At 40.6% G+C, this 129124-nt stretch overlaps 1 protein-coding gene across 1 annotated transcript; it reads left to right on the top strand.

The window, feature by feature from the left end:
• Positions 1–8861: 8861 nt before the first annotated feature.
• CPE (carboxypeptidase E) lies at positions 8862–94202 on the top strand. Its single transcript, XM_070415359.1, has 9 exons — positions 8862–9321; positions 69437–69633; positions 71601–71768; positions 77546–77663; positions 79305–79487; positions 84373–84512; positions 88992–89091; positions 92540–92658; positions 93403–94202. Exons 1-9 carry the CDS (start codon positions 9015–9017, stop codon positions 93499–93501), a joined length of 1431 nt encoding a protein of 476 aa, XP_070271460.1. The 5' UTR covers positions 8862–9014; the 3' UTR covers positions 93502–94202.
• Positions 94203–129124: the final 34922 nt, after the last annotated feature.

The raw sequence follows: 129124 nt of genomic DNA, 5'->3' as shown, positions 1-129124 counted from the left end.
GATGTCTTGTTCCTGGGTGTGGCTAGCAGAGTCTTAGACTTCCGGGAAGAAGCTCCTTGCCAAACACGTGGCCAAGGTAAGATGGAGGACGTAGCCCTTACCCTGGGGAAAGATGGCCCTTACCCTGGGGGAAGGTGGAGGGCCTAGCCCTCGCCCTTTCAGTTTAGAGACATTACATTTTATAGTTGGTAAAGGTACAGGACTAATAATTTCTTCACAGATGGGAAGAGGATATAGAAATTCAATTCACTGTTGGCTCCTAGTAACATAGTAAGATGTTCAATTTATAGTATGTTTTCCTAAAATAGAATTAGCTCAGGTCCAAAAAACTAGATGGAGGAAATTCTAAAACATATCTTTGAGTTAATCATATTTCTGTTTGACCCCATGTATCCTTGCTTTGGAATTTAACCTCTGTGAATTCTCTGTAAAATGTGCAAATAAAATGGAGTCATTGCAAGAATGAAGTTAGAAACAGCAAGTGAAACAGTCTGTAAACACAGAAATACTTTATAAATGTTATGTTTTATTTTATTTTTTTTCTTATGCTGTTGTGTGTATTGAATAAGATATAGAGATTCCTCAATTTGATTTAGGACTACTCATCTATAAGGAAGGAAAATTTCCCAGACTTATCACACCAAAGTAGATGAAGTTTATAAAGTTCCTAAGGCTCTTGAATAGAGATAGTACTGATTTTCAAATGCCTTTCTTCTCTTCTTCCTCTTATTTTTTCCTCTTCCTTTCTCTCCCCGCCCCACCCCCCAGGCCCATCTTCTTCTCTTACACAAATCCCATCCTGAAAGAGAATCCATTAAATCACTCATGAGAAGACAAAAGTAGTCCCCTAAGCTGAGGCTAACCCACTAATACCCTACAGCTACCACTCCATACCTCCTTGTGGGGAAGCATGGCACTTGGTTGGAATGTCTGTAAGGAGAAATCTCTGAAAGGTCGGGGGCCTGGGGGGGGGGGGGGGGGCAGGGACCTTGCCGAAGGCGGCAGAATCTGCCTTGATTTTTCCAAACAAGTCTGAGCCCTTGGGTGTTTTACTAGAATCTTTATGTTTAGACTTTAAAATATCCTTGTTTGAAAGACACTGCAGATGCAGGTGTTTTCTCAAGGATGCTTATCCTGCTGATTGCATCTAGAGGTAGATTTTAGTTCAAGCTGTTGTTACAATAAAAGCCTAAGGAGGCAGGCGAACAGGGCTGCTTAATTCCTATAGTGAAGCAGTCCCTTAGCCTCTCTTTCACAGAAACGTGTGTCAGGGTAATCATTCAACCATCGTTCAGGGTCTGTTGGTCAGTCCCGGCACCTCCTGGCCTCTCATTGACTGAGTAGTATATTGGATTCTGCCCTCTCTCAAGTTACATATCTCTGGATGCAGGACCCTGGAGAAAATCAAGCAACCAAGTGTGGAGCAAACCAAGCCATCTTCTCCGTTAACTTAGAGCAAGTCTCCATATGAGTTACTTTTCAACAAAATGGCCAAAGTAAGTGTTGTGTTTAGGGTGTAGGAGAATCCTGGTTTAACTTCAAAGACTTTGATCAATCCACATTGAAGTGCACAACAGTGATAATTATTCAATGGTACTATGTTAAGCTCATAGTTATTGGTGAATAGTGCTTGAGCATCCTCTATTTTAAATATATTTTATTGATTTTTTACAGAGAGGAAGGGAGAGGGATAGAGAGTTAGAAACATCGATCAGCTGCCTCCTGCACACCCCCTACTGGGGATGTGCCTGCAACCAAGGTACATGTCCTTGACTGGAATCGACCTGGGACCCTTCAGTCCGCAGGCCAATGCTCTATCTACTGAGCCAAACCAGTTAGGGCTCCTCTTTTTTTTTTTGTAAATAATTATGAGATTGACCACTTATCCACCTCTAGGATGATTTTAGCTGTCATTCCTTCAATGGGGTTGGGGTTGTTGTCATCCACAAAGCTTCTTTGATGTTAAGTGTGCAGTCCTGGTAATGAGTAAGAGATTTGTTGCTTGTTTTTTTCCTCTCAATACATGAATCATTTAAAAAAAATTTTACTTTTCAATTACAGTTGACATTCAATATTATTTTATATTAGTTTCAGGTATATAGAATAGTGGTTAGATAATTATATAATTTGCAAAGTGATCTCCCAATAATTCTCATACTCACCTGGCACTATACATAGTTATTACAATATTATTGATTATATTCCCTGTGTTATATCCTTTATATTCTCTATTGACTATTTTGTGTGCATGAATCATTAATTAACCTTAATTTTGACCTCATCAGGACCTTGGGCAATCTATCTAGAAGCAGAGAGGCTTCCAAAGTGTTGGTCAAAGCAGGAGACTCTTTAACACATATGTGTGGACACAACATGTTTACCAGGGAAATGAGCAGTTTTTACATATAAAAGATTGTTTTACCTTGACGCCTTGTATGTTGTATAAAACAAAGAAGTGAACAGCTTTCTTTCTTTCTTGGATACTTGACATTTAAAAAGGTACAAAAATATCAGATTGAAAAGTAACAATAGATAAGGTATGGTTATTGTTTATGATGAAAAATTCCTGTGCTTCTTTGTACATCTACATAATAGTTAATATTCCTGAGCACCATAAATTGTTAGCATTTTACATCATAAAGTTGTTATGCATTGTTTGTGTTGGTCAGCTTCCAGCAGCTGAAGGGAAAACCAGTCCTTCTCTGAGGTGTTTATTTAATGGAAATTGGCAATTTGATTTTCATTTCAGTAATTTAATTTCTAAAGGTAAGAGCATAATAGAAAATCCAGTTTTCTCTTCTGAATATTGTATCTGTGGCATGGTAGATTTAAAATTATAGTATGGACAAAAAGAATGTAGACAGAAATAGGAAGTACATTGAAAAATTACTCAGATAAAATAAGAAACTTGGCAAGTGACTTATGTGACATGCAGAGCAGCTTGGCAAATGTGGTTGGTGAGTGAAGAGGAAACTGTTTGTCGGGTTACGTCAGGAAAGGGATCCTGCAGGAGACTGTGGGAGCGGAGTAGCTTGTTAAATAAGCAGAGTATTAAAAACATTGGGAAATTCTGAGTGCCATGGTTAGAAGGAAGCTGGAAGCAGATTTTGCTAATTCATTCATCTGTAGACACAATGACTACCTATGACTGTGCCTAGGCTGTGGAGGCAAACACACAAGTCAGGCTGGTCTCTGTCTCTAAGTGGGATGGAATGGATATAAGATTCTGAATCTTGGGAGCTCTGAACACGGAGCAGAGAGGTAACAATTGAAACCATGAGTCAGAGTATGAAGATGGAGCAGAACAAAAGGCCAAGTGTGGGCCCTAAAAAGGTCAATGAGTGTTAAGTCTTATTAGATGAGTAGAATTTATAGAGTAAAAGTTGACTCAAAGAATCAATGAGAGGTGAGAAAGTTGAGATGTTTGGATGATAAACTAATAGGGAAAGTGAATTCAAGTGAGAATTTCTGTTTTGTTTTGTTTTCCAAGAGGAGAGAATTGTGCAAAGGAGGAAATGCAAGAAGTGAAAGAGGACCTTAAAGAATAGGAGAGAGAGTAAGATTGTCTGGTGGAGCATAGAAACAGGGTCTAGGGCAGTGATGGCGAACCTTTTGAGCTTGGTGTGTCAGCATTTTGAAAAACCCTAACTTAACTCTGGTGCTGTGTCACATATAGAAATTTTTTGATATTTGCAACCATAGTAAAACAAAGACTTATATTTTTGATATTTATTTTATGTATTTAAATGCCATTTAACAAAGAAAAATCAACCAAAAAAAATGAGTTCGCGTGTCACCTCTGACACGCGTGTCATAGGTTCGCCATCACTGGTCTAGGGAATAAAGTTGGTTTTGCGAGGAGGAAAGACAGCTTAGGAGGTCGGATCATGTAGACATAAAAGTGGTTGTAGTTTAGAGGATGGTGGTGCAGGAATTTGAAGTAATAGCTTGAGAGATAGAGTGAAGTTGGGAAAGAAGCAGGAGGAGCTACAAGAAGCAAGATTTCCTAAGGAAGAGGATCACAGCTCTGGTTCTGATCCGCTGAATACAGGACATCACAGGAGGGTGGATAATGTAATCAAGGTGAATGAGGGGAGGGTGGTCTTAACCAGTGATGGAGAGGAGTAATCTCCAGGGGAGGATGTTGGCACAGTCCGGGCAAGAAATAACTGGTTAGTAACTGAAGATAATGCAGAAGGAACCATTTTTGAAAATAAGAATATCAGAATAGCAAGATTTGTCAGCTGTCCAATATAGTTGTCACTAGTCATGTGTGGCTACTAGCACCTGAAATATGGCTAATCTGAATTGTACTGATATGCTATGATGTAAATTACACAACAGATTTTAAAGACAATATAAAAAATATTTCAGTAATACATTTTATATTGATTACAAGTTAAAAATTATAATATTTGAGATATTTGGGGTTAAACAAAATTTATTATTAAAATTAATTTCACCTTTTCCTTTTTCATTTTTAAACATGGCTTCTAGAAAATGTTCAATTACATATATGGCTCATATTATATTTTTGTTGGGCAGAGTGGCTGGAAGGTCAGTAAGACTGGGGTGGCCACTGGGATACAGAATATTGGTACAGGGTAGAGTTGTAGAAAAACAATGATAAACACTTTGCACCACATTTAATTTGAGTTGGTAATTAGAAAAGTAGGCAGTGATACTTGTCAATGAAGTGTTGCCCCGCTGATTCAAGCAGCAGGCTCAGAATGCATTTGGTTGTTACCTGTCTGCTGTGGTAAATAACTACCCTCGTAAGTGGTGCACGTAGAACAGGTAGTGGTTTGGTTAATGGAAAAAAACAGTGAAAGAAGAGAATTGTAAAAGCATGAAGTATTGCCCAGCTAGTGTGGTTCAGTGGTTGAGCATCCACCTATGAACCAGGAGGTCACGGTTTAATTCCCTGTCAGGGCACAGTACCGGGTTGTGGGTTCAGTCCCCAGTAGGGGGAGTGCAAGAGGCAGCCAATTAATGATTCCCTTTTATCATTGATGTTTCTATCTCTCCCTCTCTGAAATCAATAAAAATATATTTGAAAAAAACATAACATGTCCAAGCACAATTTTAATAATTTCTCTTAACTAAAAACATAAGCATATACTCATTCATTGGTTGGTTGCTGGTTGTAGCAACATGGCCTTTTTAAAAAATCGTAATGCATTTTCTATCATTATCAATTTTAGTTTCTTCAAATTAGAGAGTCAGGTTTTTAAAAAAATACATATATTTTTTATTTCAAAGAGGAAGGTAGAGGGAGAGAGAGGTAGAAACATCAATGATGAGAGAGAATCATTGATTGGCTGCCTCTTGCATGCCTCCTACTGGGGATTGAGCCCTTAACCCCAGCATGTGTCCTGACTGGAAATCAAACTATGACCTCCTGGTTCATATGTTGATGCTCAACCACTGAGCCAGACTGGCTGGGCAAAGGGACAGGTTTTTTAACCAATCTAAGAACAGAATCTTGAGAGACTTTTATGAGTTTTTCTCAGTCCTTCACTGTTTTCTCATCTGTACCTAATTCGATTTTAAAAATTAAAGTGTTTCCAAAAGCATTCAACTTTTTTTCTACCCTTGTATTTATCCTTTTATCTAATTTTTCACTACACAAGTACAAGTAAAAGTGGTATGAACATTTTGGTGACATGCCTGACTGACTCTTGGTATGTATACAACGCAGTGATGAGAGAAAAGAGAGAAATGAGAGAGCAGCCCCAGCCCGGGTCAGGTACGTGGGCAATCGCCAGTGCACTTCAGAGTGTGAACGGAGGTTGTCAATGGAGGTTGGCTAAGAGAATTTCTTCAATGCTAACAAGGAAGGACAGGTGTTTGGAGTTCAGAAGGCAGGAGGAAGGGTTCTGAAGCAGCAATGCCTGGATGGGCACTGCAGTGGCCAGTAAGAGGGTACAGTGACTGGGGAGTTTGTCCCAACAAGAAGTGAAAGGACACAGAAGGCGTCCATCTATTGACCGCTCACTTCTCTGGTGCCCACCCCCTGCAGGCACGGTTTCATGGAATGCTCAGTGTCCCTCATTTTCAGATGAAGTTATTGAGCAATCTCTGAAAACAATAGAGCTTGGGTTAGAACATTGTTCTGTCAAAGTTGAGATTTGAGAGGAAATAGAAAACACACCCTTTGTTTAAAGAAACAGCAGACGGGCAGCACAGGACTTCAATAAATAATAGGTTGTTTACGTGTGTAGTGACTAGTTGATACGCCCCACCGAGCCACAGAAGAGTGTGGTGACCTTAAACAGCTCACATGAAAATCTTAGCCTTCCAATTTCTGAAGTTATTGGTTTTTAGCTACTTTGTTTGCTTTTTGTAGGTTTCCAAGGTTGCTCTTTTGGGCTTGATTTTAGAAGCATAATTATAACTCTGGTTCAAACTTCTGGACCATGTAATCAAACACAGGCTAGTCATGGCGGAAAACACACAGTTCTGAGCTCTGCCTACATTGACAAGGAACATGGTTGGATCCAAATTCAACTGAGTGGCGTGTCTTTATAGTGGCAGCTTTCCCCAAAATACCCCAAAAGAAGATCCATGCAGTTGTGGGAAATGGAGACAGTCAGTGGGGTTGGGAGCCAGCCTCTACAGCAGCATTTTTAAAAAGAAATCCAATGAAAGAATTTAAATATCTGGATCCTATGCCAGGAGAAAAGTGTGTGTGTGTGTGTGTGTGTGTGTGTGTGTGTGTGTGTGTGTGTATGTGTTTTCTGCCTGGTGGAACTACCAATGGGTTGTTTATTTATTTAGATTTGTGCTGTTCTTGAATCCAAATGGCACCTCATCAGAATAACATCTGCTCCAGAGTTGCTCCAGGAGTGTCAATCCCCTCTAAAGGCCGGGTATTAAAGCTGTGAATGAATTTATATTTTTATAGTAACTTTGAGAGGGGAATGGAGATATCATCTCTCATGATCAGAGTTTTCTTTCTATAATAGGATTTAATTTCTTTATTTTTTCTTGGAAGTAGGTTCTCCAGCCCTAATCAAGCCTTCAGCTGACTGTAGTCCTGGCCAACATCTTGGTTACAACCTGGTAAGAGACTCTGAGCCAGAGCCACCCAGCTAAGCTATTCCTGAAAGACTTAATCTTTTTTTTTTTTTATTATTTTAAAAAAATATTATAATAAGTATTACAAAGGGTATTACATATGTGTCCTTCCCCCACCCCCCGCCCTTGACAATCCCCTGGCCTCCCTTACCCCCCAGTGTCTTATGTCCATTAGTTATGCTCATATGCATGCATACAAGTCCTTCGGTTGATCTCTTACTGCCCCCCAACCCTCTCTGGCCTTCCCACTGCAGTTTGACAATCAGTTTGAGGCAGCTCTGCCTCTGTATCTATTATTGTTCAAAAGTTTGTAATGGTCTTTATTATCCATGAATGAGTGAGATCATGTGGTATTTTTCCTTCATTGACTGGCTTATTTCACTTAGCATAATGCTCTCCAGTTCCATCCATGCTGTTGCAAATGGTAAGAGTTCCTTCTTTTTTACAGCAGCATAGTATTCCATCGTGTAGATGTACCAGTTTTCTAATCCATTCATCTACTGATGGGCACTTAGGCTGTTTCCAGATCTTAGCTATGGTGAATTGTGCTGCTATGAACATATGGGTGCACATATCCTTTCTGATTGGTGTTTCTGGTTTCTTGGGATATATTCCTAGAAGTGGGATCACAGGGTCAAATGGGAGTTCCATTTCCAGCTTTTTGAGGAAGCTCCATACTGTCTTCCATAGTGGCTGCACCAGTCTGCATTCCCACCAGCAGTGCACAAGTGTTCCTTTTTCTCCACATCCTCTCCAGCACTTGTCGTTTGTTGATTTGTTGATGGTAGCCATTCTGACAGGTGTGAGATGGTACCTCATTGTTGTTTTGATTTGCATCTCTCAGATGATTAGTGACTTTGAGCATGTTTTCATATGTCTCTTGGCTTTCTGAATGTCCTCTTTTGAAAGGTGTCTATTTAGATCCTTTGCCCATTTTTTGATTGGATTGTTTATCTTCCTTTTGTTAAGTTGTATGAGTTCCCTATAAATTTTGGAGATTAGGCCCTTATCAGATATGATGTTAAAGACTTAATCTTAATACCAAGCTAAATCCTTTGTCTAGCGCACCCCCAGACTTGTACTTTATATACTAATATATACATATATGTATATATGTATATATATATATATATATATATATATATATGTATGTGTGTATATGTATATATATATTGGAAGAATCCAGGAATGTGCATAAGTACAATGAACAACAGTATCTGCAAACTGATAGAATTTTTTTTTTTTTAATTCTGTTAACCCTCGAAGTTAAAGTGTTCAGTTTGCCAGCCAGATCTTATAATAAATGCAAATCCATCCCTTGGGTTTGTGTTTGAACTATCAATACAGTTATTAACGATGCATCATGATGTGAAGGCTAATGGTTGTCAATATTTCCCTTTTGTTTCTTTTTTTTCTGGAATATTCTCTACTTCTTGGTGCATCAAGATGGAAACCCAGGTCGGCTTGGACTAGATGTCACTTTAGAAGGCTCCGCTCACAACCCAAGCGTACTTCTTCCAGGCGCCAGGTCTTGGATTTCTCAATGACAGCCATGTTCGCAAACCCGGTCCTCAGCTGTCATCCCACCTGGGTCGTCCCCGGAGCCATCTGGCTTCTGACGCGGTTCTGAGCCCACAGATAACGCAGGCGGCCGCGCAGATCAGCATCACTGGGCGGGCGGCCCCTCCTGCAGTGGTTTCTCCTGCGGCGCCCCCGGCTCGGCGGCGGGTAGTGCAGCCCGCCCCGCGGCTGCGCCCCTCTCCTCTGGGTGGCCCCCGCGCGCGGGCTGACACTCAGTCCACCCGGGAAGGTGAGGCGCCAGGACGCTGCTGCGGAACCCGCCGACCTCCCGCAGCGCCCGCCAGCTCAGACCCGGGCCGGGCAGACAAAAGAGGCCGCCGGCACAGGAAGGCACGGGCTGCGGAGGGGACGCGATGGCCGGGCGAGGAGGCCGGGCGCTGCTGGCGCTGTGCGCGGCGCTGGCCGCCTGCGGGTGGCTGCTGGGCGCCGAAGCCCTGGAGCCCGGGGCGTCCGCGGCGGGCATGCGGCGGCGCCGGCGGCTGCAGCAGGAAGACGGCATCTCCTTCGAGTACCACCGCTACCCCGAGCTGCGCGAGGCGCTGGTGTCCGTGTGGCTGCAGTGCACCGCCATCAGCAGGATCTACACGGTGGGGCGCAGCTTTGAGGGCCGGGAGCTGCTGGTCATCGAGCTGTCCGACAACCCTGGGGTCCATGAGCCTGGTAAGCGCGCCCATCCCTGGAGGAGAGCCGCAGACGGTTGCACTGGTGGCGGTTGGGGGCAGGAGGGCAAGGTGGGCCCAGGGGTGCCTTGTGGAAAGGGGCGTCTGGGGTGGAAGGTGGGGGAATGAGGGGGACGGATGGAGATGGGGGATGAACCTGACCTAGAGCGCTGTGGCTTGCTGGGTTCCAGGCTCTGCTGTCCTCCGTCCCTTCTCAGCCCCAAACCCTCTCCCAGCAGTTAGGCCACCTTTTGGGGAGCTTAGGCCAGAGAGGATGGGAGCACGTAGCGAGCAAATCTGCGGGCTCGCCAACCCAGCGGTCACTCTCCCTTTGCTGAACCAGAGACCCGAGGGAATAACAGAAGCCTTGCAGACAGGTGTAGAAAGCTAAGGTGCAGAAGGCAGGGACTTCGAGACAAGAGGAAGAGTCATTTAGACGTATTTCCTAATTCCGGAGGACCAGCTTTATTGGGTTCCGCAGGCTCTCCATACCCTTCTCTACCTCTACGTGTGCATTAGGCACAGGGGCACTGTGGACGCTCAGGGAATGTTAAGGGTACTGGCAACATTGGGTGGCGGGGTGTGCAGACCTGTAGGCCTCCTCCCAAGATGGGAAAGTGGCCTTGACAGGCATTCGGAGTTTGAAACTGGACTCGACCTTTCTCAGCAAAAAGAAATATTCGTTGTTTTTTTTTTTTTTTTCCCCCTGCATTTGACACTTGGGATAAGTGGTTGGTGACCAGGTTTTTATTTCAGATGTTGTTCCTTTTTACCTATCTTATGCATCTCCATCCAGAGTATTTTAAGGCACGTTTTAATTTATGTTAAATGGGATTTATTTGGTATTTATTAGAGGTATTTAAAACAGTGTTCTTGGGGCTTTTTTCGAGTTTCTACTCTTAAGAGTTATAATAAGGCCTAGTTTTCTGATAGTAAAGGAACTATTAATGAATCCTGGCAGATTTTTCAAGGAGATTATATGAAAGCTCACATTCACTTTTGTTATCTTGTTTCAAGTCTAGCAGTAAAAATCTATCGTAATATTACTGTTAGAATGCGATATGCTTTTGAAAATGAAAACAATACTTCTTTTGCTTGAATATTTGGAATGTATGGTTTGTCAAGATTTGTAAATTTCTCTTTCAGATTGCAAGCTCTGTGAGGCAGGGACAGTATCTCCAGAACCTAGCCCAGATATGCACACAGCAGGCACTCAGTGCACAGTATTAAAAGAAAAAAAAAAGGATCAGTCATTTGCTGAATAACACACTATTTAAAAATATAATGTTCGATTCTTCATAAACACAAAATACACAGATTTAACTCATTTTACAAAGGCGAACTCAGAAATGTTTTTACATTATTTGCTTTATAATTTCTTTTTAAATGAAGCAAATTTTAAGTTAATTGGAATTACTTAATAGAATACAAAATGTCTAGTCATTTTATTTTTATTTATTTATTTTATTATTATTATTATTTTTTTTTAGAGAGAGAGAGAGAGAGAGACTGATGTGAGAGAGACACATCGATTGGTTGCCTCCTGCACACGTTCACACTGGGGTAGGTGATCAAATTTGCAACCCAGGTATGTGCCCTTGACCAGGAATCTTTGTATTTTAAAGGTAGAAACTATTGCCCTGGCTGGTTTGGCTCACTGGATAGAGCGTCGGCCTGGGGACTGAAGGGTCCCAGGTTCGATTCCAGTCAAGGGCATGTACCTTGGTTGCGGGCACATCCCCAGTAGGGGGTGTGCAGGAGGCAGCTGATCTATGCTTCTCTCTCATCGACATTTCTAACTCTCTATCCCTCTCCCTTCCTCTCTGTAAAAAATTAATAAATATATATATTTTTTAAAAAAGGTAGAAACTATTATGAACACTAAATAATCATGAGGTTGATTCCCCTCCCACCCACCCCACTTTTAAGAGGAGATAAGTAAGTTAGAAATCTTTGGGGAAATAGTGTTTAATAAACACAATTCAACTGAGTAAATTTGAAAGATCTTATTGGCTTTATTCAACGATTCATGAATTGGACAGCAGAGAGAAAGGAGCTCCAAGGAGCTGTACAAAATGAAGACTTCCCGCAGAAGGGAGCAGGAACAGGGAAGTTATAGGCAAAAAAAAGCGAGTTGGTTATTGCAAAGTTACTTTCCTTTAAGGGATGGCAAGGGCTTATCAGGCAGTTGACCTAACTAGTGCTGATCAATCAGGTGATTCCAGATTGACTGGTTTAAGATTCCATTTCTGAGAGAGCTGAAACTGTAGTTGTCTTGCTTTGCTGACATGAGCCTTAGCATAAGTGACTCCATTTTGGGCCTGTTGCATTATTTTAAACACTAGCTAGTGGAGACGTCTGATTAGTATATACGTTTGATAGTACTGGTATGAATTACCTTTTTAAGGAGGTTTTGGAGAAATGAAAGTGTTCATTCTTAGATGACCTTCAAATTCCTTGCAGATGAAGATATTTTAAGAAATGAGAAAGAAATACCCATACATATTCTGAGGTAGAAATGTATGCTTTCAGTTTTTTTGAGCACCTGCACATTCTGGGTGGACCAGTTTCTATGGGATGTGCAGTGATATACACAAGCTAGTCCTTGCCCTTTGGGGAACTGGGAACCAGGAGTTTTAAGGACAGTAAAAAGGTATGTAGGGCTGCAAGAACTACATGGCGTGGAAGGACTGGGTAAAGGAGACCAGAGACATTAGGTCAGGGGGATTTGGTCATTGAAAAGTGGATGGCAAGAAAGTAGGAAATATATTTATAGAACGCTGAATTTTGAAATTTACCAATTCCAGTGTGGTTCGTATAGATCTATGTTTTAAGTGCCCCCTGCTTTCGAAAGAGAGCAACTGCCTTAACTGTTTTCACCTTATAAGTGCTGTTTTAACATGTGATTAAGCTAGTAGGAAATGATATTTAGCTTGACAAATTCATTTACTGGACTAACACTTGATGAAGTTGCCCATATTCATTTTAATTTCCCAGTAAGAGAGAGGTATCAAGTTTGCGACTTTTCTTAATCTAAATTCTTTTTCTCGAGTAAAAAATGTAGCTAATGTGTAAGGGTTTAGTTATCATAATAGAGAAACTCTCCCAAAACAAAACAACATATTCACCTAAAGCCTTTCCCTGTGGCAGAACTGGCAAGTGAGAGGTTTACTTGGTGGGATGAGTGGATATGGACAGAAGGTGTTTGTTGATACCACCAGCTCCTGCTGAGCAGAAAGAAGTGCTCATATATACTTGTTTGGTACCAGGCTGTGGTCTGAGTTTGAACTTATCTCTTGAGAAAGATTCATTCTCTCAGATATTCTACATTAGAATCATCAAAGGGGAAAGAAAATTCCATTTTGAATTGACCAGTGAGGACTCTCTGTACTTACTCTGTTATGACACCATGGGAATCAGCTTGATTCTTGACTAGCTGAATGTTGGGTCTTTGTTTTCATTTTGTATCGCTGGAGGCCTGCAAGAATCTATTGGAGAAGGGTTGTGGGTATCAGCCATTCTCAGAACTGCAAGTGGTCTTGACACCACTCTCATCTCCTCACATAGGGTGACTCCGGACCCCAGATGTGGGACTGGGATGAAGACTAGGCTAAGATCGAGACTTTGCTGTCAGACTGCCTCTTGGCTGATTCTGGGGGCTCGGATGTGTTCCGTTAGATCTGATACCTGCCAGGCCTCATCATGTTCCCCATTTTTCTTTATATTTTATACTTTAAAAATATTTCTACACATAGGGACTTATGTGCTCAAACCCAAACATTTGCTCTCCTAGGCAGGCATGTTCATTATTGCAATACTCATAACAAAAACCTTTTTTTCATTTATGTCAAAGCAATGGAATCCATGTTCCCATACCACTCCTCCCAGAGTTAAACATGAGTTAAGATTAGTTTGTTTAAACCTCTAATTCTTTTACATGTAGTTTAAGATTGCTCCTGGGGAGTAAGTCTTATTTATAACTAAAATGCTATCTTAGGAACATTCTTTAGAGCATAGATATTTCTCTCTCAAAGACTGGAATGATTATTTTGGACCCATTCCTCCCAAAATCTGTTAAAATTTAAAGTGTATGAAGGCCAGTATACATTTGCCAAATATTGTGATGGAACATTTAATACTGGCAAACTTTCTATAAAACAAACAAACAAAAAAGAAGTGGGGATTTGGGTTATTTAAATGGCTTCTTTTCATACCAGATAAACATGTATTAGTGGAAAATGATTACAACTGAGTGACAATTTTATAGCTGGTGAATATAGATGTTAGAATCTGGAGAAGGATATAGATGTACCACATGTGGTCAAGAGTTATTTTTAGACTCGAATGCGCCAGTGCAACTCTTGCCAGAAATAATGTACTTGATTGACTTGTGATTGGCTAATGGAAGAGAGGAAATTGGATTGGCCCCTAACATTATATGTATCCTATGCTAAGACAAAATAGGCAGCTTTCTATGGAAACTGATTTGAGAGGTGGAAAAGGAATCACCTGCCAGCATCTCCCTTATTGGCATAGCCTAGGGGTGAAATCCCTGCCTTCACAGTCACTTCCTTTGGGAAAGATATTTTTGACAAATGCAAAAATAGCCCGTGTAAGGCGTGACACATAACCCCAGCTTTTCTCAAAGTCTATTCAGTGGAACATTAGTTCAGCTTGGTTTGATGTTAGCTAAACAACGATAAACAGGTTTGTGTATTACAGAACTTACCAGAGCCCTTAATATGCCAATATTTGTTTCAGATCTCCAAGTCAGATGTATACTATATGGTATTTTCCTAGCTTCTTTCACCATGGCACCTTTTTTTCAAGGAGCTTGTCTGTAATTAGTGTTACACTAGTTTGAGAAACACAGCATTAGTTCATTATTATTCATTAACATATTATGAAGGATTAATTTGGTAATTCTTTAGCAGAGAGACTCATACAGAAAATTCTTTATGTATTTTCCTTTTCTTTCTTTTTTTTTTTTTTTGCCCATGAAGTGATTTATGTAGGGCAAGCTCTTAAGATATGATTATTGAATTGAGAACATAATTCTGAGGCAATGAGGCATAGGACAGATAATTTTGACTGGAAAGATTAAAGTAAAAAATGCCATCCAATTCTTTTCTTGTTAAGTAGCCTCATGCTTTAACTTCTCTTTGCCTCCTTTTCGTGCCTATAAAATACAGATACTTTAAAAACTCATACCTCATAGAGTTGCTGTGAGGCCAAAGTAGTATAGTACATAGAAAGGAATTAATGAAGTTGCTTGCATCTGGTTATGAAGATGAGCTGATTTGTTACAAATTTTCTTCACTCTCAGTCGGCCTGGGAAATGTGCTCCATGGGCCTTGCGTTCATTCGGAGTAGGCGTGCTTGGCTGTGTCATCACATGAGACCTGCTGAGTGCTCACCTGTTACAATGGTTTATTGCACCAGCCTAGCTGAAGCCCAAAGGACTTTTACCCTCTCAACACCATTTCCTTGTTCACAAATGTTCGCCCTATGTTGATTTTTAAAATGAGGGCCATTTCTGCTCTTAAGCAGTTTGACATCTTATTTTGCTTTATTCAATAGGAACAGTGAAAGTGTTCATCATTATCTGATAATGTTTTTATGGTTGTTTCTTTAGGTTATTAAATAAATCTAGGGCAATTCCAATGTCTACTTTGGCAAACTAACTTATTTTCTTTTCTTTTTAAACTTATTTTCTTAAAGAATGCAGGATGAAACTGCTAGGGACCTGACTAATTTATTCTTTTACAAACTCAGTGTAAGTGAAAGATCTTTGAAACTGTCTTTGTCATCTATCCCTAATTTTCTTATCCCCACTGAGGTCCTTTTGAGGCAGAACAGGTATGGGCAAGTTTGAATTGGAGGCTTTTGGAACTTGGCCATTTATAGGAGGGGTGTTAGCACTGGATCTTCTTGGACAATGGACCGTTCACTTCCAAAAGGACTCTGGTGTTCCAAGTCCTGGTTATGTCCTGGTCTTTGGTTCCCTCTGTGTGTGTTTGTGTGTGGGGAGTGAGGTAGGGGGTGGTGAGACTCTGTTTCCTGATGCAGCTGGAGGTCAAAGTTCTCTCTTCGGTGCATGCTCTGTCTGCATGATTTGTGTTTTTGGTCTGTGATCTCCGAAAAACAACTCATTATCTTGTTAGTATGACATCATTTTGAGCTGGTCCTGTGATAATAATAATAATAATAATAATAATAATACACCCTATTTTTAAGACATTTGATTTCAAACGAAGGATGATTATTTAAAAAATGGATGGAGAGCACTTATTTTTAAAATGAGACTAAATATAACCTTTACCAGGTGGCTAAAAAAAATCTCTGCTTATCCTGTGGTTATGAGTATCAAGGTAATTGGGAAAAACAACAATTATCTCATGTATTTTCATATGCAGACAGCTACTCATATGTTCAGATCCCAAAATGATGCTGTTTGATTGGACCTACCCAATTGCTCTTCCCATATAGTCTAAAGTGTATTCCAAACCAGAAGATCTTTCCTTACTATGCAGCTGCTATTCACTGCCATTCTGTAATTTACCCCCCAAGAAATATGTTCTTTCTAGAGCTCAACAGCTTGCACAAATCATAAGTTTTGATCATGAGTTCAGGATAGTAGCACTTCAATGTAAAAGTTGGACTGTCACCTCCCAAACCAATGGCCCGAGTACCCCCCACCCGCCCCTTTTCTAGCCAATGGGTAATTTTTACAACAACCTTTCTTATGACCATTAAAAATTTCTGTGTGGCATTCCAAGCTAAAATCAACTTTCCAATATGAAAAGAAAATGTAAGCTTTTGTCAATATAGCTACATACAATTTAATTTTAGGCATATTTAATGAATATCCACTATGGATGTGCTATTTTACTTTATCTGTCAGTCACTCCTTTAGGCAGAGCCTTTGCATGTATTGAAATGTGTTACTTCATTCCTTGCCTTGGATTCACTCTTTAATGCACATTGAGCTTTATAGGGAGCGGCTCTAGAGTTAAGCCTGGGATTGACCTGTGGCAGAGCCACAAATAAGTCCCAGCTTAGAGGGCGGAGCTAATGAGCTAATGGGCTGTGGGAGATGCAGCAAGTGCTGCCAAAATAAGTGAAACTCACAAGGACATTGTAACTTTCTTGACCACTACCTTGTTTCCCTCTGACTATAAAATAAAGCCTCAGCTTGCTGGCTGGATCCTTCTCTGTGGCCTCATCCAGGCACAGGAGATCCATTGAGCCCCAGCTATATTCTCTTTGTCTGTTTTTTCTTTGCTGCCCCCCTTCAGGCACTCCGAACCCTTGGCTGTGCTGGCATGGCACAGAGCTTAACTGACACACTGCTTGCAGTCAAATTTAGCAAACTAAAATGTGATTGTTGCCCTTTTTGTATTTTAGATCTAGTGTTGGACAACTGATTTTAAAGTACAACAGTTCTATTGAAATGGTTTTATTTGTCTCAAGCACGGATTTTTTTTTTAAAGTTTATTGGAGGAAACTATTCTTATTCATTGTGGGAACTCAGTAATGTTAAGCCAAGTTCCCCACATAATCAGCATCGTGGGATTTAAGTTAACACACTTTTGGAAACTTTATTAACTTTACAAAATCAAAAGGACCTTTATAGCACTCAGACAATGAGAAATCCACTTGTTAAATACATTTGCTCAAGAATCAGATTCAGCTTTTGGAATATGTTAATGCAATACAAAATACGGACAGAGAATTCTCATGTGAATATTGTATAGATGTATAGTGAATATATGATATAGACAAATCAATTAACATACATGTAGACATAGATTTTTATCTAAGCCTTGATGATGGCAAAGTAATCAGGAGTAGAACAGTCATTTTAAATTATTTGAAATTTCAAATTGGTGTAAGTATTTATAGATTTCACTCCTATCTATAAAATAGCCTTCATTGCTCTTGTTTTTACTTCTATCCATAGCTTTTGTCAGGAATTGAAGAGTTTTTTTCTTTTGTCTAACAGGCTTACTCTTTTTTAAAACAATATATTTTTATTGATTTCAGAGAGGAAGGGAGAGGGAGAGATAGAAACAATGATGAGAGAATCATTGATCGGCTGCCTCCTGCATGACCCCTGCTGTGGATTGAGTCCGCAACCTGGGCGTGTGTCCTTGACCAGAATCGAACCCAGGACTCTTCAGTCTGCAGGCTGACGCTCTATCCATTGACCCAAACCAGCTAGGGCTAAGTGGCTTACTCTTTTTTTAAAAAATTCTCAAAAAGTTTTTACTTTCAGGAAGTTTTCTTGGGTTATTGCCTTCTCTTACCATGTTCAGGTATTCTACCAGGGTTTTACATATTTGGCCAAACTTGCCTTGATTTCCATGTAAAGATCCTAACTAAGGTGTACCATCAGAGATAGGTTAGGAGAACCTAATAGATTAATGTGGGCCAGCAGTTTCTCCTTCTTTGGCTTTTCTTCTCTTCTGTGGATATCAAAATAAAAGTAGTTACCGAATATCAATTAGAAGCCTTTGTCTGACACCTTTGGGTCATAAACTCTCCAACTCCTTATAAACAACCTCCAGGTTGGTCTTAAATTAGCAACTTTTTCATACCTATCACAGGTGAGGAATTGGATAGTATTTATCGTTATGGGGACTTAAAGATGTAGGAAATGTCTTCCTATTGTTGAAAAGAAGTGTTTAAAAGAAAAATTAGGAATGTAAATTTTCTTGTTTTCTCAAGATTTTATCACAATGCTTTTAATTCCCTATAAAATGAACATAAATAGTTCTTAATTATGCCTTAGGAGAATCTTAGCGAATATGTTAAGAATAGTTACACTATAAAAAAAGACAGGTAACTTGAGGAGTTTATTTTTTTAAGAGGGTTATTTTTAAGAGATTTAAAAACCTTTTCTTATTAAAGTATAGTTGGCATTTTTAAGAGGTTTTGTGGCGGTATAGAAGGAACAATCTGAGTCTTAAAGTAAGCACATTTTGGTTAAGTCTGCCCTGCCTGAAGTCAGCCTATTATCAGCTACATAAAAGAGCCTGATTTCCTGGTGTTCATGTCCTTTGTATTCTCCATTTCATTTCTGACAAAGGTCAAAGTTTTAAGATGAGGCTTCCCTAACCGGTTTGGCTCAGTGGATAGAGCGTCGGCCTGAGGACTCTAGGGTCCCAGGTTCGATTCTGGTCAAGGGCATGTACCTTGGTTGTGGGCACATACCCAGTGGGGAGTATGCAGGAGGCAGCTGATCGATGTTTCTAACTCTCTATCCCTCTCCCTTCCTCTCTGCAAAAAATCAATAAAAAATATTTTTAAAAAAATGAGGCTTCAAAAATATAGTTGTCAATTCAGTTACAAGTTAATGGTTTAAAGCATTGTTTGTGCTGACATTTTCTTTCTCTCTAGAGAACCACCTGTCCTTCTAATTCCTTTTTATTTTATTACATTTTATTTTATTTTTTACTTAACTGAATTTATTGGGGACACATCTATACTAATAATAGAGGAATATGCAAATTGTCTGGGACACCATCATGTAATGACCAATCAGGATGGGGTGGGGCTGCAGCAGAGAGCTCTCAGCACACCTGTGCTGGGGGCCCGAAGGGTGCGGAGAGGAAGGGAGAGCAGATAGGCAGTTAGGGGGATCAGGCCAGGAGGGGAGAGCAGTTAGGGGGATCAGGCCAGGAGGGGAGCACAGATAGGCAGTTAGAGTGATCAGATCAGGAGGGGAGAACAGATAGGCAGTTAGGGGGAACAGGCCAGGAGGAGAGAGCAGTTAGGGGGATCAGCCCAGCAGGGGAGAGCAGCTGGGGTCATCAAGCCAGCAGGGGAGCAGTTAGGGGCATCAGGCAGGCAGGCAGTCAGGTGAGTGGTTAGGAGCCAGTGGTTCCAGATTGCGAGAGGGATCCCGGATTGGAGAGGGTGCAGGCCAGGCTGAGGGACCCCCCACCCCTCGCCCCCACCCCCGTGCACAAATTTTGTGCACCAGGCCTCTAGTTCGTTAATAAAATTACATGGGGTTCAGGTGTACAATTCTATCTGTATATTGTATTGTGTGTTCACCACCCCAAGTCCAATTTTCCCAATACCATTTATTGAATAGACTTACCCCAGTGTGTGTTCTTGCCTCTTTTGTCAAATATTAGTTGGTCATAAAGATGTGGGCTTATTTCTGGGCTCTCTACTCTGTTCAATTAATCTATATCTGTTTTTATGCCATTGCCATGCTGTTTTGATTACCAGGGCTTTGTAGTATGGCTTGGTATCAGGTAGTGTGATTCCTCCAACTTTGCTCTTCTTTATCAAGATTGCTATAGCTATTTGGGATCTTTTGTGGTTCCATATACATTTTTGGAATATTTGTTTTAATGATGTGAAATACCTATTGGTATTTTGATAGGAATTACATTGAAACTATTGATGTGCTTTGGGTAGTATGGACATTTTCATGATGTTAATTCTATTGATGAACATGATATATGCTTCCACTCATTGGTATCTTCTTCAATTTCTTTCTTTGTGTGTCTTATAATTTTCTGAGTACAGGGCTCCTACATCCTTGGTTAAATTTATTTCTAGGTTATTTACTTATTTATTTATGATGCAATTGTAAATGAGTTTTCTTAGTTCCCCTTTTCTGATAGTACATTATCTATAATAATATAAGTGTAATATGCTAATTAGGCCAGATGTCCTTCTGGATGAAGCTGGGGCAGCGAGAGAAGCCCTGGTCCCAGCTGCCAGAGGGAAGCTGGTGCCGGCAGCTGGGGGAAGGAAAGCCTACTCTTGTACTAATTTCGTGCATTGGGTCTCTAGTTGTATAAAAATACAACTGATTTCTGGATATTTAATTTGCATACTGCTACTTTACTGAATTAATTTATCAGTTCTAGTAGTTTTTTGGTGGAATCTTTAGGGTTCTCTATATACAGTATTAGATCATCTGAAAATAATGATAGTTTTACTTCTTCCTTTTCAATTTGGATGCCTTTTATTTCTTCTTCTTTTCCGATTGCTGTGGCTAGGACTTCCAGTACTATGTTGAATAAGAGTGGTGAAAGCAGACGTCCCCATCTTGTATCTGATCTTAAGTGAAGCATTTGTAGTTTTTGACTATTGAGTATGATGTTGGCTGTGGGTTTGTCATATGTGGCCTTCCTTATTTTGAGGTATGTTTCCTCCATTCCCACTTTGTTGAGAGTTTATATCATAAATAGATATTGGATTTTGTCAAATGCTTTTTCTAAATCTATTGATATGATCATGTGACTTTTATCCTTCATTATGTTTATGGGGTGTATCACATTTATTGATTTGTGGATATTGTACCAACCTTGCATCCCTGGAATAAATCCCATCTATCCTAGTGTATAATCTTTTTAATGTATTGCTGGATCTCATTTGCTAATATTTTGTTGGCAATTTTAGCATCTATGTTGTCAGAGTTATTGCCTATAGTTTTCTTTCTTTGTAGTGTCCTTATCTGTCTTTCTCTTGCTGCTTTAAGATTCTTTCTTTGTCTTTAACCTTTGCCATTTTAATTATGATGTGTCTTGATGTGGGCCTCTTTGGGTTCATATTGTTTGGAACTCCCTGTGCTTCCTGGAGTTGTGTGTCTTTTTCCTTCATTAGGTTAGGGAAGTTTTCAGTCATTATTTCTTCAAACAGGTTCTCTATTCCTTGCTCTTTCTCTCTCCCCCTTCCTCTCTCTAGAATCAATTAAAAAACAAAAAACCACACATCTCCTTGGGTGAGGATAAAAAAAGGGGGGAATTGAATATAGTAAATTTTTTAAAAATATATATTTTTGATTTCAGAGAGGAAGGGAGAGGGAGAGAAAGATAGAAACATCAATGATGAGAGAGAATCATTGATTGGCTGCATGACCCTTAATGGGGATTGAGTCTGCAACTAGGGCATGAGCCCTTGACTAGAATTGAACCTGGAACCTTTCCATCTGCAGGCCGGCCATCTATCCACTGAGCCAAACTGGCTAGGGATGAATATAGTAAATTTTTATTTACAGTTAAAATTTTTAAAGATAATTTAATTAAGTGAGCAAATCTCCCTAAAAGGTGATTATAGAATTTTCTGGATTTCTAAATAGATTAATATGTTTTGTAAAACTGAACTTAAATGTTTATGGAAGGACTAGGATTTTGAATTTATAATTTATAATTCTAATAAATTGAATATATAAATTGAGTATTAATTTTTAAAAACCAAATTAATGTCCACATCTTTTCTATTCACTAAGTCACCCTCTAAGGTGTGACTCTCAAAAAGCTTGCATTTATTAGTTTCTGCATATAGTGGATCAGAGCTCAGTTCTGAAAGTAGGGGTCCTGCTTCCTCTGAAAAAATATTGTTTCCAAATTCATGAGCTATAGCAGATTTCGGAGGTGTTGAGCATGTGCAAAATACCTGAGGAAAACGCCTTCCTCTATGTGTTAATGCATGGAAAGGATTCTATAAGCTTTCCTCAAATTAACTTTTTCAAATTAGAACAACCTCTGGGCTGAGTGCTGCTTGGAAAAGTCACCTCAAAATGCTTACCTGATCTTTGGTTTGTTCCAGTGTTCCACTGTCCAGTGTAGCATATGGGATTAATAGAGTTTCATGTTTTCATACATGTGAGTTACACACAATTTTACTGTACCTCTCAAACCCATTCAGCTCCTAATTTGCTCTCCAATGGTCTCTGTGGACTGAGCTGGAGAAACTTTATTATAAGAGTACATTAATTTTACTCATATGTCAAAATTGGTAGGTTGTATATGGAGGACAACTGTAAGCCTTGCACTAGGAGTAAAACACATGAATTATATGATAATATTTTAAATATTGTTTAGACCTCTTCTTTATTACTTCTAGACTTCTGCATATGCCTTTTATAATTGATTTAGATTACTGGATAGATAGGATTTGAGGGCACCTTATATTGTCTAAATAAACATTTTCCCTTCTCTTTTGACTCCATTTCAATTAGCACAAGATATATTTTAAAAAATAACATGTAACTCTCAGGAACACCAAGTATTTTTTCTGAATAGTTTTAAAACTCTTTTTTTTTTTTTTAAATATATTTTATTGATTTTCTTACAGAGAGGAAGGGAGAGAGATAGAGAGTTAGAAACATCGATCAGCTGCCTCCTGCACATCTCCTACTGGGGATGTGCCTGCAACCCAGGTACATGCCCTTGACCGGAATCGAACCTGGGACCTTTCAGTCCGCAGGCCGACGCTCTATCCACTGAGCCAAGCCAGCCAGGGCTAGTTTTAAAACTCTTATTATTTTTGCTGTTGTTACTTTAATATTGAAGCTGAACTGTTGGTTGTTGTAATTCTATGAGCTGTATGTACAGGGAGAGGGAATGAATGAGAGTGTGTTTCTTAAATTAATGTACATATGGGTGAGACTGGCTGGTATTTCCTTCACATTTCATAGAATAAAGGTCATGTGTTCATTGACTCTGTAAAGACAGTTGCATAAGCAAGCATTTATATCTGCCAACATTGCCAAGAGGCCAAGGGGCCCTCATTTGTAGACCATAACCACATTTTCCATGATGTTCTCAGTTTTCAGACCAGGGTAATAAGAACACTCTATAATAAAAAAGGCCCACTAACAACTTGTGAGTATAAATCTCTCTAATTGAACAAATTACTAAGAAGTCTATAGACATTTGGAAATCAAATTCTTAGTACTAGAGAGCAGTAAATGAAGTATATCTTCCATTACTATATGTATATTGTTATATTTATAGCTAATATCCTATATAATAAAAGCCTAATATGCAAATCAACTGAGCGGCAGAATGAACGGCCACTATGCACTGACCACCAGGGGGCAAATGCTCAATGCAGGAGCTGCTCCCAGCCCACAGGCCCCAGGCCAGCCAAGGCGGGTGCCAGTGGGGGCCTCCTGATTGCCCCGCTGGTTGCCCCACAGATCGACTCTGATTGCCGGTCAGGCCTAGGGACCCTACCTGTGCACGAATTTCATGCACTGGACCTCTAGTACTTATTTAAAATACTAACCAGTGCCTGCTTTATGTGTGACATTCTGCAAATTGAAGAGATACTTATAAAAAAGGAGCAGCAAACAACAGTATTTTACCAAGTACTTAATATGAAGGTATTGACTCAGATTCTACAGGGTGTCAAGAGAGAAACCATCAGGCCTTTCAGAAGGAGTTGGGGGTTGGAGCAGGACTTCAAGGATGAATCACATCCGAAAGTAGAAGAGAGAACTTCATTCTATGCCATAGAATATCATTCACGCTTTTCGTGTCTTTTTCTTCACTATCCCCCAAAATGATGACATATAAATATTCAGTAAGTGTTGTGAGATAATTATATTACATTCACTTGTGAAATTTCTACCTTGTTAGAGAGTGTGTAATTTTTAGAGTGTTATCGTTTGGAGTAGATTTCCCTCATCATCAGGAGGATAAAACTATTAGGGATGGAGATTATGCTCACATTCTCCTTATATGTAAATTAAACATAGAATATAACATTATTACAGTATTGGTCAAATAACTATAGATATAATTATATTAAGCATATAATATAATATGGTTATGTTATATAGCATATAATTTAATTATATTAAGCATATAATATATATTTCAATAAGCTACAATTGATTACCAATACTTTCCTCCTCTCCCAGGTATATTTTTGAATACTCTCTAGTAACTCATGGAGTAAAAAAGAGTTATATAGTTTTGATTTTGCTAGGCCAATCTCCCAGAGTTAAATATAGCTTAATTAGTGTTCTGTTTTGATGATGTATATCAAAAACTACATTTAACAATGCAATAACAACACAAAAGATACGTAGTTTGAGTTACTGAAGAATTGCCTTTCTCCTGGTGTTGGCAGCCTTTCCAGAACATTCCTCCAGCTGCATCTGCCTAATACTTGATCATGTACTGTCAGATGCTTTCGGGAGAGGAATTCACTATGCAGAAATATTTAGTATTTAACTAATTTTTCCAATTATAGGTTTTTGATTAAGGGAAATTTATTTTGAATTACTCCTAATGTTAAACACAATCTTCATTAGTGTTGTATAGAATTGTGAAACATTAGAATTACAGATTTTTCTTTCTTCGCTGGAAGAAACACTCATTTAAAAATGAGTTGATTAGCCCTCGCTGGTTTGGCTCAGTGGATACAGCGTCAGCCTGCGGACTGAAGGGTTCCGGGTTCGACTCCAGTCAAGGGCACATTCCAGGGTTGTGAGCTTGATCCCCAGGAGGGGGCATGCAGAAGGCAGCCAATCAGTGGTTCTCTTTCATCATTGATGTTTCTCTCTCTCCCCCTTCCTCTCCGAACTCAATAAATAACAATATACTTTAAAAATGAATTGATTAAATTGAGCTTCAGAGAGAGAGATTAAACACCCTGCCCAAGGCTGTGTAACTTAGGAGGCTCAATTCCTGATACACAGGTAGGTGTTCTTTTTAAAATGATTCCTGTAGCAATGTATACAGATGGGAGAATAAACATAACTATTTCTTATGGGGCCCATGACGGTCATGAACTATTTACATGGACTGAGGCTGTGAGGGAGTTCACAGGAATGAAATTTATCAGTCAGTTTTCAATCCTCAGAGCAGAGTTTCCACACCGTAAGTTATAAATGGGCATGGGGGTGCCAGAGGTGGATGGACAGGGCCTGGGGTGGCGGCGGGGAGTGTTGGGTGGCAAAAAAATCAGGAAAGGATTGAAATAAATTACTTTAGCATACTCTAAGTATGTACTGGAAATATTATTTTTCTTGGCAGTAGAACCCACTCTCTAGAAAGAAACAAGCTTTTGTTGGAAGACTGCTCTGATGAACTCTTCTGAGGCCTGGGCTGAGTAAAAAGGAGGAACATTTTCAGAGGCTGTGTGGAGGGAGAATCAGAGGAGAGAAAGACTTAATGGCTGGGGGCTTAACAGAAACTTCGGGGATAGGAGAAGTGTCGGATAGGGAGGATGGGGACAGCAGCTGGATTGTTGCGGATCGTTGTGGAGTAGGTTACTTGGGAAGTGGGATGAAGTACTTAATTTTGTTTCAAGATAAGCACTGGTGCCTTGGCCGATGTGGCTCCGTGGTTGAGCATTGGCCTATGAACCAGGAGGTCAAGGTTCCGATTCCCAGTCCGGGCACATGCCCGGGTTGTGGGCTCGATCCCCAGTTGGGGGCATGCAGGAGGCAGCCCATCAATGATTCTCTCTCATCATTGATGTTTCTATCTCTCTCTCCCTCTCCCTTTCTCTCTGAAATCAATAAAAATAATATATTTTTTAAAAAGGTAAGCACTGGCGAAGCCAGAAATTGTCCAAAGAGGTACAGTTACACGTAAGTGACAATACATTTAGAACTTGCTAACAAAGATCAGCGGTGCACTATACTGCAGTGCTTCCTAGAATACACGAAGGCAATGTTATGGGAAGGTAAGCCAGACATCTCCCACCCCACTGACCATTTACGGTCAAGTCTAAGATCCCAGAGCACTTGGTATCTTGCTCCCCAGCATATGTTGTCAGTTTGGATCAAATAAACTCATAAAAAACCAGTCTTAGATCCCCGAGCTGTGTTTTCTGAATTAAAATCCTGGTCCCAGGAGAACATGAACACTGGGAGAGGGCTTTGGGAGGCTGTTGTGGTTTGCGAGGCCGACTCAAGGGCTGTGTGAACCATGCAGGATGATTCATGTGTTGTTGGAGGTTAGGGGTGCAGAATATAAATAACTGAAACTGGGTAAGGTTTCCTTTTAAAAAACAGTCTTTGTGTTGACTTTTTCATGTGTCTACATTAAATTTTAATGTGAAATAAGTTATTTGTGCTAAAGAGGGTTACATATTTGTTGAGAATGTTTCTAAACCAACAATCAGCACTTAGTTTTTTAAAAGAACTTTATCTCCATATTTGTGAATGTTTTATAAAACACGTTATTGTGGTATTATATTGTATTGCATATCTAATAATATATTTAAAAGATTAACTATGCATAGAAACTATACATAAAAAAAGATTAACTATGGATAGGAACTATACCCGGAATAAAGCAACCTCTTAAGTTACTAATACAGAAAATAGTGGTATGCATTATTATAAGAATTTAAGAATATATATGAAATATATGTGGTCGATTTTTTTTCCCATTTGAGAAACTCTACCAAGTATTTAGATGTCTGTTGGTAATTTTTAGTCAGGATATGGGCAAGCCAAAAAAGAAAAGCTAAAATCTTCAGGCTGTGGTACTGGCACAAGAACAGACATATAGATCAGTGGAATAGAATAGAGAGTCCAGAAATTAGCCCGAACCAATATGCTCAATTAATTTTTGACAAAGGAGGCATGAACATACAATGGAGCCAAGATAGTCTCTTCAATAAATGGTGTTGGGAAAATTGGACAGACATATGCAAGAAAATGAAACTAGACCACCAACTTACACCATACACAAGAATAAACTCAAAATGGATAAAGGACTTAAATGTACGACAGGAAACCATAAAAATTCTAGAAAAATACAAAGGCAACAAAATCTCAGACATATGCCAAAACAATTTCTTCACTGATACAGCTCCTAGGGCAGTTGAAACTAAAGAGAAAATGAACAAATGGGACTACATCAAAATAAAAAGCTTCTGCACAGCAAAAGAAACCATCAACAAAACAACAAGAAAACCCACCTCGTGGGAAAACATATTTGCCAACGTCATATCTGATAAGGGCTTAATCTCCAAAATTTATAAGGAACTCATACAACTTAACAAAAAGAAGATAAACAATCCAATCAAAAAATGGGCAAAGGATCTAAATAGACACCTTTCAAAAGAGGACATTCAGAAAGCCAAGAGACATATGAAAACATGCTCAAAGTCACTAATCATCCGAGAGATGCAAATCAAAACAACAATGAGGTACCATCTCACACCTGTCAGAATGGCCATCATCAACAAATCAACAAACGACAAGTGCTGGAGAGGATGTGGAGAAAAAGGAACACTTGTGCACTGCTGGTGGGAATGCAGACTGGTGCAGCCACTATGGAAGGCAGTATGGAGGTTCCTCAAAAAATTGGAAATGGAACTCCCGTTTGACCCTGTGATCCCACTTCTAGGAATATATCCCAAGAAACCAGAAACACCAATCAGAAAGGATATATGCACCCAGATGTTCATAGCAGCACAATTCACCATAGCTAAGATCTGGAAACAGCCTAAGTGCCCATCAGTAGATGAATGGATTAGAAAACTGTGGTACATCTACACGATGGAATACTATGCTGCTGTTAAAAAGAAGGAACTCTTACCATTTGCAACAGCATGGATGGAACTGGAGAGCATTATGCTAAGTGAAACAAGCCAGTCAATGAAGGAAAAATACCACATGATCTCACTCTTTCATGGATAATTAAGACCATTACAAACTTTTGAACAATAATAAATACAGTGGTAGAGCTGCCTCAAACCGATTGTCGGACTTCAGTGGTAAGGCCAGGGAGGGTTGGGGGACAGGAGGGAGGGGAGTAAGAGATCAACCGAAGGACTTGTATGCATCCATATAACCATAACTAATGGACATAAGACACTGGGGGGTAAGGGAGGGCAGGGGCTTGTCAAGGGTGGGGGGGAAAAAGGACACTTATGTAATACCCTTTGTAATACTTTTAGCGAAAAAAATAAAATAAAATAAAATCTTCAGGCTGATGTTTGAGTGAGAGGGTGTGTTCTCATGAGCAGGAAACAGTGGGAGCTGCTGCCATGTTCTTAGACATCCTCTCTCCTTGCTAATCAGACAATGAAAACACTTGAGATAATTTTACAGTTAATTCAGGGTAAAATACCTTTCCTTTGATTATCATGTTATTTCAGGTGAAAGTACTTGGTCTGAATTGTTCAGACAATTGCTCTAATTCTCCGTTTGATTTATGCATAGTCATAACCTGTGGGCGTTAATGAGAGTGGGAGTCCAGAGCCCAATCAAGGGTGAGATCAGGAAGAAGGGAGAGGCGGGGAGAGCTCTAAGTGTGCCAAGGGTCAGTGAATAATACTGGTATTGATTTGATTGGGTAGTTTTATTAGCCGCCTTTTCTTTGCCAGACTAATAAAAAGTGACTTATTAGGGTTGTTTTCCAAGTTCTCTTATTTGGATTAGAATAAAAAGAAAAGAGTGTGGACCAAGTTTCATCTTGTTTCTTGCTTTCTGTTAAGTTATATACTCAGCTTAGAAGCGACATACACAGCTCAGGATAAAACTTGAAATAGTAAATGCTGCATAGTCTATGTAATTCAAAGGTATGACCTGTTACTTTACATATAGAAAATAGAACAAGACTCTTGTGAAATATTTTTTCAAGTAAACAGTAAAAATTTTCGAAGCCATTCTTTGTCATTATATTTAAGATCATTAGCCTACAAGGGCATGAACATACACATATATACTAACTTTAAATGGAGCATGTGTATCTTGGAAATGAAGAAAGTTAGAACCTGAGTGTACATAAGTATTTTTAAATGGAAGGGCAAATAGCTTTTCATAGGTAGACCTGATATGAGGTGAGTGAAAAGATCTAGGCTACTTTAGCGAAAGTATCTGATCATCATACCTTGGAGTACACCGGAGTTTTAAGATGGGTGGCTCATTTCACTTGAAAATCCAATAATTTTTTCTGAAGTAGGTGTTGCTATGGTGACAGAATGGCTTAGCAACTGAAGACGAATTTCATTGGTTGAGAGTCTGCAGACTGGCTTGTTGAGTAGCATTAATATGTTGCTTCTGCTCTTTTTTATTGAGGAGACCATCTGGCATTAGCCATATTTAAAGGTACAGTTCTGTTTGAGAAAGAATACCTGGTGACATACACTGAGGTGTTATTTTTAAGTTCTGCAGGCATTAGTTATTTTAACTAATGAGTGACTAAGAGGTTCCACTTCAGATCACTGCCTAGTATAGCCAATTAACTCATAATTCTAGGCTTTGACACTAGGAAATAAAGGGTTGTACTTTTGAGCTTGCTTATATTGTACAAATTTAATAGCCAGATAGACACCTTTACATGATCATGTCAATCTTGATGTGCCTAAAAGAAACCCTCTTCAGGGTGGGAATGGCTGGGGGGTGGGAGTGGGGGAAGGTCAACTGGGGAGAAAGGAGACATGTAAAACTTTAGACATTAAAAAAGAAAGAAAAAAAAGAAACCTTGATAAACTGTTCTCCCACATTATCATGTCCATAAACCATATAGAGATGTATTTTTTAAATAATGATTACAGAGGGTGTTTCCTATATTGAAATATGAATAGTTGCCATTTTTTTCTTTTCACATGTGAGGACGATAAATATCCTGGATTTTCAGGTAAAAAGTGAAAAGTTGTCACCCTAGCTGATTTGGCTCAGTGGATAGAGCATCAGCCTGCAGACTGAAGGGTCCCCGGTTCGATACTGGTCAAGGGCGCATGCTGGGGTTGTGGGCTTAATATCCAATAAGGGTCGTGCAGGAGGCAGTCGATCAATGATTCTCTCTCATCATTGATGTTTCTATCTCTCTCTCTCTCTTCATTCCTCTCTGAAATCAATAAAAAAAATTTTAAAAGTGAAAAGGTATCAATTGCATCTATTATGCAAATGATAACTATCCATTCGAAGTAATAAGTATCTATTGTGTAACTATTAAGAGACATACCCTATTTTGAAGGAGCTTTCAATATAGTAGGGAGGGATAAGATGCATGTATATGATAATGGAGACAGAATATGGCAAGTACTTTAAGGGAAATGCAAAGTGAACTTTGAGATTAAAGAATGGAGGAGGAGCCATTTAATACGATACCAAGAGGTCCCTGTGGAAGAAGTGGTGCCTGATTGGCCTGAATCTTAGGCGGTGAGGATGAAGAAAGGATTTTAGATGAAGCAGTAGCATTCATTAAAGTTATAACACCAACCATAATGTATTCCCAGTGAGTATGGCAGAATTTGAAAAATTGATGGAATATTTTTCTCTAACAAAGTATATTCCCTATTAGTGTTTTATCTGAATTTACCCCTTATCCACTATCTATCTCTATCTCTATCTCTATCTCTATCTCTATCTCTATCTCTATCTCTATCTATCTATCTCTATCTATTGCAAACACTTTCAGGTTTGGTTCCCAGTGGTTGTGTCTACTTTTCTCATTCCATTTGGTTCAATTAAGTATCAGTATGGAGGGCAGACTATTTTCAGAGAGTTGAGTAGATACCAGGGGTTGAAGATACAACCCATAAAGATGGTAGTATTTATTGAGAACTTACTATATGTCAGGCAGTGTTTAATGTTCTCTCCATTCCATAGATGAGGAGAGGCAAGCCAGAAAGGTCAGATGACTTGCTGAAAGTTATCAGTAGCACAGCAGGAATTAAAAAACCTTAGCCGAAACCCATACTGCTCAAATATATCAGAGGTTCTCAAACTTGAGCCTGCATCAGAATCCACCCGGAGGACTTACTGAAACATGAGGTTGCTGGGCCCACCCATGGAGTTTCTGAGTTAACAGCTCTAATGCGGGGCCTGAAAATTTGTGTTTCTAACAAGCTTCCAGGGATGTTGATGCTGCTGGTCCAGGGACCACACTTTGAGAGCCTTTGTAACAAGCTGTGATGCTTCCCCTGTGTGTGGTTCCTGAAACGCAAAGAGCTTTCAGATGAGGTGGAAGGAGACACAAGAGAAAATAACGTAAAGTTAGTAATAATTACAGAGGGCTAAGAGTGCATAGGGAAGAAAACATTACTTCTGACTAGAGGGTTGGAAAAGGTTTCTGTAGGAGACATGGGGATAGATTTGTTTATGGATGATCTCAAGTCTTTACCTCCAATTGATGAAATCACAAAGCAGCAACTTCCCTTCTTATATTTGTTTCGTCACAAACATGCCTAGAGCAGCTAAGCTCCTGAACGCTTGAGCAAGCTCATTGTGGAAAGGTTGGTGGTTCTGAAGTGGTTAATGTGAGGAGTGCAGAGAGAGCTGCCAGACTATGAAACTGAATACAAGAAAGTAATGTGAGTGAGGCTGCTTAGACTCTTCTAAGCACTCTTCTAGCCACGGTCAGTTTCAGGGAATTGATGCCTTTGTATGAGAGACTATAAGTAAATAGTGGACTTAATTTGATGATTCTTTTTGGCCCTGAGTTTTTCAATGTACACGTGAAATCTTGATAAAGAAAATATTGACAATAGCAATATATCACTGCTTTTCTAAGAGGCTGTGAAATCCTGCAACGCATGTGGATGGGCCAGTCACGGTTGAATCGTTTTATACTATAGTTTATTTTGACTTTATGCTCATCCAGTAACCTTCATATTACTGAGTTCTGTAAAATTTCGTTGCAGACTCAGTATTAATGGGATATACATACTCTCAGGATTGTCTACCAGTTGCCCCTCTTTCTGAAGAACTTTTGTCTGTCAACTACCCAAGGCTTTCTAATGAATTAATTTTACAAATCAGAGATTTGAATGGACCAGTCTTGAACTGTATGAACAATTCACTCAGAAGAATAACTTCAGTTTATAAAGGACCAAAAAATAATAATCATTGAGACCCCGAGCTGTGAACTGATCTCTTTCTAATGCAGCCTGATTATTAATGGTCTTATTCACAGCTATGCCCAAAGTAGAAATCACACCATGCTGGGTGAGTAAACCAAAGAGACCAGTAACTCTCTCAGCTGCCAAAGACCCAGCTATTAATGGAGATTTATTTTTATTGCACATTTGGAATGTTGTCATCTCAGAGGTGCTGAAATAGAATCTGTTATACTTAATTTAGGAGACAGAGGTTTTATAAGTTTGCAGCAATTAAAAAAATGAAAACAAAAGATAAAGGGGAGGGGACTGTATTTGTCTTTGTTCCTTTCCCAAAATGGAAAGTAGAATAACTTATTAGAAGATATTTTAAAGTCCTAGCTGAGAGCCTGAGATTAGTTTGGAGAATGGGAAAATCTTGCTCCAAATTAATTTTCTTTTCTTTTATGGTGCCACTATGCTTCTTGTGTGTGCATGTGCACACACTGTGTGTGCGGGGGTCCCCTTTCTGTGGAATATTTTCCCCTTTTTCCTCCTGTGTGGAAAGAAATTATTAAAACAAAAAGGCATTATTGAAAAAAAAATTTGTCTTAGTAACATAAGAGAAGTGCTATTGGTACTTGCTTATTTAAAAAAAATGGGCATTTTGGTAAATTTTCCCCCCTCATTCTTATTCTCCCCCTCCCTTTTCCTCTTTCTCTCCTTCCCCTCTTCCCTGCTTTTACCTCATTCCACTTTCTCCCTTTCCATCTTCCCTTGATCCCTTGTTTAATTTAGTTTATCTCATTCTGTGGCGCTCACAGTCAACCATCTGGTAGAGTACACATGACGTTCTACACAGTTGGTAAATCAGTGCCATATGGATTGCCCAATCATTGGCCAAGAATAGCCTTGACCAATGAATGTAGCGCCCCCTCCTTATTCTTCACTGAACAAAGATGAAAACCAGCTTTCTTCTCTTTTATGGGGGGGTGGGGGTGTGAGTATGGCCACTTGAATTCTAATTCTTTAGAGTAAGCAATGGAAACCTTGAGTTGTGCTTTTCTCATTGAATATCTAGATACCTGTAAGGGCCTGGGCTACATGGCAAACACATTTTGTTCATTTGATCAAATGGTTAATGCAATACTTGTATTCAAAGTGAAGAGAGTGCTCTGTTTTCAGTGAATGTTAAATCGTTTAGTGGATTCTGGTTCTGCTAGATGAAACACTACACCTGTTGCCAATGACTCGAAGTGAAAACCTTGCTTTGCCAGGAGTGGGTATAAGAGCAGTGTGAGGAAGAGAATGGGCCTGAGTGTCTTTACATTCCTCCATGAGAATAAAACTATCTTTTTATGAAAGCACTTTCTGTCCACAAGGGAATAAATTTTTTTTGAATCGTTCATACCTTTTGGTACCACTGGCTGAGCTAATATGTTTTTGAACCTATACCTAAAGGACAACTTTTCCAGTGGACCAGCATCTGTCTACATGTGGAACAGGTTGAGGAGATTTTAGGGGGCATTTGGGCCCCAACCAGTCTAAAAGTTAGGCTTTACAAATGCATTCAACAGAAGAGGTTTTGTTTGAAAGGGTGAAGCACATTATAGAAAAGTTAAGGAAGAAACAGAAGAGAAGAATGTCAACTTTTATGTTTAAAAACAACAACAACAAAAAAAAACCAGATGAGTGGTTAACATAGGGACTGTGAATTTTAAAAACATTTGTTTGGTGGTGAGGAAAATTTTAGACATTAACTATATTTTATAGTTATAGTGACACCTTACAATTACATAATCCTTGTACCCAAACTTCTCAACATGTTCTCTATCTTTTTTAAAATTGAGATATAATTGATATATAACATTCTATAAGTTTAAGGGTTACAGTGGGTTGGTTTGACACCTTTATCTATTGCAATATGATTACCACCCTGGGTTTAGCTAGCACCTCTATCATGTCATATAATTTTCATTTCTTTTTTGTGGTGAAAACATTTAAGATCTAGTCTCCTCACAACTTTGATGTTTATAGTACAACTAGAGGCCCGGTGCACAAAATTCATGCACAGGATGGTGGGGGGTTGTCCCTCAGCGCGGCCAGGACCCTCTCCAATCTGGGACCCCTTAGAAGATGTCCAACTGCTGGTTTTTGGGCCTAAACTGGCAGTCGGACATTCTTCTCGAAATCTGGGCCTGTTGGCTCCTAACCGCTCACCTGCCTGCCTGCCTGATTGCCCCTAACTGCCTCTGCCTGCCAGCCTGATCACCCCCAACTGCCCTCCCCTGCCAGCCTGATGGCCCCCAACTGCCCTCCCCTGCAGGCCATCTTTCAGTGGCCATCTTGTGACAACATCACGGTGGCCATCTTGTGATGGCATTGCATGACGCCACCTAGGCTTTTATTATATAGGATATTGTTGACTATAATCATTGTGCTGTGGAGACTTCTTGGTGGGTCCCTGCCTCTCTCTGCATCTTTATCATATCACTTGCTACTCCCTTCTCCCCGCTCTGAGCTATTGTCCTGCTGAACTTTGGCCATATAGCAAGACATTCTCCCTCGCCTTTTTTCATGTTACAGATGCTGTTTCCTCTGCCTCAAACATCTCTCTTCCCCCACCTCCTCATTTCCCCTCTTACTTTATCTGTCTTTTCAAAGTGGTTAAATCCTATTTCTTATTCAATCTTCATCTAGAGACCACCTCTCCACAGTATAATTGCACGTTCACTACTGTGTTCACTGGGCTGGAAACCCCATGACGATGTGGTCAAAGAGGATTTGGAGGGATAAGGGGGTCACAGTTCTGTCCAGCACCAGCAGGGCATTACAGAATTTGTCATCACATTAATACATTTAATAAATTAACAGACATCTTTTGAACCACTGCTTTGGCTAGATTCTGGGCAGAAGCGTAGTATAATGGAGGGTTTGAGTATAATCAGATAGCTCATAATTGACTTTTAGCTTCATCACTTACTTTTGAGACTTTAAGCCTGTTATTTAACCTTTCTGACCTTGTTTCTTCAAATAAAAAGTGGGGATCACTGCAATGGCTTGGAATTTTTGTGTGGCCAACTGACTTATAAAGAGATAATTATGGCACATGCTGTGTTATGGTATAGGCACTGCCAGAGGAGGGCAACCAGCCCCACCCCAGGGATCACGGAAGAGGCCATCGAAGCCTTTTCTTCTTCCTCAGAGCTTCTGGCATAGACGTGCCTAGAGATGCCTGGAAATTGGCCAGCAGTTCATCTTTCTGAGGAGTATAGTCCAAGATTTTTCTGAGCATGACGATAAAGCAAGTGATCTTCCATTCATCAATATTTTTGAATCTATTCTAAGTTAAATTATTAATAGCATCCGAAGAAATGTTCTATTTTTAATATGGACAAGAATGTTCACATTTTGTTTCAGAAGGATGCTTGTTTATAGCATACTGGGAAATATGTCTTAGTTTTGATATTTTCTCAAAAGATTTATAGATATATTTCAATATAATAGCAAAATATAATCCATGAAAGCTTTAGAATTTTTGAAGCTATGTCATTAACATTTTAAGCTTTTACTGTCTCATTAGTTTTCCTAAAATAACTTGAGGGATGACTACTTTAAGAGAGCCTTCATCTATTAAATCGATCAGATGGATGCATCTTGAAAATAGTTCTGTTTTTAGATAAAATGCATTTTATTCTAAAGAAAGCTTTTTTTATAACAAATAAAAACAAAGCTATGAATTTTAGGAATCTTATAATGAATAGGATGACCTGCTTTAAAAAAGGTTGAATTTAAATAATCTGAGTGTATTTGTACACAACTTAAAGCCAGATGTTTTTTATTTGAAGACCAAATTTTTTTATGTTTCTAAAAATAATTTTTATGTAAGAAAAATAAAAACAGTGATGCAATCAGGAAGCTATGAACATTTTCTTGCATAAATTGTGTGTGTGTAAACAGCCTGAGGAGTATTTCCTTGTAGCCTACCTGGCTCCATCATTATGGTAGTTTGATGAAAATCAATTAGTGTATGCAATATGTCCAAATAAATATTGACCAAGAATAACTTAGATGACGTGTATATATGAAGTGAAGTAATTCGTAAGATGCATCTAGAAATAAAAAAAATGAGCTTAAAAATGACTGCAGGAAGCTGGTTATTTGCTTATGATAATATTTGCATTTTGAAGTGAACTACAGTGACTTTGCAAAGTGCCAGATTGGGAGAGCAGGAAGCCATTAAAAAAAATAATTAAAACTAGAAAATAAGTTTTCCTATAGTTGTCTCATTATTATAAGGAACAAGGCTTTATAGTTGGTAAGTGGCTGGGTCTGAACCCAGATTCTTGAGTCCAAATCCAGGATGATCTCATCTACGATGCACACTCATCCAACAGGGCTCTCTTCAGTTTAAAATATCTCATTATTATAAGTTAATTCCAACTGAATATGTTTAAATGAGACGTCAGTCTAGAATCTTATTTCATTCTTGACCTTGCTGCTCACAAATCACATACAAGCACTATTAGTGGAAATGTTAATAGTGCCAAACTGGAAACCATCTCTGGATCATTGACCTTCTGGTTGGTGGAATAACCTTTGCAGAAAGATTTTCACAGGTTTCCATGGAAGCGAGCCAATCTTCTCCCAATATGAGGGCAGTGGAGGGGATGGGTGTGTCTTCATGACACTTTGTAGGATCCATTTTTCTCTAAGGAACTTTTGTATGAGAACTGACTTGAATTATCTTTTAAAGCTACTGCTACCTGGAGGGTAATTTTAATAAATTCTTTATCGTTTGGATTAAACACAGCAAAATGAAAGCAGCATTCTTCAGGGCCACTGTCACCACAACCTTTAATACCTTCTCAGTATTATTTTCCCTGGTAGTATGTTTTGGGATAATTAACAATGACTAATATTTAAATTTACAACCACGAGTCTAAGCTTATTGGTAAACGTTTATATTCCCTCTTCCTCTTCCTTGTTCCCTATCACCACCTAATTATTTCATAACTCGAAAGTGTGTAATTTCAATTATGTAGAAATGTTTAGATCAAAATTAATACAAATACATTCAGAGAGTGTGACATATGATCTGCTTTGTAAGTAATATTGGAGAACTGAACCAAGCGTCTTTATGCTGTTAAATACAGTCCTCAAAGGAGACAGAGCTTTTTGGTTGGTTGTTTAGTTTTGTTTAGGATCTAGAAGATCCACCCGAAGTAAAGACTAAATATAAACTAGAGGATTTGAACTTGGCTTTGGTTCTCTAGCTCTGGGCATGGCATTAATGTTTTCTTTGAAACTTAGGTGCTGGTCTAGGTGAGAGATGTTTCCGTCTGTACTACCTCAGCTCAGCCACCATCCACACTCCTGTGCCAGCTCACCCATTACTCTACATGGGAGCTGATCAGTGCCTTGAAGTAAGGAAGATGTAAGGAAACTCTCTGGGCTCCTTAGTAAAACTAAGCCCTGCCTTCCACCATTGGTGATGGAGGGAGTAGGTGCATGGGGAGATGTGGTGGTAATGGTTATGGAAATTGGGAAACTGTCCGATTCTGTTTAATTTGGACTTTTTTTTTAAAGAGTCGATTTCCCTAAAAGTCAAATGTAGCCATATAAAAATATTTGGACTAAGTTAAATGTGATTTCCTTGAGATTATTGGGTGACATTTGATTTAAATAGAGCTATTCATTACTGAGCAATCTCCATGGGCCTCCATATGGATTATCTCCTTTAATGAAATAATTTAATAGTGTAGGAATTGTATTTCCATTTTACCAACAAGCAAACAAACTCAAGGAATTAATTAACTTTGGAGTTGCAAACTGACAGCAGAGCTGGTAGCTATTCATTCATTCATGAACAAATATTTATTGGCAGTGTTTTTCATTATTGGTTTTATGTTTTTTGATGGTAACAATTGCTTTTCACTTAGAGCCATGATTTTATTTATTTATTTTATTTTTAAAATTAAAAGAAATTTTCAATTACAGTTTACATTTAGTATTATTTTGTTTTGGTTTTGGGTGTACAGCATAGTGGTTAGACCATCATATACTTTACAGTGTTCTCCCTGATATTCCCAGTACCCACCTGGCACCAGACACAGTTATTGCAATATTACTGACAGTATTTCCTATGCTGTCCTTTAGAGCCATGATTTTAATACAAAAAAAGTTATGTAGAAAAGAGCACTAATTAGGTAGATCACAAGAGTGTACAATTTTACTCATTCAAAGAGTGTGGTTCCTTTTATTATTATAACTTTAATACTTATTTGTCTTTTTGTTTAAAGCCATTGAATCCCCAACCCCTGGAATAGTGCCTGGAACACAGCGGGCATTTAGTAAATAGTTTATAGTGGATGAGAGAAATTAGAACTATAAATCATTTTCTATTCTGTATTAACAAAGTCTGACTTTTTTTTTCTTCGTTTTGTATAAGGGACATTTTATGGAGTGTAAATTATGAAGGACTCGCAGGATCAAATCCATGTACCACTGTTACAGTAACCGCTAGAATTGAATTCCTAGGGGAGCTTAGAGTTTTTTGTCCTCTATCTCTTTACTCTAAAACAAATGACACCAGTGCAGGTAGTCATTTCAAATTAATAGATGCAGGGATTTAATAAATGTTTTGGTATAAAACACAAATATCATCAGCTACACATTTTGTATGAATGAGAACTTAACCCACGGATTGACATTCAAGACCCATTGGGAAAATCAGGAAACACAAGAGTGGGAAGAGCCATCAGATGGGAGTATCTATCCCAAAATGCATGAGCCAGAAGGTGGTGTGGAAAATGCCAGACAGCAGACTGTGCAGAAAAATAAACAAGCCAACCAAAGTCCTATTTGGCCTTAAGTGAGGCAGATGGTGACAGGAAAGATTCAGTGAGGGGTGATTGTGCTAAAATCACCAGACTTTAAAATTATTCATCTGTAGTTTAAGGTTTTTTTTGGAAAATTAAAACACTTTGCTAGTATTACAAGAGAGGGTGATGGTACAGAAACAGAATATTAAGTAAGAGTGTATTTGTGTCAGGATGCTGGAAATGTGAGGTGCATTATTTCATCAGAAGAGAAGTTTGGTTTGCTTAGAGATTGTGACCAAAATGACAAAAAAGTGTTTTTGTTTTGCATAAAAGGAGTTGCATTTGTATTAAATCTGCGCCTTTCACATGTTTTTTTTCTTTCACATTTTTGATGTAAGAAAGAATTCTCCCAAGAATGTTAATAGGTTGCTATGGTAGCAATAATAATTCTCCAACTGAAAGAATGTACGAGACATTCTTCCTTTCCTTTTTTATTGCTAAAGAAAGGTCTTTGAGATGTAGAAAATGAGAAATAACAATGTCGAGGTTTAAGGTAAAGAATTTTAATTTGAAAGTTGAGAAAAAATTATAGCAGAGAAAACTGATCATATGGAATGGCATTAGGGGAATTTGAACAATATTCATTGTAAAGCTTTAAGATAGATGCAGCTGAACATTTAGAATTGGGAGTCATTTTAAAATAAAGGACCTAATTTTCTGTGCTTAAATTTTAATTCAGAACTACTTAGTCCATTTTCTCAAGGCAGTGTCCAGCTTAAGTAATCAAATAAGCCTGGGTTTGTACAGTTCTCTTCTAGACCACTGATGCATTTCTGCTTGAATAGGCCTTTGATTTCATGCATCGGAAATATTAGATGCTTCCCTCTCTTTCTTTGTAAGTAGTTAATAATAATTTAATATGTTGAATTTTTATTTATTTTAGTTTTTATACTCGGATTTTAAATGATACTTAAGCGTAAGTATTGTATTTTAAGCTTAAATGAATAAAGTAAAAGGCTGGGAAGTGAATTGTATGGTGATGCTTCTGCCCTTTTCCTTGAGAACCGAAGACAGAAAATCAAACATATAATGAAAATTTGTTTTATGTTTCAAAACAGTTTTCCAGACAGAGAAACCAGCTTATGTATCCACATAAGTTATTTTATTTAATCCTCACAATAACATTTTCACATAGTTATTATTATCATCCTCATTTTATAATTGGGGAAGCAGAGGATCATATAAACTAAGTCAGTGTCCTGAAGTCACACACCTAATAAGTAACGGCGTCAGGATTTGAACTCAGTTCTGTATGTCTCCCAGCTCTTTCCATTACACCAGTGCTTCTTACATAGGGGAAAGGTTTTTGCACATAAGATTGCTTAATCTCGCCCTAACCGGTTTGGCTCAGTGGAAAAAGTGTCGGCCTGTGGACTAAAGAGTCCCAGGTTCGATTCCAGTCAAGGGCATGTACCTTGGTTGCAGGCACATCCCCTGTGGGGAGTGTGCAGGAGGCAGCTGATGGATGTTTCTCTCTCATCGATGTTTCTAACTCTCTATCCCTCTCCCTTCTTCTCTGTAAAAAACCAATAAAATATATATTTAAAAAAAGAAAAAGATTGCTTAATCCCCTTGTCTGTTAGACTCCTTGTCCTCTGCACCTGTCCAGGGTGGTGCCCAGGCATATCTGTTCTGAAAAGGTTTCAGAGGAGATTTCGATTCTAACCTTTATTTGGGGACTGCTGTGTCCAAAGATTCAAAAACTAACCAACCAAGCCTGCCACCCAGTCTGTTTGGTGCTAGGGAAAGATCTAAACATTATTTTCTGCAAGTTGCCAGTCAATTAATTCAGCTTCCTCCACTGAATAAAATTTTTAAAAATATATGTATTTGTTATACTTGACAGTATTACAGATGTCCCCCATTTCCCCCTTCTTTACCCCTCCGCCCAGCCCCTACCCTCCACTCCTATCCCAGGCCTTCACCACATGAATAATATTTTTATTTGTATTTTATTTTTAAATATATTTTTATTGATTTCGGAAAGGAAGGGAGAGAGAGATAGAAACATCAATGATGAGAGAGAATCATTGACCGGCTGCCTCATGCACATCCCCTACCAGGATTGAACCCGCAACCCGGACATGTGCCCTTGACTGGAATTGAACCTGGGACCCTTCAGTCCGAAGGCCAACGCTCTATCCACTGAGCCAAACCAACTGGAACTGAATAATATTTTTAACCACAGATTTAGGAAGTCTTTTTAAACAGGAATATGAAAGGTTATTTCTGGGAGATAACATATACACATACACACAGTGGTTTCTTTCTTCCTGTGCTTTCATTCTTTTCCCTCATTTCTATGGCTCTGCATGTGTTGGTGCCTTTTAATACATCAAAGGATTAGCCCTAGCCTCCTTCTCATTTTCAGATCTCGCCTTCAGTGATATTCTTTGTTTTGTTATTTCCATCATTCCTGTCTTCTAGGAGGTCTTCAGAATCATTTTATCATGTAACAAAAATGTCTTCTTCTATTTTGACTGAAAATGCATCAAAATGTGAATCTAGGAAAAATGAAAATATTTTATATCTTGTGTTTCTCAGAAAATTCAAGCTGATTTGTTAATATTGATAATATACTTCTCATTATAGTCATTTCTATACAATTGTGTTTTTTCCCCCAGAAAATCACTTTATTGAGGTTTATATATTTATTAATATAATGGGAAATGGCTCTGTTGGGGACTGAGTCATATAGGAAAATTACAGTTCTTAACACTCTGCCTGACTATTACTTATTTCACTTAACTGCCCAAGACTGGTTAAACTAAGCATGATCTTAATGTAGAAACTTATTGGGTGTGCAGTAGTGAAGTCAAAAATACTTTACGATCCCATTCTGCTTTTTTCTATTCCCCCTGTACTGGGATTTTGAGACTTTCCATTGCTCTATTGAAAGATGCTCTTTTAGGACTTACATGCCTGGTTATAGCTCCTTGTCCTCCAGTGAGCAGAGAAGGGACCGAATCCTAATTTTAACGTCCCTTCTGTGGTTGGTCAGCAAACAACCTTTGCTACTATTCTACACTTGAATTTGGCAGTTTAGAGCTCCTGTCCTGTGTGTCTTACCAGAATGGTGAATTTGTTATTATTCTCCAAGTTTGACCAAAGAGCCCCTCACATTTGTCCTTCCTGCTTTTACATACATAGAGGATCCTTGAAGTTTCTTTGTCTTCCTTGATATAGTATAGTCTTTGACCCAGGAAAGGACAATTTGAGTTGTAGTTGTAGAATATTCATTTAAGGTTTAAATTAAGGCTAAATATTTTGTGCTCACATTTTCATCCAGCTTTTAAGTTAATATCTAGTTAATATCCTTTTGATTTAAAGCCCAAGTTATATAAACAGGAAGACATATCTGGACTGCGACTGCTTTCTAAAATTATGTCCTCCCATTTTAATTAATGTGCAATTGTGCATAACATTCCATTTTAACACATATTTTCCGTTTTATTGTTTCTAATCTAATTATTTCTTTTTTTCATTAGTAATTTTGCTAGCGGTTTGTCTAATTCAGCATTTTGCAAGCTGTTCTCAGAATACTAAAAAAAAAAAAAGGCAAATGAGCTTGGGAAATTGTACAAGTACCCTTCTTGAGGACTGCAAGTCAAAGTACATATTAACATAAGAAAAGATCTGAGAAGTTTTAAACTGAAAGGGAAAACATGTGAAGTCTACTTAATGTTTTAAAGAACTTAAAAATAAAGAACTTATTTGTGGAGAGGAAGACTTTTTCTTGGCACAGTTATTGATTTTTTTTTTTTTTTCCTGAACACCAATTTGAGAAGCGCTGGTCTATTTCATCATCTTCATCACTTGAAATAAGGTGCTTTCTTCTTACTTTTTCCCTATATTTTAATTATTCTGTACTTTTTTTATAGGAAACTTTTTATCTTTTTATAATTTAAAAATAGTTTAGTTCATTTATTTTAATATTTAAAAGTGAAAAAAGTTAAAGCTATGACAATGTCTCTTAGTGCACTTTTGACTAATCCTAAAGATTTGGACATTTAGCAACCTCATTATTGCTATTTTATAAAAAGTTTTGTTTTTTTTCTTTAATAGTATATTTTTAAAGAAAACATTAAATTTTCAGTTGTACGCCTCTTTAAAATTAGTGAATTTACAGTTTCATTGTATGGTTACTGAGATTGTGATCTATATTCTTTTATATTTGTAAAATCTACCAAAAATATTTTTTCCAATTTTGTAATTACCCATTATGTTTCATGTGTACATTAGAAGATGAATTCCCTGTTTCTAGATTATTGAGTTTAATATGTACTGAATACTTTTATATTTAAAAAGAAACCTTCACTAACCTTTTTGTCTACTTGCCCTATTATGAAAACAGTTTAGTCTTTTATGTAACTGTGCTTTGCTTATTTTCTACTTATACTTCCATTAAGTTTTTGCTGTATATACTAGTACTAGAGGCCTGTTGCACGAAAAGATTCGGGCAATAGGCCTTCCTTTCCCTTAGCTGCCTACACCGGTTTTCCTCCGGCACTCGGGACCCAGGCCTTCGCTCCGGCCAGAGGCGCCTCCAAGCCTCTCGTGGCTCCGGCAGCCAGAGCCGCCTTCACTCCGCAGCTTTGTGCCTATGTATGCAAATTAACCGCCATCTTTGTTGGCGGTTAATTTGCATATCTCCCTGATTAGCCCATGGGAGGCGTAGCGAAGGTACGGTCAATTTCAATCTTTGTCTGTTATTAGAGGATACTTTTCTTGATGCATTAGAGTTATATAGTCTGTATAACTTTTCAAAATATTACTTATTGCCTTTTAAAAAAGGCAACTGTGTATAAGTAGTTTATGTTTCTTGTTTTATTTTTATTTTATTTTGGGGTTTGTTTGATACGGATGCACATTTTCTGCGGGGTCCTTTTTTTTTGGCTTTTTTCATGTCATTTTTTCTTTTGACGTTATAACATAAAGACAGCCTGGTCTCCCATATACATGCCTTTCTCATTGTATTGGTTTCCTATGGGATTTATGTAACAAATTGCCACAAACTTGGTGGTGTAAAACTGTTGTAATGTACCCCACGAATCGCACAAAGGATGCCCCAAGTTAAGAAGTCAAATTAAAGAGTCATTTATTCAAAAGCCGGTGGCTACGAGGGGGCTTTAGCTCTCCAAATCTCGCAGCCCCGAGTGACTACAGTAGTGAGCTTATAAAGGTAAAAACCACATCCTGCTTGATGTTGGAATGTGGGGCTATCTTGCGAAAGCAGATTGGACAGAAGCAGAATTGAGCAAAGTTAATAATCTCTAAAGGTCATCTACAGTCTCAGTTCCTGGTGCCACTGAGTCAACGGGAAGCAATTTTTTGTGGTTCTGGTCCTCAGGCACAGAAGAATAACCTTTGTGATATGGGCTGGCAACATAATGGGGTGATCTGGGTGAGTTTCCAAGTCTCAGTCTGGAAACTGAGGTAACTACCCTATTGTTAAAGCAAGAAGGTGTGTTTAGGATAGCAGGGTTAAACAACAGTTTTTACCTGGGATGAATGTTCCTATGCTTCATTGCTTCAAAACAACAGAAATTTATTCTGTACAGTTTTGGAGGTCAGGATTTAGAAATTAAGGTGTTGGCAGAGCCGCTGCTCCCTACTGAGAGTGTAGGGCACAATCTCTTCCTCCCTTCTTTGTTTTAGATGGCTGCTGATATTCCTTGGCTTGTGGCCACTGTCAGTCCTGTCTCTGCATTGGTAGTTGCGTTGCCTTCTCTTTTTCTGTTATATGAAATCCCCCTCATTATAATGATACATGCCATTGCATTTAGGATCCACCCAGATAATCCAGCATAATCCCACCCCCCCTTTTTTCTGTATAAGCTAACATTCATAGGTTCCAGGAATTAGAACACTGATATCTGTTAAAGGTCCATTTTTTTTTCAGCCCACCACTGAAAACAGACTCAAAATGGACTCATTTATGCTAAGCCCCATGTCACTAACTTAACCTAATTGCAGTTTTGGCTTTCCCAGAAATAGAATCTTAAACTAGTTAGTCAGGGATCACCTGATCAGCACTAGTGAGGTAATCGACCCCTAAAGGAAAGTAATAGACCCCTAAAGGAAAGTAAGTTTGCAAATGAATAGGCCACTTTTTTGGGGGCTGGTTTAACTTCCTTGTTCTTGCTCCCTTCTGCTTGGAAGTTTTTCATTTGTTCAGCATCTTGGAGCTCCTTTTTGTCTGCTAGGTTGGATGCTGGCTGATTTGGATCAAGTTTTGTTCAAATAAACTCTCAAATTTTTAACATGCTTCAGCTTATTTTTTAACAACACCAATCTTTACTCTGTCTCTTAACCAATCCTATTAGTCTTCTCTCCTTTATTAGTTTTCTTTTTTTTTTTCTTTATTAGTTTTCTATTGCTATATAATGAACCACCCCACAATCCCACAATCTGTAGGCCTGCAATTTGGGCTGGGCTCAGCAAGGATCTTCTGTTAGTCTTGACTAGTTCACTTAGAACAGCGGTTCTCAACCTGTGGGTCACGACCCCTTTGGCAGTCGAATGACCCTTTCACAGGGGTCGCCTAAGACCATCCTGCATATCAGATATTTACATTACGATTCATAATAGTAGCAACATTACAGTTATGAAGTAACAACGAATATAATTTTATGGTTGGGTCACAACATGAGGAACTGTATTTAAAGGGCCAGAAGGTTGAGAACCACTGACTTAGAAGCTGGCTGGTTCAAATGGCTTCCCTTATATCTGACTGTGCAGGCTGTGGTTTCTCAGCAGGCAGAAGGGACTGCACAAGCATGTGAACTCATGGAGTTGTGATTCTTTGAAGGCCAATAATTGAACAATTTCCTGCATCTCCCATTTTTAATACTTTTGGAAATTCAAGTTTATACTAAAGTATTTCCAGAATAAGTATATTGGAAAGATTCTGTGTTCTTTTATTCACACTTTAAAAAGTGTTAAACTCCTCTCAAGTTACCAACACTTCAAGTTTATAAGAAAGATTAAATGTATTTATATGTTTTATATAACATGTAAAAAACAATAATAAGCACCTAGTCCTAGACAATTACAAGGAATTACAAGTCCTTGTTTATGTTGTGCTTGTTTTTGGTTATTTTTTCATGCATAAGATTAATAGGTAAGAAAAATTTTATGTTTTACATTTAATCCCTAGGGAAGTCATAACAACTGGCATGAGGCTACCAGCCATTATTGTGTTGGGAGTAAATTTTATGCATCTGGAGAATTTCTGATTGTTTCAAAGCCAGTTTCAGGTGGCTGCTGATATTTCTTGACTTGTGGCCACTGTCACTCCAGTCTCTGCCTTGGCAGTTGCGTTGAGTGAAAATAGCAAAGAAAAATAGAAATAATGCTATTGCTACTGTGCTCTTTAAAACTAGTCTTTTTAGTTTTCTATCAGTGTTTAATGGCTACAGAAATCACAAAGCCTAGAGGTAGTTTTTATTAAAAAAAAAAATTGCTGCTTGCAAGTAACCATATGTGGCCAAATTGATTACATGAGTTGATGCAATTTTTGGAAGAAGAAATCTTAGTCATACTTTCTACAGAACCTTCTTGTTCTCTGAGAAAAATGTCACTTTGGGAAGTTTGCACAAAAATTTTTAATAGCAATGCAAAACAACATGTGACAAAAAACATAAAAAAACTTTTTTGTCTTAATTCCAAATCTAAGTGCTTATGTGGGATTTCAGAATGATGTTTATAGATATGTTCCCATTTCTGTGACATTTGGAAGGTAACAGACTAAAAGTGTTGCCAATTAATACTTAAGTTTCGTCATTTCTAGCACAGATCCCAAAAGGAAGAAGTTAAGGACTTTCTGAAATTCACAATATGATTAATGGTTGAAACTGCCTGGTAGTAAAATATATAGTTTTCACTCCATGTTAGTGTTTGAAAAAAATGTAGATTTATATGAAAGTGATTTTCATTTATATTTAACATATGCCTTACCAAAAAAAAAAAAAAAATGAAGTTATTTAAGGATACATACTTTTTAGGCCTACTAAGAGAGAGTGAAATTTAGGATGAAGAAGGAACATTTCAGAAAAAGCAAAAAAAACAATCAGAAAAGGATTCAAGTTAAATATCTGGATTTAGTGTGAAGACCCTAAGGTTAAAGAATGCTGGCACAGCCCAGAGGAAGCTGAGAACTGAATGGTACTACAGACAAAGCCTTTGTCGCCATCTCGTTGTTACTGATGCCCTACCAGAAGCAAGTCTGGCCTTGATGGTTGCTCATGACCAGCCCTATGCTCTGGCCTTTTCTAATAAACTTGCCTCCCCTGAATGGAGACTTTGTGATCATTTATTCCAGAGACAGTTCTTCAGCCCCCAGCCCTAGCTCCCTGCTGAGCCCGTTCACTCCAGAATGGCGCCGAGCCATTCCTAGTGAGTTTTCCATGTGTGCCCTGCCTTTCCCCAGCCTCCTGGCTTTCTTGCCTTAGACCGCCTTATCTTGACCTGGGAGCCATATTTGTACCAAGCTTGAGGAGCTGTGTTTTCTCCCTGCCTGTCAATCCTGCTCTGGTAGGACTTCCCTGTCCTAATGTGATAGCTTTGTTTTCCACCATTCAACTTACCTGGGTTGGCTTCAGCATTGGTGTTTGCATCTGCTCCTTACCAGCCTGCTATGGTTTTGGCATGTTCATACTACAAAATCACCCTTGGGGCGGGGGTGGGGTGGGGAGAGAAAGGAAACAACTTGCAGAACTGATTGTCTTTCTGTATAAGAGAGGGAAGAACAAAAGGTAGAGGAGGGGAAATATCTGTTCAGGGCACTAAGGTAAGTACTTTCCATATATTATCTCTGTATTTAATTCCCATAACTCTCCATGAAGCAGGTGTTAATATTTCCCATTAAGTAAGGACACACAGTTAATAATAGGAAGTGTGTTTCTGACAAAGGCCATGCTTTTTCCTCAACATGCTGCTTCCTCACAGGTTTGAAACATCTGAAATGGAAAGGTTCTGCTTTTTCTGTATAACATACCATGGCAGTAACTGGACTTAAGTACTACTGAGGAACTTGGAATTTGGGGTAGAGATATGTGAAAGCTGATTAGATTTTTGTTTGAACATATTAAAATATGATAAAGGGTGATAAAGATCCTGGAGAGTAATAATCATGGATACATATATGAGAAAAGATCTGAAGGGAAGGAAGAATATTGAAAGCTTTACGGAATAAAGTAGACATGTCTATCTGTTGCATAGAGGACACAGGTAACAAAGGCAAGAGAGATGAATATAGTTAAGTAGAAAAAAAACCCATTCCCTTTCTCTTCTGCTTCCCCCACCCCCAAGAACAAAGCAAAACAAAACAAATGAAGCAATCGATGTAAGATAAACATAGATTTTAAGTACTCAAAACTTGGAAGCTGATGGCGCCCATGTTCCTTCATCTCATATTTTGTGAGTAGAGCTATATACAGCTATTGTGTTGTGCACAGAGGATAGTCACATGTTCCTGATGGATTATTCTTATTTGTCTCTAAAGTTCAGGGCCAGTTCCTGTTCTGCCCCATTAAGCCTGTTTATTCTTTTTTGTTTGTTTGTTTTTTGCTTAAGTGGCCCCACCATCTCCCAGCTGTTCCAATCACAAACCTGAGAGTTACTCTAGATGCCTTCTTCTGTCTCACCCCTGTCATATCTCCTTAATATTTCTCACATCTTACCACTGCCTTCCATGATCCCCACCACTCTTCTAGATCAAGCCAACGGCATCTCCTGGCATGGACCACCATAATATCTCTGGTCCCTCCCTCCCTCCCTCCCTCCTTTCCTTTTCCTTTCCTTTCCTTTCCTTCCTTCCTTCCTTCCTTCCTTCCTTCCTTCCTTCCTTCCTTCCTTCCTCCCTCCCTCCCTCCCTCCCTCCCTCCCTCCCTCCCTCCCTTCCTTCCTTCCTTCCTTCCTTCCTTCCTTCCTTCCTTCCCATCTTGGTCCTTCCAATTCATTCTCCACACCAGAGGGCAGCAAACTTTTTCTTTAAAGAACCAGATAATGAATATTTCTAACTTGGCCAGTCCTACAGTTTTTGTCTCAACTCTGCCATTGAAGGGGAAAACACATAAACAAATGGTAGTGGTTTTCCAGTAGAACTTTATTTACAAAACAGACAGCAGCAAGGTCTGATGTTTGCTGAGGACCCTTGCTCTACACTGGAGCTAGTGATCCTTCTTAAATGTGAATTGAATTGTGTTAGACCCTTACTTACAGCTATTTAAGTGCTTCTCGCTGCTCATGGGAATAAATTGGTATTGTTTTGGTTCTTTATTCTGCTTCTCTGGAGCCCTTTCCTCCATGATCATTCCCAGACAGTCCTACTGGCCTTATTTCTTCCAGATCCTTGAACACTTCAGGTTGCTTCCCGACTTGGGGCCTTTACACAAGCTGTTTTCCTTTCCCTGGAAAACTTCACTTTCCTAACTCCCACTCAAACCTTCTGTTCTCAGTTTAAATGCCACTTTCTCAGGGAAACCTTCGCCAGCCTTCCTAAAAGATTAATATAGGTTTCTGTGCTATATTCGTACTTTTTAAAAAATAAATTTTATCTCAATTTTAATTGAATAAATACTTGTATGATTGTTTGTCTAACATTTAGCTCCTTGCTAAGCTGAAAAGTCTGAGAGTCAGGGAATACATCTGAAGTTCAGCTACGAATTCTTAGCAACTAATCCTACAATTGACTATTCTTTGCCTACATTTGACTATTCTTGACCTTCAAAAAAAGGCAGTTTCATGTACTTCAATCTAATATTCAATGTTTCCTACCCTCTTTCTTTAACTCCTTGTTTCTAGTACAGTGGGGCCTTGACTTATGAGTTTAATTCGTTCCGAGACCGAGCTCGTTAAGGAGCTGGTTAACTCAAATTACTCTATCAACTCAATGCAAAAAATCGGCAGAGAGACAGCTGGTATCTCAAAAAACTCGTTAGTCGGGACACTTGTAAGCCAAGGCCCCACTGTACCTGAAGAGCTCAGTGGAACCCACAAACACTAGTGTGTGGTCACAGTGCCTACTTGGCTTATGTTGCATTGAATGTTGTATTAAATACGTTCTTGATGGATATGAGGTCTTGGAGGGAAGAAAAAGGGGAACTTGCCAATAGGGTGGGAGCTGGAAGAAGAGCCTGCAGCAACACCTGGTAACTGAGGACATGATAATAACAGATCTTTGGAGTTAGTTAGCTAATACTAGAGGAAAAAGATGGAAAAGCTCAATTAAATAAAAAAAGACTTTGATTTTGTACATAATGGCTTTCTGGTAGATTGAAATGCTAGTGCCTTCCAGGGCACAGGAAAAAACATACCTTGGAAAATAATTCAGAGAAACAAAAGAAGAAAAGATGAAAGTTTATGTTTATAAAAAGCAGATATGTAATCCATTAGAAGAACATATTATAGATTATTTAATCATAAGACCTAATTATACATATGATGTAATTTATTAACAATCCTTGAATGTTTTGGAAAATAAAAGGAATTTTTCCTGTAATAACATAGCATAAATCTTAGCCAGATATGCAAGGGAAGCATAAAATAATATTACCTATACATTTGAACCTAGTTTATATACCATATATAATACCGTGTGTACTGCCATTTATTCACTTTGATGTCACGTTTCTTAGATATTTAAAATATCAATCTGTGCTGTTTTACTGCAAAATCTTTGTCTTTGAGTCTTTACTTTCCTTCCTGTTCTGAATCGATTTCAATTACCTTTTGCTCCTATAACTCCATTATCATCTCCCTCGGTGTCAAGACCATCAGTCTCCATGTGGCTAAATCCAATAGTAATCGCATTCTCAGTTGACCATGTGGATCACTCCTTCCTTCTTAAAACAATTGCTTTTTACTTGGCTCCGATGACTTGGTTTCTTTTTTCTTCTCTGACCTCATTGGCTGATTATTCTCTGCTGGCTTTGATAGTTTCCCCTCAACTTCCCAGATTCAAATATTCTAGGATTCTCTCTGTCTGCACACATTTCTTAGACCATTGACATTCAATCTTATTTGGATCCCTATGCAGTAAAAAAATACATTTCACCATATTCCTGAGTACAAACACACACACACACACACACACACAGCCCTCACAGAACAGTACACTTTGCTGTATTCTCTTCTCTTTTCTATTATATTAAATATTTTTCACAATCATTAAATTGGTTTCACTATTCAATGAGTCACAGCTTTCAGTTGAAAAAATATTTTCAAAGTGGAATCAGAGTTTCATGAGAACTAGTGTTTTATTTCTTTGTTAACAAACATCTAGAATGGTTTGAACAGAACTTGCTTCCTTCTCCTTATATAACTTGTGGTACAGTATGACCATCTTTCAATGCCTCAGCAAATTGTACTACTTCCTAGGCTTGGATCAGCTTCCAACATTTTATCATTTGCACTTTCAATGTCGTGAAATATCTCCCCAAGTTCCTTTAATGTGAAGAGGTTTTTTGTTTTTGCCAGCATCACTTCCTCTAGGACACCTTTATCCCTTTCCTCACATTCTCATTTCCTGGTTTCTGTTGGTAAGTTCCTCAGGTTGACTATCTGGTTTCCCAGATGGTAGCAGTGTATTCCGACTATTAGCCATTTCTCCTGTAACTCCATTTGAGTTCAATTTGAGTTCACTTCCCGCATTATCACTTTCCATTTCTTTGCTGCAATTTCATCTTTCTTGGCCAATTCCCTCTTTTAATGACCCGTTTCTGTAAAATGTGTATGTGTTTATCACTGTAAGATAAGAAGGTAACACAATTATATGCTTTGCTGTCTGGCTTGAACCTAATGACAGATGTGTGGCCCGTCACCAACAGAGGTGACATGACATGATTGGTCACTAATTATGACGCACATCTATTATTTCATGTAGTGATTTGTGGACTGAAGAGCTAACAGGGATGTTTATACTTGATGCAAATACTCATCTCTAATATACTGGTTACTGAAATTTGAAGTGCGTTGCTGGGGGACTGGTGTTATTTAACTAACCTGTGGTAGCTGACATTCAATCATATTGGATCTGTACAAAGCAAAGACTGCCTGCATAACTCCAGCGGGAATTTTCTCAGAACTTGAGCATGATATATCTTAACTTGAATTTCTTATAGGTAGTTTAAAATCACTATGTCCAAAACAGAACCTCAGAGGAACAGAGATTGGTCAGCCGGTCCTAAATAGAAGTAGCTAAAATTCATCTTTGGCCACTCTCATTCCTCTAAGGCCCTCATAGATTTTATTCTAAAGGACCATATAAGAATTGTTTTTGGCTTTGTGGTAGTGCAAAAGCAGCCATAGGTACTACATAAATGAATAGGCATGGCTGTGTTCCAATTAAACTTTACCAAAAACAGGGGCCAGACCACGGCCTGTAGTTTGCTAAACCCTGATGTAGAGTATTCCAAAGATTTTGTGGCAGGGTTATTCTTGAATTATCTTAGACATGAAAAATCTGTTTTTCCATAAATCTTTGAACGGAGGAAAGTGCTTCTATGGTCCTTTTCAGCATATCCACTCTAACTTTAGCAGCCCTATGAGCATCTCCATCTCTAACATCCTGTAGATACAGAAGCCCATTTTCTCTTACCCCCTTCCCATGGGCCTAGAAAAGATCTAATCCGTAGCCTTTGTTTAATATTTCCTCATGTCATGAGTATTATTAAGTCAGACTCCTGGCTTTTGTCCTGAAGGAAAACATTTGTGTTCTTTTATTATAGCATTCTTTTTCCCCCCCCATACTAAAATAAGCTTTGGGACTTTTTCTGAATCCCTTCTAAGTTCTGATAGTGTTCTTTGATTTTATAACCTTGGTTACAAATCTAAGTGGTAATAATTCATCTGCATATCATGGATGAAAGGGATGCTTTTGTATGGAGCCAGAATAAGTGCTTTTTAGTTGTGTGGACACTGCCAATTTTCAGAGAACACCCTGGCACAGTGAGGGCACCTACTTTGGGGATAGGAAGATCCAAATCTGGAGTCCAATTTTGCAACTCACTGGCAAAATGATCTTGAGCAAGTCACTTCACTTGATTTCAATTTTCTCACCTGTTAAGATTATGAATACCAGGTCTGCACAATCTCAGAGGCTTGTGGTAAGGTACACTGATGATCAAATATGATAATTATATGTAAAAACATTCCATAAATTGAAGAGCACTATATGAATATAACAAGTTATTTTTTTCTACTCGCTTCCTTAGTCTATATATGCTATAGGCTTTGGTGTACATAGCACACTCACTTTATTTCTCTACAGTTTACTGTTATTCCGACTAATAGTTGCCAACTTACATTTTGAGTAAAACCAATCCAACTACTTTGTTCCATGGGAGACACATATTGGGAGGGATGTGCCCTGGGTTGTTGTCTGTCGTCAGTCCTATGTACCAAGTTAGATGCCATGATCACCACATAAAGTCGACTTCTGTACTTGAACTATCAAATGCCCCAAGGGCTCACCCTCCACTGGGGCCTGTCTCATGCCTGCTCCCCTTCTTGTCTGTTCCCCAGTCAGGGTTTGTTGACCTGGCTTCAAATGAGAACCTGAGGACAGTTTGTTTCCTAAGCCGAGGGTGAGAAGCTTCTTCTGCTCCCAGGCCAGACCCCTGCCCATGCCTACATGGAGGTCAGAGATGAAGGACCTTAAACCAGTGGCCCCCACAGGCCCTGCGACCAAATGTGCCTGTAATTCCAGGCCTCATGAAAGACGCCACGCTGTATGTGGGAGTTTGGTGTTGTTATGTAACTTCAGCTGGACAGCTCTGCCTCCATCAGCTTCTCCAGATTAGTGTATGGTGCTTTTCCTCTGCTTAAAACGCCCGAGACGTGTAGTCTGTTTCCTATCAAAACACATTTAGAGAATCACATTACGTATGATTGGGCTAGAGTTTTCCAAAACCCAGCCAATTTCCTATTTAGTCTATTTTAGAGATAGTGCAATGCAAAATGGAGTTTAATCATTTATATAATGGTCTTTTCTTTTTTCACTTCAACTGAAGTACTATTATAGAGAAATCTAGGGATTAAAAAAACCCTTCATTTAGACCTTTAGTGGAATTGTAACCTTCACTAGGTACTATTCTTTGTGTTCAAAATTGGTCTGGTTTGGAAGCTTTCATAGCTCAAGTGATTATTTATGTTGGATTCTGTATTGAGAGTCTTGTAGCAAGTCATATAGCCCATCTAGGAGAAAAAAATAATGCATTTGGTTCACAGAAATGACAAGTCCCAAGATAAAGCTAGCTTCAGGCATGGCTGGATCCGAGTGGAAGTGAGATCCCCAGGACGTGGTCATGAGGATTGCTGTTCTCTGTATTGTCTCCTTCGGCAAACATGCACTTCTCTTAGAAGGATCATTTCTACCGAAATCCTTCATTGAGTCTTACTGGTGTGGCTTGGGTCACATGCTCCTAACTGATACAGGTATTGTGTTCAGTAGATGGCGTTGGCTGATCAGCTAGGCCTGGGTCATATGGACTGAGGATGGAAGAAATAATGGTGCTACTATTCATCAAAGAAGATACTAATTTCTGGATCAGCAAAAGCATCAGATGTCCACCTGAGACACCATTTAAGTTACATTTCCAGGCATCCTTATTCAGGGTCTGGATCTTGTATGAATCAATTCTATTCTGCCAGCTTCCCTGCTCCCAAGTTTCTTGGTTTCTAAGGGACTGGGGATGGGAAGAGAATTAAACTGAAACCCTTATGGTCAATTCTTGTTAAATAAAAAGTTGGCCAGTCTGCACTGTTGTGGCTATTGAGGTCATTAGGTCTAATAGAAAACATATAAACATACACATTCAAGACAATATCATATTTACGATGATGTCATCATGCTTTGGATATTATGGGAGGAAAGGCATATAGCCCATCTGGGAACAGGGAGTGGGGTATGGAAAGAATTCAGGCAAGGTTTTCTGGAGGAGCTAACATCTGAGCTGAATCTTAAAGTATGAGGAAGGTTTCTGGATGAAGACGGGGGAAAGGTAGGTGTCCAGGCAGAAGGAACATAATGTCGACACAGGGAAATGCGATAGAGCATGGGTGGTGGGGTGAGCTGCAAATGATTTGACGTTACCGGAGGGCGAAGTCTGAGTCATGGAGAGGCTGGAGGTGTGGAGACTAGATGTTGGGAATCAACACTATAGAAAACAACGTTGTCTCGACAGCCAAGTGATACAATACCTGTATCAGTTAGGAGCCTGTGACCCAAGCCACACTTGGCTCGGAACGCTCAGTACAGACCCATGTGGGGAGGGTGGGGGGGGGTGCGAGGAAGGTATCCCAGAGCAACGTCTCTCCCTGAGCCAAAGCCATGGGCCCGGAGCTGGCGGAAATGGTTAAGGAGTTGAAGACGCTGTGGCGGACAGGCGCCTGTGCTAGCCGCGCGACTTAACATGGATGGCAGTCACTGCCTGGTGGGCGCCGGCGACCAGACCCTAAAGCTCTGGATCCCTGCTGCGGACGTACATCGGCCACAGCTAGGAGGTGCTGGGTCCCTTGCACTCCTGATTTGGTTGTTTATCTGGTGAATAATGGCATTGGTTTTAATAGCTCAAATAGCATAAACAAACTTAGAACACATTGAAACAACTTGGAGAGGAGGTGGCTGGTATATATCCTGAACTCCTAAAGAGACCTGGCTAGCAGCACGTGGTGGACCGTAGCTGTCCTGTGACGTAGGGCATCACAATGACTCAGCCCCATTTGGCTAAAGAATGATGTCACCATTTGAAAGTCCTGTCAGCACCGCCTCTGGAGCAGACCACTGTGGTCATTTGACCAAACCACTGTGGTCTCCTCCATATGCACTAATGCTGTTTTCCAAGTAGCAGTCTAGGAGCAATACCTGTAACTCCCAGGGTGGGCGTTTTCCATGAGACATTGGTTTCAGCTACTTCCAATTACTTGTCCCATAATACTTGGGTTTTCTTTACAGGTTTTATAAAGTTTCCTTTGGCTCTGAGTCCCCTGAAAACTTAGGGTTTGGTTTTCATCCTTAGCTGCTGGAGGGCATGGGTTATGGTCGAGGACCTATAGGCATTTTGACCAAACCAGAAGGACCGCTGTTGCTGCGATTCTATTGCCGTTGACCAGGTCGTGTGTACAGGTGCATTCAAAGTGACTTTGGCTTTTAGTCATGATTGACCATTTCTCCTGCTAAAAAGGCCAGTAAGGAATGCATTCCATATTTTGTATAAAATATAGATTCTTTTTATAAATTCTTATTGAAATAGAATTTCTGGTTTGGCCAGAACCTTAAGTTTTTTTTTTCCACACTAAGGGAACTTTCTTCCTACAGCAAAACAAGGAGTTTTTTTTCAGAAATATAACTGCTAGCATGTCCACAGTGCTATTTCCAGATTTCCTTTTTCTGATGTTCCTCAGACTTGTCTTCTTGAGATGTAAATAAACTCAACTTACAGGGAATGCATACAAAAGTGCCAGATTCAGTTTCCAGATGGCGAAAAAAAAAGTACAATGAGTTAGAGCTGTGGTGTTCAAGATTGTAGCCTCACACAGCTATTTAATTTTAATTAAAATGAAGTATACTTAAAAACCTGGTTCTCAGATGCACTAGCCACATTTGAAGTGCTCTAGTGTTACTCTGCTGAACAGCACAAATACAGAAACTTGCCACCACTGCAGAAAGTTCCACTGGGCAGTGTGTTTATGGAGGGTTGGCAGACCTTGTATAAACACTCATTTTTATTTTCTGGTGAAAATGCAGTTGAGTCAACCTCTAGGAGAATCCCTTTTATTATTTTGAAGAAAAGCAATGAAACCTAAAAGTGGCACAGCTGTCCCAGAACTCAGAACCCAAGATCTAGGAGACTTTAAGTTTCCTGAAAGTATGGTCTAAGTCTAGTTTGTTTTCCATTATACCCCCTGGGTCTGGCGCATAGTAAGCACTCAGTGAACACCTGTGTGAGTGAATAAATGAAAGAACTCAGCAAAGATCAATTAAAGGACCCTTACTGCAAAAATACAGGTTTCTCTTGGGATTTGGATCATTTTGAGTGTTCCCTAAAACTTGAGAAGAAGGAGCAAGTGAGAGAGTCTTTGGAAATGTCATATACTTAGAAGCCATAACAAAGGGTAGAGCAAATGGCATTTGCTGAGTAGTTCCTTCTTTTTCTTCTTTTCTTTCTTCTCCTCTCTCCCATCCTTCCTCTCTTTGTTCATCATTATCAACATCAAATAGCTAACCTTACTGGGCATTTATTACATGCAAGCCATTATTCTAAGTGCTTTTAATAGATTAGTTTATTTGTCCTCCCAATAAGCATACGAAGTAGGCATTATTACTATTCCTACATTAGAATTGAAGAAACTGAGGTTCAGAGACTAAATAATTTGCTCAAAGTCTCGCTGCTGGTAAATGATGGAGCAAAGATAGAAATCTAGCTTGTCCAACTCCAGAACTTGTATTTTTAACCACTAGGAGAGGTACTGCATCTCTTAAGTTGGCAACCTATTTGGATTTGAAACTAATTAGAAAAAGAAATAGCTGCTGACTGAGTTGGAGCATTGGGGGTTGATGAAAGCTTAGTGGGGGAGACAGGGCACAATCATTGCTGCCTCTGGTCTCTGTTAGTCTTTGTTGTACTTGCTAACTCCAATGCTCTCCTGCTACCCCAGCCATAGCCTCTCTTCCTACTCTCATTGCATTACCTCTTTTTTGTCTGGGCAGGGAAACTTCTGGTGAATAGAGGGATTCAGCTTGGGCTGTGACAGTGTTCAGTGGCACCAGCCACATGAATTACAGGACGGCTGTGGCAACTGGAGAACAAAATCCTGTTATTGAAAGTTGGATAACTTTCTCTTAGTCACTTTATTTTAAAAATTGTGGTAAGAATACCTATCATGAGATTGACCTTCTTAACAGAAGTTTAGTGTATGGTATGGTATTGTTATCTATAGATACAGTGTTGCATGGTAGATCTTTAGAGCTTACTCATCTTACATAATTGAAATTTTTACACGTTGATTAACAACTCATTTTCCCCTATCTCGAGCCCCTGGCCATCACCATTCTATTGTTTGCTTCTTTGTTTGACCAGTCTAGATGCCTCCTATAAGTGGAATCATACAGCATTTGTCCTTCTGAGACTGGCTTATTTTATTTAGCATAATGTCCTCAAGGTTCATGCATGTCGTCACATAATTCTGGATTTATATCTCTCTTTTAAAAAAATAAGGCTGAGTAATATTCCATTGTGTATATATACCACATTTTTTTCTCCATTCACCTTGGCTATTGTGAACAGCGCCACAGTGAACATGGGAGTACAAATGTCTCTTCAAGATTCTGAATTCTGTTCTTTTGAATAAATACTCAAGAACTGGGATTGCTGGGTCCTATGGTAGTTATATTTCTAATTTTTGAGGAACCCAAATACTGTTTTGTATAGTGGCTGTACCATTTTGCATTCCCACCAAGAGTACATAAGTGTTCCAGTTTCTCCACATCTTCACCAACACTTTTTTTTAAAAATTAAAGCTGTCTATGCATGCTATAATAAAATACCACAGACTAGGTATTTTGTAAACAATAAACATTTATTTCTTAAGTTCTGGAGGCTGCAAGTCAGAAATCACGGTGAATATTTTTTATTTTATTGATGTTATCCTTTCTACTGTTTTTTTTTTTTTTTTTTGGTGGTTCTTTGTGTTTTCAAATACTAATTTTTGCTTATAGTTTTTAAAATTCCTTCCTTCCTTTGGCTGATTTTTGTATTTTCTTTGCATTTGAAAATATAAAGGAAATGACAAGAATGTTAACTGCTTTTAAAAATAGTAGCAATAATCAGATGTAGTAGTGGAAAAAATATTCCTTTCACACAGTTACAGTTTTATAGCCAGGAACAGATTTAACAAGAATGGTGCAGCTCCCATGTGAAGAAAAATGTATAACTTTATCAATAGGAGTTGAGTCAATGGAATTGAATTCATATTTTCCATTAAGAACGTTTTTGACAAGATATCTCAAATCATCCAAATGCAGAATCCTAAATAGTTTTAAAAGAATCATGAAAAAAAATGACAAGGTTCAGTATAAAACTTTATGTTGATGTTTTGGGATTGTAGATATTATTTACTTGGGGTACACGTGAAATTAAGGATGATTAGTTAATATTTAGTAACTTTTATTTTTTCATTGAAGCCAGGTGCTTTATATTTTATTTAACAAAACATTTCAATATTCATTTTACTTTTGAATGCTTGTAGAATATTTATTAAGTTAACATTAAAGAATCCCTAAGGGAAGGGACAGGTGAAATACTAATACAAACTAATAAATGTATCATAAGATCAGAAATCTCTAGTCTTTTGGAGGCGGGGGGGCAGTGTGTATTTGTTTAATTAACTACCAAATCTTTTTTTTTTTAAATATATTTTATTGATTTTTTACAGAGAGGAAGAGAGAGGGATAGAGAGCTAGAAACATCGATGAGAGAGAAACATCGATCAGCTGCCTCCTGCACATCTCCTACCGGGGATGTGCCCGCAACCCAGGTACATGCCCTTGACCGGAATCGAACCTGGGACCCTTGAGTCCGCAGGCCGACGCTCTATCCACTGAGCCAAACCGGTTTCGGCAGTTAACTACCAAATCTTGTATGAGATTTTGTCCATCATTCTAATACCCTCTCCTCTTCATTGAAAAAAAAATTCTCGAAAGAGCTTAGTCCTGAAGAAATAAATAAAAGAGTAGTAGAAGATGGTTTAGATGGAGTGGGAGATAAAATTAAAACAGTTGCAATCAATAAAAATCTTGAAAATACTTTAGTGAGAGAACCATAAACAAAATATGATAGTATGTATCCTATAAGAATCCACGATTACTCATAATTCATTCATAACTACATAAAAATGTAGAACTGTGCTTAATTATTTAATGTATATTTAAAAATTTAAAGTTGAATTTAAAAATTGAGAGGAGCAATACACTTTCCTATAATCTGAATAGTTCTGAAGCATTATAGGGTATTTCAGTAAGCCCTATAATATTCTACCATCTTCCTGCATCTAGTATTGGATTCACTTGCATAATTGAAATTTTATACACGTTGATTAACAACTCATTTTCCCCTATCTCCAGCCCCTGGCAATCACCATTCTATTGTTTGCTTCTTTGTTTGCAAATATTTAGCAAATATTTTTGGTGTTCATGCATTTTAACAATTGCTGTGATTCTTAGACCTGAGATCACCTAGTGGCCTCCAAAATTATGCTGGCTGTGCCTTTTGATGGGTGGGCACTCAAGTTGGTTGGAGTGAGCCAACATAAGAAAAAGCACTCAGGCCCTAGCCGGTTTGGCTCACTGGATAGAGCATCGGCTTGGGGACTGAAGAGTCCCAGGTTCGGTTCCGGTCAAGGGCATGTACCTGGGTTGCAGGCACATCCCCAGTAGGGAGTGTGCAGGAGGCAGCTGATCGATGCTTCTCTCTCATCGATGTTTCTAACTCTCTATCCCTCTCCCTTCCTCTCTGTAAAAAATCAATAAAATATATTAAAAAAAAGAAAGAAAAAGCACTCAGGTTTCTAAAGAGTTCTCTTATTATTTACAAGTCAGTGTCTCTTGCTCTCATTCTCTGCCCACTCTTGGGTTTGGAAGTTCCACATAGTCTTTTCAAATTCACAGAGTGCTTCACAGGCAAGCAGCCTGGTACACCCTGGGAACTTATTGTTAATCCTCTTGACAACTCAACAAAAGAGATTTAGTAGTCCAATTTATAGAAAAGAATACTAAGATTAGGGTCAGGGATACTTGCTCAAGGTTAGATAATACTATGTTAGAACTGAAATTCAAACCCAAGTCTGTTTCACCTAAGTCCATGCTCCCCAAACCCCCAACTTTTTAAAAAACACAGTGCTATGTTGCTGCCATACTGCTGTGCTTCATTTGCAGTAAGGAAGGACGTGTCACAGTCTCCTCTTTGGGATCAGAAAACAAGCCTGTGTAAGGGATGTATGTAGACATTGATAGTGGCTGTGATCTCCCTCTCTCCTGATTCTGCCATCTGTCTAGTTAGTATATGGTTCCTTAAGTTTGTAAAGTCTTCACATAATTTGGTGGGGTTTTTTTGCAAATGTGAAGGAAAAGAATTCAGTTTTATTTAAATCAAATTTTCAGAAAGTCTATGACCCATAAATTGTTAAGAACCATCACCCTAGGCAGTCTGTATCCCAGTGACTCTAGGCTGTTGGAATTCCACCTGTCTGCTGATGTCATTAACTTCTTCCCACAACTAGACTTTGCACTTACCACCAAAATCATTCCTTCTCAGTCCTGGGAGGGCATCCAAATCATCTCTAGATCCTTTAAAAACACAGGTGTTCAGGTCCCTTCTCAGACCTTTTGATGTCTGATCTCTGGGAATGGAGCTCAGAAATCTGTATGAATAAGAAGCTCAATGATTCTGACATAGAGTTCAAAGCACAATTTTTGTAAGTTGGATTGAACAAAACAGAACACTTCATGCATGTCCTGGTGCGGAATAATCCGGAGGGAGACCCGGAGTAGACCCAGTCCTCCCACAGGATTCATCACCAGCTAGTTCCAGCCTCTATTCTGCTAAGGCATGCAGAAAGCCCCACATGCATCTTTTGGTGCTTCACTCTCCTTCAGAAAGATTCTATTGCATTGCCTACTGTTTCTGAGACTGGTGTATGTTTAGTGCTGCAAGTCTTTAGTTATGATGTTGAAAAAAACCAACAACATCTGTTGGGGTCCTGCCCCAGCAGGTCCAGGGGTTCCCAAAGGTGTGGACGGAGTCGGCGAAGAAGGAGCCTCACGGAGACAGCATTCAGTTGATCAGCATAGTGAGGTTCTTTTTTTATTCTCCTGTTACATCTGTATTTATACCATTTGATTTTAATCCTATCCATTCTATTCCAAAGGTTAGGGCATTTGTTATCTCCATTGCAAGGTCACTACTCTATTGTTCTGTTAAGCTACAAGGAAGTAACTGAAGGAGATTATCCTAAATAAAGATTGTGTAGTTTAAGCATGATTGTTGTAGTTAAAGTGATTAATTACCCGCCTGGCACTTAGTTAAGGGGTTTTACTAATTCCCTTCCTTAGTCCTGTTAATCCCTAACTCCAGGGAAAAATCCCCACCTGGGGAAACAACCTTTCCTGGAGAGGCGACCTTGGTTAAAACACATAGTGCTAAGAAGGGGAGCAAACATATTAAGAACAGTATGCCATATATCCCAGGTCCCTTGAAACATATGCTGTGCAGATGTTTCTTCCCTGCAGCGACTGTGTCAAGCAGCAAGGATGGACTGGCTTCCGGCAAATTCCCCCTTTTCTGTTTTTTAAATGATAGCACGTAAATCAGCGGCCACCTCTCGGATTGGGTTGTTTAAGACTCGGAAGACCTGTTTGTGACTTTGCCAACAGGTCAGTCCGAGGCTTAACTCTATATCGGCTCCCCACAAACATCCTGAAGATGTTTTGACAAATCAGTTTGACATTTGAGCTATCTTCCTGAGAGAATAAAAAAGACAGTTCCAAGGAGTTTCTGGAAAACGATTGTTCAACTAAGCGTTCACATGGCTGATTTTGTTCTGGGTAGTCAATGTTTCTACCACTTGATAGCAAATTGAAGTTTTTCTTTCTCATTAATTCATGTCTGCTAGAAATGCTTGACATTTTCCATCCATGCAGGTTCTGATGACGTCACTGTTACTCATCCTCTCATCTATTCACCTTTGTAACAGGACGAGATGTTCATTCATGGGCATAAAGAGAGATGACTGCTGGAAATGGACTTGTGGTTTTCCATTACTTTTTGTAATCGTGACTCGGTTCACTATGATGATCTATCATTTTCTCTTTGTTTCAGACAACTATCAGAATTGTCAGCTAACACTTACTGAGAACTATGGTTTGTTTGGACTCCTTTGCCTTTCTTTTCCTCCCACCCTCCCTCTTTATTTTCCACTCATCTTGTGGGTAGAAGAGGAATCTATTTTTATAACCATACCTACCCACCTCCTTTGCTTATTTGGCCTCTGGAGATTTGAATTTCTTTTGGAAACATGCTCAGTATTTTAGGCTGCTAAGATGTGCTGAAACATGAGCCAATTAATGATGTTCTCATTGACAAGTTCTCGAAACTTGCAGGGTTCATTCTGCAAGAATGATTTACAGGCTGTATGTTAGAACGTCAAACAAGTGGAAACAATTAGTAGCACTAATGTCTGAACCCCAGGCTTACCACTGAGGGAGGGAGATGATTGATTAAAACACCCATCTGTTCCAAAGATGTTTCCAGCTTGCTTGCCTAGTTGTTTGTGAATCAAATGGGTTCAGTGATTGTGCTGCTTGTCTAGCTATTTGTCTATTTCTCAAAATCATTGGTTGTGTGCATATTTACCATGATATCTTTGCGAAATGGGGTTTTATTTTTAGATACTATAGATAATTCAGCAATGTGTGTAGTACATTATATGTACTAGGAACATGTATTTTGCAATTGTCACCAGTTCTAAGAATTGTGTAATCAGTGAGTTTAGTACATAATTTTCAAATGAGTGAGTGGACTTCTATTTTGGCAATAATTTGATGTTAGAGAAAGAATAGGTTTGTCTGAATGTGAATTCATCTCTATTTACATAATGAAAGATGGAAGCATTCTGCTACTATAATCAAGTTCTTTTTCACCCAAATCATGAGGATGTACTAGTACAGCATTGGGAATATAGTTAACAATATCACAACAACTTTGTAAGGTGACTTATCATGCTGATCTCTTTGTAAGGTACGTAAATGTTGAATCACTATATTGTACATCTGTGACTAATATATAATATTATATGTCAACTGTAATTTAAAAAAATTCTTTCTTAAAATACCCTTAACCTACTTATTTTTTCTAAATAGTGATGCTATACTTACGTAGAATTTCACATTAGATATTTTCTCTTTGCTGCTTTCTTCCCATATGGAGGTTGTTGAATAATTGACTCTAAGATTTTTTTTTTAAATATATTTTATTGATTTTATACAGAGAGGAAGGGAGAGGGATAGAGAGTTAGAAACATCGATGAGAGAGAAACATCGATCAGCTGCCTCCTGCACACCTCCTACTGGGGATGTGCCCGAAACCAAGGCACACGCCCTTGACCAGAATCGAACCTGGGACCCTTCAGTCTGCAGGCCGACGCTCTATCCACTGAGCCAAACCGGTTAGGGCGACTCTAAGATTTGAAAGGGAACTTAAACAATAATGCTACCTAATGGTCAGCCAGTCAGCTGCTTCCAAGACAAGAAAATATTTAAGAGACAGATGGGCTGACTATTGGATGAAATAAAGGAGTAAAAGAAAATTTTCCTTTTTATGGGAAAGGCAGACAGTATTACTTTTTACTTTTACTCCTTTACTTGACAGTTTTTTCTAGGCTCAGCCTATTCGGCCTGTGGCTTTCTGCTTTAGGGACTCTGGTCACTTTAAAGCCGTTAATTCATACCATTTGGGGGCTTTACTAAGCTACCAGTCAGCTTCAAACTTCACCTACATGCTAAGCCTAAGAGGTGTGGGTTTCTGGGGGTGTAATTTCCTTAAGGGTTATTTTTTGTTGTTGTTTTTACTGATTTAGTTGTACATAGTTGGGACAAATTAAGAGTTACAAGTATAGAAATGAAAATCATTTGCCTGCTCTGGTTTGGAATTTATTGAATTACCTCTGACTTCAGTAAAATTTTGGAGCTTATTTTTAAAAACTTGTAAGTTATTCTTATCTTGTTCTAATGAGAATACAAATCCAGTCAGGTACATTAATTATTCTGTGATACAGATGAAAAAGATAGGCACTCGGTCCACCCAGGCAGGACTCGGTATGTGAGTTATCATTTAGCAATGGTTTGATAGATTGTGTGCCCTGGGAAGTGACTGGAAACTGGGTAGTTACACAAAGTTGTGGAAAAATTGATGCAACAGGAAAACTGTACTTTCTGAGTCCACACTATGCACCCTTTGCAAATACTATGATTCCTCAGTTGCAGGATCAGGAACTCAGGGTAACTACTGTGTAAAAAGGAAAATGAATTAGTGAGTAAGGAAAGTAAGATGAGTGTAAAAACAACCATCCTTAAACGTACTGACAGATAGTCCTCAATGCCTTTTCTTCCGTTGCTAGGAGAGAGATGAGCCAGTACGTGCGCATTACCCACTGCATCCGCAGGGAATGACGTACCTGCTCACCCTGGGATTTGCTCTCTGTAGGCTTTGTAAACAGGCATGCCTGCTGTCGTCCATTTAACAACCTGTTGTAAACTCTATTTATATAGCCCCAGGAAAGAAAATTAAGTGTTGATGAAAAGCTGTCACTCCTTTGTTAAGTAAATTGAAGTTAAATGGACACAGGGAGGCTTATTTCAAGTTCAAAGCCTTCAGTTTTATGTCATTTTCTGAAGGCAGTCTCTTCGGAACCCTTTGTGTAGGCTTCACAACAAAAATAGCCTGGGGAGCTGCTTGCCTAGAGAGGTTTTGTGGTTCTCTCGTGACCATGGAGATTAATCTTGTTCCTGGCGAATCAGCTGTTCACAACACTGCTGCCTTCATTCCCAAAGAAGGATTCCCAGCCCTGCCTGAGAATGTCGGATACATCAACAAGCACCGAGTCCTCTCAATATTCCGCCCGGGTACGGGCTTCCTGACACTAACTCAAGTCCCTTTTAGTTATTCATTTATGCCCTTCCCTGTTCCAGAAAGGTGTTCAGGCACCGGGGCTGCACCTGCATCCCAAGGGCGTGCTGTACTGTCTGTCAGGCTGTTGGGAGGATGGGATTAAAAACAAGACCATACATTTACTCTTTGACTCATGAATTTATTTAATTGCTACTTTTTGCGCTCTTACTATGTTTCCAGCTCTACGCTGGGCATGGATGATACACTAGGGACCTAAAATAGATACCAACTCTGTAGACCATACAGTCTTGGGATAGGGAATTAAACAAGCAACCACACTGATTAATGTATATTTTCAAACTGAGATACTGAAAATAACAAAGGAAGTGGGGTTAGACTAAACATACTCTGAGAAAACCATATTTATCCATGATCAGAAGCATGTGAGGTCAAGATGTGTGTGAGAAGAGCTCATAGGCAAGAGCGCATCATGTCGTCGAAGGAAGTGTGGCTGACAGATGGAGAGGGGAGGATGGTGCCTGAGGAAGCAGGGAGGTGGATCAGACATGACCACGTGGGACAGAAACATTTTTTGGGGGGAAAATATATTTTTTATTGGTTTCAGAGAGGAAGGGAGAGGGAGAGAAAGATAGAAACATCCATGATGAGAGAGAATCGTTGATCGGCTGCCTCCTGCACCCCTCTTACTGAGGATCGAGCCCGCAACCCAGGCATGTGCCCTGACCAGGAATTGAACCATGACCTCCTGGTTCATAGGTTGACGCTCAACCACTGAGCCACACTGGCTTGGCAGTAGTTAAAAATCTTGTAGAGAATTTTGGGCTTTATGATAAATGCAAATGAGAAGTTAACTGATGGATTTTTAGGCCTTAGAGGGGACCCAATGGGGGTTGTATTTGAAATGATAACTCTCGCTTTGGGAGGGCAAACGATCAGAAAGGAGCCACAGAGGCCATAGGAATATTCCAGTTTAGACTCTGGAAGCCAGTTGTTTATGATCCAACATTCCTTCATTGTTGCCTTACTCTGGAACACTGTTCTGTGCATGTCTGTGTCCTCCAGACCCTACGTTCCTTGAGTTTAGGAATGCTCCTTTATTTGCTTTTGGGTTCCTTGTAGTGTCTCACACCAGAATTTGAACATATACATCCAACAAATGCTATAGCCAATCTGTAGCTCTTCTCCATCCCAGAAGGCCTGTCAGTAGGCTTATAAGAATACAGTCCATCTATATTCTAATGATAGCATTATCTAGTGATCTAATTTATCCCTGAAGACAAAGATAAAAATACCATTGCCTTTTCTTTTGCTACCTCATATGTGCCTTGCATTTTATTTCCACTTATTAAGTTTTTCTATAAAATGACCTTGACAGTCCTATCTTTATGTCAACCTAAAGCATTGTCATTATTATTTCTAGCTCCTTACAAATACAATAGACGCATTGGGGAAGATTTGTTCCTGAGGGCAATTTCCTAGAGAGTCACAGAAGCAAAACCATACTGGAAATTTCCTGAACCAGAAAATCAGGAATTGGCAACGTAATTGAATAAAGTAGGTTAGGGAGTGGTACCGCCTTTGGCAGAACTGGGAGAGCAGGAGTTAATCCCACAGCATTCGAATTCAAATGCAGACCACACCGTGACAGCCATACAAAACATTAGGGGGTGCTAAGTGACTATTAAAGATGTTTTTTGTGTATTTTGTTTTGTTTTTTAATCCAGAGAAGTAATAGAAAGTTGCAGTGTGCCCATCTACTCTTATAGGTTGTGGGCCAAGCTCTTTTGAGTGACCGAAGCTTCAAAGCTGTGTTGGGTGAAGTAAGGGAGCAGGGCCAGGATGCCTCCAACAGTGCCGTTCTCTCAGAGAGCTGCCAGGCGGGCTGTAATGTTCCTCTGGCTACCAGGACTCTGTTTCCTTTCACAATGGACTGCTCCAGTTTCTCCTGCCCCAGTCAGATGAATACAACCCACTCAGGGGAAGGTACAAAGCACGGGAGTTTGACAGAAACGAAGAAGGTTCTTAGGACTTTTGAAATCACACATCTCCTGGGCAAGTCTCAGGGAGGTGGTTATATTAGAGAGTTGCCCTGAAAGTAGAAAACGAGGGCATATAAATAGCACTGACCCTGCTCCCGCCTGATCCTTAGAAGAAGATGAGCTTAAGCTCAGGCTGAGAGGTCACACAGGGCATGGCTTTGTGTGGCGAGCAGTCACTTAAATCACACACTCAGGAATCGGATGCAAAGAACATTTAGTAAAAAGGTGAAAGATTTATACGTTCCGAAGAGAAACACTGGAGTGCAAAGAACATTTAGCTAATGTATTTCCAGGATAAAAATAATTCCAACTTTTAAAAATATATATATTTTTTTATTGATTTCAGAGAGGAAGGGAGAGGGGGGGAGAGAGAGAAACATCAGTGAGAGAGAATCATTGATCGGCTGCCTCTGGCATGCCCTACACATGTCCTCAACCCAGGCATGTGTCCTGACCAGGAATCTAACCGTGACCTCCTGGTTCATAGGTCGACACTCAACCACTGAGCCATGCCAGCTGAGCATTTCCAACTTTTTTTTTTTTAAACCCAGGTGAGCAGTCCTAGTGGTTTTGTAGGTGGGGCCGTCTTTCCCACTGCTGAGAGTGGATGCAGCAGAAAGGAGCGGAGCCACAGGATTCACTGAGGTCGCTCGGCAATTTTATTTCTCCCCCTAAAAGGCAATGGAGAGCAGCAGAAATGGGCCACTGTGACTTAGGTTTGAATTCTGGGTCCTTCAGCAAAACATCCCCTTTGGGCTGCATTTGTACAAAAGGATAATCCGATATCTATCTTCCACATTTTGGTGGACTGCTGTCAAGAGAAGACTAGATGATGTGTACCAGAGCACCTCACAATGACAAGATAATGTCACACAATAATAATATTAAAATAATTATGGCAAACACGTAGCACTTGTTATTCGCCAGGCCTGTTGTAAGCATTTACACTTACTATTTCACTTAGCTCTTATAGTCACCTCATGAGGTAGAATCTGTCATCTGATCTACACGTGGGTAAACAGAGCCACAGAGCTGAAGTAAGTTGTTCAAGGCCAGCCAGTAAGAATTGGTGCTAGGATTTCAATCACACAGAAGTTTAATCACTCTGGTTAGAAAATAAATAAAGTGTAGACTTCTAACTAAATGAGAAGATAAGCATTTGAATACTAGCTTTAGGACTGTGATCAGGCCTTTTAAGCCATCAGAACTTCAGTGTGCTCATCTTCAAATAGATATGGACAGTAATATCCACTTTTAGATGTTTGGGGAGGACTAAATAAGAAAACATGCAAGTTCAGTGTCTAACAGGAGGCACACAGCGTATTATTGTTATTAGTTATTGGGGAAGCGGGGGTGTATTTGTCTGCTCCATCTGCCATAAAAATATACCACAGACTGGGTGGCTTAAACAACAGAAATTTATTTTCTCACAGTTCTGGAAGCTAAAAGTCTAAGATCAAGGTGCCAGCAGGGTTGGTTTCTGAGGAGACCTCTCCTCCTGGCTCACGGGCATCTGCCTTCTCCCTGTGTCCTCACAGGGCCTTTTCTCCGTGCAGCTGGGAGAGATGAGAGGGATTTATGATGTCTCCTCCTCCTCTTATAAGTACACCATTCTTGTTGGATTAGGGCCCCACCCCTATGACCTAATTTAAACTTAATCCTCAAAGCTTTTATGTGCAAATACAGACACGTTGGAAGTTAGGGTTTCAACACATGAATTTGGAAGATACAATTATGTTCATAAGAAGTGGGTGACTAGTGAGAGAAAAATAGAAGAACAGAAGGGGAGTTTGGAGTATTTTGATATTTAAGGTCGATTTCTTCGGCATCAGTTCTGGAGGGAAATGAAGTTGTCAGCTTTGTGTAATAAACTAGTAGATGTATAATGTTTTTTGCACTGTATGTCATTTGCCTTCTAATGGGTGCTATAGAAAACATCCCTATACTCTTTTATCTTGTAGGTGAGCCTGAATTTAAATACATTGGGAATATGCATGGTAATGAGGCTGTTGGGCGGGAACTGCTCATTTTCCTGGCCCAGTACCTGTGCAATGAATACCAAAAAGGGAATGAGACCATCGTCAAGCTGATCCATAACACTCGGATTCACATCATGCCTTCGCTGAACCCTGATGGCTTTGAGAAGGCAGCATCTCAGGTGAGTGCGAGCCAGCTCAGAGCAGGCATGCTGCCTTCACTTTGTATATTTGTACACAAGGGCTTATCTACAAGTAATGCACTCACATAAACCTTACACACCGTGCAGTAGGAGGGTACAAGTCATATGTTTTACTGGTAAGGAAAAAATTCAGAAGGTAAGAGATGATGGGTAAGTTTCTTCAGCAGAGATTGCAATGAGAAATCAGTATTTAATCATTGTTTTGTTTGTGTTGTTAAAGAAATCATAGCTACTCATCCATGTTTGTGACTAGGTAGTTTCCTTCGAAACCTCTACAAGTAAAAAAATAAGTAAAAAAAAAAACACAACTCTACAAGCATGAAAATACCTACTGCTCTGTATTGGAGAATGATACCACCGCTGTATCTCAGGGATTTTCAATCTTTTTTATCTCATGGCACACATAAACTAATCACTAAAATTCTGTTGCACACCAGAAAATATATTTTTTTGTTGATCTGACAAAAAATAGGTATAATTTTGATTCATTCACACCAGAGGGCAATTGTTATGTTGGCTGTTCTCATTTTTTAAATTTGGCAATCTAAGCCTTGGAAAAGAGGTTAGTGCACCTGATTAAATAGTCAGGTATTGCATGTTTTAAAAATTCTTACAACACATCAGTTGCTGTGTCTGAATAAATTGATATCATTGCGCCCTCTACTGAAAACAAGAAATATTTTTTTGGCTAGAGAAATCGTTCACTCATGTTTAATCAGTGTCTATCTATGATGAGTAAAGTAAAGTAAAATAAAACAAAACAAAACAAACCCCTCCTACCTCTAAAACCCTTCCTACCTTTAAAATTAATTAAAATTTTTTTAACTGTTTGAGAAACTGGAAAGTAATGGTGTTTTAAGAGAAGATATATGGTAAGTGTTCTCTTTTTTTTTGGACAGGGACATTATATTTGCTGTTTTCTATACTTTGAGATAATTCTCTTATATATGAGAACATATTAAAATATATATTTGCTATATTTAGCTAAAGTTAAGAAGTCAATTTGTAGCTTAAAAAGAAAAGATCCAGTGACCTGACATTATAAGAAACCCAGACAGTGAATTTCTGTAAGTAAATATAACAATGATATATAATTTCTAAAGTTATGAGAGAATTCTAGTAACACAGAGAATTAAATCATCTAATATTTTAAGGTGATATTCAGAACTGTGAGACAGAATGGACAAGATATGATCAAGTTATTTTCTATCTTATATATTTTTATTTCTCATAGTCTAAGGTATCTGAGCTTACATGACCTCAGGAATATGGAAATTATCTATAGCAGAGAGTTGATATAATTTAATAGTAAAAAAAATCTACATTATGGAATAGAACTGAATATCTTAGAAACCCATTAAATTTCCAGGTTACACCATTAGTGAAATGAAGACCTTAAAGTTGAACAGAAATTTCTCCAACTAATAAGGCTCTAGAACTTTTGTTCTAGAGCTCATATTCTTTTCACGAAGACTATAAGAGGGAAGCATATTATTAATATATAAATAACTAATGTTAAAATCATTTTAAGTTTCTCATCTTATTTAGTAATTTATTCTTTTGAATATTTAAAAATAGGTTGCTCTTACTTACAAAGGCAATAAATATTTTATTTAAACCTTACTATAGAGTGGTATGATTTGAAACACATGTCATCTATTACCAGCTAATATAAGTTGATGTTTTTGCAATTTGATGATAAATACCTTTTAAATGCTATTAGTATTGTTAACGTTTAAAATATTTATTAAAAATATTTTCAAAATAGCCATAACAATTATTTTAAACCTGAGTCCTTCATGTTTATATCAGTAAAATAGTGAAAATGCCATTATGGGAGGATATTGTTGAAATAAATAATTAATCTCAGTAAATTATTTTAAAAATCATTAACATAGCAACAATAATAGTAAATAACTGATGATTTTTCTCTTTGATTTTTTTAGCCTGGTGAACTCAAGGACTGGTTTGTGGGTCGAAGCAATGCCCAGGGAATAGATCTGAACAGGAACTTTCCCGACCTGGATAGGATAGTTTACATTAATGAGAAGGAAGGTGGTCCCAATAATCATCTGTTGAAAAATCTGAAGAAAATTGTGGATCAAAACGCAAAGGTAGAGAACATGTATAGTTTTCTCGGGTTCTGTTGTCTGGCCTAATGAAATATGTCCAAATATCCTCATCATAATGAAGGATGTCGGTGTAATGTCAAACCTTCTATGAGATGGTCAACTGTGCTGCCAAAGTCAAGGCTGTGAAGACTGGAGCCTTGGTACCAGTTTTGCCCCTAGAATCTGGCAAGGTAGCTGGTGGGTGGGGAGTGAGGCGTGGGGATAGGAGAGTGGAACCCAGTAGTGAGTGTGTTAGAAAGCCGATGGCCCTTTCAGAGGTGCTTACCAGACTATCTGATTGGCTCCTCCTGCAGCTTTTTATTCACACTGTTGATCTTTCTTCTTTTCCAGAATTTTATCCTCTTTTGCTTTGCACAACTCCACTTTCTCCTACCTCTTCTACTGCCTTTCAGTTCACTGTTGGGTTTCTTTCTCTGCTTCTTCTACCTTAGCTTAGATGCTGGCTTTCAGGGTCCCATCTACAACCCATATAACTTTCCCTGGTTTCTGTGCCTTCGGTGTCCCCCAGACCCATATGTGTCACTCCAACTCACATGAGCTCTGTTTCTCAATTTTACTTGCTGTGGAGTGTTTTTGTCTGGTGGCACCCAGAGCCTCCTGCTCAGCCTGACCCAAACCAAATATTTTCCCTAAGAAAACACTGTTCTCTCATTTAACCATCATAATCAAAGACTTCTTTTTTTTTTTAATGACCGTCAGCACTCACCAGCTATTAGTTACCAAATTTCAGTAATTTAGCCTCCCTAACACCTGTCCAGTCTTCCTCTCTGCAAATTCTCTCCGCTGCCCTGGTCAGACCCCCATCATTTGCTCTGATGATATAGTAGCCACGCATTCTTGCTTTGGGTTCAGCCTCTCCCTACTCCACTCAGTTTTCTTGGAATCTTCCAGAATGATGGTCTTCACACACAGATTGTTGCTCGATGTCTTAAAATCCTTGCCAGCTCTCCACTGCCCAGAGATAAAGTAAAAGCTCAAAACAGCAGAACTGTGTGATGGTTTAGCATGGAGACTCCGCGGGCAGCCACCTTGGTTCAGTCCTGGCTCCATACTTGCTGTGTGGGTTTGGGACAGTTATTTAAAAACTATGTGCTTCCACTTCTTCATCTGAAATATGGAGATGTTAATAGTATCTACATCATAGGGTGGTTATAAAGATTGAGCAGCTACTACATATACAACATTTGAGGCTGGGACCTAGACTATTAATACCATTTTGCCATAATTTCTCAGCGCTCCCTGATAATATCTCAGGCTTAGATGGACACATTGACACCCACTAAACATTTGGTGCTTCTACAAACCAAATTGTTTGAACATTGTTTTCAGTTACTTGGGGGAGAGGGAGAGCATCTTGCAGGAAAGGCGAGAGGTGCTATTGGCAGCTCTCAGTTCCCCTCCCATTATTCCAGTCAGTTCGACGCTGGCTTAGCAACTGCTCCGGTACCTTTCCTAAGTGAGAACTGGGGATTACAGTTCCCCATTTTCTCATCGTTCCAGGGCTGTTGGGGTTTCCTTGGCCTCTGACAGCTGCCGGCAGATGCACTCGTTAATCTGGCTCTGATATACCATGTACTTCAGTCCACCAACTCCTTTTTGCTCCCTAAGCATAAGCTTTTCTAATACTTTTATGTCTTTGTACTAGAGGCCCAGTGCATGAATTCGTGCACTGGTGGGGTCCTCAGCCTGGCCTGCGCCCTCTTGCAATCTAGGACCCCTCGGGAGATGTCGGAGGCTGAGGGACCCCATGCACTGGGCCTCTAGTATGCATATAAGATCTTTGGTTAATCTCTTTCTGGCCTCCCCCTCCCCCCTTCCTCTGAGATTCATCAGTCTGTTCCATGTTTCCATGCCTGTGCGTTGAGCATCTGCCCTCTGGTGGTCAGTGTGCATCATAGATACCAGTCAAATGGTTGCTTAGGTTTTTATATATGTAGGTGTGTTCCGGTGGTCTAGAATGCTCTTCTTTTGCTCCCATGTCACTTTCTCTGGGAAGCCTGCCTCTGCTATTCCTGACAGATCCTGTTAAGCCTCCCTTTACGTTCTTTGTGTACACATGCTTCTGGTATGGTGCTAATGTTACAGACAGCTTTATTATGTATGTTATGTTATAATTTTTTGTTTATATAGTTGTTTTTCCCTTTGAGTCTAGATTTCGATCCTTGGATTGCAGGAATTAGGATTCATTTTTGAGTCTGACACAGGGTAGGCTGAGGGCCTGTTAGGAACGAATGCAATCCCACCTGGCAAGCAAATCACAGTATCTGTAAAGTGTGGTTGCTGAAAACCCACAGCTGGAGTTCCAGACAAGCCTTCATGCGTGGGTGGGACACTGGGTGGAGAACCCAGAGAGAGACAGTTCCAGATTGTTGGTCTGAAATTCCTGAAACTCCTGCTGTGTTTAGGATTTATTCCAGAAACTTGGGCTGAGCTTACAGGTCAGGAGACTGGCCTGGGAAATCGGGCTGCCGTCGGCTGAGAATTCTGGAAGCACCTGCTACATTCTGAGCGACTGAAACATTCCTGCTTCTGACTCACAGATACATTTGCAGTTTCTCAGCCCCCGAACCATGTTGCGGGGAGAAGGAGGAGCTGGAAAGGCAGAGGGCTGGGTGCAGCTGGGGTAACCAGAGGTGAAAAGAGGGCATGCCTGTGCGATGAGCTATGAGGCTAAGACAGAAATGAAACACTTCGTGGAAGCCCGGTGCTGGTATCAGCCCACAGACTCTCCGCATGGCTCGCATTAACCTGCTGGCGCTGTCGTTGTTAAATCTGAGAAATGAGAAGAATAATTCCTGTCACTTACCATAGAAGAATCATGACATAAACTCATGTTGACAGGACATTTGTGTAAATGCTGTTATTATTCAGCCAGCACTGCCTCCCTCTTCTCCATCCAAATCTATGTCAGACTTACACAGTCTCTACATTAGGTGTTCTTTTTTTTTTTTTTTTCATATTTCTAGCTGAAGCAATACTTATTTAAAAGGTGCATGTTCATGGTGCTTTTAAAATATTAAAAGTTTTATATTGAAAATCTCAATGCCAGTACTTGGTAAGGGTAAATTAAAGAGAAATATAAAAATTAAGTTTAGCCACTTGTCTAGAACAGAAGCATGATTTATTTACATTACATGGACTCTTCAGACGATATTGGTTCATCTTCTTTTTCCATCTTTGTTACTAAGACTGAGATAGCGGTTAGACCCAGACTGGTACTAGGCATGGTAAACAGTTCATTAATGTTATCATATATCTTCCCTTCCCACTTCCCTCATTAGGGGAAGTGATTACTGTGGTTTTTAAATGTCAAGGTTTATTTACGTTTGGGGTGCTAGGAATCAGGGGTCAAAAATGCAGGTTCCTGTGGAGTCCCACTGAGGAGGACTGGGGTGTGGATGCTGCAGGGGTGGGTGATGGAAAGGAACCTATGTTTCCCCCAGGTTGTTCAGATGCTCTCCTGGCCCTCCTGGACCTCTGAATAAAGGCTCGCTCTTGTGCTCCTGGAGTTCTTCCCACTAAGTCATTTCTCATCTGCTCTTGGGCCCTTCAGCCAGGTCACCTCCACTGCCATCTGGGCTCCCTCAGTACATGAGCTGGGCCTGAATTGCTTAAAACAAAGTGGCTTAAAGTAAATAAAATAGTTTTATTCAATTTATACTTGTCTTCAATGGCTAAAGTTGTGGAGGAAACAGAATAAATATAGCTTTAATATTTTTTAAGAGCCAATGCCGTCTAATTGTAGAGCGTAACATTTGAGCTATATTTACAGTCTTTAAATGGAAGCGTTAAAAATAGGTCCCAATTGGTCCTAGGTTGTATTAAGGGCTCGATCATGGGAAGCACCAGAAGCTTCTCTATGGCTCACTTAAATGCATAATTACAGCACCTGTCGGAAGGTGGGGGCGGAGGGGGGGGGGCGGGTCTCAGCACTCAGCCTGAAAGACTCTATTAATATTCAAAGAGAAACGTAGTTTAATTGATCAAATCATGGAATTCACTTGCTAGTTTTGAGCATACTGATAACGTGTGTATTAGCAGCAATCTATAATAATAAAAACGTAATATGCTAATTAGACCAGATGTCCTTCCAGATGACCTTCAGGACGAACCCGCTGCAGGGGGAGGGGGACTGTGGGGGGCGAGGCAGAGGCGGCAGAGGCCCTGGCAGCTGCAGCGGGCAGCGGCTGAGGCAGAGGTGGCCACCACAGTAGTGGGGGCCGAGCCCCTTGCACAAATTTTGTGCATTGAGCCTCTAGTGTACATATAAGAACTAACAATAGGCCAAACCTAATAGCCACACATGACTTTGTGTATTCAGGATTTGTCTCAAAACACAGTTTCTTTAAAGTGATTTTTATATAAAATTAATATTTATTACAAACAAAAAGCTAAAGCAAATATAAACAAGGAGAAAAATAACCTCTTAGTCTTAAATGATCACCATTTACCTTTGGGTATGTATCCTTTAAGATTATTTTTAATGCATGTATCATCCTAAAAATATATATAGAAATATGCCAGTAAAGCTTTGATTTTATTATTTTTTAAATCAAAGAAGTACTTTGGAGTTTGAGAGTCTTCCTAGGTGCTGTTAAAAACGCATCACATAAAAATATCAAGTTTTTGGCTCCAGATTAATTCTTTGATAAAAATTTCTTTCCCCCCTTTGTCTTGTTTCCAAGATATGAAAGATTGTGCATCATTGAAAAGACAACATGAAATCCTAAAACGTTTGCCTTTGTTTTAAAATTTAAGAGGGTCATTTCAAAGTAAACTGATAATTTACAGTGAGCTCTGAAAGAGACTCAGCCTAATATTTTTTGTATATTTAAAGTAATTGGAAGAGGATTAGAACAATAGTAAGCAAAACTAGGAAATAAAATCTACCATTTTCAGGAGTTGAACCACCATAGAGAAAGAACTCTGTTCTGTGGTGTTAAAACACAAAATTCAACCGAGTAAATTTGAAGATCTAATTGGCGTTATTATTAAGCAGGACATGAATCAGGCAGCATCCCATGTAGCCAGTGGAAGGGTGCTCCAAGGGGTTGTACAAAATGGAAGGTTTTTAATGGGAAGAAGAGTGGGGCAAGGGAGCTGTTAACAAAAGAAAAAAAAAAAAGGTCTAGATTACTTTTGGGGCAAAGGGAACAGCAAGGGTTTTTATCATGCAAATTGCTGCTGCTTCTTTCTTTGCATACTGGAGAGGGCCCCTGTGCAAATAACCTTTCCGGTGCTTGGCCAGAAAATTCCAGACTGGTTGGTTGATTAAGACTATATTTCTGGGAGAGGCTGAAATAGCAATAGGTGAGGTATTAAGTCTAGGTTTGGTATCATAGGCTTTAAATGATGCCACATTGGGCCTGTGGTTTTCTCTTTAACAGGATTCAACTATTTTCTCTTTGTCTTTCCTTAGCTATTATTAACACTGAAACATCAAATGGACAGATTCCAAAATTTATAAGTGACCTGCATGCTTGTTTTCAAAGAGAAAAAAGCTGGCAGCCCACAAAAGTAGAACTTGTGAGGAAATTGAAACACTACTAAAATATTTTTTGTTGTAAAAAAAGTCCGAGAAAAATAGAGATGGGGATGCTGTTCATACAAGAACTTTTTTTCTTTTCTATGAAAACAACCCCAAAGTGGTTGACCAGCTTTTGGGCGTTTCTTAAAACCTTTCCTATATCTTTTCTGTCAAGCGATCTCACCAGTGATTACCAATTTATAACCCTTTTAATCTCTGACGTTTAATACAGCTTGCTCCCGAGACCAAGGCTGTCATCCACTGGATTATGGATATTCCTTTTGTGCTCTCTGCCAATCTCCACGGAGGAGACCTTGTGGCCAATTACCCCTATGATGAGACTCGGAGTGGTAGGTGTTCTTTCCGCTTCTCTACTTGGTTCAAGGTTTACAGTTACTTTGCAAAGCTTTGAAAGATGACTTTTATAATATTCTTGTAAGGAACTGGTCATTAAGTGATTTTGCCTGTAGAAATATATGTTTATCAGGAACACCCCCTAACTATTTCACATGGCATTGACCGTATACACTGAGTGGCCAAATTATTATGACTGGCCAGATTATTATGACCACCCCATCAGTACTTCATTGACACTTCCAAAAATACTGAATATTGAAAACTTCCTAAGCAAATACTCTCAAGGTTTTATTATTATTATTATTTGCATAACTAATTCACTTCATTGTACTGATGGGGTGGTCATAATAATCTGGCCACTCAGTATATATTTGACAGAAAAGGATGTAGCTTTAAAAAGAAGTGTAGGTGAAGAGAAATGTAATCTTGACAGAACACTCAGATGAGAGAAAGGAGGAAAACAGGAGTCATGAACTTGGGTCACTCTGGGACACTGGTACCCTGGAGAAGTTATGGGTGTTACATAGCTCTGTGGACACGATGGCTCACCAGTGGAGGCAGGCTTTTGGTGCTTGACCAGGGCCCACGTGGAACTCCACGTGTCTCATCGACCTCTCACGCTTTTGCATTTGGAACTGTTTGTGGTTTTGTCAGGGAGGGAAATTGGTGCTTTCATTTCTCTCTGACATGTTTTCGTTAAGTTTCAGGCACAGCAAGCTTTAGCCAGATAGATATTTTCACCTTAATTTTTGTTGCTCCAGGAAATTTCCTGCTTTGGGTCAATTCTTAGGGCCCTTTGAAGAGTTAGCTCTTTGTGAACACAGGATGATCATTTTAGAGATTGGAAACTGAGTTTTGAAGAAAGTCTTTGGTACAACATCGTTAAAATTTAGAGATTTTTGTATTATGTCATTAGCTAGGAAATGTAAAAGCCTGACATATTTTATGATACATAGATTACAATGCAGTGTATTAAACATACGATTTTTATAATAGACATGGATGTTTTTTAAAACTCTAAACTCAGATACTGAAAAGTATGAGGGTAGTTTATAGTGGCTATGAGGTTAGTACAAGTGCATTTAAAAAATAAAAAAAAAACATTTCCCATTACAGTTGATACATAATATTATATTAGTTTCAGGTGCACAAGCCATTGATTAGACATTATCTAACTTACAAAATCATCACCCCGATAAGTCTAGTACCCACCTGACACCATGCAGTTATTACAATACTGTTCCCTGTGCTGTACTTCACATGCCAGTGACTGTTTTATAACTGCCAACTTCACAAGTACATTTTTTAAATTAAAAATTTTAACAATAGAAATCTCCTTGACTGTTCGGCCAGGTCCAGTTTACTGTAAGCTGACCACCTTTTCTTGTGAAGCTTTGAATTCATACGCAGAAGGGACATTCCATCAGATTTTTTACTGTGGGGTATTAGCAGTGGAAGTTATATAACCTAAAAGCTAGGTGTCATTGCTGACACTTAAGCCTTCATTTCTTTCCCATAGTGCTGTGGCTAAAAAAATACATCAGGCAAGAGGTCAATACTGACTCACACTTTGGAAAACATGCAGTGCTCTTGGTCTGTGTCCATTTCTTTAATCTTGTGCATTTATTTTCTAGGGAGCGCTCATGAATATAGTTCTTGCCCAGATGATGCCATTTTCCAAAGCTTGGCGAGGGCATACTCCTCTTTTAACCCGTCCATGTCAGACCCCAATCGGCCACCATGTCGCAAGAACGATGATGACAGCAGCTTTGTAGATGGAACGACCAATGGTGCGGCTTGGTACAGCGTACCTGGTGGTGAGTGTCCATTTCCGCCTTTGATTATGTGCTAGTGGCTTATGCATAATTCCCGTTTAGATTTAGAGAATCTCCAATCCTTCTCAATCACTAAGAAGTAGACTGAATCTATAATTCACACATTAAAATTAGTTTTCTTCATCAATAATTGCTATGTATAGTTTTTATTTATTTATTTATTTATTTAAAATATATTTTATTGATTTTTTACAGAGAGGAAGGGAGAGAGATAGAGAGTCAGAAACATCAATGAGAGAGAAACATTGATCAGCTGCCTCCTGCACATTTCCTACTGGGGATGTGCCCGCAACCCAGGTACATGCCCTTGACCGGAATCGAACCTGGGACCTTTCAGTCCGCAGGCTGACGCTCTATCCACTGAGTCAAACCGGTTTTTAAAATCAATATGCTAATTGAAGAGATATGGGGAATGAACTGAAGCTGTCCATTGGGAAAATATAAATTGAATATTATTAATTACCCTACTTCTGAAATTCTGAGCTTAAGGAATAAGACAGCATCCTGATTATGTGGTAGTCATGCTTTGACTATAGACAAATGTATATTTTAGAGGGCAGGCTTTGACCTTTGGTATATGTTGGCCCACACACTTTCTTTAAATTTTATTTTAGTGATGAGATAATGGAGACTACTTGATGTGGGATATTCATTGTATATTCACTACTGTTATAACCACTATTGCATCAGGAAGCTCTTCACCTTTTATGTGGTCTCAAAAGGGGAAAAGCCCACGTACAGCATCGTTACTGGAGGGCCCATCTGCTAGAAAACCAGTGAGCTCTCGTGGCTCCCTTTGCCCTAACATGGACTTCGCAGAGATCTCATTTTTCTGGCTCCTCAGCCCAGTCACGGTGGTGTAATACTTGCCTCTACCAAGGATGAGTGAAATGTGAAGACACTGATATGTTTTGTTTTTTCTCTTTGCCTAAGAACAATATTCTATAGCCCACCTGGAAATGAGTAAGATAATTAATTAGCATAGTAGCAGCGCTATCTAATTAAAGGATTTTGTTTTGCTTCTTTTATTGAATTGTTCCCAGCGAAAAATATCCTTCCTGATTTTTTTCTCTCTGATATATGTTTACCCTGTTGTAATTAATATTTTGCACCAAGTCAGATCACGTTTAGCACATTTCCCCCATATGGCTTGGGAAATAAGGTCTGTGTCAGATTTTAGGATTTAGACTATGTCAAATACGTCCAATGGGAAGTAATTTTATATTTTGGTTTTTATAAAAACTTTAGTAATTCCTTTGGAATGACCTTTTTAGACAAATAGTGCATTGTCTACAAAATGCCAAGTAATCTAGATCAGTAAAGTAACAATCCAATATAATAAAAGCCCAGTGACCTAACGGTGGAATGACTAGAGCAACTGGTCGACCAGTCACTATGACGCTCGCGCACTGACCACCAGGAGGCAGATGCTCAACGCAGGAGCTGCCCCCTGGTGGTCAGTGCGCTACCACAGTAGGAGCGCCGCTTGGCTGACTGGGATGAGTGGCCACTCCTGCTGTGAACCCCGAGCCAATGGGCAGGAACCCCGGGCTGCGATTGTTGCCTCCTTGCCCCAGGCTCCTCCTCCTCGCTCCCTACTGCCTTCTCTGGATGCCTGCAGGCCATGCAGCACTACCCCAGGCTCACAGAGCTGACCTCGGAGGCTGGCAGGTGTGTTTGTGGTCGCTGCGGGACTGAGGCCTACTCCGCCGCCTCTCAGTGCTACTGTCCCTGGGCCTGGCCCCTACTGGGTTCCCTGGAGAGGCGAGTGCTCCGGCTCCATGGAAGATGCTGGACCAGGGAGCAGCCACTCAGAGGGCGGGTCCACAGCCACCTGGCTGACCAGGATGAGCAGCGCTCCCACAGCGGGCGAACCCCGCAGGCCACGCCCCCCACCAGTGCACAAATCCCATGCACTGTGCCTCTAGTAATAGTAATAATAAGAATTGTAATAATAGTCGATTATGTCCCACAATAATCAAAGAGTCAAAGAAAGATATGACTTTCTTTAGCAATCTATGAAGTGAATAAAATCAGTGTCTCAGGTCCGGTTTTCTAGAAGCAAAACCTGAGACAGGGATTTGGATACTCATAATTTGTTGAGGGGCTGCTTTTTAGGAAAAACCCTGTTGGAAATGAGGGAAGCAGGGTAGGGAAGGAGATAGAGTTGAATAAGGATGTGGTCTCAGGTACAGTGTCACCTTGGCCTGAGCCATTGGGAGGAAGGCCTCTAGCATAGGTCACAGGCAGGTATCCTGCCTCGAAGCCAGGGGACTTGCATTTGGTGGCTTCATATCTGTGAGTCATTGATTATGTGATTTTTTTCTTAATGTAGATACTTATCAAAATAAACTTCTCTCTTAGGACTGACTGTTTTGCTTCATCCCATAACTTTTGGTATGTTGTGTTTCTATTTTCATTTTGAAACGCGGATCTTAAACTGGAACGCGTGGTTTTTCCTCTGGGCAGGATGTAAAGGTGATTTCCCGGGTCCTTGTCCAGGTGGATTCTAAGAATGAAGCCACGGCCAAAGGTGGTATAGGAAAAGGTGGAAATTGATTGAGAAACAAGCACAGTCTCCCACATGGGGAGGGGGAGTCTGTGTTTGTGTTTGGTATCCCCTCTGATTGATCATTATAGCAGCTTCAGAGCTCAAACCCCATGCGGGGTTCACCTCTTTTCCTCCCTTTTATTTTTCTACTCCTTGTGGCCTTCTTCTTTATTCTGTGAATTGGTGGCTTCCTCTCCTTAATTCTGTGAATGTATACCTTTTGGAAGTTCCCTTATTCTGTGAATGTATACTGTTCAGCAGCTCCCAGCTTTGCAGCCCTGTGGTTCTCCCCCATGAACCCCCTAATTCCTAAAAATCCCTAAACCTGCCTTTTTTACCCCAAAAAACTCCTTTCAATTTGTTCAAGATATTCGGTTTTTCTTTTGATTTTCTCTTTGACCCATTGGTGGTTTAGGAGTATGTTTACTTTCCTACGTATTTGCTAATTTTCCAGTTTTCCTCCTGTCATGATTTCTAATTTCATACCATTGTGTTCATAAAAGATATTTGCTATGATTTCAGTCTCCTTAGTTTGCTAAGACTTGTTTTGTGACTCATCATATGATCTATTCTGGAGACTGTTCCATGTGTGTTTGAGAAGAATGTGTATTCTGCCACCTGCTGTTGGATGGTATGTTCTGTATGTAATCTGTTAGGTTCATGTGATCTCAAGTATAGTTGGAAGCCAGTGTTTTATTATTGATTTTCCGTCTGGGTGATCTATCTATCTATCTATCTATCTATCTATCATCTTTCCATTGTTGAAAGTGGAGTATTACTAGTTTAAAAAAAAAGAGAGAGGCATCAAAATTACACCTAAACTACTGAACACCATCATTCAGAACAACTTGAAATCTAGTTGAATGGAAAACTTACAACTAAGGATTTAAAGAAGCCACAGGCCCTGGCTCATTAGCTCATTTGATTAGGGAGTCAGTCCAATACACCAAGGTTCCAGGTTTTGTCCCTGGTCAGGGCACATACAAGAATCAACCAGTGAGTGCATAAATAAGTGGAACAACAAATCGATGTCTCTCTTAAATCAGTAAAGAAAAGAAAAAAGCCACATTGAGACTGGCAGGAGGGACAGAGACATAGAATGAGGCTGATCCTTCACCCATGTGCGGCGGGTAAAAATTGGGAGGGATATCTCAGCTGCGGAGGTCCCCTCTGAGGAGCGAGGGGTCCCAGCCCCACACCAGGCCTCCTGGTCCAGAGTTCCAGAGCCAGGAGGAGAAGTCCTTATAACTTCTGGCTGTGAAAACCGGTGGGGATTGTGGCTGAGTAGGAAGAGGGCTGCTGGAGCCCCAGGCATTCCTCTTAAAGGGCCTGCACATGGACTTAGTGGGACTCCCTCCCTCTGAGCTCTAGCGCTGGTGCCGCAGTCTGAAAGGAACCAGGGACGTACGGGAGGAACTTCATTGTCTGGCATCAGGGCAAGAGCTGGGGTGGAGGCAGCTTTCTGCCAGATGGAAGTGCTGGCCGAGGCTGTTCTTCCTTTTCTGAGGCCTCTGCCCCCATTTGGCCACTCTATGCCTTTGACTGGAGAATTCAGTCTATTTGCCTTTAAGGGAAGTATTTACAGGTAAGGACTTACCTATGCCACCTTATTGCAGCTATAGGTGTTTTTAATATTTTTGTCCTTTAACCTTTAAACTAGAGTTACGTGATTAACACACCGCCTGTTATAGTATTAGCGTATTCTGAATACTCACCTCTGCCAGTGTGTTGTGTGGTATTGAATGTTTTTATGTTACTCTGGCACTGAGCTGTGCCACCTTGGAGAAGGGGTGATGCAGGGAAGGTGACACTGTTCCTTTGACCTTCTTCAGTGCGTCCACTCTTGGATTTCATGTTTGCTCCAGTGGCATGCCGGGACCTTTTCAGTGACTCTCGGACTTCCACAAGGGCACTCTATTCATGGGTGATGGTCAAAATTGTTGTTCTTGGGGGAGGGAAGGCCGCAGAAAACTCCTATTTTGCCATTTTGACGCTGTCACTCCCCTGTGGTCTTCTTTGACGCCCACTCCAGCAATATGGAACGTGGCTGCTGCTTGAGCACATTACAGCAGCAAGGCGTTAAGCTACACGATTCCTTAAGAAGCTGAGAGAGTGTGTGCTTCCAAGGTGGTCACAATTTCCCAAGTATGTTGTTCTGGCCTTTATGGTCAGTGATTTTCCTGGTGGTTCCCCAAAGGCTCCCCAAAAGGCGCTGCTTGGTGTAGCTTTTACTTGGCTCTCAATTCAACAGAACGGCCTGTGTAGAGTTGCAGCCACCACCTGCGTATTGAGACTTTCCATTTGGTGTTTTGGCAGGAATGCAAGACTTCAATTACCTGAGCAGCAACTGCTTCGAGATCACCATGGAGCTTAGCTGTGAAAAGTTTCCACCTGAAGAGACTTTGAAGACCTACTGGGAGGATAACAAAAACTCCCTTATTAGCTACCTTGAGCAGGTAAACACAGTCTCCAGTGTAAAATGGAAAACGTAGGAGCCTTTAAACCTGGTGTACAATTGTCTCCTAAGAGGAGCCTAGTCTAGGGGAATCCTTCCAACCAGAATGACATTTGGAAAATATCTCAGTAGTGGTTCAAATAGGCTTTCATTTGTTGTGGGGTTTGTGGTTCATGAATGTTCACTGAGAGTTGATTAAGCTAGAGGGTTGTGGAGAAGTGAGGTAAAGCCCTGTTTTCATTGATACTGCTCTAAGCAAGGGCAGTCCTAGGACCACCTTCCACCCTGATCACCTTTGGCCTGTCATGCAGGACCAAGACGAGAATGAGGTAAGTGAGGCATCTAGGACTTAATCTGTGCTTTCCACTTAGGTATCAAAGAATGCCTGCTTAACACAATGCTTTTCATTTCATATACATATTTTTTCAACAAAACTTTATTTGAGCTATTTCTTTATCCTTGGCTTCCTGTGAGGCACTGGGGCTAGTGACTACCCTGAAGAAGGCTTCTATTAATGAGGTCCAGAAACATGATTACCTAATTACAAGCAAGAGTGATAAATGCAAAAATAAAGGTGAGATGCAAAGAACAATGGCAGTATAGAGAAAGGTCCCTAACTCAGTCCTGGGGCACAGAAAAGGCTTCTCGGAACGAGACTGTAAGATTTACTATAGTTGATGCCAGTATGATTATTACTCTGATCAATAATTAAAGAATAGATTCAACTGCTGCTTAAGTCCTTTCTTAGTTCTTGAGAAAAATGCAATATAACACAAAATAAAACACAAATATGTGCCATTAGGAAAGAGGAAAAATGTTGTCATATTTATTGTTGCAGGTGGGCATGCATCAATTCATCTAAAAGCTCTATCAATTTATATAGGATCAATCTGGAAAGAAGAGGGACCAGTAGTCCTGTTGTATGCCACTTGGAATGAGAATTTGACCTGTCCACACATTCACATGATCAGTGGCATCAGTGTTAGGGTGTGAGCTGTGTGGAAGCAGTAGGAGTGGCATTTACAATGAGCTCATAGAACACTCCAGTTAGAACACTCCAGTTAGGGACTCAGTCTGGTGAACGATCAGTGAAGACTGCCAGAAATTTTGTATTGAAGTAGTTTTCTTGACAATGAAACAACATGGTGGTGATTAATAATTTGAACACCTGGGCCTAAAATCTCAGTGTGAACTAGCTTACAACTCCTGGAAAATAGGTGATTAGGAGATCTAATTCCATAATTGGTTGAGAGGAAATTTCTTGCGGAGTTTTAAAGGGATGTTTGTAGGAACTGGACTTGTACAGTTAATTAGGGTAGATCAAGCATGTCAAACCCATGGCCGCATGCCTCATTTAAGGCATGCGGCCTGCCGGCTGTGAGTTTGACATGCTTGTGGTAGATAGTTTGCTAACAACTCACTAGCTTTGGAACAGTTTAGTTCTCAAAATTCCCAAAGAATTTCCAATGGGCAGGTGCTTCAGAATCATCTAGGTTCTTGTTAAAAATGAATTTCCTGTCCCACCACCAAACCATACTCCCTGCAGGGCAGGACCTCCCCCCCCCCCCCCCCCCCCCAAATTTCCATTTCAACAAGCTCTATTGCATTTAAGTACACAAGGGTTTAATGACTACTGATGCCAACAGTCCCAGCAACTATGGGGAATGTTGTTGTTTTTTTAGTTTTGTTTTCAGCCTTGGTTGACTGAAATGTCCTGGTATCTGAGGAGAGTGTATTATAGAAGGAACAAGTGTACCAAATAGCTTCTGCAGTCATGAGGACAGTGTTCCCGTCTGTGACTTCTTATGCAGAAGCCATGAAGTGACAGGGTTTTCCCGTTGGCATTCACGTGGGGTTGTGACAGTCCCTAGCACTGTCATTGAGATTTAATTACTACATTGAATTTTTTAAAATTTATTTTTATTGATTTCAGAGAGGAAGGGAGAGGAAGAGATAGAAACATCAATGATGAGGGAGACCTACAGTGATTTTTTTTTAAACAGCAAAGTTATGCCTCACAATTGGCATTTAGAGACATTTACTTATTTATTTGTTAAACTGCATACTGTAATATGTCTTGTGTTGAAGAAGCTGAAAAAAGTCAAGTCACAATTATTAACTGCATATATTTGGGCCTAATCCAGGTGAATTATATGTTTTAGAAGTGATTGACTTACCTTCCAATGATGAAATTTAAGCTTTAATTTCTCTAAGGTTTATAATACTGATATCAGGATTATAGTGCCTCAAGATGCATAAATTCATCGCCACAGTTTTTCTGGTCCCCAGTGACTCTTTCACCATGGGAATGTCACTCAGAAACCAACTTTTTATGTTTCCAATGACTAAATTTCAACCTGTTGATTTTGGTTGGCTGATTCATAGCTCAGTATTGGGGAAAAATCATTGATTCACTAGATACTAAAAGTGTGTTGTTGTTGTTGTTTTTTTAATGGATTTACTCTTGCCTGGCTGGTGTGGCTCAGTGGTTGAGCGTCAACCTATGAACCAGGAGGTCATGGTTCGATTCCTGGTCTGGGCACATGCCCAGGTTGTGGGTTTGATCCCTGGTGGGGGGCATTTAGGAGGCAGCCAATCAATGATTCTTTCTCATCATTGATGTTTCCCCCTCTCTTCCTCTATGAAATCAATAAAAAAATAAAATTAAAGAAAAATAATTATAAAAAATGTATTTACTCTCTTATCACTATAGTGGTTGCCAATAAAATTAGCATTTATTATTACCAACAACATGTATAACTTTTTTACCATTTATAAATTGCCTTTAGAGAAAAGAATTACGTGTTGCTTTTGTAGAATTTCAGAGGTTGTTTTTTTATTTGTTTATTTTAAGATCATAGTAAGAATATTTCTATTTGTGAAACCAGTACATATACCAAAATGTAAACTTTCAATTTCAACACATTTTTAATTATTACATATAATAATTGTATAAACTTCATTTTAACCAAATGTACTTTTCTTCTATAGAAAGGGGGTTCCTATGATCTATTGCTACCGAACAAATCACCCCCAGAGGTTGTGGCTTGGAACAGTAACAGTCATTTTATTATCACTCAGGGTTTTTGAGGAGCCAGGAATGAGGGAGTTGTATGTCTGGGCAGTTTTGACTCAGGTCTCTCATGTGGGTGGGGTCAGGTGGGGCCTGGAGCTGGGGTTGGGGGGATGCTGAAGCAGCCAGGGCTTCCTGCGCATCTCTCCATCTTCATGTCAACCCGGCCTCTCCATGTGGTCTCCCTCCTTAGGACTTAATCTGGGCTTCCCCACACCATGGTGACTCCAGAAGTTTTTTTTTAATAGGACATACAAAACATTTGCTGATAGCCAGGGTCATCTCTTCCATAAAACATTGTACCACTGACAGGTTTATTCTCTGTTCACAAAGGGACACATGAGGCTTATTCTACTTTCTGTAAGGAAATATTCAAATGTCATCAGTAGCAAAAGGAAAATCATTTTCTGGGGCCAGATTGAGAAGTAGCCTGAGCATTTGGGAGGTCAGGACGTGTTTGTTAAGTAACGAAACTGAACTAACATTTGATGTTCCAGAAGCAGCACTTTCTCAAAAACCTGAAGTGATTGTCACTTCTAACACATACTTAGTTGAATTATCATTTAAAAATAAAGAAAAAAACTGTTTTTGTAGTTTGCATTGCAATAGCTAGTTGATGACTGCAAGTTAATTCCAGGGCGTTATTCTCAATACAGCTCTTCCGTTTTATTTCTAAGCACAATTTTCAGCTATGAAGTTCGTTGATCTTTCATGCCACTTACTTTCAACCAAAAACAATACTGTTAATGGGTTTGATGCCAAAGTAGTCGCAGTATATATCATTTTAACTAGAATGAAGAAGTATTCATGTTGTAATAGTCTTGTTAACTGATAGTGACCATATAAGATAATCACAGGTAACTACATTTAAAACAGAGAGCAAGTAATGAAATCTGCTAAGACCAGAACTATTTTTTTAAAAATATATTTTATTGATTTTTCACAGAGAGGAAGGGAGAGGGATAGAGAGTTAGAAACATCCATCAGCTGCCTCCTGCACACCTCCTACTGGGGATGTGCTCGAAACCAAGGTACATGCCCTTGGCCGGAATCGAACCTGGGACCTTTCAGTCCACAGGCCGACGCTCTATCCACTGAGCCAAACCGGTTAGGGCAAGACCAGAACTATTTTAAAGATACCATTTTCTTGTTTTTTGTTTTGGTGGGTCAGAAGGTACTGCAAAATCTTTCCTTGACTCAGAACAAGATGTCAGTTTTGGAGGGATTACTTCTCATTTGCCCACTTGAGAAAAAGCAGATTAAAGAGTACACAAAACATTCAGTGGCCTTTTGAGCATGTTTTGGGGACCTACAGTATTTTGTTAGAAAATAAGGAGATGCTTGATATGAGATGGACTTTTAGGTCATTTCTAATGTGAATTTTCTGGGTGTTGTTGACTTTCACAGGTACACCGAGGAGTTAAAGGGTTCGTCCGAGACCTTCAGGGTAAACCAATTGCCAATGCAACCATCTCAGTGGAAGGAATAGACCACGATGTTACATCCGGTGGGTGTTCTCTGCCATGATCTGAGGCTCTCGTATTATATATAGGAGCCCAATTACTTACCATAGTTATAATTCTTATGCTGCTCTAAGCAAAACAATTAAATGCTTCATACCTCTTTACCTTCTCTCTCTCAGCTTTAATCTAGGTAAATTTCCTTAAGGGAGCAACTCAGGCAGTTACCCAGGCTGGCTGCTGCATTTACAAATTGGGGTGCAGCAGATGGCGCTCTTTCCTCGGGCATCTCACTGCAGAGCTGCAAGGTGGTAACATCCACTGGAGAGTCTGTTCGTGAGGCAAAGGAAAATGAACCCGCTAGTTAAAATACCAGTGCCTTTTTTTAATTTCTCTTAGGAAGAGGTGCTGGCCTGGCTGGGTAGCTCAGCTGGTTGGCGAACCATCCCAATAGACCAAGGTTGCAGGTTCAGTCCCTGGTCAGGGCACATACAAGAATCAATCAATGAATGCATAAATAAGTGGCACAACAAATCAACGTTTCTCTCTCTTTCTCCCTTCCTATATGTAGATGTCCCAAAAATGTATATGCACTTTAACAGCTGATAGCTCAAGTTTGAAAATGAAATGTATTTCAACAAACACTGCTTTATAATTATTCAAAGTGTGTGTATATACTTTTTTGGACAATATGTATCTATATATCTATCTATCTACCATCTATATACCTATATATCTACATATCTATATACCTATATACCTATATACCTATATATCTATATACCTATATACCTATATATCTATATATCTATATACCTATATACCTATATACCTATATATCTATATACCTATATACCTATATATCTATATATGGTATTAATGACTTGTTCATTGAGGAGGGAATGAAAAGAGTAGGAAAAAGATAACTGCCAGTATATTGTGCATCCAGGATTTCTCATATGTTTCTTCACTTAATCCATATAGTAAATCAGGACCCATTCATCGTTAAACAGGTTGTTATAGGATTGAAGTCGATGTTAGTTGTTTTGATGTTTAAACCACATTTCAATTTTCCCAGTTGGGACAAAATGATATATTTTCCTGGCAAACTTACCTATTCCTATTAATGACATTTATCCACTCCTTTTATTTTAACTGTCATACAATGGGATCTTTTCAACAACCAAATTAATATCTTTTAGCTATAAACTCTTTACATATTTCTAAGCCTTATAATTAATTTTTAACTTATTTCCCAAACCACTTTATACCATTACCTCTTTCTTTTTTTTTTTTTTAAATATATTTTATTGATTTTTTACAGAGAGGAAGGGCGAGAGATAGAGAGTTAGAAACATCGATGAGAGAGAAACATCGATCAGCTGCCTCCTGCACATCTACTACTGGGGATGTGCCCGCAACCCAGGTACATGCCCTTGACCGGAATCGAACCTGGGACCTTTCAGTCCGCAGGCCGACGCTCTATCCACTGAGCCAAACCGGTTTTGGCAATTACCTCTTTCTTAACATCCACATTTATAACTTATATTTTAAATCCTTCTTTGTTCTCTAAAACTTCATTTATTAATTTATTCAATAATCTATCAACTCACTAAGTGCCAGCACACATTTCCAAGCTTATTCCAGAATCTGCACTAAGATATTGGCCCCTTGGCCCTCAGGAGGTCGGCTGTTGAAGATGGCACCCAGGCATCGATCCCTTCTGGCCACAGAGAACCTCTCCTATCTGTTAACCCTGGTGTGCCACACAGACCTTAGTTTCTCTGCATTCTGTGATGTGGAAGTTTTAGTAAAATCTAACTTAGGGAATAAACATAGGCAGAAAGGAACAAAAATGGAGGCTGGGTTTTGGGACACCCCAGCTGTTCGAGGGCAGGGCGATGAGGAGGAGCCAGCAATGGAGTCCAGGGTAGAGAGATGTCTGGGTGCGCCGTCCTGGAGCCTGCGAGTGTTTCAGGAAAGAAGGAGGGCTGAAAAGTGTCCGACAGGTGAGGCTTGTGAAGGAGCCTGAGTGGAAGATCTTGAAGAAATCTGTTTCCATGGGGTGGTGTCAGCCTGCTCCGAGGGGCCCAAGAAAGGATAAGAGGAGAGGGCTTAGAGCAGCGGTTCTCAACCTGTGGGTCTCGAACCCTTTGGCGGCCGAACGACCCTTTCACAGGGGTCACCTAAGACCATCCTGCATATCAGATATTTACATGACGATTCATAACAGTAGCAACATTGCAGTTGTGAAGTAGCAACAAAAATAATTTTATGGTTGGGTCACAACATGAGGAACTGTATTTAAATGGCCAGAAGGTTGAGAACCACTGGCTTAGAGAGTACTGACCAGTCTTCTCAGGAACTTTGCTAAAAAGCAAAGGAGATAAAAGGGTGCTGGATGAAAGGAGATGTGGAGTCTAGAGGTAGGTGGGAAGGGATGGTGATGGGGCCTTGTTTTTTTGCTGATTGTTTTAGTTTCACAGTGAGATAGGAGGTAAAGCGTGGACTGAGAGTGCTGATGAGGCTGTCTGAGCAGTGTTAGGAGACAGGAGGAAGTGTGAATTGTTCCAGGGACCTAGCTGCTCAAGGTGTGGCCCCCACTGGCAGCTGGATCAGTGTCTCCTAGGAGCTGGTTAGAAATGCAGGATCTGAGGCCTCACCACAGAGCTAGTGAATTAGAATTTCCATCTGGACAAGTCCCCCAGGGATGTGCACTGACCTAGTGTGCAAGGTTGGCGTTTATGAATCAGAGACAGACCACCATGGGCACGTGCCTTCTCCAGCTCCTTGCACCCCACAGGGCAGGTGTAGAGGGGAGGGTGGGGGTTATCCAGGGTTGGCAGTTTGCCAGGTGTATTTTGCCACACGGGAAAGCAGTGACTTGAAGGCCTATGCGTGAGAGTGATTCTAGTGGTGGGCCATGGAGGCTAGTCCAGGTCAGGAGGGACCTCTGGGTACATGGAGAGTGAGAGAGGGGGACATGTAACTCAGCTTAAGAAATCTCTGGAGAACTTGCTGAAAGTACAGTCCCTAGAAGGCAATCCAACCAACAGACTCGATTTAGAAATCGAAATGTCTACCAAGTGCCTCAGGTATTCTGGTGAGACTGCCTTGGGGCCACACCTTGGGAGAGACTGATCTAGACTCTCCGACCGTTAGGTCCTCGCCCAGAGATGCGTGGCAAGAATAAGAAAGATGCTCTGACCCCACTGCCTGGGGGCTGTGTATGTCTTTTTAAGCAGTGTTAGTCCTGATGTGATTATGGAGAGTGATTATCTTAGGAGATTTATCAGACAATTTAACACTCATATCTGTAAAACTGATATGGGAACTGATGTACTCTAGCAGTTAAAATGAATCGAATTCCATTAATAACTGCTTTAGAAATGGGAACAAAAGGAGTTGAACTGAGGTATACTGGGTATTCCTTCTCGGGTATTACTGTGCATGTCACGCATGTGCCTTGTGATTTGACGTTTTGTTTCCTTACAGCAAAGGATGGCGATTACTGGAGGCTGCTTGTACCTGGAAACTATAAACTCACAGCCTCAGCTCCAGGCTATCTGGCGATAACAAAGAAAGTGGCGGTTCCTTACAGTCCTGCTGTTGGAGTAAGTCATCGTATTAACAGTTGAGATTGATTAAGCACTTGTGTGTGCCAGGCATAGTTAAGTGGCTTTTATTCAATCTTCGTAATACCGGTCACCGTTGTCTCAGTGAAGGTCTCACTCAGCCCGGCCCCTGCCTCGGTCATGGCCCAGGCTGAGGAGAGGGAAGGGATGACATCCCCTTCCCTTGCTTTGTGTCTCTCGATTCTCCATGGACTTGATGAGGACGCCTTGTTCCCAAGGAGAGTTGAGTTCCTGGGCCATCGGCCTCCATGGTGGTTTGGGGATGAGTGAGCAGGTTCAAGATTCTGGAAAGCAGGGCCTTGTGGTTGGGGATGCCAGGACACTGAGCTGCGTAGCAGGAGAAAATTCAAGGTTGACAGGAGAAGCGCACCGAATAGTCAAAGGCAGAAAATTAATTATAAACGACATCTTTCCCCCAGCTTTACTAAAGTCCTTACTAAAGACTGCCTTGACATAATCTGCCTTTAAATATCCTGCGTTTAAATAATCCTACAAAGCTATTAGATCAAAGCACAGTTAAAACGTAATGGTTTTGGATTATCTTCCTCCCCCCCCCAAGTATCTTTTATTATGAGAGATTTTTTAGCGTATACTTTAATTCAAGTGGCTAATTTGAGCTTATCCTAAAAGCTCTGAGATTACTCTTTTAAAAAAAATTTCATTTCAGCTTTTAAAAATACATATGCACTTTGATAACAATATATTCCTGATTTTCTTTTTTAGGTTGATTTTGAACTGGAGTCATTTTCTGAAAGGAAAGAGGAGGAAAAGGAAGAATTGATGGAATGGTGGAAAATGATGTCAGAAACTTTAAATTTTTAAAAAGGGTCTAATTAGCTGCTTTTGTTCTGTACAATGTAGTCTGATGTAACGTGACCATTTTCTTCTAGAGTTTGTGCAGTTAATTTTTAACGTTGATTTAAATATTAATAGACATTACTTAAAATAAATAATTAAACTCTTAGAGGTAAAAATACAATAACTTGCTCTATTTCTTCTTATCTAACGTTCATTTTCCTACACATATTATACAAGAGATTGTAGAAAAGATTGAAGTGATCTGGCCATCTTAGACTTAACTGCAATATTCCATGTGTTATTTACAGTGCATAACTTTTGGAGTCATTCTAGCCTTTAAAAATTAATGAATGCCTTTTAATATAATTGGTGACAATGTCACATAATGAATGCCATTGAAAAGGTCAATAGCTATAGCTTGGAGTTGTGAGCACTATATTGAAAGACCTAAATTGTTAAGTATAAATTGTCATTTGTCTCTTGTGCTGACTAGCTATATATGTAAGCATGATCTTGTTAATGCATTTTTTGATGGGAAGAAAATGTAAGTGGTTAGCAAGAGGTTTTCTGAAGGGAATGGAAATTGACGTCTTGCTTGCACATACAGGGGCTATACTGCTGTACTCTACTGCCTGTTAACATTCCTTTGAAGTTTAGGTTCTCTCGTGGTTGTAGATTGACCCAGAATTGCATTAGAAATGAATAAAGGTTAAAAAACAACACCACCCCCATGGTCTGTATTTGAATGCTCTTGTGATTTTGGTCTAGAGTTGTGGTCTCATGATGAAAAGGTGTTCCCTTGATAGTGGCCTCTCATCTGTGCATCCTCTGCATTTTCTAATTTATTCACTGGTGGCTGTCTGCCGAGCATAGTGCAAGCTCCCTGTCTATTATTGCAATGGACTTAAGGTTCTGATCCCTTGGATTTTATGGTTCAACTGTGGCCACAGACTTTAAATATACATACACATGAGTATATAATTATGAATTGGTAATGAGTAAAATGACAGGAAAGAATAGTGTGTAGAGAGAATGTCAGAGCAACTTAAATAGACCAGATGGGGTGACTCAGGGATGGCTTCTGATGCATCTAGGTAGGCCCAGACCTAAAATATTAGTAGGTGTGAGCAATGCAGAGTGACTGAGTGTAGGGCAGTGGTTCTCAACCTGTGGGTCGCGACCCCTTTGGGGGTCGAACGACCCTTTCACAGGGGTCGCCTAAGACCATCGGAAAACACATATATAATTACATATTGTTTTTGTGATTAATCACTATGCTTTAATTGTGTTCAGTTTGTAACAATGAAAATACATCCTGCACATCAGATATTTACATTACAATTCATAACAGTAGCAAAATTACAGTTATAAAGTAGCAATGAAAATAATTTTATGGTTGGGGGTCACCACAACATGAGGAACTGTATGAAAGGGTCGCGGCATTAGGAAGGTTGAGAAACACTGGTGTAGGGGTGTTGTGTGTGTGCATGTGTGTCTGTGTGTGTGGGTTTGGTTGAGTGTTTCGGATACAGAATTTTTTAAAAAATAGCGTTGACTGTTGTAATAATAGACTCCTGAATACATAGCAGCTTACGTGCAATAGAAGTGTATTTCTTACTCAGGTAACTGTACTGGGCAGCAGACAGAAATAGGTCTTTTCTCCACACCATGTAGAGACCGCTGCAGTCATTGCAGAAGAGGCAAAGGGAGACTGAAGAACCAATAACGAAGTTTTCATTGCCTTAGCCCGCAGGTGACACATACAAGCTCTGCTCACATTTCATTGGCCAGAACTAGTCACATGGCCTCTCGTAACTGAACAGGATGCAGCAGGTATGGTGGGGGAGGCAAGTAGAATGTATGTCTAGGACCAAGTCAACCACACGTTCAGCGGTTTCCATATAGTCTTGTCCTTGCAACCATTTGTGATTATACAGGGCTTCAAAGGTTCCCGCTGCCCTGGTCATGCTCTCAGCCTGCTCTGAGTTAATCTAATGAAGGGTCTAGAACTGAGTACTGTTGGGAAGGAAACTCCCCTCATTGGTCAATGTTTCCGTGTTGAAGGACCTCCACTGGAATCAGACTCCTGGCTTCTAGCCCCAGCCCTGACACTCCTTGCAGAGATCAGGTGGTGACAGGTGAGTGAGTTGGGGGAAACAACTCTCTCAAAGGACTGTAAGCTTCCCCTTCCCCAGTGTTCCCTGCCCCGGCCAGACACAGCTCCCAAGTCCCCTGGGTGCTGAGTAGGCTCTGGGGGTGCGTGCGGGAATGCGGGGAGGGCTTGTGGGCATAGAGTATTCATCTTTGGTCCATAGATCAAATGCCATTTTCTCCCATTAGTTTATAAATAAAGCTGACAGTTTAACCTCTATTGGTCTCCTGGGTCTTATTTTTCAACTGGTTCTGAACTCAGAATGAGATAAATTGGCATTTTATGTTGAATTCCTAAAATCTTTTAAGAGGTATAATACTTTAATGCTTTAAGTGTGGTGTTATTTTGTTTGTTTTATTTTGCAGAAGTAACATGGGCCCATATCTCTCACTTTCTGAATACGGCACTTCTCTTAATACAGTCCAAGATGATACTGACCTTTTGGAGGTTATGTTATGTGATTGCCTCATATAAACTTAGCATAAAATGAAAACTCTGAAGTAAGGCTTTTGCTTTGATTTGAAAGTAAACATTAGAACAGACAAGAACATGGAGGATCTGAGGGCTCAGGGTTAAAGAGATCTGGATTATGAACAACAAAGCCGAATTGTCTTAGGTAACAAAAATCAGAAAGGGAGGGGACTGGGCAGTTGATTTTAATGAAATAATGAACACATTTTGAACTTTGCACCCCCTCTCCCCGCAATTGTCAATGAAAATCAGACACATTGCTATGGAAAGAATAGCTTATTTCAATTCACATGTTGATTTTCAACTCATCACATAAATGAAGATAGCTATTACTTACAGGAAGGGAAGTATGAATTTTTTTTTTTCCAGGGCAGCAAGATTTTCTTTTTGTCACCATGAAAAAGACCTTGGGAAGAATGAACTTTGATTTTATTTTATTTGCACAACTTCTGAAATCTTTCCATCACTTGATGTTGTGGGAGGCTTAAAGACCATTTGTTCCAACGTATGACTCAACTTCTCTTCACAATTCTCGTAAGGATTGTCTTCTGTGGTTGGGACTAGATGGCATTTGGAGTTTCTGTCTCAGAAACGTCAGGATAGAATGTGCCTGGGCTCTTTAGACCCTACCTGGTAATACACTGCATCCTAGTTTTGCTGTTCTTAGTAAACATTTTAGGTACTTAGAAAAGTTCTGATTCTTTACCCTTTAATTTTTTCAGCTAGAGAGTCAGCCTATGAATCAACTCAATCATAACATGGGTTTCTAGGGCAGCATATACTTTCGTTTTCTATGATTCATTGAAATTCATGCAAAATTCCCCAAGAATCAGTGTTTTTAAAAGCAGAGCAAAGGTTTGGCTTAGCCCGGTTAAGGGTCATCAGTGCCTCAGGAAAAATCACCCCGATGAAGCTTTTTGGAAATTCCCATGAAGCCAGAGGCCACAGGCTGGTTTTGTGGGTTGTTGGGCTTTCTTCTACCTCTCCTATTTGTTAACCCGCCTGAGCTGTTTCAGCATTCTATCCCCTTCCTTGTCTTCCGTTCCTTTTATTTTGGAGATTTATTCAGGAATTACTAAATACGCACCGAGTGGTCTCTATGGGAGAGTAGAATAGCACACCGCCATGGTCTCTGCCTAAGGCCATCATCACCGGAATCACCATCACTACCATCACCATCACCACCATGGAGCATGTGTCTTGTGCTACACTCTGTGCTAGGTACTTGAAATGCAATATTTTTTAATTTTATTTTTTAATCCTCACCCGAGGACATTTTTCCATTGATATTTTAGAGAGAATGGAAGAGAAAGGAAAGACAGAGAGCAATATTGATGTGAGAAAAACACATCAATTGGTTGCCCCCTGCACAAGCCCCAGCCAGGGCACGGGCCAGGGAAGAGCCTGCAACCAAGGTACATGCCCTTGACTGGAACCGAACCTGGGACCCTTTGGTCCGCTCTATCCACTGAGCCAAACCGGCTAGGGCTGCAATATTTTGAAATCCATTTATAACACTAAGATAAGGAAGTATTGCAGCATTACTATTTAACAGATGAAGAAACAGACTCAGAATTTATACTCCTCACCGCACAGCAAGTAAGTGGCTGATTAAAATTTCTGTTTGCTTGACCCCACTTTCAGTTATAAAATAAATAAGACATGGGGATGTAATGTACAGCATGGTGACTGTATTAGTAATACTGTATTGCATATTTGAAAGTTTCCAAGAAGGTAGATCTTAAAAGTTCACATCACAAGGAAAAAATTTAGCAACTTAACTAGACTTACTGTGGTGATCATTTCACAATGTACACAAATACCGAATCATTACATTGAACACTTGAAACAAATGTTATATATAGTTACAATTCAATTTAAAAAAGATAGAAGGTGGAGGGACTTTGCCCAGAAGTTCTGGGTAATTGGATGTGAATGTCTACCCACAGATGTTTGTTCAAATGAATGAATGAATGTGTGTTGAGAGAGGAGGGAGCACACAGCGCCAGGTGAGCAGCATACACTCGAACAATGATGTTCCAACATTAACCTAGAATAAAATCAGAGCCTTAGCAACAGCAAGCAATCTGGCACATTCAGAAACTTACCGAGAAGAAAACACTTACTGATGAAATAGACATACATATCACTCCCCTTTTACTTTATAAACACTTAACAATGACCAACTGGAATTGCTACAAAACTGAGAAAAATAGTCTTATTCTCACATTTATTTTCTATATAATTTTTCAGAATTAAAACTTACTGGTTCTGGGCCTTAAAATTGATCTGGCTGAAATCCTCTTATCCATAGACTTAAGAAAACGGACTAATAAACAGCTATTGAAGGAATTCCTAAGAAATCACAGTTGGTTACCGTAAAACAAAACATAACACGTACAAAATATGTAAATCAGAAAATGATACGACGACTTTTTTGAGTAGCAGAATCAGTGTTTGAGTTAGGTCTCATGAGTTTGAACATCACAATAATGCATTGTTCTTGGTGTGCTGATTAAATGACTCTTTCAATTTTCCAGTGCACCCTCTGGCTAAAAGTACCGTTTCGTCTATCCCACATTCACACTAATATTTATCCTGCGAATTCCTGAAAAATCAGCCCTCACGCTACCAGGCCCACTTCCATCCCCTGCTCTTGCAATGACGCCATCTCAGAGCAGCTGCCCGCAGTCTCTGCCGACAGCTACCCTTTGCTGCAGAAACATCACTGCGGCCTGTTCTCAGTGTCTATTTTAAACCTCAATTTTGAAGAGCAAGATGGTGAGAAAATCGCCTTGAGTCTAACCAGGGCTTTGTCAATGTGTTGCCATGGCTTCTCTGTTGTGGGATTTGGGGGGTCTGGTTAAGGGAGATTAAAGCAGTGGGTGGTGCAGCATTTTTCGCTTTAAACCTGCAAGATATTTCCTTGTGCATGAAACGTACAGAGGCCTTTCAAAGCCAAGTATGCGTGTAATTAAGTCAGAAAGCACCAGTTTTATGAGCACAACCTCAAGGCCCAGACCGCCACGCGTGCTCCTTGTCGGTCTGCAGGAGGCGCCAACACACGCTGAGCAGATGTGAAAAGGAGGATTAGATGCTGGGTGTGTGGCTGAGTCCTTTGCCAAGTGGGTCCCGCAGGCTCCTGCCCACACCAACTCGGCGGTGTTATCTCCTCTTCCTTCTTTGTCACCCACGCAGCAGGGAGAACATGCCCCCGGCAACCACAGTGCAAGACTCTCTACGCTCCAACTTCTTAACTGGGGCAGCTGTGACCCACGTCCACACACACTGCACGTGGCCTGCTGATTGGCTGCCGTGCCCAGTATTGACAGGTTCGTTGGGGTTGTTCACAAACAAACAAGCAAACAAACAGGAAAAGCAGAAAGCAATTTCCCCCCCATTTAGGACTCACTTTCAACCCAGTGTCATTATTTTTGAGTTTTTGCAACATAAAATGTGGGGCCCGTTTCTCTTGCATTTCTGCTTTCCTGGTTTTCTGATCAGCTGTTTCTCATAAACATTTTGCCTGCCTCCAGCTTCCACAACTTCCCTTTGCCTGTCGTCTTTTCTTCTCTCCTGCCCCCTCTGTCTTCCCTTGCATTCGCTCCCTCTGCCCTTCTGGGCCTCTCCACACCGCCATAAGCCAGGAAAGCAGTCGAACTCAAGCAGCGTAGACTCTCTTCTTTCTCCTTCTTCCCACAGGCCCTCCCTCTGGAAGGGCCTTCCTTAGCCCCAGCCGCCCTCTGGTCAGCCTGCTCTCTGGAGAACCCGCTCGACCTTCTCCACAATCTTCTAAGTCCCCCAATCCTGACCCTGACCCCAAGAGCCCAGGTCCTCATTCTGGAATCTGCTCTGCCTTATCTGAAAGCAGGTCTCCTGAATGAAACAGGATCTTTATAAAGAGTTATGTTGCTTCTCTCACTATTTTTAAAAAGTATATTTTTATTCATTTCAGAGAGGAAAGGAGAGGGAGAGAGAGAGAAACATCAATGTTGAGAGAGAATCATTGATTGGCTGCCTCCTGCATGCCTCCTACTGGGGATTGAGCCCACAACCTAGGCATGTGCCCTGACCAGAATTGAACCCAGGACCCTTCAGTCCTCAGGCTGACACTCTACCCACTGAGCCAAACTGGCTAGGGCGTCACTATTGACGAATATGAGAAACTGCAACCAAATTTATGAGATGTCCAGAAGGGTGAACTGAGGTCAGGCCGGTGGTAGAGAAGAAAGAGCCGGGACCCAGCTCAGCACGCCTACCTGCGCAGCAGCTGCGACTTGTTGACGCCTCCAGTGGCAGACCAGGTGAGTTCGGCACCTTTAGAACCTCCGTATCCTCATGCTTGACTAGAAACAGCACAGTTGCTTTAAGATATTTATTAAAATGGTATTTATTAAACCATCTCATAAGTCTACACATAGGAACTTCCGATAGCATGCAAGAAAAGGCCAAAATGGAAGCACACTAAAATCTTTAGCTTTGGATAGTGAGTATATTTTGATTCAAATACACCGTGACTCAGAAATAGCTCTGTGCTGCCAGCAAATTCTGGACATACAATGCCATGACACGTAAATGTCAGTAATGTTGATTCCCTGAGTAAGACAAGCAATCAAATCTTAGACATGCTCCTTCCACCACCACACCCCTCCCAGGGCGAATCCAAGGAATGCAATGAAGCTGCAGAGTCTGACGTAGCAGCTTCGGGGGGAGAGGAGTCAGTGAAAACTGGCACTGATAACACAGGGCATGGCCAGGGCAAGAGGGAGCAAGGCGGTGGGGCTGGGGGTGGAGGTGCTGCCGTTGGTGTGGGATGATGCCCTGCGTCCAACTCTATCCTTCTGATATAGGACTGTCTTCTTCCTCTTCTCCCTCTCCCTCTCCATATCCATCCCCATATAGGCAGCCATGCCCAGGAGCTGTTAGCACCTTGTTCAGAGTCTACCACACCCACTGGGGGTTGGAGGGACCAGAGATGGGAGAGAAGTGGACAGATAGGCAGGTGATGCCACTTCTGCTTTTGGCTACACTCCATATTAAATAGATCTGCTTCTTTTTCGTTTTTAAGAACCTAGTGTTAAGAATGTCCAGTCCTTAGAGCTGAAATAAGCTGTCTTGAACGCCGCTTACAGGGCATTTTGAAATACTTTTCCTGCTTACGCATCAGAATAGTGTAGTGTTAAAGAACAAATGAGATGATGTGAAAAATCGACTGTGCTATTGATCTGTGTGAGATGACGATGACATATATTCCCATAGAGATGTGTGCCAAGTCATATCAAAACAGTTAAGATGCTGTCGAGGGAAAATTGTGCAGAATTGCTTGGGAAGAAAGTATTTCTGAATTTTGAAGGGGATTTCTCTTGTAGTAGGTTGTTCTGCTAAAAGACAAAAGCAAAAGTGTAACAGTATCCAAGTGAGAAAAAGAGGCTCTGCCTCAAGCTGCTTGGTGGTACATGTTGCCGAAAATATTCTTTACTGTATACACGCTCTTTGTAGAGTTCAGGTCATGCAGCCTTTTAGTTTTACAATATTGCCATGTATGTAAACTTCTGATAATTTTGGAATGTCAGACTTTGTCCTGTTCTTTGTCCCCCCTCCCCCCCCTCTGAGCCACTGTCCTTTAAAGGCCATCATTTAGGAGACAGGAGTAGGCCAGGGGATGCTGGTTAGGCAGTGACTAAATATTGCAGGATGCCAACATAAACCTAAGCCTCAGCAGGCCTCCACTGTATTTGGTTCTTCCCATTTGCTGGAAGCCACACTTCAGAGAGAGTTCCTTTCACTCTTCTTTTCTCTTCCCTCCACATGCACTCATCCCTGATGACCCCCAGGAAGGGTTTAGCCTCGTGCAGAGGTCCAGGTCACCGCAAATGCCCAATGAATGCTACCTACCTTGCCTTGGGCTTATTCTGGCATCCTCTGAGCAGTGAATTCGAGTAGGTGTGAAAAAAAGCCCATCACAGAATCTGTCAGGCAAATAAGCCTTGGCTGTGTCCGCAGGGCCCAGGAGAAATGACGGAGGCACAAGGTGAACTCAGGTTGCAACCATGGGAGGTCACGAGGGAAAGAAGACGAACACTCAGTACTCTTTGCCCAGCCTGTTTGGATTGGGTTTGGCCTGGAATCTTCCGTTAGAGTCCAGAGCCCATCTGCTCCAGCACTCACGCCCTCTGAGCTCGAAGACTAACAGCGGCAGGATGGAAGCGTGGGTGCAAGAAGCAAATCGCATGTGAAACAGAGGGGCAAAGTTGTAGCTTTTATATAAGGGCAAGGACTGGGATGTTTCAACATTGTTTTTAAAGTTATTAGTGGATAGATTTTGGTGGGAGAAGTGACTGTTTTTCAACAGGTATTTGCACGCTACATAAGTGTTAGGTAGAGCCCTCTCCCAGGGCCACTGCAGCCCAATGGGCACTGGTCACTACCATACCTTCCCAGTGCCCTCGACTCATCTCTGGTTGCCCTGCTCTACAGCACAAGGGAGGGCCCAGCGCACAGACTGCTGTTTGGGACCATGACAAGTCCTGAAAGGGCACAGGCTCCGGGCTAGGACATCGCTAGGTTCATTCCGGGCTTAGCCACTTTGAAAATGTGTCATGTTGGGCAGGCAGGTGACTGGCTCTCTCAGAAACTTCCTTTCATAATCCAAAGCAAAAGACACCTCCATTGTCTTTTTTAAGAATGAGAATGACTGGAGGTAAAGTATGCAAGCATCTGCTTATAAACACTGATGGACGTATTTTTTCTGGACAAAGTCATGATTTATGCGAAGTAGCCTTCTGCCTTTTTAAAACAAACCAATGTGTTTAGAGAACTACGTAATCAGCTTAAAATAAAATAGTAGAAACATTTCTTAGACACATAAGTGAGTAGTGAAAGAAATCTAGAATTGCTCTGGCCAAACCAAGAAAAACAAACAAATATAGAGTAGAGATTTTTAAAATCTTTTTATTTACAGAATAAGGACCTGGAGAACAGAAGCCTGAGTGTGTCTTGGTAATGACATTTGGTAGTTCAAGGAAAATAAGACTTCCATTTAGCATGTAGTTTCATATTGCTTAGTTGCTTTGTTTTTGTGGAAGAGGATTTGGGGTTGGTTTTTGAATTTTTGTCTAAGATCAGAATTCCATTTTCCCAGCGATCTCAGGGAGTCAGGTAATGTCAAAAGAGGGAAAACTCAGAAATGAGGTGAGAGGGTTATTCTGGGGCAAGGCAGTGGGGGGATGCCTGGCCCCCGAGCCCCAGATGGTGGTAATCGAAATGATAATCTCGGTGACAATGATCATTATCGTTGTTATTATTGGAGAGGTTACTGTGTGACAGGAAACGTGTCAAGCACTTCCTACATTTTCTTTCCCTTTCCTTTCCCAAGAAAACCTATGGACTAGTTTTGATCTGTTTCACAGACGGGAATCCAAAGCACAATTTAAAATGCTGTTAGTTAATGAGTGAGAGGTGGCCCATGGAGTGAGCCCATGTCTGCAGTCCGGAGTAAGAAGTAGCCATCTAGCCTCTTAGCGATGTACCCTTACAAGCTTTCTCCAACACCCTTCATTAGGGTTAATGTGGATTTGCTCATTGTTTCTGCAGTTACAAATGATTTCTCCACCTTACATTCCTAGAATATTCCTTTAGATCAGGGTTTCCCAGCCTCAACACTACTGACATTTTGCAACGGATAGTTCTTTCTTGTGGGGAGAGTGGAGGCGGGGAGAGCTGGCCTCTGCATTGTAGGGTGATTAACAGCCTCTATGCAATAGATACAAGGAACACCCCCTCCAAGTCTGACAACCCAAAATATCCCCACCATTGACAAATTGTTCCAGGGGGCACACTAGCCCTGGCTGAAAACCATTGCTTTAGAAAAGTCTTTAGGAAAGCTTCTAAGATAACCACAAAAATATCACATGCCATGTAGTTGTAGGAACATCTTGTACTGCCTAGGTACTAGTCAAACAACAGAGCGAATACTAACGACATGGCCCTTGCCATCTTAAAAAGGTAACTCTCCCTCCTGAAATCATTGCTCTGGGAGTCTTTCATGTGTCACCTTTTCTCTGATGCACAGTAACACTCGCACATGAACTCTGGTACAGGATCTATCATCTATGGTGTACATGGTCTATTAATTTTCTAGGGCTGCTGTAACAAATGACCACAGGTTTAGATGACTTAAAACAATAGATATATACCATGCCGCAGTTCTAAAGACTAGAAGTTCCAAACCAAGGGCCAGGCGGGGCCCTGGACTCTCCCAAGCCTCTAGAGCAGTGGTTCTCAACCTCCCTATTGCCGCGACCCTTTAATACAGTTCCTCATGTTGTGGTGACCCCCAACCATAAAATTATTTTCGTTGCTACTTCATAACTGTAATTTTGCTACTGTTATGAATTGTAATGTAAATATCTGATGTGCAGGATGTATTTTCATTGTTACAAATTGGACATAATTAAAGCATAGTGATTAATCACAAAAACAATATGTAATTGTATATGTGTTTTCCGATGGTCTTAGGCGGGGTCGAACGACCCACAGGTTGAGAACCGCCGCTCTAGGGGAAGACCCCTACTCGCCTCTTGTCGGTTTCGGGCAATCCTAGGCATTTCTTAGTTTGTAGACTCATCATTTTTTAAAAAAAATATATTTTATTGATTTTTTACAGAGAGGAAGGGAGAGGGATAGAGAGTTAGAAACATCGATGGGAGAGAAACATCGATCAGCTGCCTCCTGCACACCTCCCACTGGGGATGTGCCCGCAACCAAGGTACATGCCCTTGACCGGAATCGAACCTGGGACCTTTCAGTCCACACACCGACGCTCTATCCACTGAGCAAAACCGGTTAGGGCCAGACTCATCATTTTAATATCTGCCTCTGTAGTCATTTAGCATTCTCCCTGGGTCTGTGCCCCAATTTTCCCTCTTCTAAAGATACCAATCATTGGATTAGGGCCCACCTCATCCAGTAGATCCTCATCATAACTTAATTCCACCCGTAAAGGCTCTATTTCTAAATAAAGTCACGTACACAGGTCCCAGGGATTAGGACTTGAACATATCTTTTTGAAGGACACAATTTGGCTCCCAACACATGGCATATTCCCATATAAATAGAGCATATAAAAAATCCTTGCACCACCCATTTTCTGTTTATTCCAGTTCTATTCTCCATTTTCACGCTCTGTTCTGGACTGCATCTGTGAACTCCTTTGTTTTTAAACCTGCGATTAGGTGATGCCAATAAAGGTGTCAAAATTGGAGGTGAGGAGGACTGTGTTTACCCCCGGGGCTATCTCCTTGCCCTGGTGCTGTGGCGTGGCTGTCGAATCCCATAGCTCCTGCCAGGTGGTTGTTACCATACAGCTGCTCTCTCCTGTCCATCCCCTCGCCCTCGGCCCAGGTGGTCACAAGTGGCTCTGCTGTTTCTGGCCCTAATGACACGGCATCCTTGTTGGTTTCCTCAGGTCTGTCCACCTCGTTACAATCACCTCCTGAGCCAGGGGATGTGCCTTCTGATCTCTGCCAGACTCTGAGCGATTACAACACTAAACACAGCAACAGTTTGCTTAGAAATAAAGTCTGCACCTGCTTCTTGAAATTACACACAAACACTGGGTTCCAAATTCATTTTCCCCACCTTTCACACGAGCAGGTGAAGTTCCTGAGAGGTTGGCTCTGCCCCCCGCTCGCCTCCCCCCCCCCCTTCCCCCCCCCCCCCCCCCCCCCCCGATGGAGACACGCAGTCTTCTCTTGCTTGGCCTGTGGCCTTTGTGGGGGAACAGTCTTCACCCTCAGGAGCAGCTCGCGTTTGCGTCTGCCCCTCGGTTTTGCTTATGAAACCGCCTCTGCCCTTGGCTGCAGCAGAGCACAGGTGAGGAAAATTGGTCTCTTTGTAATCTGGAACCAAACCATGGAGAGCTTATAAATCATTCATCGAAACGGCAAGGAGTTGCATTGCTGGGTTGGCCCACAGCAGCCCGAGCCTTGCTCGGTGCCATTAAGCAGCTCTTGATGGAGGATAATGTGATGTCAGAGCCTGGACTCTGTGGCTCCCTCCCTCCCTCTGTCCTTCCTTCTGTGAATGGACATTGTTCCTTGGGTACCAGGTCTGGATTGCATCTGACCCCACTCATTGGAGCCTTTCAGGAAAAGGACTGGCGAGCATGGGGGAACGCCAATCTTGTTGACGGTAAAGGCAGCCCAGAAAAAATATTCACTTTCTTCTGTCTTCCTTTTTCCCTCATTTGATTCTCACTTTAAAGGCAAGTGAAGGAGGAGTGTGGGGGCAGGGCTGGGAGAGGGGATCTTTGGAAGGAGGAGAGAAAGCACCGGCCTTGAGGGTAGAGGGAGAGCGGTGGGGTTTGGAGGTTTTGCAGCGCTGTTGGCCTGTGCAGTGCTTGATGGCAGACGTCTGGCTTGAAGGCAGTGTCCGGGCCCCGGGGCCTTTGAGCGCACCTCTCCCTCCCTCCCCTTTCACATCTATCTGGCTCTGTGACGGCTGTGCTGCTGCACAGGGCCTGGTGGAGAAGAAGCAGGCGCTGGTTGTTAAGACTCAAGGGGAACCCTTCCCTCTCGGCTGTTCAGCCAGCTCTCTGGTGCGGGAATGGAAGCAGAGCTTGCGGGCACTGCCCACCGGCTGGCACTGGGCTGGTTCTCTCAGGCCTCCGGGGAGTAAAGAAGGCCTCTAGGTACCTGAACGCATAAAAGGCCTCAGGGGAGATGGACTCTCTTACCTGTCGAAGTATTTATTGTATATTCTTAAAAGAATCTTGGAAGCCCTGATCATATCCTGATAAACCCATCATAAGCTAAAATTATCATAAGACAAAAATACATTTAAATGCACCTAACCCACCAAACACCATGCTTAGCCTAGCCTACCTTAAACATGGTCAGAACACCTACATTAGGCTACTGTTGGGCAATTACCTTGAATTTCATTTCAAGCGTGATTGCCTTCTTCTCGCCAGAAGCAGGAGACCCAGATGAATGTTTTGTAGACATGACGGGATGTGGAAACACAAAACACAATATCCAAAGAATGCTGGCAGCACACTACGCTGGAGAGTATCAGTTGTTTGCCCTGGTGTTCGTCCGGTTCACTGGGGGCCCGGCTTGCTGCCGCTGCCCAGCATTCGAGAGAGAGTGTTTTACCGCATATCACTAGCTCAGGAAAAGATCAAAATTTAAAACCTGAAGTACAGTTTCTACTGAATGTGTATTACTTGCACACCATTGTAAAGCTGAAAAATTGCAAGTCAAACCCTCATAAGTTGGGGGCCATCTGCATCAGTCAGCCTTGAGGCTGAGTTCAACCTTGAGGACAATCCATCATTCACTCAATCAATCCCATCTGTGTAACGGAGTCTCAATAGAACCTCTGAACATATAAGCTTGGGTGAGCTTCCCCGGTTGACAATACTTTGTGTGTATTGTCACACACTGATGTTAACCAGGTAACATGTCCTAAGGACAACAGAACTTTCACATGAAAATCTTTCCAGGCTCTGCCCTATGCAGCAATTGCCTTGCTGATTTTAGTTTGTATGTTTGTCCTGTAATAAACTATAACCATGATTATAACAGCTTTCAGTGAGTTCTGTGAGTCTGTCTCTCAAATTTTCATACTTGAGAATGGTTTGGGGAAGCCCCAAACATGAGTTGGTGTCAGAAGTGAGGGGGTCCTGTGTGAACGTTCCCCTATAGCTTTGTGGTTGGACTCTAACTCTTCGCAGTCAGGGTCAGAAGTCTTGAGCAGACTATGCCCTCAGTTTGCCTAACTCCATGTAAGTAGCAGTAACCTGCCCAAAGTAACCAGGGACAGACATAAACGGAACTTAAATGCTGTAACACAAATGCAGATAACCACATATGTAACACAAAATGCTGTTAATGATTTATTAGAATATATTCTATCAGGAATACACCAACTGGTGCAGAAATAGCCAAAGCATCTTGCGGTGACAACGGCAATCAGAGCACCTAGAGAGTGGGAGGAAACTGGGAGGAGTCAGTCTACTGGGGAGAGTGGATGAAGCAGCAAGATTGAGAAGGAATAACAGATCTTGGAATTGAATCACTTGGCATGGGGCAAGCACTGGGATGGTGACTCACAGGTCTTAACCTTTATTCGTCTTCAGGCAAAGCCTTAGCTGTACTGAGGTAGTGCTCCCATCCAGCAAGAGCAGAGGTGGCTGACCCCTCTCTCGCATTTCATCCAAGAGCTCCTGAGCCCACCTCTGGTAGTCAGAGACTCCAGCTTTAGATTTTTTTTTTTAAAATATATTTTATTGATTTTTTACAGAGAGGAAGGGAGAGGGATAGAGAGTTAGAAACATTGATGAGAGAGAAACATCGATCAGCTGCCTCCTGCACGCTTCCCACTGGGGACGTGCCCGCAACCCAGGTACATGCCCTCGACCGGAATCGAACCCGGGACCCTTCAGTCCACAGGCTGATGCTCTATCCACTGAGCCAAACCGGTTCTGGCTAGATTTTTAAAAATATATTTTTATTTATTTCAGAGAGGAAGAAAGAAGGAGAGAGAGATAGAAAAATCAATGATGAGAAAGAATCATTGATCGACTTCCTTCTGCACACCCCACACTGGGGCTCGAGCCTGCAACCCATGCATGTGCCCTGACCGGGAATCAAACTGTGACCTCCTGGTTCATAGGTTGATGCCCAACCACTGAGCCACACTGGCCGGGCTTTAGCTTTTAAGACGCATTTCCACAGGCTTTGTCCTACGCTAAAGCAGTGGATGAGTTATGAGATTCAACTATCACACCTACCTTTTCTCTATAGATTCTAAATTGTTGCTGTTTTCCTCCTGAGATTTCAAAATTCCAGGAAAAGGAGTCCAGCTGCAATAACACAGAGTTCTTACCTTTTAGCCGATGTTAGGTGTTTTAGAGTGCAGTGAAGCAATCACCCTGGACAAGTTTCAGACTGCAAAGTGCCCAGGAGCACCGGGAGGATTTGTGTTCAGTCACGCCATGCTGGCACTTCAAAGAGAACGACAGAAACATAATCCTCCATAAAATGTGCTATAATGTTCTGTTTAACTGTAAGGCTTTTCCGCAAAGCCACCAGTTGAACTGTTTTGACTACCTCAAGCAGTCTAGTGGCTCGATTAAAAGCAAACATTTGAAGGAGCTATTTGCTACAGGATCAGGTAAAGAGCAGCTTCAAACAATCAAGGCGGCTGGGTGTGTGACCATGGCAGTCAGGAAAAGGATGGAGGAAATGAATCTTTGCATGCCCACTAGGTACCAGCCACTTTCCCTACTTTATTTATCCACATGACAACCTGCTGAAGTATTATTATCATCCCCATTGTAGAGATGACAAACTGAGGCTCAGGGAGATTAAACAACTTGCCAAAGGTTATCAAAATGGCAGAGATAGCACTGAAACCTGGACCTTTTTACTACTGAGTCTTTATCTTCTCACAATTCCATACTGTCTGCCAGTTAGAAATATAATTCAGAAATATAGCATACCACTGGGTCATCCCAGGGGACTTTTTTTTTTTTAATGTTTTTATTGATTTTAGAGAGAGGAAGGGAGAGGGAGGGAGAGAAAGAAACATTGAAGTTGAGAGAGAATCATCGATCGGCCGCCTCCTGCACGTCTCCCCACCCCCCGCCCCCCTACTGGTGATTGAGCCCACAACCCAGCTATATGTCCTGACTGGGAATCAGACCATGACCCCTCAGTTCATAGGTCAACACTCAACCACTGGGCAATACCAGCCAGGCCCAGGGAACTTTTAAATTAAAATCTAAGTAAGAAATTCTGAGGTATGATTTAAACTTTATCTCTGATTTATGTGATATATATATATATATTTTTTTTATTTTCCCCATAAATATATAAATATGTAAAACAAATAAAATGTATATATATAATTTCCCCCTGACCTTGTCCAAATGTGTAGAATTCAAATAAGTTTAACATATATTCACGAAACATAACATCCAGTAATTTCTTTTCTTTTTTGTATGAAAGATGAATTCCAATTTATAAACTGCAATGAAGGATTAGTTCACTTATATTTCCTTTGTATGTTATAGAGTTTACAGCCAGAATTGTGTTGCATTACCTCTTGAATATGTACATATTATATATAATATGCTCAGTGTTTCACTTTGAAACGGTTTCTGCTCTATGATATTTGTGTTATGTGTTAGTAATTGGCAACCTAGAGTGGCATGCTAGGTCTGGCACCAAATCATTCCACCACCTAGACCTGGTTAGAGTTCACCCTCAGGCTCTATTTCTGGGTTTCACCTAATCCTTTCTCTCACTTAATAGGTACCTAATGTACCATATGCTATCTTTGGACTGAAAAAGGATGTCTTTCCCTTGAAAGATTGAAAAGTCAGTCACACAACTATTTGTCCCAAAAACTACTCCAGGTGCTGAGAAGACTACACTGAACCCACAGACCCAAATCCTGTCCTCAGGGGTCTTGTGTTCTGGTGGGACCCTTCCCCACTAAAACTTCTATTGCTGAGTGTCTTAGCGGGGTGTGAGGCAACTGGATGATCGGATTACAGCATGCCAAGGTAGGATGTGAGTGATTTATAGGAAGTCTTGGCTTTACAAAGGCAACTATTAATTTAAATATCTCTTTGATGAATAACATGTAAGATATGTATCTATCCTTTTCCCCTTTTGCCTCCTGTGAGATGAGGCCTTTTAACTTATAATTAGAGAAAAAAATAAACTTCACAGGGATATTTAAAATTAGACTGTCATGTTACAAATTCTGAAATTAAAACTATTTTCGGGAATGTTTTGACTTTTTCTTCTTTACATGTGCATTATATGTTTCACGTGGGTGCCGCTCAAGTTCACACAGCCAGCACGTGCCGAGAGGAATCTCAAACCCAACCTAATTTGATTGTAAGACTGTTTAATTCTCTCAACGCTGGCTGCCTTTCTACACACCTATGCATCGTTTTCACACAGTGATGACCCTTGGTGTGAAAAACCTGAAATTGAGTGCCAGCTTGTTCTGAAACTTGCAATGGCAAGAAGCAAAAATACAAAAGAGATATCAATGTGGCTGTCCGTCTAAAATGGAGACAACCTGGCAGGGGTTTGTCCCCATTTAAATGTATCTCTGTGGTCCACATTCAGGCCTTTTACACTTGTTGCTAGCTAGATATCAGCAGTATACAAGTTAAAGAGCAAGTCAGGCCCAGGCTGGCATGGCTCAGTGGTTGAGCCTCAACGTATGAACTAGGACAGTGATGGCGAACTTATGACACGCATGTCAGAGGTGACACGCGAACTCATTTTTTTTTGGTTGGTTTTTCTTTGTTAAATGGCATTTAAATATATAAAATAAATATCAAAAATATAAGTCTTTGTTTTACTATGGTTGCAAATATCAAAAAATTTCTATATGTGACACGGCACCAGAGTTAAGTTAGGGTTTTTCAAAATGCTGACACGCCGAGCTCAAAAGGTTCGCCATCACTGAACTGGGAGGTCACGGTTTGATCCCTGATTCCTGGTTTTGGGCTCAGTGTGGGACGTGCAAGTGGCAGACGACCACTGATTCTCTCTCATCATTGATGTTTCTATCTCTGTCTGTCTCTTCATCTCTGAAATCAATAAAAATATATTAAAAGAAAAAAGTGCAAGTCAGCCCTGGCCAGTTTTGCTTGGTGGTCAGAGTGTTGGCCTGTGGATCAAATAGTTTCAGGTTCCATCCCTGGCCCTGGTCCGGGCGTGTGGGAGAGGCAACCAGTCAATGTGTCTCTTTCACATTGATGTTTCTCTCTCTCCCCCTCCTCCCTCCTTTTCACTCTCTCTAAAAATCAATGGAAAAAATATCCTCAGGTGAGGATTAAAGAAAATAATTATAAAGAGCAAGTCAGATAGGACTGCTGCTGCTGCTTAGAATAGAGACTTCCAGATAACCAGATAACTTTTCTGGTTATGTTATGTTAACATTTGGCAAAACAAACCCCTCTCCCCACACACAAACCCACAAGAAAACAAAACAAAAAACCCCTCTGCTGCTGTAACTTTCTCTTGACTCAGATATGCAGAGGTCGGCTTTCATGCAGATCCTGTGATGCCAAATGCAAATCCCTGCATAGGTGTAAGCTTTCAAAGAGAGAAAGCCAAAGCCTTCGGGACAACTTAGTAAATTACTAGCGATTTGTTTTTGTACATATCGGTGCTCTTCCAATCTTATTAGGAAATGAAACAATCTCTTTCAGATTGCTGCTGGCAAACTTGAAAATCACCAACGGAGCAGAATAAGCGAGCACAGGTACTGCTTCCCTTCCTGAAGTGGTATTAGGATCTCCTACTGTCCTTCCATTGAGTTTGGATGTGGTTAGCAGATCATTATCAACTTTATCATAGGATCTGTTTCCAGATGGTTTCATTGAAGAAGCACTGTCTTGACTTGCCTACAAAATTACAACTGAAAAAGGAATTGGGGCAGCACATCCTGCTCTTCTCAGGTGGGACCCACCGCACAGGTGTTCAGGTACAGGAGGCCTGGCACGGCCATCGAGCGGGCGTGGTGAAGCAAACCAGGATTTCAGCTGCAGCCTGGGATTCGCAACCCACATTACTGCTTTTCCACTGATTGACAACATGCTCCTCTGCTCTTTGCTGGTATTGTAAGCTAATGGTTTTATTGCAGAAACCCAGACTGTGAGGGGGTAAACCTACCGGCATAGTTTACTATTCTGGTCAAATAAAATTTGTGATAAAATCTGATATGTAACTAAGCTGTGGAATAATTAAGCACAACTAATAACCGATACCCATAAATGACATAATTTGTGTTAATTTACTGAGACAAACTCAATTTCCACATTTCTACTCATTTTTTTTAAAAAAAGATTTACTGTATTAATCATTAGTCTCATACTTTCTGCTTGGTCTAATATATCTAATGTTTTAGCATCATACCATAATCATAATGACCATCATCAGGGGTCCTCAAACTTTTTAAACAGGGGGCCAGTTCACTGTCCCTCAGACCGTTGGAGGGCTGTACTATAGTTTAAAAAAAAATTATGAACAAATTCCTATGCACACTGCACATATCTTATTTTGAAGTAAAAAAACAAAACGGGAACAAATACAACATTTGTATTTGCATGTGGCCCGCGGGCCGTAGTTTGAGGACCCCTGACCATCATCATCAACACACATAGCTGACACCCATAAGAAGGTGTTCTGAACTTTGCATCTGGGAGGGCAGGGGAATCATTGATGTACAATGGACACAGTGAGGAGGCTCTCTGGAACTCAGAGCACTGTCCTGGGGGCAGGCATTGAGTACTCTGGCCTTTCAGGAAAGGGGCTTTGGTCACCCTATCAGTTAAGAACCCCAACTGAGGTCCTGGTTGTGGGCAAAAGATGATGGAGTTAGAAATGGGAGAAAGAAGTTATAAACCTCAACCAGAGCCCCTCCTCCAGGTTTCTAAGTTTTAATAATTTCACCCTCTTCCCTTAGTTCCCTCAGTCCTGGGGCTGGTAATTGCTACCTGCAGTTACTACCTCCAGGAGGTCTCTTTTTACCCTTTCAGTTGCCTCTTTAACAACTTTATGTCAGTTAACTCTTCTTTATATGAACGGATCCCTGTTCAAGCATCTGGTGTAGTTTCTGCCTTCTGACTGAACCCTGGCTGATAGAGTCTCTTAATCAATACTTCCTAAACACAACTCCATGGTCTTGAATCTTCCCATTCTTTCCTGTTTTTTAAAATTTGAAGTGGAAAAGGCTGCCGGTTCCATTCTCGGTCAGTGTATATGCCGGGGTTGCTGCTCCATCCCCAATAGAGAGCGTGCAGGAGGCAACCGATTGATGGTTTTCTCTCCCATGGATGTTTCTCTCTCTCCCTCTCCATTCCTCTCTCTCTCTAAAATAAATAAAAACATTAAAAAAATAAAATAAAATTTGAGGTGACTTTGAGCAGTGACTTCCCATCTTTCTACTCATCTTGCTAGGCCTTGCAGCACTGTTTGTTGATTAGCTTACTTTCATCTGCGCCTTAAATACCAGAAGGTAGGGCCTGGGGAGCTACCAAGGGTCCTTTACATGGAGGTTGGTGCGAGGCAAAGTGAGGCAAGGCGAGTAGGAAGGGAGAGATCACCAACGGGCAGCCTTGTTCGGAGTTTGTTGCATGCACAGTGTGATTCCCATTTGTCCTGGGGTGGCAGCAGTGGGAGTAAAAGTGAAGACACCGAATCGAGGGAAGTGACTGTAGTAAAGGGCCCCGGGTCCTACCTGCCAAGCTGCTACAGCAGGATAAATGAGAGTCGGCCTCCAGTCCAGGCCAAACACAAACCACCACTGTGCTTGCACATGGACATTTCCTGAACAGAGTACAAAATAAACCATTCAGTGAAGTCAGGACTCGAGAGTCCAGTTTCTAGGCTTGCATCCGAAATTAATTTATGCTATTTCATAACAGTTGTGGCAGGGGCAGCAGACTGAAGGCGCAGTTGCAAATTCAGCAGAGCTCACTTGGCTTGGCAAGTGAAGCCAGGACCTGAGGAGCCGGGAGGGTGAGAACGTCCCAGAGACGGGCTCAGAGGTCGTAACACAGGGCTGCAAGGCATCTCATTAATTTGGTGTCAAGTACTTGGGAGCATTCATAACTGCTTACACCACTGGATAGCATTTCCTTCCCTGTTTGTGCCTAAGATGGTGATAAGTCGAGGGAAGCCCTTTACTGTATGCTTTATATGATCCCTTGTATTCTTCCCTCCAGAGGATGAGTTTATGGTAATAAATCCCCTCTACAGATGTGTGCCTCATCCAACCATCAGCTGCCTCCAAGTCTTTGCCTTGTAGCAGCGATGTTCAACCCGTGTGCCTCAAGAATTTTTGAAACATGCAGTACCTGCCTATTTAGTCAGGGACACTGACCTCTTTTTCCTTAGGTTGTTAAATTAAAAAAAAAAATGACAACAGACAATACAACAATAGCTGTCTGGTATGAATGAATCAAAATTATACCTGTTTTTTTTTGTCAGATTGGCAAAAAAAATATATTTTTTGGTGTGCCACAGAATTTTAGTAATTAGTTGATGTGTGCCATGAGATAAAAAAGGTTAAACATTGCTGCCCCCTGGGCTTGATTTTCAGGCTATTGATAAATACAGGAAAAGGGGAGATAAAGATGACATGTAATTGCATCCTTCATGATAAACATTTGGTGCAGAGTCCTTTAGTTATGTAAATTCTGGGTGCAGGAAACAGAAAACATGCAAAGGCCAGTCATCGCTCATGACCTTCAAAAATCAAGCTTTTGATTTAGTCAAAGTTGGAAGGTTTCTTTGCTTTCTCTTCTGAACTGTACTAGGATTTCAGCAGCAAAGCAGTGGTTTTAGACAGTGGAAGAAAGAGGCTAGACATCTGCAAATCAGCCATCCAGTGTAGGAGCTCTCAAATGCCTGAGGAAGACGGACATGCTCTGGAGAACAGAAGTTCTACGAAAGTTAGTGGTTATCTAAGAGAAGCGGAAAGAAGCGAAGGAGTCAGGAAGCGCTGTACTCAAGTTCCTGTTCTGTTAATATCTCGCCTGGTTCCACAAGGCAGCGCGGACTCTACTGGTCAGGCCTCATCTTTATTGCTCTCCTGGCTTGCTGCACTGAAGCCACTCCATCAGTTTCTAGAACACTCCAGGCTCCTTCCCACCTGAGGACATTTGGTTGAGGACATGCTCAACTGCATATGATGCAGACAAATTCACACCTGCAGATTTCCGGGGGATCCAAGGTTGAGATTTTAAGATTACTTAAGGTTTGTGTGCCATGATCTCACCACCTTACCAGGACAGCATCTATTTCTGTTTTAACAGTCTTTCTTTTTTAAAAAATATATTTTTATTTCAGGTTTCAGAGAGGAAGGGAGATAGAAACATCAATGATGAGAGATAATCAATGATCGGCTGCCTTCGGCATGCTCCCCCACCACCCCTCCGCCCCCCCCCTAATGCCTCCCGCCCAGGGATCAAGCCTGCCCTGACTGGGAATCAAACCGTGACTTCCGGGTTCATAGATCAATGTTCAACCCTGAGCCACACTAGCTGGACAATAATCTTTTTCTTGGGAAGGTTCTCTTGCTGTGAAAACTAAGTCATTCAGCTGATTTTAATTCCTCTCTCTCTCATCCATGAAGCATTTAATAGGTAGTCACCAGGTGCTAGGTTTGGTGCTAGGCAAGAGGCTGTCCACGGCCTCTAGGAGATCACGGGGCAAATAGATCACAGACCAAGAAGAGCACAGGGTGGCAGTTTCTATAACTGAGATCTGTGGAAAGTGCTGTCATGAACTGGGCCAAATAATACAACTCCGGTATTTTATGATTACAGTTGACACCAGAAAATATTCAGAAGTATTTGTATTCACATAGCACAATGGTCTTAACAGTTTGTCTGTGTTTAACTGGATAGGAAAGCGTTTGAGGTCCACCAGGTCTGAAACATCTCCAGATTGCTACTACTAGTACGTCAGAGTAGAAAAAATATTGTTGGGATACATCCCCCTAAATAGGGCATTTACTTTGTGAGTCCAATTAAAGTAATTTATAAAGCACATAAAAGTTGCCCATTCGGTACAGGTATAGAAAAATAGAAACATTTCTTTTTTATGCTGCAACATGTCAGTAGCAAACACTAGTCTAGAGGGGCACTCAAATACCGGGTTGTCTGGGAGTGGATGTCTAATGGAAAGAGACCTTGACAGGCTGGGTGAGTTCCTTTGCCTTTTTTTTTTTTTTTTTTTTTTACCTTGGGCAGCTGTTACTTCCTTTCAGTTGCGCAGGTCAGTCATACACATTATGGTCACTAGGTGGCAGCATAACACCAATGTAAAAACCAGGAAAACCTATTTTCCCCACCTCAACGCAAGTTTGTTTTTATGCTATGACAGCCTAAAGAAAACTCTCTAGAGAGTGTAACTGTATACTAAGAGAAAAACAAAAAACCTGCACCTAATGTTTTTTTAAAAAGGTAAAAGTGCAAAACCAGATTGTTCTCAAGAGTGAAAAATTGTCTTAGTTCTCTTTTTTTAGTCCTCAGAAAATTCAGGTTTGTATCTTGGTTTTTCTATTTTAAATAAGATGAAATAATCTTGTAACGTTCTTTTTTCTTATTCTCAAAAGAAGTTTTGTTACATCTCAGATACAAACAAACTTTTGAAGAAAGAGGATACCGTTTTTGTCATAGGAAAGGGAAAAACCCCCACCCCAACCCAAACAACCCCCTATACACAAACAACCCTGCCTGGCTGCGTTGAGGTATAAGCAGAGTATACTTGCCTTAGGTCCTTGTCACCCACTTGGTCCTCATCTAGGTTTTCAGTTTCTTCCTAAAGGCCACAGAATTCTTCTATTGTCTCATCAGGGCACTTCTTGGAGCAGGTGACCTGCTTGTAATACTGTCAGGAATATGGAGCCTGAACTAGGGCTGAATTCTAGCTATTTCTTCATCTAGTTCACTCATCAACAAATGTAAGTGAGAATCTACTAAGTAATGGGCATTCTGCTAGTTGTTGGGGGATGAAGATACATTCTCAGTCTTCATGTTACTTATAATCCAGCAGAGGAGAGAACAATTAAATAAGCAACCTCACAATTAAAGAAGTGACCAATTATTACCACAGGAAAGGCTACAGAAATATACAATACCATGTGATTATATAATGGGAGGGCTGACCTGATTCATTCCACACATTTCTATATTCACTGCCTATTCAGTGCTGGGTACTGTTCTAGGTGCTAAGGATTCATTACTGGACTAAACTGAAAAAAAAAAAAATTCCAATTCATATGAATGTATATTTTAAATTGAATTTATTGGGGTGACATTGGTTTGCAAAACCATACAGGTTTCAAGGGTACAACCCAATAAAACAACATCTGCACACTGCACTGTGCACCATCACCCCAAGTAAAGTCTCTTTCTGTCTCCTTTCCCCTGCTTTGCCTACTTACACGCCCACTCCCCCTCCAACCCTCTTTCCCTCTGGCTAACTCCACACTGTTATCTGAGTCTATGGGTTATGATATATCTTTTTGTTTTATCTCTTCATCTTTTTTCATCCAGCCCCCAAAACCCCCTCCCCTCTGACAACTGTCAGTCTGTTCCATGTATTCATGCCTCTGTTTCTATTTTGTTCATCAGTTTATTTTGTTCATTAGAGTCCACATATAAGTGAGATCATATGGTACTTGTCTTCCTCTGGCTGGCTTATTTCATTTAGCGTAATAATCTCCAGGTCCATCCATGCTGTCTTTTTGACAGCTGTGTTGTATTCCATTGTGTAAATGTACCACAGCTTTTTTATCCTCTTATCTACTGATGGGCACTTGGACTGTTTCTAGATCTTGACTATTGTTAATAATGCTGTAGTGAACATGGGAGTGCATATATTCTTTCAAATTAGTGTTTCATGTTTCTTCGATGTATTCCCAGATATATTTATTTTTGTTGAGGAACACAGACAATAAAAGAACTTAATTTTATAGTACATTGGAAGGTGCTATGGAGAAATATAAAGCAGGGAACGGAGAGAAGCAGGATTGAGGAGGACTCTGATTTTAAATAATTCAATCACAGAGGTCCTGACTGAGAGGGGGACATGCCTGAAAGCCTGAAAGAAATAAAGGAAAGGTGTAGGCAGAGTGCAGCAAGTGCAAAGGCCCTGGAGCAGAAATAGATCTGATGAGTGCAAGGAACTGCATGGAGGCTGAAGTGGCTGGACAGGAACGCACAGAGGTTTAGGGGACTTGTTCAGAGAGGTAATGGGCAGCAGATCATGTAGGGCCTTGTAGGTCATTGTAAGGTCAACTTGGATTGACTCAGGGAACCACAGAGGGTTTTGAGCAGAAATGAGACATCAACTTATTTGTGAGAGGATCACTTCAGCGGTTGTGTTAAAACAAATCTTTTAAGGGGTCAAAGAGAGAAGCCAGGAGACCAACCACCCAGGAGGAGATAATAGGAGCTTGGACCTGGGTCGGAGTGAGTAGCAGAGGTGTTGCGAAGTGGTAGAGTTCAGGCTGATTTTGTGGAGACAACAGGATTTCCCGATGGATTAGGTGGGACTTATACTTAAAGAGAGGAGTCATGGATGACTGCCAGGCATTTGGCCTGACCATCTGAAGGGCAGAGGAGCCACTCATTGTTATGGGGAGGATGAGATCGGATCAGGGCTTGGGGGCAAAGATCAGGAGTTCAGTTTAGGATGTGTCTCGTTCAAAGTGTCCGTGAGTTATCCAAAGATAAGTATTTTGTTTCACTTGGTATGGGGCTGGAGGTATAAATTTGGGAATGGTATTAAAAGCTATGAAGCTGGATAATCGAATGACTTATGGATGTGTGGAGGGAACAGGAAGTCTTTTTTGAAGAAGTGAGGCTTCAGCAGAGATCTGAAGGATGAGCAAGTTAGCTGGCTGGGGAGTAGGAGGAAGAATTCTCTTACCTCAAATCGCATCAGCCCAGGAATACAGTCTAATTATAGTTCCCTAGGGTGAGAAGGTAGCTTTCCTTTAATAGGTCTAGGAACTTTCAAATGCACTATTAGAGTAGGTGGAAGCCTAGGTTATTTCCTGATAGTTCTAAAGTACGTCATATAAAAATGAGGTGTGATCTTTATCACTGGAAATGACTGTGATATTCAAGTGGGGAAGCAGCATAAGTATGAGGGTAATTGTCACCAACTGGTGACGGCGTACATTGCTCCCTCACTGGAAACAGAAGCATTCTGGGAACTTAGTGTGTGCTTGTCAGGAGGTAGTTGGGGAGGCAGTAGTTGCTGAGAGCGTGGGTCCTTGAGGCAGACTGCTTGGGGTTGACTTCCACCATGGCCGCTTACAAGCTGTGTAACTTGAAGCAGGTTGTTTAACCTTTTCTGTGCTTTCATTTCTGCCTTCGTATAGCAAACATAAAGCTAGTTTTGCCAGGACGATCAAATGAGGATGTGATAAGTTACTCCAAATGCTTGTAACATAGTAAGGCTTCAATAATAGTAAGTAATTACACTTTTTATGCTGCAAATCACCATGGAATTAGCTTTTAAGATGAAGAATAGAAAAGCACCAGACATATTTCTGCTTAAGAAAAATAGACCAATCCTATATAATAAAAGGCTAATATGCAAATTGTCCCCTTGACCAGGAGTTCAACCGGGAGTTCAACAAGGGGGTGGGGCCCCCCACAGGGAACCGGGGGCAGGGCCGGCAGGCCAATCGCCCATGGCCCCTCCCCCTGGCTGGCCTTGCCCCCGATCATCCCCTTCAACCCTGATTGGGGGTGGGGCCAGCCTGCCAACCTCTCATGTCCCCACTGGCCTGATTGGCCCCAATCAGGGCTGGCCGGCCAGATCCCACCTGTGCACGAATTCATGCACCAGGCCTCTAGTTGGATAATAAAATACCTACTTTCCCTTTATTATGATTTTACCTAGACTCTCGTGTAGTAAGCCTGAAAATAATATGGACATTTACCGAGTACTTACTGCACCTGGAGCACTGTATAGTACATATATTTTCTTAGTTTATCTTTACCAACCTATATGGTAGGTAGAATTTACCTTAATTTATAGATCAGGAAGCTGCTCTTTGAAGTCCTAACTAATGGAACAAAGCTAACAAGCGGCAGATACAGGATTTGAAAGAAGTGGTCAATTTTTCAAGTTCTTCAAACCACCCTCCTAGCTTCTCTTGCCACAGAATCTTTTTTAAATTTCAGCAATCACATCTCAAGCATGCTGTTCATGAATGAAGGCTTTAACATAGCAATTCACCTACCTGTCATTTCAAATATTAATACTGGCAAATATGCTTTTGTTTTCTTTTTTCTTTTTTTTCAGAAAACAAGGTACATATGTTTTCATATTTCCTTCCAGAAAGATTTTGAAATATGGGCAATTCTCTGATATCCACCTAGATTTTGAAACACAGCCAAACCTTTAGGACATGTGGACTTGGCTGACAACACACCATTTGGCTGAAGCCATCGATTAGCTCAATGATGACTGGAGAAGCCGAGCCAGATCTTTCTCCGTTTCAGTTTCTACAGTCAGTCCAGTCACGTGCATACCACGGTGGCACTGAGTAATGACAACGGGGCCCCTTTTAAAGTGTTTAGGTTCCAGAAGGACTGGCTTGGGGTCCAATTGCTATACCTCCACTGGGCTTTTATGTTATTATTCTCTACAAACGCCATTAGCTCCCTTCTGAAACTAGCCCGAAGCCACATCACTGACCCCTCCCAGGCGTTGCTGGAAACTCGCTTAAAGTAGGCTCTGCTGATGTCACTCTCACACGGGAAGGAAATGCTGTCTGTACACTATTTTGCTGTTCTTCTTTGTTTCCTAAGCACGCCCAATGCTTAACGCAGGCAGGACTTACAGAGGCACTTTTTTTTTTTTTTGCTAGAGCATCTCGATTCCAATGTAAAAGCAAAATATCAAATTGCTTATTGCCTGTGAAATGAGAAATTCTGGGTAGATTCTTATTGGTTAGCTCTGTGTGTTCTTCAGACAGGTTTCCAAGAAACCGCTCTGGGGCCTAGAAGAACATTACTCTGCTCGCATTTTTCTTCTAGAATTACATGTTTCTGGGTCCCCAAAGACCACCGGTTGGAGTACATCCAAGTCATCGTGTGCATGGTTCTTTCTTGACCACAGTTCCTCCAACACAAATCAAATTTAGAAGCTTCCTATAGTTCCAGATGGTCCGATCCTGCACATATCTAATTACCATTTCCCACTGGAATCCGTGCCAACTGGGGGCCGAGCTTCTGCCCAAATGACATCGACTCTCTCCCTAGTACGTTCCAACTCCTGCCTCTTGCCTAAATGACTGAAATGAAATGAAAATGTTCGCTATGTTTACAGAATTCCTGTCTTCAATTTACTTTGTAGCATTCAACAGGAGAAGCAGAAAGGTCCTCTAAATTTAAATTGTTCAAAAGGAAGAAACCTTTAAATGGAACACAGCTAGGTATTTGAGATAGCTATTATTCCTGAAGTTCCCCGTCCTCCTCCTCTTTTTTTCCCTATTCTGAATCAAAGGTGTTGTGGGCACAGATTGTGCAGCTAATAAGTCCCCACACATCTATGCAGCATGGGCTATATTTATTGAACTCCGTTAGCTATTATAAAAAATATACATATGAACACAATTCAGTTCTACCCTCTAGGAATTTATAGGGTTGTTTTTTTGTTTTTTTTTTTTTTTTTTACAGAAGCAAATATGTTCAAAACATGATATAATACTGCTGGTCTGTGCCATAAGGATTAAACAGTGCTTTTGGGAAGCGATTAAGATCAGTGGTGGACAAAAGATTCTGTCTTTAACTCAAGTGTACTTTTCTTCTTACCTACTTATAAAGAATCTCAAGAAATTATTTTATAAAACTAAAAATAAAAACCTGTAACACAAAGCAGAATGCCATGTGTTTTCATAGGATGTTATAGTATTTTGAACAAAATGCTCATGGGAGCAAGGATGGAAACGAATCCACCTGGGAGCACCTGGTGTACATTGTGGAGGCAGCACCACCTGGGCTGGTTTGGTGGGTGAGGATGGGAGGGGAATTTTGGCAGCAGAGGGCAAAGAGCTCATGGGAAAATTAAGGGCATATGGGGTGGCAGTGGGGTATGGAGTTTGGCTGAAGAGCAGAGTGAGTGAAAGCAGGAGACAGAGGTTGACAGGTAGGTAGAGCCTTATCAGGGAAGCTCTTCTAAGTCAATAATATTGTGATGAATACGTATGGTGCTGGGTGGGTGCTGCATTTGCCAGGGCGGAATGGGGGGATCAGTTTGTGAGTTATGTAGATGTCTAACCACTATGCTATACACCTGAGACTAATATAATATGAATGACAACAGTAATTGGAAAAAAAAAAAAACTTCCCTTACCAAGGTCAGTCCATAAAGTCTAGAAGAGGTGGATGCTTTTTGAAGTTCACAGATACCTAGCCAAAGGTACAGGGATCTATAATAATAAAAGCGTAATATGCTAATTCGTCCAGATAGCTGAACGACCTTCCAGATGTCCTTCTGGGCGACCTTCCGGACAAAGCCAGGCTGCAAGGGCCAAGGGCAGCCACCGTGGCTGCGAGGGCCGAGCCCCTTGCATGAATTTCATGCATCGGGTCTCTAGTAGTAAATGACAACTGTAACTGGAAAAAAAAAATCAAGCAAAAGGGTTTAGATTAATACTCTCGGTCAGCAGCTTCCTAAGCCAGATCTGCAAAGTCCTGGTCCCATGAGATGTGCTGAGCATGTGAGCTACATATTTGAAGATTCATTATGGACATTGGGATACTCAATAATCTAATACAATTCCTGCAGGAGAGGTTCTTGCTTTACTGAATTTAATCCAGCATTTCCAAAGGCTTTAACCACAGAATCCTTTGACAAATAATCATATGGCAGGAAGTACCTTAAATCTACAGAGAGTTAACACTTAGGCAGCATACCGACGTGCTAGGCACTGTTTTCTGTGTCACATTTATTTGCCCAGTTACTCCTATGACACCTTGTGAGGTAGGTGCTGTTATTATTACCCTCATTTCACATGTGGAAGTGGAGGTGCAGGAAGGTTAAGAAATATGTCCAAGGTTGCAAGCTGATAATAATGATGTGAACCAGTGAAGCTACATCAGATATTGACACGGATTACATGGATTATATTTTGACACTAACTTTATCATCCAAGTTATATTTTGCTTAAGCCCATTGTAAAATTAACTTACCTTCTTGGAGTTCACACTGACCAATATAAAGCAATGGGACAAGTATGCCTTTACAGTGGAGAGATCTGGCAGTGACCACTGGACCAAATGGTCAAGCTTGGCATTGCAAGAATGGGCTGGCCTAGCATTTGGTGGTGACCTCTGGTGTGACGTAGTGAGAAGTACCCAGCATCACCCAGGTGGGGTCCTGGCCAGAAATGTTCTGTCTAAATGTCCTCCTGAGGAACCATCAAACAAATTCAGAAGAGAACATTTTAGAGAACAAGTGGCCTGGATTCCTCAAAGGATTCAGTGCCATGAAGATCAGAGGAAGCTGAGAGGAGACTGCAGGGGTGTGACATCAAGTATAATGGGAGTTTGGTTAGATGCTGAGTTAAAAAAAAGAAGCTATAGAAGACGTTTTATGGACAGGCGTGGCAACATGAGTTTGGTTTAGTTGTTAAATCTTGTTATTAAAGTAAAATGTTAAAGGCTGGGTAATGGTGTTGGGTTGTGCAGGAGAATGTCCTTGTTTGTGGGAGATATGTACTAAAGCATTTAGGGGTGAATTGTCTTGTTGTTTACAACTGACTTCCGGATGCCTTGGCAGAAGGAAGCATTTGTAGGTGCCTCTGTAGAGAAATGAAGCAGGTGCAATAAGATTATTAATAGTTGTTATATTTAGGTAAGGGGTAGTAGACCCATGTTGATGGTATCATTCTTTAATTTTTGTGTGGACTTGAACTTTTCAAAATAAAAAAGATACTATCTATGGGAGTCATTGGGAGAAAATATTTTCCACCCAATTTTTATGCCTCTTGTCTGCCTACTCTTCGTTATCATTCCAGGAAGTATAGGTTCTTTGACTTGTTAGTTTCGTTCCTTGTGTGGAGTTTAGCTCTGAGGACTTAGACTCGCCCTATTGCCCAGCAGTGATGAGGCTGCTTCAGAGACAGCAAGTTTAGATGTTTAGGGTCCACTTTCCTTTGGGACTCCTCTTGATTAATATGGGAAGTGACAGCAGGGGACTTTGAGAAGACCTCGGTTCTTGTTATTCTCTGCAGCTGCAAGATTGGGTTCCGGAAGGCCAGTAAAGAAATGTGATAAAGCATGTGGCATGTTGCTTATGGTTCAGGGGAAGGCTTAAAAGATCCCTGGAATGGGTAGGAGAGAAATACCTTGAGACTTTTTACATGCATGTCTTTTAAATCCATCATGTCAGTGTATTTCATAGCATTTTTGTCAGCCTCCTTTTGGTGACAGATTTGGCAGCCTTGACAAGGTAGTCATGAATTTTGAACCACTTGCAAGGGATGTTCTTGGGTGCCTTCCACACAATGAAAGATGGTAGAGAGGAAAGAAAGGGGGGTTTATTTTTTCCATAAATTTTATTTTTCTGAAGATAAAACTCAAGTCACAGTTTGTAGTTGTCATAGATCTTTTGAAATACTGACCAATTGGTAAGTAACAAAACTTCCTTGAACAATTGTTGGATGAAGAAGGTGAAGATGTGGCATGATAGGATTTTTTTCTAAATGGAGTTTTTATATTAAAATGAGAGATATAAATAATGAATGACTTAATTAAATACCTGCTATGTGCTTACATTTATATGTATATTTATGTGTCTATTTCAGAGAGAGGAAGGAAGAGGGAAAGAGAGAGAAATATTGATAAGAGAGAAACATTGATTGGCTGCCTCCTGTAAATCCATTACTGGGGACCGAGCCTGGAACCTGAGCATGTGTCCTGATTGGGAATGGAGCCAGTGGCCTCCTGGTGCATGGGTCAATGCTCAACCACTGAGCCATACCAACTGGGCTGTGCTTACTTTTTGTTTTGTTTTGTTAATCCTCACCCAAGGCTATTTTTCCATTGATTTTTAGAGCGAGTGTAAGGAAGGGAGAGAGACTAAGAGAGAGAAATATCCATGTGAGAGAGCCACATCAATTGGTTGCCTCCCACACGCACGCACCTTGACTTGGGACCAGGGATTGAGCCTGCAACTGAGGTATGTGCCCTTGACTGGAATGGAACCTGGGACCCTTCGATCCGTGGGCTGACACTCTATTCACTGACACAAACTGGCTAGGGCTGTGCTTACTTTTAATACAATAATTTGTCATTATTTTGCTATATTTTCTTCAGAAACTTAAGAATACTTTAATGACTCTATCTTAACCTTTTAAGAGTATGTTTAACTTTTATGTTTTCATTGAGTTTAAGAAGTATTTGGGGCGGGGGGGGGGTGTTGTAATTCTGATAAGGGTTTTGGCTTTCAGTTTTTTTTTCACCAAGAGCAATGACACAGCAGATTGAAAATAAGTGATGGTTCAGAGGGAGCTAGCATATACAGATTGTATTCACCTGTCATTGAATGGATGTGCACTGAGTATCCACCATGTACTGGGCCCTGAGCCAGTGCAACTAGAAACACAAGAGATGGCAATGCCTAGTGTCTATTTGGTGACTAAGAGTGACACAAGAACTCATGTTTTGGAGGAACTTGGCCGTTTCCTACTCTGATGGTGTCCATGGACTGACATTGCTATTCCCTTTTTATAATATATTGGGTCCAGGAACAAAAGAACTCTAACCAATCCCTTCTTGGAAAGTTCCCATTTTGTCTCACACAATTTATTGGGGGAAATGAATTCCATATGTATAGTAAAGTTGTTCCAGAACTACCTCCTACATGGCTCATTTTTAGTATTTGGGGATTTGGTGGTTTGTGTTTATGGTCAACAAATGCATGCTCTTCATGACTTTAATGTCTTTTTTAAGACACACTCCTCTTCAACCATTCTGTCCTTCAGATGTAAAAATCTTTGTCTTCTTAGTCCATCATAATATTCTCTTTACACATGTGTGAGAGGGGTTGACAATGCTGAATACCATTAGCTTTCCATCCCAACCCTGTTTTCTATGGAAAAGAATGTGTAAGCTGTCACTGGAAAGTAGGTGAGAGAAATCTTTCTTTCCTTTGAACAAAATTACATAAGTATTTACAATTAACCTTGCAAAGTTCTAGATCCATCACCCAGGGCTATTGTCTCACTTATGGAGACTGGCTAGTGGCCTTCTCGTGAATGATCATCTGTGCGTACAGAGTTGTGGCCATCCCAGGAGTTCGCTTTCCCTGTGCGATTCAACACCACTGGTCATTTCAGTTGCTTTACATCAGCCATGCTCAGAAAGTCTCCACGGGATAGGACGCAAACTGCATTCTCATTAAATTTGTTCTACTTCCATTATTAATAGCCCATGGTCATTTAAGGATTCTTAATCATTTCTTCTTCAGTAGTATGCACTTTATAGGAATGTGGGTTATCTTTCATTTTAGGAAAAGAAGACAGGCCATTCAACCAGCTTTGGACTTAGGCGATTGGTCAGGCTTTCACTCTTCTTTGCCAACCATGTTTCACATCTGTTTTCTCTCTTATTTCCTTCCTTCAAACCTTTATTTTAAGCCAACCCTTTGGCAATAAAATTGTATGTATGGATTAAAAAAAAACTGTTTGCTTTCCTACTTAACATATTTTAATTTTTGATGTTATTTTCTATTCTCCACTATTATTTAAAATAGTATTACTTCACTCAATAAATGTGCCACCATTTAATGCCATATAGCTGGACATTTCTTTCCATTGCTCACTGATTTTATGAAATTTATTGGGGTGACATTGGTTAATAGGATCATGTAGGTTTCAGGTGTGGATTTCTGTTACCAGATCTCTATATTCCACTGTGTGCTCACCACCCAAAGTCAAATCGTCTTCTGTCACCATGTATTAGTCCCCCTCACCCCCTACTCCTTACCCCTTCCTTCTGGCAGCCACTACACTGCTGTTTGTGTCCACAAGTTTCAGTTTTATATCCCACATATGAGTGAAATCATATGGTTGTTAGCTTTCCTTGCCTGACTTATTTCATTTAGCATAATATTTTCAAGGTCCATCTATGTTGTTGCACGTGCCAGTATTTTGCCTTTTTAATGGCTGAGTAGTATTCCATTGTGTATATGTATCATATCTTCTTTATCCAATCCTCTATCACAGCGCATTTTGTTTGTCTCCATGTCTGGGCCACCATGAATAATGCTGCAATGAACATAGCGGTACATATATCTTTCATTGCTCACAATTATAATAGTATTTAAATAAATATTCCTGTAGCTAAAACTTGGATATGGAATTAGTATATTAAAAGTAGGCATGCCCTAGCTGGTTTGGCTCAGTGGATAGAGCATTGGCCTGTGGACCAAAAAAGTCCCAGGTTCAATTCTGGTCAATGGCATGTACCTAGGTTGCAGGCTTCTGCCCAGCCTGGGTCCTGGTCGGGTGTGTGCAGGAGGCAGCCAATTGATGTGTTTCTCCCACATCAATATTTCTCTCTGTCTTTTCCACTCTCTCTTCCACTCTCTAAAAATCAATGAAAAAATATCCTCAGAAGAGGATTAAAAATAAATAAATAAAGTTCTTTGTCAACATATAGGGATTTAAAAAAAAGTAGGCACATAATTAAGGTTTCTTATACATGTCGCCAAATGTTAATTTCTGAGGTTTCACGTTTCTTCTCACCCCCCTATAAAACTGGGCATTATAAAAAAAGTCTCTGCTTGCATAACATGTATTAAAATGAAACATAGTTGTTTATAGTTGTATTTTATTGATTATTATCAACATGTCCCTCCTCCCCACCAGAGCTGTCTTCCTGAGTCAATGTTTATGTATAAAAAAAGGGACACTGAGTTCATACAGATAAAGTGACAGAAGGACACTGCTCTTCTCCTTGGTTTGGGAGAAAAAGGAAAGAGAATGGGTTCATCAGAGGCTAAAGGGGACCATTTGAAGCCGGCAGGAAACCTCTGAGTTCGGGGGCTGCCTCATTCGCCATGGGAGCTCAGGAACTCAGTGGAGGAGTGCCGTGGAAGAGGTTTCAGACCTCCTAGGGGCACAGTGAGGTGGTTTCTGCTGAAAAACTGAAGACTGAAGCCAACTGCTGTTGCCCGAGTGCGAGGCTGTCGCTGAGGCAGGGACGGAGAGCAACAGAGAGGACTCAGTTCCTTACTCCCCCAGCCTTCCCGCTTCCCTGTGTGCCCATTACTGGCAGAGCCTAATGTGGCCGGAAGGGCAGACATGAGGCCTGCAGAGTTCAGCTCCGACGTCACTAAGGAGGGTGCAGCAGGGCAGTGTGGTGGGCAGAATGTGAAGATGGGCCCATGATTCTGCCTCCCGGGTGTACATGCCTTGTAGATGACTCCTACCCTGGAGTGTGGGCAG

This window comes from Myotis yumanensis, unplaced genomic scaffold, assembly GCF_028538775.1.
Source record: "Myotis yumanensis isolate MYYU_CA2020_CCGP unplaced genomic scaffold, mMyoYum1.0.hap1 SCAF_5, whole genome shotgun sequence".
Taxonomy (NCBI): Eukaryota; Metazoa; Chordata; class Mammalia; order Chiroptera; family Vespertilionidae; genus Myotis; species Myotis yumanensis.
The sequence above is the reverse complement of the archived record's forward strand: the minus strand, read 5'-3'. Positions and strand labels throughout refer to the sequence as shown.

Excerpts from the sequence above, each read along its gene's own strand:
- CPE (XM_070415359.1), top strand. The coding sequence starts at position 9,015 with ATGGCCGGGCGAGGAGGCCGGGCGCTGCTGGCGCTGTGCGCGGCGCTG. Across the intron at positions 77,664-79,304 it reads CTATGATGAGACTCGGAGTG|GGAGCGCTCATGAATATAGT; the intron begins GTAGGTGTTCTT and ends TTTATTTTCTAG. Across the intron at positions 79,488-84,372 it reads TTGGTACAGCGTACCTGGTG|GAATGCAAGACTTCAATTAC; the intron begins GTGAGTGTCCAT and ends GTGTTTTGGCAG.